Here is a 144,179-nt window from a genome sequence, read left to right as displayed (position 1 = left end):
GAGATTGGGGTTTCAGGATGAAATTTTAATAGGTTGTGTTTAAAACCTTTAACTGCTTTTTTTTGGAAGGTTTGGGGGTAAGTGATGGAGTAAGTGAAGTTACCGGTGCGCTCCATAGTGTAGGTAACACTTGATTAGCGGGGTATGGACAGATGTGAAGATGTATATGCAAAGTGCTGCCCTTTAGTGGGAAAGTATAACAAGGTTGTGGGTGATGTCAGTCCAAGATGGCTGCTCTGTTAACTGACTAGAATAGTGCTATCAAGGAAGTCCTCTGTCTATTTCTGTTAAAGGTCCTCATGGAAAGCAGTCCTTTTTCTATGTTAACCTACTGATCTATTGCGGCCATTTTGTGTGATCTGCAGAGGCAACGTAGTTCTTCCCCAATCCAGGAGTTTGAGTACTTGGGAAGGATTCCTAGATTATAGCCATCTGGTTGAGATGGATCTGCTTGCCTTAGTCAGGAGTAGACCAAGTGGCCCCTAGAGTGAATGTGGCAATGTGGCAAGCATGTGGCAAGGGAGTGGAGAAAGAGGGTAAAGCCCAGGTTGCCAAGCAGACCCCAGTTGCGATAATAAGGGCTGGGGGTCCCGCCTGGGCCACTCAATCACACTCAGGCTGAGTATATGACAAGTGACAAGTTTTAAGATTTGAAAGTATATTTTTAGTATGAGTCTGCTGTGTCTCGGTATGTGCCAGCATCGTTCAACAATACCGAGGGGTGGAGGTGAGCCCAGACTATGCCTGATGAGCTCCTTGGATGACTTAACCTTGCATCAGAGTCTGGACTCTACTCTTTGTAATGTTGTCTTAGATCTTCCACAAAACACTTTTATTTTTGTGATGGTCCTGACTAATGTCCCTTCTTTGGGTGTGGAATGCATGAAAACCACAGGGCAACTTATTAATAAAGTTGTCCATTGGTACATAGCACACAATGTCCATGGCACACAATTAGGCATATATGGATGCACCTCATGGGAAGAGGGTGCTGGGGACTGTGTGATAGTGAACTTTGACAGCAGAGAGTTGGTTGATTATTTGATATATAGATTGTTACAGTCCCCTGGAGTAGGATGTAGAATTTCTGTCCATCCCCTTACCTTCTTTTATCCCCCTTTGACAAGGCAAATAGCCCTTAATTTACTATCATGGTGAGCTGTTGTAGAATCTACAATGGATCAGTTTGCCGCATCGACTGCAAGTAGATTCTCGGCCAGAAGCTCCCTTTAAGGGGTGGGTTGATGTATGGTGCCCCTTTTTGGTCGCAGTCTACAGATCACAAAAATTATTAATAATAAGGTCCTGCAGCAGGATTTGTTTGTGAGAGTGCAGGTGTTCAGCTGGATAGCTGAAATATTGCTGGGATGATGGGTAAATTAAAGGATGCAATGTGAGTAAAATGTGTAAAGAATTAAAGCATTATGTATTGTCAGGAAACCAGGGGCATTTTAGTGTGCTTTTGATTAAGGGGTTTGCCTCTTTTTTCAGCAGCTATTCTGACTTTTTTTGGGATGACAAAGGGGACCTAGGCCACACTATATCTATGATTTAGGGTGTGCTGCTACTCACTATGACACCATTTGTCCTTACCTGGTGAGAGTAAAACTTTCTTTTCTAATTCTTATACCATTCTTCTGGTGAATTTGTATAATTATAATGCATCAACTGACATCTCAGCACAATTTGTTGGCCTACGGGTTTGTTTGGCTCATTTTAGAATAGATTCCTAAGTGTTGATCCCAATGAGGCTGGGTTTGACAAAATGAAGTGGAGGATTACTTCTTAAACGTTTAACATAAGCTACAGGGAGATTTGCTGAATGAAGTTCTATGGGACTTTAATTTATCATTCAGCTGGAGTAATCTTGGGCGAGACATTTGTAATCCTTTAATACCATCATTTATTGAAAGGGAAGTGGACACTATAATTGGTTCTGTTCTCCTTTTGGCCTCACTATGTACTTTAGTATCTAATTACGTTTTTCCTTGACAACCGTGGATCGATCAAAATCCAATTACTTTGTTCTAGTAAAGATTTCCCTACTATTTATGATTTATTAGCCCCGGATATGTGGGTGACCCACTTAGAGGAATAAATGGTTCAATGGCTTCTGTGGGTGGGAGGAAGGGGACCTGTTTTGTTTTGGGTTATTCTAACCTATGTTTTGAACTAGAGAAAGTCAAGTTTAGTTGTATTTGTAGCAATAAGGCCCCTGGCCCTGGTGTGCTTCCAGTTGACTTATTTAAGCTGAATGTAAACTTGTGGGCACCCATGCTTACTATATTTCTATGATTATTCCTATATTTAGAAAGGCAGATAAGAGAGACTTGAAATGTTATAAACCAATATAATTATTGTATTCTACAGTCAATATTGTTCGGAAGGTCATCTTAGCCCGGCTGCAGGAATGGATAGAGCAGAGTGTTTGAGATGGGTGGGGATCTCCGGAAAGCATGGGGTTTCAGGGTAATTTTCAGGGGGGTAGGGGTGGGGGCTCGGGTTAGCTTATATGGGTGGGGTGGTTTGGAGTAGTTTTTAATGGTGGGGGGCTTGGGGTATTTTTTTGGGGTGGGTGTTTGGGGTCGTTTTTAGGGGACATGGGGTTTCGGGGTAGTTTTCAGGGGTGGGGGTTTCTGTGTAGTTTTTAGGGGGTGGGGGTAGACTTGGTGTAGCTGAGCCAATGAGTAACGCGGACGTTTCGACCCTGACAACAGCCTAATTCATGATTAATTCATTGATGTCATTGCAGGTCTTCTTCAAGGCTAGGGTGTGGTAGACAGCTGTCAGGGTCGAAATGTCGCATTACACGTTGGCTCAGCTACACCGAGTCTCGTGGTTTAGAATAATGAGCACTTTTACCATCTACCTGAGACATTGATTTAAGTTGTTCTGACCTTTTTTCCCTCAATTGTCAATCCAGTCTGATAATTTGTAAATATGTTATACCGACACCTGAATATAATGCGTTCACATCACCAAAGTCACTGAGCACTCACTTCACTGTACTATATGTCACTGTTTGTTTTGACAGCCTTAATAACGAAAATAAACATTTTTTCATTATATCTTCAGTAAAAAGAGAAACTGACATTTATGAAGTGAAATTTTGTTTAAGTTCTGGGTTTTGTTTGTGTTCCATTGTAATCAAAGTCAAATGATACTATCTAAATTGCTTATGTTTATGTGAAGAAATCATTTTTATACCTGACAGAACCACTGTAGTTTTGCTGTTGTTATACAGACAGCGTTGTTTAGGTATGGGAGGTAGAGGAACTTGTTGCTCCAATATACAATCTCTGTGTATAATATATCCTGTGTGTATGTGTGTGTGTGTGTGTGTGTGTGTGTGTGTGTGTGTGTGTGTTCTTCCTAAGCAATAAGAGTACTGTGGCAATGCAGGGGAGTAGGCATATGGTGTTTATGTATCTTTCTTTTTTTTTTGACTGTGTTAATAGAAGCAGACTGGTCTTTGATGATTTCGTTGGGAGTTAATACTGAGCATTTTCTGATTGACCTACATATGAAGATGTTTGCTAGTTTTAGGGATCATGAAAATGGGGGCTACACAGAATAGTTTCCTATTGCCCAGGAGGGTTTCCCAGGGCTGTTTTTTAGGCCCTTTTTATATTCACATTATGTATTAATCATGGGATGGCTTAGGTCTACCCTGAATAAGCAACAGACTGATTCCTATACTCCTGTATGTGGATGGCCGTCTTCTCTTAGCACGGATGGCTTTTGTTCCCTCACCACTCTTGGATTCATTTGTAAAATGATTTGACTCTTGACCTATCTACTAATTTGAGGAAGTCACATGTAATGTTTATGGGTCCTGGATGTAAAAGGTGCAGAAGACGTACTATATAGGGAGCGGAAATCACACGTGTCACCTCATTTACTTAACTTGGGGTTTTGTTTGATCAGAAGGGAACCTGCCATCCTTTGATTTTGGGCAAGTAGTCACTCTTTAAGCGGACAGTAGTTGCAATCTGCCACGCTTGGACACAAACTTGTTCAAACACTTTTGAATATTTGCTATGGTAAATGTAGGTCTGCAGTATTATATGGTCATGAAAGTAAGGAGGGTGGAAGCACACTGCCTCACACCCCAGCAGTATTTTGTCCCAAAGCATAATGTTAAATGCAGTGTATGATAACACTTACTTCAGTAGTAGTCTTTAATTTTTCCCCCCTTGTTGGTGCAGCCTGTGCTCTGTAACTCTAGACATGCGTTTTGGGATTCATTCCTTCATCAGTAGAGAGCAACAAATCATTTTGGGGTTTCTGGAAATGCTACCGAAAGGTTTCTAAGATTTATGGCCAATTTACTGGGTACAGGTGCATCAACACAAGCTTGTCAGCTCAGTATCTCAAGGGAGCCTTTTCAAACAGAAAGAGGGTGGGCATACACTGCTTCACATCCCACCACTCAATTTGCCCCAATGCATTGTAGTAAATGGATTACATGATAACCCTAACTTCCATAGTAGTCTTTAATTTTTCACCCTTGTTGGTGCAGGTTGTGCTGTGTCAATCTAGAAAATCTATACCAGAAAAATAGGAAGGGAAGGAAAACAGATGATTGCCAGACTAGACACATCACTATCTATGATTCATACACAGATTTAAAGATTATCCAGACTTAGGGATAAATTGACTTTAGAAGATTGGATTTAATTAATTAAAGAGTATGATATTTCAGCGTTACAAGAAACTTGGGCCACACAAGACTTATATTTTGAGGAATATGTATTTGTTTCTGAGCCAGTTCTATGCTTGGCCACTGGAAGGTTAAGAAGTGATGTAGCAACCTGGTTCAAGGTCACACTACATTAAACATACAGTTTGCTGCTAAAATGGGGGCCATCTAGGAATTTCATCAACAATTGCCCCGGGTTGTCATTATATTCTTTTCCATTTTTATAATATCACATTTTCAGCAATGGCCATTCAGAAATGTAATTTATTATTTGAGTTTGTAGAGGAGGTAGGAAATACTGATGTTACTCTGGCTAGGACCTTAATTTAATCCTGAGTGGAGATTTTAACACAAAGGTGGAAGATTAGGATGCTCTCACATCCATTAAGCCTTTCAGTGGAAAGGAAGCAAAGGCTGTGGCTGACTCTGACCTCGGAGAAGGAACTAGTGCTACCCTCAGAACAACTAATCAGCCTTTTTTAGGGAGAGGACAGGACAAACATCCAAAACGAGGTCGAAACCAACAACAACGCTGGTTCAACTCACCAGGAGAGCGACAAACCGGCCAGAAATGTTACCAACAGTAACTTCCCCAAATAACTTACTAAGCATGGGAAAACCTCAAGCTGTACCCATCTCCAACCTCTCCTCACACCTTCTGTCCACAAATGAGGTTTTGCTACTGAGCAAAGGCCTCTCTTTTATACACACCTCCCATCCAAACTTCTAGACCTACAAACAGAACTTTTGCAGTTCTTTCACAAATTTTGCCTTCACTTTTACTTTTTGTCCAATTCGGGACATCCAAGTATGGCCAATACAACATTTTGACGACCATCCACCTTCTCTTCTCCCTCAAGTAGTCTCCCAACCAAGATACATACATTTTACTACAGGAGAGACAGACTCTTATAGATCTGAAAACCAACCACACTGTGGTAATCAAACCAGCCGATGAAAGGTGGCAGCATAGTGATTCAGGACATTGAACCCTATAAAACGGAAGTGTTGCGACAACTATCCAACACTAATCATTATCACCAACTTCAAGCCGATCCAACTTGAGAAATCCAACAACTAATCAAAACAATGACAGAGGAAGCTAAAAACTGACGGTTATCTGAGTCCAAATGAGTTTCTTTTTCTTAACACCAAATCCCCAAAGACCGCGGTCATTTACATTCTCTCTAAAGTCCATAAAAATAGTCACACCCCACCCGGACGACCTTTTGTCTCCGGTTGCAGCTCCATCTTGCAACCTCTCGGTCAATATGTGGATTTTTTCATGAGTCTTTATATGCCAGAATCAATGCTACATTAGGGACAGTATGGGCATCGTTAACCATATAGACCACCATCGTTCAATCCCAGTTCAGATATCCTCTGCACCTTAGATGTGGAATAATTATATACCAACATCCCACAGACAGATGGCCTTACAGTCATTCAGAATATACTGAACTCTAGACCACGTCCCCACACTGTACCAACACCATTCATTCTGCAGCTCCTGACCGTATACCTCACACAGAATTTTTTTTCTATTTGATGGCCAATTCTACTAGCAAGCTAAAGGTACATCCATGGGGGCTATTTTCACTCTTAATTTTGACATACTCTACATGGATCACCTAGAGACTTTCAGAATTCTGTCCCCAATCAAACCATTTCATGATACCATAATCACCTGGAGGCACTACATTGATAATATTTGGCTGAATTGGCACGGTAATGAAGACAACCTTAATCGGTTTCATGACTGCCTGAACAATAACTGTAATGTGCTAAAATGCACTCTCTCACATAGCAAGACTATGATTGCATTTCTTGACTTCACAATTAAACATGTAGACGGTGAGCTGATCACAAGCCTCTATTGAAAAACAACAGAACATAATACGCTGTTACGCTATGAGAGTCAACACCCGAGAGCCTTTGTGACTCACTACCTTTCGCGCAATTCCTCCGTATTAGGAGAAACTGCTCATTTAAGGAAGATTATTTCCACGAAGCAAACACCCTGACTCACAAGCTAATTGCTAGAGGCTATCCCCATACATTGGTCGGTAGATCATTGAAAAGGGCATGGTATTGTCCATGAGAGTCCCTTTTGACCCCAAAACCCAGAGAGAACAGTCAGAGCCGATTGGTCTGCGTGATTACCTTCTATCCAGTCTCTAACAAAAAAAGGATATGTATCCTCAAGAATTGGCCTATTGTAAATGCTGGCATCCTCAACCTAGGGTGCCCCCTGTTTGCATTTTGCAAGAGTACAAATATAAAAGACCATCTCATCAGAGCTGCATTACCACATAGGAAAGCTACAATAACATTGAATGACCACAGGGGCCTTAAACCACTTGAGGGCATGCTAAATGTGGGAATTGTGTAGTGTGCCAATTCACAATTGAATGTAAATAGCTTGTCATTGGCAGTGTGAAAATTCAGCTTAACCAATTCTCTAAGTGTAACACTTCAAATGTTATATATGCTGTTCTATGTCCCTGCAGCATGATCTACATTGGACAAACCAGTCAATAAGTGAGAATCCGCATCTGCCAACACCAGAGTCGCCCGCACTGCAAAATACCGAATGCCCCGCTAGTGGACCATGTTTCTCTTAAAGGACACATGGAGAATGACATCCATTGGCTAATCATCAGTGTGATAAAACCCCCGCTAAGAGGCGTGGACATCAACCAGATACTAAACAAGGAGGAGCTAAAGTGGATTCAACGAACTGGAAGCCTCCACACTGGATTGACCCAGATGGAAGAATGGACTACATTGCTGTGATCGGTTTCTCTAATGGCTCGCTCTCAATATATGCAGACGCTACTGAGATCTCTCTGAAATACTTACCACCTTGTTGGGATATGATATCACTGGATACATAAAATAGAATGTTCATGTCTATAAACAATGTATGCTTATCGAATATGAAGGACACAATTTCCTAGCGTATTGTTTGTCTTTTGGGTTCATGATATTGTATGACAGATTTGCAAATCTTTCCCACTTCCCTATTTGGTACACACTACCCTGCACCCACCTTACTAATGATCCTTTCTTTGAAAATATACAAGAACAAGGCGAACTGTATACTCCTGTTTTAATTGACAGTTCCTCTTTGCTGATATATAGGCACATTAACTGCCTCTTTGGATGAGAATACTATATGCCAAATGAGCTTTAAGGGTGTGTTTTTGCTATTTACCTCAATTCTCTGTTCCCTCTGCATATTCTGGTCCCTCATGTACAGTTGCCAACACATGTTTTAATGATGTTATCCCTGGGCATTGATTCTACATTGGTATACTCAAGCCAATTTATGAAATGCCTTAAAAACTTCACACCTTCCTTAATGCGAATGCGGGTAATTTTGTATTAGTATATTGTAAATTACTAAATAAGCTTGTTCTTCTTTATCCTTTCCCTACTCAACATGGCCCCCGTTTGTCACCCACACTGATTTGCAAATTCACTGCCACATACACACAGCAGTGATGTCACTCCGCACGTGTCTTGTACGGACGGCTCACCTTAACGCTCCTTCGCCCCACAATGCCTCTATCAGAGCTCTTCTTGACGTTCTGCTGGATATGCTTCACCGGTGGCCTTATCAAGGTCCCGGCCCGGATCCTGTAGCACTGCTATGCGGTAAGAACCTTACTTCATTGTAGGTCGAGCCCGGCCTCCTGGCTGATCCCGATTCTCGATACTGTTTATTTACCTGCAGTATTGCCATTGGTTCCTGTACTTTTGGGAACCTATCACAAATATATATGTACTTTAGGGCCCACTGAAGCTCAAAGTGGTAAGCATTCTTTCTTAACCACTCATAAACACCTCACCCAGGCTATAACGCACCTCGTTTTCGTGGCCATGCTAAATTTTAATCATTATGAAGAGATGCTGATTACGAACTCCTAAAAATCAAAACAATATTCAACGTAATATTTAATAAACTAGCTTGATCAGTGTGCATGCCCAACGAATTATTGCCTAGGATAATTCTGAAATATCAATTAATTCTGAAATATTAATTGAACGGGCCAAGTCATGGAAGTGACCTGGGTAGGGCGTGCTGTAGTGAAATATTTTGTGATTCGATCAGTCGTGCGTAAATTAAAAATAAGATCAGACCAATGTATATTTATTTTAAACTAGCCTATTTGTCAACAGTACATAACATCAAAAAACATAAATAAGCCTAATTTTTAGGCGTTTTAACATGGGTTCAAAGTTCAATCTGTTTCACGTGTTGGATGCCCTGTGCATTTCGGTACTCTGTCCTTTCATCAGGGGCCTATGAGAGAAACATCAAGAAAAACTCCAATGTACTGATATACAAGAGTACATCATTATGTTCAAGTATGCAGTTGTATGGACTCAACCCTATGTCTAGAAACAAGCACAGAAATAAACAAAATTGCATCCCAGATTTTTCTAAGGTATTCATCTGTATGAGTGGGTGACAATCAAACCATGTATTGGGCATCCGACATGTGAAACGGTTTGAATTTTGATCCCGTGTTAAAACGAATGAAAATTAGGCTCATTTGTGTTATTTGATGTTATGAACTGTTGACCAATAGGCTAGTTGAAAATAAATATACATTGGCCTGATCGTGTTATTAATTTACGCAGCAAAGCGACTGATCGAATCACAAAATATTTCACTACAGTGATGCACACCCTCCCCAGATCACTAAAGTGACTTGGCCCATTCAATAAATTTTTATTATTGACATGCAGGATTGCCACCAATTACCCCCAGTCCCTGTACTACGGATACTGTGCAATTACATTACTATAGGACCTACTGGACCTCGTTAGGGGTAAGCAACCTCTCACAATGCACTCACAGCGCCTTGTCTTTGCTTACAATGCACCACTGATCATATACCTTTTACATCCTGAGGCTCCTTACGGCATACGCCCACGCGCTCGTCGTGTCAGTTGCTCACAGTCCCTTCCAGGACATGGGGTTATTGGCATGATTCGTAAGCGCCTTACACAAATGTTCTCACTGTTTCAATATCACAATTACCCTTACTTTGCAATTCACGTCAGATGGTCATTCCTCCTTGTGTGCATCCTGATAGAACTTCTTCTCGGTTTGCACATCGCACCAACTCACCTTTGTGATAACGCCAAATTCCTTGTATGCATTGTGGAAGAATATATTATTGTTTAGGTAAAATGCACTAGTATACCACCCTCCACCTATTGCATGGTTCTCAATGTGTCCTAATTCCTCTGTCATACTCCGAACATTCCTCTTATTTTTTACTCTCGCTTTCCTAAATCTCATTTTAACTTCTTTTCCTTTCTTATTTTATTTCCCCCTGATAATGCAACAGGCATTAGTCTCGGGCTTATATGCTTTTGTCCTGATGATGATACCGGCATCAAGTTCTATGGGATCAAAACGTTTTCAACTTTGTACACCTTGACACTATAAAAATGATTCAGTGTAATGTGCTATGTATTCTGTACTTGCTTGAAATACTGCATATTTATATCCAGGCCCATGTAAATGCCTGACCCTTCTTTCTCCTTTTTTACCTTTCACGACTTGTGTGTTCCCACTTGAATGTTTTTGTTTTGATTTTACCTTAATACAAATATATTACACATTCCTTGTCCAGATGGACAAATGCATATAGATCTTATTCTACTTCTATATTAATCCCTACTTCCATTTCTGTTGTTAGGGACCACTGTGTTCACAAAATAGCTACACCCAAAGGTCCCTAGCCGATCTGATTTTGGTCTCCTTGTTTGCAAATAATTTGGCTGACTCTATGGACATGAGAGGAAATTAGTTGTGTAATTTTTTGTCATGCTGCGACCTAGAGAGCACCTCAGATACAACAAAACTTCTTTTTCAGGAAGGGGTGCAGTGCCATTATCAACAATAATCTTATTTCAAGGCACTTAAAAAACCATGAACAAAAATTAAAACTAGACCGTGCATATGTAGTGACCACAACCCATTAGCTTTTACTGTAGCATTCCCAGAAGGTAAAGCCTTTAATAAAATAGTAGAGTATACCTCATTGACAACAAAAAATAACGTGTTACGATAAGTTGAACATCTGTTTATGTGAATCCTATTTTGTATAGACGTTTGAAGCACAGTCAAGATCTCGTCAACCAGTGTCTATCACTTACAGCTTGCCCTTAAGACGTCGTTGAAACCTTTGAACCTCTGAGCACATACACACGAGAGCTTTTGATGAAACTTCTTAAATTGCTGATTGAGAATCGAAGGGGGTAGTTTAACAAGGTTTTGTAGGTTCGCAATGAAAGGCTGTGTAGGGCCCTAAAGCACACTTCCAGTGACAAAAATGAAATAGCTATATTTAGAGACGGCTATACGCTTGTGCTGAAAGGGAGGACGCATGATCTTAGAAGAGAGGCCTGGGAAAATTTAGAAGTCTCATGTAGGGAAAGAAATTGGAATACTGTTTGAGGGGGGCGAAACCGTACTCAAGCAGCACCCACTATCGTTGTCAAGGGTGAAGTCACAAGTAAACCCAAAATTAGCCTGTGCTCGACCCTCTGATAGATTGGCGGAGAGCAGTCGGGCATTAATCAGAGCCTGTGTGTAAAGTAAATATGCAGAACTTTAAGTAGAAATAAAATGAAAATAGTACATAAAAAGGGATCACACACAGAAAAATGGCGTAGACTTTAATTTAAAAAACAACCAAAATAACAAAAGTCCAATGAGTAGAACTGGAGATATGACATTCTAAAGTTTGAGATGAAAATAGCGGCACACAACCCAAATCTCCACTGCAGCTATCTGGTAATGTGATACTAGGAGAATGTCACAGGTTCAGGTGGGCTGAAATAGAGCGTGGAACAGCTACAGTGACCCGGTTAGTCCAGCTGAAAAGTTAATTTCTCATTCCAGTGCAAAGAGTCCCGTTTGCAGGAGAAGCAGGAAAGCGTCGTAGACGGTCATCAATGTAGCCAAAAAAGCAGGCCTGATGTCATGGATGGGCATCACTGTTGCATGAAGATCCTGTTGTCATCATGGACGATTGGGTTGTGCTTTGGGGTAGCACTCCTTGCTAGCAGTTGATGCTGTAGCGGGAAAGGTTGGGCTGACAGAATTTCATGATGGGGGCTGCACAAGTTTCAAGGTTTTAGTGCCAACGGGCGCGTTGGTGGTCACAAGGAGCCAGAAAACATCGATACAGTCTCTCTGAGGCCATACCAAGGGCCCAGGACCTGAGAAGCACCATTTGGGGTTCGGGGCTGGCTCCAGCTGGCTATGGGTGCGGGTTCAAGAGGAGGCCAGCAGTCTAACTCATAGAGTCACTCAGGGAGTCTTGGGTTCAGGTGCAATTCCAAATTACTCTGACTCAGCCACAAGGGTAGCAGACACCAGGGCAGCAGTCCAGCAAGAAATCAGTCCAGCAAAGCAGTCGTCTAGCAGGGTTTTAATCCAGCAGCTTTGCATTCCTTTCAGCAGCAAAGTAGTCCTTCCTGGCAGAGTCTCCACAGGTTCATATGTGTACTATAGATTTGGTATTGGAGGACCAGTATCTATACCTGATTCTTCCTTTGAAGGGGGAGAAGCTTCAGGAGGTTTGCTTTGAAGTATACATGCTTCCTCCTTTCCTGGCTCTGATTCCAGACTAACTACAGGGATCATGCAGCACTTTTGAGTAAGGACACAAGCTATTCAAGTTAAAACAGAGCAGTGTCCAGCTCCATCCTCAAATCCTGCCAGGTATAGCCCATCCAGGCATACCTAAGTTCTCTATTGTTTGTGACTGTCTAGGAGAAATTCACCAAGTCCAACTGTCAGCTGCACCCAGTCGCGTGACACAGTGACAGGCTGCATTCACCAAATGGCTAGGGGACGAATATGCCAACTTTATAAAAGTGGAATTTTCAATAATATAATAAAAAATCCAACTTTATCATTAGATAGTCTTTTTCATTACAACTCCAAAGACACCAAACATCAACTGGCTACATGTTCCCATTTGGAAATTACAGCTTCTTAAATGTAATAAGGTAACTCCAATGTTTTCCTATAGAAGAGGCAGATCTTTCAGTAGTGAAAAATGCTTTACGAGTTTTTACTACCAGGACATGCAAAACCTAAACATACATATCCAACTTGTTAAATACAGTGTGCCCTGTCCTCTGTGCTGTCCTGGGACTACTTTAGAGGTGACATATATGTATTAATGCATTAAAAAGGAAAGTTTATTGCTTTATTTTGGACAACTAAAATGACAGTTTAAAACTGCACACACAGGCTGCAGTGGTAGGCGTGAGACATGTTTAAAGGCTACTTAAGTGTGCGGCACAATCAATACTTCAGGCCCACTAGTAGCATTTATTTTACAGGCCCTGGATGCACGTAGTACCACTTTACTAAGGACGTATAAGTAAATTGAATATGCCAATTGGGGACAAGCCAATGTTACCATGTTTTAAGGAGTGAGTCCATGCACTTTTTTTCTGGTTAGCAGTAGTATGCTTTGCAGAGTCCTAAAGCCAGCAACAACTGGATCAGAAAACATGGAGAAGGAAGGCATACATATGGGAGGAAGACCACTCCGAGGTTGACAGGTCTAACATGTACGCTTAAGACACACCAGGTTTTTGAAAGGTGGTAAATACTACTAAATTACCTAACCCAACAAGGGATAGTATAGGCACCAAAATTACCTCACTTTGTTAGATGAATCATTTGGAAATGATGCATAGTCTTGTGAAGAAAGAAAATTAAGAGCTTACTTTAAAATCAGTTATTTATCCATTAGCTATTCTGATTGAACTTCATGAAGTGGAGGCTACAATAAATAAAAGTTCATAAAACAAATACCCGGATCTGAATGAAGTCCCTATGGATTCATATAAAACCAATATTGAACTGTGGACCCACTTTTCTAACCAATGCTTTTGACTCTGCATGTGAGGTAGGACTCTCAAGTATTTGGCTTTGAGCGATCATTGTGCCAGTTTTTTATAGGGGAAACCCCCAAGACGTACAATGCTCCAGACACATTTACATTTTGTATTCAGCCATTAAAATGTTTCGTTGTGTCATGCTAGTGGGGCTAATAACCTGGTTGGCGGACTAAAATATACTCTCAGAACTCCACTATGTCATATATCAGGGCTGGGGACAACATTACAATATTTAAATCTCCATTGTATAATCTCAGAATACAAAATAGCCAAATCTTGCTCTCTTCCACTGGATTTTAAGGATTTATGTGTTCCCTCAATACCAATAACATATCTAAGCTATGGGATCTACTATATAATATGAGCATAGATGGGGACTGGCGGATTTCATGTGAGCATTGAATTGTGATTTATCAGCTGCAGTGAGATTTGGTAAAAATGGGGAATGCACTTATGCTTTTGGGCAGATATGAAGGATGCATAAGGGTTATATCTTGGCCCAAAGATTGCTTCCACTATATAAGGACAGTGTAGTTCCTTCATTTAGGGCAGATTGGTAGGATGTGTCCATTATAAAGAAGAAACCAGTCCCAGTTCTTTTATATGTAGATGACACGATAATATTGTCATTTACATCTAGTGAATCAAATAAATTGATTGCTGTTTTTGTTTCATATATGGGACAATTAAATTGGAAAACACCCTATCAAAACAATATACCATGATTTGAAGCTCAAAAATCTTCAATCACTTTGCCATCACGTTTAAGGGAAAGCTATTGAGAAGGTCCATTGTTTCCCATATGTAGGAGTAACATTTGATCCCAACAGCACTTGGGACCCATGTTTAGCCAGCAAAAAGCTTCATTTCTCACAGTTGGGAAGATTTGTGTTTATTTAGCCTCTAGTATAGGAAATAAAGCTAATGTCCTGCTCTTAGAAATGTGCAATAGAAAATGCCTCCCAGTTTTAACCTGTTGGGCAGGTGTTTGGGGAAATACGAACGTAAAAATGCTGAGGTGGGAAGAAAATTGCATGTGTCATCACCTACTGTGGCTTCCAGTGTGCAGTCCACACTTTGCTCTGCAAGAAGAGCCAGGAATAGACTATATAGAAGATAGAATTAAACCAGCTCCTTAATAGTTGTAGGAAAGCCTATTGCAGAATAAACTAGCCTCCCTCAACAAAGACATAACTGACGACTGTCTATCTTGTGTCCTAGTGGCAAAATACCTTGGTTACAGTACATCAAGGCAAATACAGAAAAGCTGGGTAGAGTGAGTATATTTACATCACAGACTGAAATAAGTGCAAATGATAAGATGTGGATTATACACGTTTTATGGAGGCCTGGTGTAAAGAGAGATTAACTGCAGAAGACCTCTGTAAAGGCATATGTGACAATTCAGAAAACCCTGAGCTTGGAAACATACCTTGGTCTAGCTATCCACTCAAAGGAGAGAATGTTGCTCACTCAATTCAGATTGGAGTCCATTAGATAGAAAGGATATAACATATTTTTGCCCCCGCAATGATCTCAGAGTGTCTAGCACTATTTTTTTCTTCTGTGGCTGTTATAGGAAATGTGCTTTTATATATTTACTACCCATTTTGAGGAGACAGGGTTCTCAGAGAGGAAGAATAGCTTGACATTTTTCCAATCTATACCCGCAACAGAAAGTATCAAAACTGAAATCCTGTATCTGTTTTTTGAATTAACATTTTTTCTTCAATTACTGTAATATGAATGAAATTTTATATGATGGAAATTAAAAAGAGGCTCATGTATGTATTATGTGCTAAGATTTGTAAATAAGTGTTTTTTATTAGTTATGTGTAATAGTTCTGCATATTTATTTTGATAACTATAAATTACAAGTAGTCTAGTTAAGTGTGCGTGTCTGTTTTTTATTTATAATCAAATAAAGTCTATTGAAATAATACAAAATGGAAAAAAAGTTTATATTTTTTACACTTCTGATGGCTTAAAGATGACTGGCAAGACACTGGGTAAATCCTAAAGCCCCAAATTTAGTCAGCTCATTGCAAGATATATGAACATTTTGGATGGACCTGAATATTACAGAATTGCATGACTAAGTAGATCTTAAAAGCACTGATTAACATCTTTTCACCTTGGAACAAGGCTGTGACTTTGTGTGTTTCTCAGTACTTTGTTTACTTGTTACTTGTTATCTTTTTTGTACTTGTGTAAGAACATGTTACTAAAAAGATATTAAGAAGAAAATAGCCCATACCTCTGTGAAGAATGCAATGCCCACATGAACTGGGTATGGTATTCTTGCTAAGCTGTATTTTCAGTACACTGTCCACACATCATCAATTACTTATATTCCTAGTATAGGGCTGTCTTTAGCCTACTGATTTAGGGGTTCTGTCAAATCCAACACTGTCAATGCTTCTTTTGATTTCCTGGTGCAATCCTAAATAGATTCAAGAAGAGTCAGGGAAGAAAATGATAGCAGAAAAGTTCTCTACAATGTTCAAAGATAGATAGATAGAAAGATAGATAGATAGATAGATAGATAGATAGATAGATAGATAGATAGATAGATAGATAGATAGATAGATAGATAGATAGATAGATAGATAGATAGATAGATAGATAGATAGAAGATTTAAATATAGTATTACACTTTAGAGGAATTTATTCATTTTGCTTTATATTAAATGTATACATTAAGATATTTACCATTCACTACTTTAAACTTTATTTATTTTAGAAAATCAATATTTTTCTACATTAGTGGATGATATTGGTGTCAGTGATATTTATAGCTGATATTTTTGTACTTACCATTATAATTATTATCAGTTTATTTCAGAAAATAATTTCCTTAAAAACACAATCCAAAGAAAATTATTTATACAATATACTTTCATAGCATTAAAAAGCATTGACAAAAACAATTACAATTCAATATAGATTTAAAAACTTCCAGTAACCAAATTTCATTATATAATATAAAGAAACGATTTATGAAGTTAGTCTATAAAAACTATTATAAATATTCCAATAAAATACAGAATTAAGCACCCTCAAAACTGACCAATAATTTTCTTACTATGACTTCTGATCAGCTATACGGACATCAAAAATCATAGAACAGGGTGAACAACAAGTACACTTGTGTTACTACTAAGTATTCTGAGTGCCTCCATATATATTTGTGTACCAATCCCTCAGCACACGCGGAACTATCCACTTTTTCTTTGTGCTATATAGGCCCTACAAAAGAATAATGTATGTGCTACTGGTTCTTCTCTTTCACAGCAGATAAGACAAATGGCATAGGTATCTCCCAGCTTTGACCCTGTTTTACAGAACACAGTTGTGTTCAGGGTGCCACATCTAAACTGTAGGAAACAATTTAGTGCCAGAGGGGGTTAGACTGTATCCAAAAACTCCTTAAGTGAAGGGGAAGGTTTAAATCAAAGAAAATGTTCCCCTGTTTGCATGATCAAAATATCATCTCCAGCTTGCAGTTTCAAAGGATTTCTTTGATAACATGTCTAGGAATGGAGAACAAGTCCTCAGGCTGATGCTAAAATGTTTCAAGGCCTAGTTTTGATAAGAATGACTTTAGAACACTCAACCAAGGAATCCCTAGACAGTCTGACAGCTTTAAAACTACTTGGATCCCCACTCTATATTAAACAAATTCTTTACTAGACTCTGTGCCAGTATAATAGAGGTCGGCTGCAATCTGCCTACGAGCCAAGTCTAAGCAGACAGGCATTAAAGGTGTTCTCTCTGAATTTATTCTTTACACCAATTAGCAGATTACACTTGGCATAACCTCATACTTCTGCCTCATATAGAGCAGCCCATTATGCCTTGATGTTAAAGATTTTGATTGCTGGGCATATGGCTGTAGTCTGCATGGCTTTAAACATCTTTTCTACACTGGATGAATAATGAATTCAGTTTAGTTGACGTTTCTGCACCTGGGGAAGCCAAGATAAACCACTGGAAATCTTAATGCCCAAATACTCAAGGCCTAATTCCCAAAGAAACCCGAGACAAAAGTCTGACTTTAAGGCTTTTGGTATTCACCAAGTAGTAAAGTAGACTTTTGTCTCAGGTTAACTTAAGTTTTGTCTCAGACTAAAGTTCAAAACTTAAGTTCAACTGACAGCAAAGTATAACTTTACTACTCTTTAATGCCCTTTATAGTTAGACTTTCGTCTCAGTTTACCTTTGCAAATTGGGCCCTCGAAGTTTCTCATTGGTTCAATATTTCCCTTGCCCAAACTCAACTTACCTCTAGGGACATTTGCTGCATTAAAGATCACAAACTTAGTTTCTAGCTAGAAAGTTACATTCACCTTTCTTGGCAGAATAGATGGACCTCCTTTAGCAACTGCTGCAAGCCTCAAGGGGACTTTGATAACAAGAGGTTGTCATCGGCGAACAGGAGGGGTGGAATTTTCTGCCCTCCTACCCTAGGAGCATTTCATCCATCTTTGTTGAGATGCTTCACTACCCCATTGATGTACAACAAGAATAGAGTAGGGGCTAACATCCCTCTAATCCTGAATACACTCAGTCAATTGGTGGTTCTTGCCCCATCTAACTTGGGCATAATAGTTCAGTGTAACCAGATTATTATAGAAAGCAGATTGTCTGGACTACCTAGCTTGACCACTTCAGCCCACAGGCTTTGCATGGGTATCACATAAAGGGCCAAGCACAAATCATTAAAAGCCACATATAACCAACTCCCTGTTGATTAGAACAGTCTTCCAATAGATGCTGTAAAATCAGAATACTTGATCAATTGTGATAATGCCAGATCTTCTCCTCTCCTGGTAATATGATAGAACATTATTGTCAGCAATCCCATCCTGTAACATGTTTAGAATCCATTTGCTAAAAACCTTCAGCAGACTATCCAGAAAAACTGTTCAGTCAATAATAGTTAGTATAGTCCATTGGACCCCTTTTTTAGGTCTCGCCTAGTGACGCAGTGCATGCGCTGTCGCCTAGGCGAGATCTAATGTCGTGGCTTTTTCGGCGGAAGGGGGACAGGAGGTGTGCCCGGATAGGCGATGTGCACGCGTACGGCTCCCGGCTTTTCAGAACAGCGTGCACATGGTGCACTTTCACTTTCCCTCCCTCCCCCTGTCGGCTCCAGATCCCCTCACTCGGAGATCCAGAGGCTGGGAGCTGGCAGACAGCATCTGGTGCGGAGGTAGGCTGGGAGCCTCTGGGTGGAAGGCTGGGGTAGTCATTATGTAGCACTTGTTTATTTAATTTGCAAGTGGTGTGTGACACGCATACATACATTATCAGCACAGCACCCTTTCTCGAGCGCCGCACTGTTAATGGTTTCGATTGTTGTCTCTTTTCATGCTCCTCCACCCTGCGCTCTATGCTCTCACTCCCCCCTCCCCTCTCCCCCTCCCTCCTTGTTAGGGGAGTGTAACGGGATGTAGCCCTTACAGTCATTTGATCTTTTCCAAGCAGCATGGGACCTACGCTGTAAATATTACATACTCGGTGCCCGCTTTCATTTTTGTATACAAAGCACAACACTCGCCTTAACTTTTAATTACTAATAGGCGCACCCACTTTCACTTTTAAATACTCTGTGCGGGCCCGCTTTCACTTTTAAATACTAAGTGTGCCGTCAGCTTCCTTACGTGGTTATGTGAAGGTAAAGTCTGATGATACCGCTGTTATCACTGTGTGCTGGTACTTCCTCTGCACCAAGAGAAGCTCTGCAGCAACAAAGTCAGCAGAACAACTCATACCATTCACAGCACACTTCCAGATCACCCAAAATCATTCAGCATGGCACGAATTATGTTCAGTTTCTGAGCACTCTATAAAATACAGCTACATTTTTTCCATTCCTTTGCAAGGTTACTCTACCTTTTTTCAACAAGCTTTATTAAAAACAACTAGATGAAAAGTTTTTTTATTTTTTTGTCCTCATACATGGCATTAGACCTAGACCTGAGGCTGTGTGCACTCAAACGGGGACAACCACAACAGCACACCATTAGGCCTTTTATTGAACTATATATCTGGAGATATATGCGACCTGACCAAACTCCAACATAATTTAGTATGCCTTAATCATTGGACTTTACTAAGTGACATCTTCCCAGTTAATGAATCCCTGTTACTTACCTTCATCCTATAGTGTCGCCCGTATTGGTCCCCACATTTTAATCCTTTTAGGTAAACCCCTAGCACAGTCTACCCTGCAGGTATTCCTTACATATAAAATCCATTCTCTTAGTGATGGAGCAGTCTGTGCTACCCACTTTATGCATATTTCTCTGCGTGCCATAATTATCAATGCAAATACCTAATGTGCTTGAGATATATTTGCTATATACATTTTGTTAACTCTAGGTAATATTCTAAATATAACAAGCTCAAGGCTTACCTGGACTTTAGCTCCTAGTGTTTTAGAGGCAAACTCACCCACCTCGTGCCAGAAGAATATGTGAACATCATCCGCATTTTCTAGCTCACATTTAGGACAATGTCTTCTCATGCTTCCACACATCTTGGCCAGTTTCTTTGGGTACCAATAAGCTCTGTATAGAGTAAAGAGATGGTTTCTTTAAATGGTGCGGGTCTAATAGTGGACCACAATGCAGCATATGATACTTGCCATAAAGTTTGGATATCTGTTTCCGGTATGTCCGTTCTCCATATCTCCTCTGGTGCAGGTAATGTGTTGTCCTCTGCCTCCACGAGCATCCAGTACCACTTAGACACTTCCTTTTTAAAAGCTAGATTTTTCACAAACTCTCCCCCCCATTCTGACTCCAAGCCGACCTTCCGTTCGTTTTGGACCCAACTTGTCAACCGACGATATTTAAATCTTGCTAGAGTAAAGTTAGTTTTTGATGCAAGTGTGTTCCAGGAAGTAAGGGAATTATTTTCAAATAACTCCCCTCAAGTTGTCAGCTGTTAATAAAAGAAGTGCTAGAACACCTGAGAGGCATTCTGGAGTGGAGAGTTCCAAATTGGCGCTTTACAGCTGTAGTATGGTATACCCATAATTTGTTTAATTTGCACCCACATCTCACAAGCTGCTAACAAAACCTTGAATCTGATTTTTAATTAAAATTTAGGATGACTATATTTGAATAGAAAACATGTCCTTCCTCCGGGACATTCTTTTTTAAGACCTGTAAGTGAAAGGGAATATTTTGTGCATTATCGACCATAAGAAGATGTCTGGTGTTTTTTAAAAAGGACGGCAATTGGTATAGTTTAAAGTCCGGCAGGGCGATTCCCCCATCTATTTTCTTTTTACGCAATTTTTTCCAAGCTATTCTCACAGCCTTATTTTTGCACACAAAACCGCTCAAATCACTTTGCAGTTTCTGCAACCATTCTGTTTTGAAATGTAGTGGTAGAGCATTGAAAAGAAAAAGGAACTTGGGAATAATCATCATCTTAATCAAGTTGACTCTGCCCAATATTGATAAAGGCAAGTGCATCAATGATTCTAATAATGCTTTGGTTTCCAAATGCAGTTTCTTAAAATTGATAAGGGCTATGTTGTCCAAGTCCTTGGTTATCTTAACACCCAAGTATCTAATCTCTAGCTTTTCTAATGGGGAGTTTATTGGAGCATTCCAAGTCATATTTTCGGTTTTATCCTTATTCACTAAGTAACCAGAGATTGTTCCAAAAGTTTCCATTATGTCCATTATAGGGGGTAATGATATTACAGGGCTCGGTGTATATATCATCAGGTTGTCAGCATATAATGCTGTCTTTATTTCCCAGTCTAGATATCGAAAGGGGAGAAGCTCAGTTTCTGATCTGATTCTTCTGGCCAATGGTTCTATGTACATATTAAAAAACTAAAGGAGACAAGGGACATGCCTGCCTAGTCCCACGCTATATCTTAATCTTTGGTGACAGAGATCCATTTACCACTATTCTTGCGGTTGGTACTTCATAAACTTTGTATAAATACGGCCAACTTACTCTGTCAAATGCTTTGTCAGCATTGATCATTATAACAGTTAATGGTGATTTTGTTGTAATAACTATGTCAATTGCAGTGACTAATTCGTGTGTTAAATCCTTCAACTGTCTAGTTTTCATGAAACCCTTTTGATTTAAATGTATAATGTCCCCCAATATCATGCTTAACCTTGTAGCTAAAATGTGTGTGAAGATTTTATAGTCACTGTTCAATAAAGAAATTGGCCTGTGCGACTCACATTTCAGCGGGTCTTTTGCAGGTTATGGTATCAAAGTTATAACAGGCTAATTCCATGAAGCTGGGGTAGAGGCATGATGAGTATATATACTATTTAATAGCTTGTGGAGATGTGGGACCAAGATCTCCTTCAGAACTTTATAAAGTTCATTGGGGATGCCATCCAGTCCTGTTGCCTTCCCTTTCTTTGAACTAGCTATGGATTTTTCTATCTCTAAAATAGAAATTTCCTGATTTAACATACTTTGTTGATTAGTGTTTATCCTAGGTAAGAGATCCTGGTCCGAACACTGATCCAATTATAATTGGGAGACCCTTGTATCTTCAGTATATAATTCTTGGAAGAAGTTACCAAAAGCCTTCCTCATGTAATCCTTGAGTAGCTGCATCTTGTACCTTTTTAATCTTGTTCCTTAACTGGGCATACTTTGTCTTCCACGCAAGGAGTTTCCCAATCCCTTCCCCGTATTCATAATGAGCCATTTTATTGACTTCCCATCGCTCCTTAATCTTTCCCTCCAGGAATTCAGCCAACTGCTCTTTAGCCTCATTTAGCTTATCCTGCAGTCCGAGTCTTAAGGTGATATTTTGACAACCTAAGAGAGTTTCCTGTGCTGTTTAAATCTTATCCTTGTATACTTTGACTTTTCTTTTCCCCTCTTTTTGATGGAAGGTAGCATGACTTATGAGTCTCCCCAAAAGATAATCCTTAAAGGTGTCCCATACTATATGCAGCACTGCAGATTCATAATTTATGTCAAAAAATTCAATCACTTCTTTTTTTAACATGTCCACCTCTCCCTGTTTCCCCAAGAGTGTTCTGTCTAATGTCCATCTATATTATGTCAGGTTTTTCCCCGTGGACATTTCTAACCACACTTTCGCGTGGTCAGACAAATGCTCAGGTTGATGTGCAACCATAAGATTGTTTTCCCTTAATCTCTCGTTCAACAGATATAAATCGATTCTTGAGGTGTGTATTTCTTATTTCGATGCGTGAATTATTTTTTATTACCAGCACTGAGTCGCCATATATCCATTAGCCCTAAATTCTTTACTAATTGTTGTATACTCTTTCTCATTTTTGGGGCACTTATAGTGCGTTGATGATCTATCAAGTAGAGGATTCATTAAAATATTAAAAGTCTCCTGCCATAATTATGTTATATTTGGCATCTAAGAGGTGTTTATACAGCTCATTAAGAGGGGAAGGGTCATCCACATTGGGGCCATAGTATCCTATCAACGTGAGTCCTAATTTGTCAATTTTAATTACCATCTACCCCCTTTATCCACCTTACAGGTCTCTATTTTAATGTTAGCTGATTTTTTAAATAATATGGCTACTTCTTTAACGTTACAAGATTGCTTGGAGCATACCAAATGAATTATCCATTGGTTTAGTTTAGGTACGCCTTCCCATTCCTCTTCTCGTGAGTGCGTCTCCTGCAAGATAATTATATCATTTTGAACAATTTAATTAATGCTAAAATCTTCCTCCTTCTCCTATGTACTCTCACACCATTGACATTCCAGGATAATATTCTGATTTTATTCATTTTCTTCTCCCCCTCGCTCTTGCATTTGTTCTTTAATACCTTCTTTCTGATATTTGTCAATGTCATGTATGAGGATTTTTTTTGTTTTTCCCCTAATGCTCCCCACCCAGTGCTCATAATTACAAGTGAAAAGATGCTTCCCTCACATTGTAACCACCCTCCTACCCTGGGGAACCCTCCCTTATTCCCCTGGTAACACAAAGATAGCACGGATAAATTAAAGAAGATTTCAAGGAGAAGTAAAAACTACCCATGGAAACCTTGAGTTACACAATCCTTGAGGTCATATTTCAAAATAAAAAAAGCAGAACCCTTAGACAAACCTACATCACTGGTCCTGCAAGTAGCTTAAGCTACCATGGCTACCATGGCTACTTCTAAATCTACTGGCGATATGCAGTCAGATAGTAGTTGAGCCTAACCTTCCTACTTCGAACAGATACTCTGCATTAGTGCAAGATGACACAGATATAGTCATTGAGGAACACTTGTCACACACTCTTCTAGGAAGTGAACTCACCCCTAACATCTCTAAGATAAATGTACAACCAGATAACCAGTAAAATGCGCTAGCAAAGGAGAACTTCATAGATGTAAGCTCAATGTTAATACTGCTCTCAAAAAAGATTAAAGATAAATTTGCCATATCAGAAAATAATCAAACTAAAATACAGGAATCATGTGTGTACCTAAAAACTGAAATGGCTGATATAACGGCAAGGCTAACAACAATGGAAACAGCGCTTGGAGGTTTGCAAGAAGAGGTGAAGAATAACCAGAGAGAAATTCAAACTTTGTAGTGAGAAGGAAATCAGGAACAAGTTGGAGGTGCTAGAAAATAATTCCAGGCGGCACAATTTAAGGCTCCTTGATGTTGCAGAAGGGCTGGAAAAGAGAAATCTGAAAGATTTTGTGGTAACTATTATTAAGAAATTTCAAACATGGGACTTGGAGCAAGATATACAGAGGGCACATAGACACCTGTTCATACGGAGCCCAAAAAGGGATAAACCAAGAAAAACATTCATACATTTTCGTACCTATGTCATTAAAGAGGCAATATTTTCAGCTGCCCTTAGAGCAAAATTTTTCCAAAAAGATGGTTGGTCAAACATAGCTAAAACCACATTCAATCGCCAGTGGGAACTAGGGAAGCATATCAAAACACTGGAGGCACTGGGGGCAACGGCACAGTTAAAATTCCCAGCTACTCTAAAAGTTATGTGGAGAAATCAAATGCATAACTTAGGGAAGTCTCAGAGGTGGAGAGTTTGATTCACTATATAAACAGTCAAAGAGGTACACAATAGATTCACGGAAGGGATAGGAACGTTGGAGCTCCAAGGGGGGCAATGCGTCACCCCAACTAGATGAAAAGTTGCTGGACCCATTAGGTGAGCCGCCTGAGAGGAACCCATTGTTTTTTCTTAAGATCTGTGCAATATTATGCTACACTGGTTCAGTTTTTCTGAAAAATGAGAGAAAAGGAACTTTATATCACTTAAAATACACTATGCAGGGCTAAAACTATCTTCCCTAAATGCATTTCTCAACTTTGATTTCCTGCTCTTAAAAACGTTTTTAGTTACTAGTCTAAAATGTTCTTTTAAAAACCCTATGTGATGTCACTAGTAAAGCAGCCAGCAGATATTTTGTCTGAAATTGTGGCACTCACTATATCTGTAGTGCAGCTGCATTTTGACTGTTTTACGTCATTAGAGTTTCTCATTAAATTAAGTTAGGTGTTTATTTTGCCCTTTTCTGCTACAAAAAACATATATTTTTTTAAGATAATCACCAGTTTCACATTGACTGTGACAGGGAGTTTAATACATCCTTCACATTCCTGTAAAGGGCATGTTCTTGCCAATAATGCACAGACCGGTAATTGGTTTTGTTTTCACAAGAATATATACTTTTTAAAAATGATATAAACGTCACTCTTTATTTTGAACTATAACCTTCGCAGTGCAGTTCTCCCTCGTTTCCCAGTTCCAGCTGCAGTAGCTTATACAATCTAGGGATTTGCTCTGCATCTGTATCTTCTACTCCTGCTTTTATAATTGGGTACAGTACAGAGGACTACATGTCCCATAATGCCAGCATATGCCTGGCCTACATGCGCTGCTCATGCATTGATGTGGAAAACATTAATGCTTTATGCAGCTGTTCCTTTGTTATAATTGAAAGCTATTCCTTTGCAGACATTTACATTTTTTTTACCAATGTCGAGCATTTTTTCTTCGATGCTTACCTAATATGCCAAAGCGCCTAAACACAGTCTGTCCCCTCTCTCATTCCAAGTCTATTCCCTTTCACCAAACAAAGTGACAAATGAAGGGATAGCGTACATGTATGACCCGACAACAGCCATAAATCTAACCTTCATGCCTGTGAAGGCATAGTTACCAAGTTTTTAGATTATTTACGTCTGACATTTCAATGGGTTCAGTGTGCTTATATGCAGCCGTGGCCCGTGGAGGGAGTTCCGTGGAGCAGGCAGGTGGGGCGGGGGAGGGGCAGGGTGGGGGGGTGGTAAACACCGGAATATGGATGATTGCAGGTAAGTAAACAATTAAATTAAAAAAACGAATTTCGTTGCGCGTCCTGCATCGCAACGAAATTCGTTTTTTAAGCTTCCCCTTTTGCCTCTCCCCTTCCTGTCTAATCATTCAATCCTATCATCCCCAACTGTTCACCTACCTTTCCCCCCTGTTTCACGGCTCCATTCTAAACATGATCACCCACATCTTGATATCCATGATGTATATTGCCCCAGCTCTCTCTCTTGGTGTTCTGTAATTTTGACTTTAATTACTTGTTGTTTGGTTTTACTGTTTATTTATTGTGCCATAATATGACCTCTCTTCTACCCCTATAAAGCGCTCTGATACCTCTGGGTCCAGCCAGCGCTATATAAAACTTCTAAATAAATAAATAAATCAATAAGCCAAGGGGGTTCAAACTGTCTATAAATCTCAAGTATATAATAGGGCAAGGAGGTTTAGAGGCAAAGTAGATATCCTGCACCTCAGTGTGCACTGCTGTGGTGCCTGCTGTCATTGTAAAAGCCAGCCCTGCCTGGCTGGCTGTTTTTAAATTCTAATCATATGCAAATTCGACTTTGAAATTAAAAGCACGACCAAAGTATAATACCGTATCTTTACATATCAGTCACCCCTAAGGTTTCTCCGAGGAGCCCGAGGGGTAGGGTGCCTTGTAACTATAAGCTTGGACATTGTAAAACATGGTTTATTAGCCCTGGTGCGGCTAAAACTGCAAATTCCGTTTTCACCATTGCAGTGAATGGCTCCTTAGGCTAACATTGAGATATGTTATTTAAGTAAAAACATTGACAGGAGCCATCTAAACATATACTTCAATGTATCTAATTAATAGTTGGCATACATCCAACAACTTACCGCCATTAGGTTTATATTAACTAATACAGAAAAGAAGTTATTAAACTTTCTTTTCTGTGAGCCAAAATCCTCTACTGACTGGTCAGCCCTTTCCCGGCAGAGTCAGAGAAGCTTGATGAGGTATGAAGTGCCCTCTCAGAGTAGACCATGGATTGTCTGTGAGTGGAGAACTTTAGCTCTAGAACTCAAAAGGCAGGAAGGGGATAAGGGACCCAATCTGGTGTTCAAAGGGAGAATGACAGTTTGGGACTAGCACAGGCTGACCCCCACATTCTGCACCCCCAGCCACACAGGAGCCCCTGTAATTTGATTAGTCAGGTGGTTGGAAGGGGCGTGATAGTGAAACATAGCCACACCAGTGGATTGGCATTTTCAGATCTACCCCCAAAGAAGAGACTCTCTCCATGTTGGATTTTGAGAGAATGGTGCTTTGTGGGACAACAGTAAGCCATACTTTGGAAGAGGTGCTCATACAACTGGGTGGCACCCTGCATCTCATTGGTCGGGGGGGGGGCATCCCAGTGCTTGACGCCCAAAAACTGTGAATAAATTAGGGAGAGCTGCATAGCGCCTCAGATCTGTTGTCTGAAACTACAAGGAATAGAAGGGTTGCCCTCCTGAAATCAATCTGGATCTGCACCCAAAGGGCTACGCTCTTAAGCACTGCACCTGCTGCACAATCTTGCACTACAACCCTAACAACTTTGCATTGCTTCAAGAAGGATTAAGAAGTGGACTCCCTGCAAGCTATGGTTTAGCAGGGCACACCTACATCGTCTCAACCAAAAGTCCTCATCCTGGATTGCGTCCAGTGGAATGTTAAGGATTTGGCTAGGTGCATTGTGGGAATTGTAGTCCAGACATTGCAAGGACCATCAAGGAGATTCCAGACCCTTGTATTTATGTTTTGGATACTTTAAACCCCTTTAGGAAGAAGTTTCAGAAGCTTTGAGAAGTCCATAATTTGCCCATGTGCATTATGGGAGTTGTAGTCCCAGACCCCCAAGGAGCAACTCAGGGATTCTGGAACCTTGGATTTTTGTTGTGGACACTTTCCTACATCAAGAAACACTTCTGGAAGTAAGTGTAAAGAACTCTTGACTTTGTCTCTATTCGCTTCTAAGTGCTAATTTTACTTTTAATCTTTAAAAATGTATATCTCAACTTTCCTACATTGGATTGTTGCCATTTTGGTGTTTATTTGTTTATAAAAATGTAATCTTATTTTATAAATTGGAGTTGGATGTTTATTGTATGTTTTGTTTTACTTATTCAATCTATTGGTGTTTTTAAATGCTTCACACACTTTTCTCCTAAATTAAGCTCTATTATTTGCTCTAATAGCACCTTTTGCTTGCCTACAGTGTTTCCTCAACCATGAGGCAGTTGCGATTTTGTTGTTGGTCTCTTTGATATCAAGGGTTAAGGCTTATATTTTTACTTTCAGCAAAGCTTCATGCTAATCAGTAATTGAGATTTGATTTAACGGCTCCCAGTAGATTACTTTTTGTTTAGCTACAGTGTTTACTAAACCTTGAGGAAGTAGAATGTTTGTTGTTGGTCTTTTTGATATCAATGGTTTAAACTTCTCTTATTACTTCAAGCAAAGCTTCATGGTCGTCCAAATTTGATATTGATCTCATTTTACTGGGAATTGTTTGGAGTTTTCCATTACAGAGACAACCTTTGTGGCTGTTCCTAAAAGGATGTCAGGGTTCCGCTCAACGCAGGCCCATTTAATAGTTTTCCTGTTAGAAAAAGTACTTTTCCCCACTGTTGATGCTGATGATTCAGAGTTGTGGTAATTTTAATAGCCCTTTCATTGTTAACGTTGGAGCATTTTGGTCTCTGTTATTTCAATCTAATATTGTTATATTATCGACTGCAGGCCACAACCCAAGTTTTAATTATATATTATATGTGAGGCTGGGGAAATCGGAACAATTGAATGTTTAGTACCCTTCTCTGTCTGAGGGACATATGGCACTGCAGGCCTGAAGGACCCAGTTTAGGGTAAATGCAATAAGTTGAGCTGCTCTTGAAGTCCATTTGCTCATAATTAAATCCAAGGGTAATATGTAAGTATGGGCGAATTTTGCGAATTCTCAATCCGTGAATTTGCGGATTTGCGAATTCGCGATCCGCAAAATTCGCAAATTTGTGCGAATGTGCGGATTTTTTTTATTTTTGCGTGTTCGCGGGGCAATTTGCGTGTTCGCGGGGCGCTTTGCGTGTTCGCGGTTTTTTTTGTGCAAGACCGCTCGTTGTTGTGCCCTCTGCCCCACTCGTTTTTGTGCCATTCTGCCCTCTGCCCCACTCGTTTTTGTGCCCTTCTGCCTACTGCCCCACTTGTTTTTGTGCCATTCTGCCCTCTGCCCCACTCGTTGTTGTGCCCTTCTGCCCTCTGCCCCACTCGTTGTTGTGCCAATCTGCCCTCTGCCCCACTTATTGTTGTGCCCTTCTGCCCTCTGCCCCACTCGTTGTTGTCCCCTTCTGCCCTCTGCCCCACTCGTTGTTGTGCCATTCTGCCCTCTGCCCCACTTGTTGTTGTGCCCTTCTGCCCTCTGCCCTACTCGTTGTTGTGCCCTTCTGCCCTCTGCCCCACTCGTTGTTGTGCCCTTCTGCCCTCCGCCCCACTCGTTGTTGTGCCATTCTGCCCTCTGCCCCACTTGTTGTTGTGCCCTTCTGCCCTCTGCCCCACTGGTTGTTGTGCCCTTCTGCCCTCTGCCCCACTCGTTGTTGTGCCATTCCGCCCTCTGCCCCACTCGTTGTTGTGCCCTTCTGCCCTCTTCCCCACTCATTGTTGTGCCCTTATGCCCTCTGCCCCACTCGTTGTTGTGCCATTCTGCCCTCTGCCCCACTTGTTGTTGTGCCCTTCTGCCCTCTGCCCCACTCGTTGTTGTGCCATTCTGCCCTCTGCCCCACTCGTTGTTGTGCCCTTCTGCCCTCTGCCCCACTCGTTGTTGTGCCCTTCTGCCCTCTGCCACACTCGTTGTTGTGCCCTTCTGCCCTCTGCCCCTCTCTTGTTTTATTTTAGAATGGCGCCGGCAAGCTGCCAGCGCCATTCTAAAATAGTTACTAAGTTAGCTTCATCAGGAAGCACTAATAGATAAAATAAAGCAGGTGCTCGAATTCAGTTAAACTCGAGCACCTGCTTCTATTAGTGCTTCCTGTTGAAGCTAACTTAGTAACTATTTTAGAATGGCGCTGGCAGCTTGCCTGCACCATTCTAAAATAGTTACAAGCTTGAAGCTTGAACTTTGCCCCCCGGATCCATTCCGCTCGCGGATTTCCCGTCAAATTCGCGGGAATTCGCGGATTGCGAATTTGCCGAAAATCCGCAAAATCCGCGAGCGGAACGGATTTTGCGCCCATGCTTTGTAATATGCCCCATTGTTTGTCAAAGCCGTTGTTTAAATTGCAAGGGACAGTACCCAGGGGTTTTAATGTGGAATTGATTTTGCCACCTATACTAATATGACTGTTCACAGAATCTGCTGCTGGAAAGCTGTCTAATTGTTGATTTGTAGCTGTCTCTCTTTGTCGATCTATTACTGGATTATAGACATTGAAAACCAAAGGCCTATTGCCCCTGGATAGCTCTAAACGTATGCCCGTAATGCCATTAGAGTCAAATATGACTTCTACAATCTTATGACCCAAGGCTGTCTTTACCCAAAGACGTAGACCGCCCGATGGTCTCCCCTTCCAACAGTACAGGACTGGTTTAAAATAGGAAGAATAACTCGAACAAGGAGTAATTTGCCAAGTCTCTACGAAGAGATAGGTGTTAAAGTTATCAATGAAAGTACTCCAGTCTGGATCTTCTAATCTAAGACCCATACCAGCCACAATCCACAAGAAGATCTTTGGGAGGGAGTGATCTATGGCTTACTGTGTACGTGATAGTCTATCCTTGTCACTATAATGCCACACAAGATCTCTAGAAGGATTAGGAGCTAGAGGTTACTTTGGGCACCATGCAGTGGCGTCAACAACACTATTACCCCTTAAAGATGAATTTACATTGATACTTTAGGGTCCTTCTTCAGGTTAGATAACTCTGTTACCAATTCTCCTACTGTAGAGCTCCACTCTTTCTCGGGAATAGATAGCCAATCAATACAGTCCACTTCTGAGGACAAGATGTTCCTTATGCAGGCATCTGTCAAATGCCTAAGCACATTAGGCCGGATTCAGCTCCCAGCCTTCTATATCTGATCCCGATTTCTGAGCACGCTTCACAGATAGTGCACACTTCGATCGACATTAGCCGAGTTACCATCTCTCTGCAGTGGAAGACACCTCTTATTATATCATGGTCTTTTGCAGCATGACTTGTCAATCTTTCTACCATCACTATATAGCTCCTAAAGATGGATGTGCACTTCCTAGTACTTCTCAACTAATATATAACTTTGTTTTTAGGGATTCTTCATTTTCTCGAGCACCTTGTCTAAGTTTGAGAACTGAGGTTAAGAAAATGTGTGCCTGATGCAAATAAGTGGGTTTTCTAAGGTATCTTTCTTCATATAGTAGCCCCCACGTATTCTCTCTCTCCATGATATTTGCTATGCCGTGGTAAACTTGATGGTCATACTGGAAGATTGGAGCAGGGCGATGTACTATCCCTCTATGACTTCTCACCAGGTAAGTAAATATATCCTGGTTACCTTTAAGGAGTCCCCATCCTCCCTAAAATGTATCCAAAGCCCCTAAATTGTCCTTCCACTGTGTCTGTGTTACACAATGTTTAGGTCTTTCGTAAACTGTAGGTGTTGCCTTTGGTGGGATCTGCAGTTGAACATTTGAAACCTCTTTAATGTTTATACAATTTTGCTCTGTATGTGCTACCTTCCTGTTTTCTTTGTGAGATTAAACACCTACAGTATCCTTACTTTGTAGGGAGGTTCCCCCATTTAGTGCGGGAATATTTGTTTTCATAACTATACAAACTTTTTAAATCACAAATCTCACTTTTTGATTCAATAATGAACTCGTTAAGATTCTTCTAGGTACAATCACCAGAGACTTCCTTAGTGAGATTCTCACCCTCTCTCTCTGCCATTTCCAATACCGGTGGACCATTGCTTTCTAGAAGTGCATATCTGTTTGGTCAAATAATATTCAGTTCAGGCTGCTATTACCGCACAAGGTGTAGATATGTGCAAAGTGGCATATACAAAGGTTTTGTCTGCAAATGCTAGGGTAAAATATTTTTTAATTTTGGAAAATATTTTTTAAATACAGCAGCTCTCTGAATGGATCTGGTGCTATTATTATTATTAGAAGGTGAAATTAAAATTACCTGCACCTCTTCTATTAGGTTGTCAAATAAAGATACAATCTGCCTTTCTTTGCTTTGATTTTTGTCAGAAACTACTTTAGGCACTTTGCATTTGCCCATTATCCCTAATGGAAATCCAGATTAGTTGACAGAATATCGGAAACAGAAATATTGTGTGGACAGACTATCATGTCAAATATGTCGAGGACCAAAATATTGAGAAGGTAAGTGCCAACATGTAAGTATAGATTTACTATTTTAATTCCTCATTTACATTCCTTGAAGATGTATATATCATCAAGTTACATATATATGGAGTTATATATGGTAAGACTTTGCTTACCTATAGAAACTTACCTTCACCATACTTATGTCCTCAATATTCTTGACACAATATTTTGTCCACACAATATTTGTTCACTGATATTTTTCTGCACGCCCGATAATGCTCGTCTATAGTCAAATGAGTCTAGAATATATCAAAAGCAAGGTCCCAAATTACAGGTTATACAGGCCAATAATTATCCTTATGTGTCTGCAAAATACCTGTACTAATAAGAGAAATTCAAAACAATACAATAACCAGCTTAACAATAGAGGTATTGCACCTACAGACATACCTTCCATACTACTATAACTTAAGTAGTATTTCATTTAGGCACTTCAAATAAAACACAGTGTAAAAGAAGCAATAATATACAATGGCAAATTAGTGAAAGTAACAGGTCTCATTTCTCAGTTTCCCTTCCCTTAGGCGGACACATGTTGGATAGTTAGCAAACTAATAATTTGGATTTAGCAGTGAGACCTTAGTTTAGCGTGATAACATCTAATGTCAAATACCTAAAAACAAAAAAGAACATAGGTTTGCCAGTCTGCTTGGATGCAATATAGGTCTTTTAATTTATTGGATGACCACATTTAAAAAAAGTCAACAGCAGCAAGAAGATGCACTCCACTTATCCTCAGTACAAAGTAAGCGGGCATTGCTCACTAAGGGGCATAATTAACAAGGTATTCCTGTGCGTTTTACACCATGCAACATTATATATGGGTGATGCAACCCCACAATGTGATTTATCAAGCCACGGAATGCCATTTTATTTATTTAATTAATTTGTATAGCGCACTATCACCTAACAGGCATCTTGGCGCTCATAACTCAAATTGACCATCGCGGCGAAAGCTCCCTATAACTCAACCTTAATTCTTAGGAAATAACCATTTTTTTAGGTTCTTTCTGAATGGTAGGAGTTCACTGAGTTGTCTCAATTCAAGAGGTAGAGTGTTCCACAGCCTTGCAGTAGCAACCCTAAATGATCTGACTCCTGCTTTAACTTTTTTAAAGCGGGGAACTTTTATTAAATTTCCCCCGGAGGAGCGCAAAGTTCTGCCAGGGACATACCATTCACATTTGCGTTGAAGGGAGCTAGGTCCCTTTCCATGCAGAACTTTAAAAACTATGCACAAGGATTTAAACTTAATTCTTTGTGTCACAGGGAGCCAGTGCAGCTCCGCCAGGGCCCCGGAGGCGGAGGACCGTCTCGGCCAGCCTAATACCAATTTAGCTGCAGTAGATTGCATCCTCTGCAGCCTATCCAGTAAAAATTTAGGAGACTCAAGGAGCAAGGCATTACAATAATCAGCCTGACTGAGTATCGTGCTTCGTGCTATCAGGGAGCGCGCCTGATCGGGTGATAGAGGAAAGATCTTTCTAAGAGAGCGAATAATGGTCAAGCAGCAGCCCACCACTTTTGTAACTTGCGCCTCTAGGGTTACAATCAAAAGTCACACCCAGGTTATGAACTGTCTTAACAAGTTGGCCAAGGTTAGAAGACTCTGGGGGCCAAAAGTTGCAGGGCAGCTCAGAGGGATTCCTACCCATATCATAATGCAGCAACTCTGTTTTAGCTACATTGAATTGTAGTGAGTTCTCCCTCGACATGTCTTACAGGCAGCTGTGAAACCCCTCTAAAGAAGTTGACTGCTCTCCCTCAAGGGAGAGGATTAATTGTGTGTCATCAGCGTAGTTAATAACCTTGATGTTGTATCGCTTGATGACCGCCATCAGCGGTCTCAAATAAACGTTAAAAAGAATAGGGCTGATGGCCGAACCATGAGGCACACCATGTAAGACATGTGTAGAGGCAGATTGGTAGGGAGGAAGGGACACTGCCTGCTGCCTCCCTGATAAAAAGGAATGAAACCACCTAGGGGCAACACCCGAAACTCCCAACTCTCTTAACCGACTCAGAAGGATTTTGAGGTTGACCGTATCGAAGGCGGCAGACAGGTCAAGCATAATCAACACTGCTGCCTGACCCCTGTCCGCCCGCCCCCGAAGCTCATCCATCACGGTCACCGAAGCCGTCTCGGTGCCGTGAGCCGGTCGAAATCCAAACTGCTCCTTGTCCAGGTGCTTATCTTGTTCTAGGTGTACGGACAGCGTGCCGCTCACCACCCGTTCTACTATTTTAGCAGGAAAAGGGAGAAGGGATATAGGTCTAAAATTTCTGGGTCAAGGGAGGGTTTCTTAATCAGTGGTGTCACTAGAGTCTGCTTCCATTGACATGGCACCACCCCCTCAGCAAGAGACTGATTGCAAATCATACGGAGTGAGGGAAAGAGCTCCACCCCGAACTCCTTCCAGATTTTACATGGCAACGGGTCCAGGGGAGAGCCTGATGCAATACTGTCCACTATCTTACAGAAATCCTCAGACTGCAAGGGAGGGAATTCAGAAAGTGACCCAGAGGCAGCTTCCTCCGTGCCTCTCCCTTGGCCCTTAGGGCCCATGACCAAGTAAGCTGTATGTTCAGGTACTCGGGGCCGAACTACATAACATAAATAGAAGGGCAAGCACCAAGGGAGGTCTGGGTTTTGTAGAAACCGCATTTCCGTTGTCGGATTTTTTGGCTAAAGACCTTCTCCCATGCGGGCTGCTGAATGTTCGATCCTTACTAAAACATAGGACTGAAATTCAGCTAGTAAGTTATGTTTTCTCTCAGTCTTTCATTATCCTGATGCTGCTAATAAAGGTTTATTTGGGTAGAAATAAATTCTTATTAATAACATCAATGCTAACCACTGTGTTATGTTCTGAATCCTGAGTTTGTCCTTCTCCAGACCAAGCACTCTTAAAAAATGCCTACCAGTAGAGATGACATGTGAATCCTACACCGTGAAGTCCCCTTTGCCTTATGTAACATTTTCAATACACTGATTTACACATGTATGATTCATTGCCTCTGCCCTACACTGGTCTGAGAGATGCTATAAAATAAATACAATACATGTGACAGAGTGGCTATGGAGTGATGAGAGGCACTGTTGGAGGGTGATAGTGAGGGAATCATTGAAGATTGTTGTATCCTGGCACACAGTAAAGTCATCATTTACTACGCTTTAAAAGCTAATTCAATTCAATATATAATGACAAATGTAGCTGTAATGCACAATTTTTCCCTAATATTCTTGGGGAGGGGGGCCCCTCAAAGATCTCTTTGTAGTGGAAAGGCTCACTCGTTGCACTGGGTGCGCACCATACAGGGACTGGTCTGAAAATGTGTGCCCGGGCTGCCTTGGGTTTACAGTATGGCCCTGGCCGGAGCAAGAGCCTAGTACCGCAAAATAAAAGTAAACGTTGAAAAGTTAGTTGCCAAGCTGCAGCACCAACTTTCCCATTAAAATCTTTAGATTTTTGCACATTTTTTCAATACAAAATAATAAAATCTTTAGCTATTGGAGTATTTGTTTGGTGTGCACTTGTGTGTGTATTTTTGTTACAAGTCTGTTTTATTTTGGAACAAAACCCCTGGAAGGGGCAGAGTAACACAGCGTTAAGCCTACAACCTCCATCCGAGGCCGGCCGCAAAGAATGTGCAATAGGGCCATGAATTTTGCGTAGTCAAACTGTTTAACACAGCGCCTTGCCTACAACCCCAAGGGGGCCGGCTGCGTGGCTTAGGATAAGCTGTTAAAGTTGTTCAGCGATTACCGAGCCCCAAAGACAGATCAGGGAGAATAGGTGGGCAGTCAACAAGCCCAACACTTATGAACGACCCAACAGAGGTCTGTGAACACAGAGAAGAGCTACAGAGAAAGGGGAGAAAAGAAAAGAAAAGAAGAAAGAGGCCAGAGACAAGAGATGGAAGGGATAGCGCGCTAGCAGGGTGGATGAGTTGGTCCGTGGGTGAGGGGCGGCATCAGGCAGCGAGGGTCAACCTCTAGAACTCAGATGGTATGGAGGTTGTCTATGGGAGCAACCTAATGGGATCTGTAGGGACGACAGCATCCTCAAAGAGATGCAGGGTCCAGAGCCTAGTGGGCATGTGTCGTGCATGTTCCATTGAGCAAAGGTAGCGCACCAAGTGCTTCCAGACCGTCTCGAAGCGAGTGTGATGCAACTGGAGCCACGCCGTGAGAAGCTCCATTGCCAAGACGTGCCATAGCTGCACAAACCAGGAAGCTATGGGAGGTGCTTCACTCTTCTTCCAATACAAGGCTATGAGCTGCTTGGCCGCACCTAGCATTTGTAGCGTTACGATCCAGTCACTACGGGTGAGGGCCTTAAGGTCTGGCGGCCTGACACCCAACAGGATCTTACCTATGGCTTCAGGCAAGGGGAACCCCAACACCCCCCTTATATGGCTAAGGACCTCCTTCCAGAAGACAGTTAGGAGCGGGCATGTCCACCATATGTGCACAAAGTTCCCCGTCGCAGCCCGACACCTCCAGCACAGTGGCGAAACATTGGGGAACATCTTATGAAGCCGCAGAGGGGTGTAATACCATTGAGTTAAAAGCTTATAAGCATTTTCCCTCTGCGGGATACTCCGATATACCTTGGGGATGTCTCTCCACACCGCGTCCCACTGTGAGGGCGTAATGTCCTTATTGACCGCTATCTGCCATTGGCGCTGGTACGGATGGGCGGGTATGAGTGGTGGATGCTGTAGAATGTGGTAGATTTGGGAGACCAACCGCTTTAAGCCCCCGAGGGTGCGCGCCAAGCGTTCGAAAGGGGTGAAGGCACGTGTGACAGCTCGGTACGTATCGCCATCGGAGGCCCAATGTCGCAGTTGGGCATACTGCAGCCGTGCAGCGGGCTGCAAGAGGAACTCTTCGCGACATTGGTCGAACGATTTAAATGAGCCCCCGTCAAACAAGTCGCAGAGCACCCTGCAGTCCCCCTGCACCCAGTTCTCAAACGCCCGAGTTTGATAGGCCGGCGGGAAGTGAGGGTTTGCCGCTATGGGAGTATGCGGAGACGGGAACGTAGTAAGACCCCTGGGTACAGCAGTGGCATCCCAGATGTCCAGCACTGTTTTCGTGGGCACTGCAAGGTACGCACTTCTGGAGCGGGCCGCCCGGTGGATCCACGGCAGGTCCCAAATTGTACGTCCCGTCACCGCTCTGTCCATGTGTAGCTACCCTTTTTCACTCTCTCTCACCCCCCACTCTATCACAAATCGGAGATGCGCAGCCCAGTAGTAGTGGACCAGGTTAGGGCAAGCTCGTCCTCCCTTGTCTAGCGGAGCCATAAGAATTTTTTGGGAGAAACGTGATCGCTTGCCACCCGCTTTCGTATGCAGTGAAGCGGGATTGGAGTGGGGAGGCATTGAAACACGTAGAGGATTTTGAGGAGGATCGACATTTTGACCGCGTGGAGGCGGCCAAACCAGGACAACATCAGGGGTTTCCACCGCCGCAGGTCCTCCAGGATCTCCTTTCGGCAGGCGCGCCAATTGACAGAGGTCCAGTCGTCTAGGGAGGGGGTCAAGGTGAGGCCCAGATATCTGATATGGCGTTCAGCCCACTGGTAGGGCACAGTCCCCATCAGGGTGGAGAGATCCTCCACCGGGATGGTAAGATTAAGAGCCCAGGACTTGTCGTGGTTGATCTTGAGGCCGGAAGCTCTCTCGAAGAGGCAAAGCACCCTATGAACAGCCGGCAAGGATTCCCGCGGGCGCGTGAGAGTAAGGATCAGGTCATCCGCGAACAGCGCCACCTTGTTGTCCCGCCCACCGTGTGCTATCCCGTGGATGTCCGAGTCGCGCCGTATCAGCTCCGCGAGAGGTTCCACTGCAAGGGCGAATAGGAGGGGTTAGAGGGGGCACCCCTTCTAGTGCCCCTATGTATCGCTAGTGGCAGCGTTAAGTCTCCATTGACCCGAATTCAAGCTTGGGGCCCTATATATGGAGCCATGATCCTTGCAATCATCTTCGGACCCAGCCCGAGTTTATGAAGTACCGCCCTAAGGAAGGCAGGCCCAGACCACCCGGTCAAACGCCTTCTCTGCGTCCAGGGAGAGAAGGCAGGCCGGTATTTTCCAATGACGCACTTTCCCTACAAGGTGCGCAAGTTTGCGAACATTGTCTGCCCCCTGACGATCATGGATAAATCCGACCTGGTCGAGGTCCACAAGCCATTGCATATACGAATCTAGGCTAGTGTATATTTTGAAATCCGTATTAAACAAGGCGATAGGGCGGTAGGACGCACACGGTGCGGGGTCTTTACCGGGTTTCGGTATTAACGCTATCTCCGCCATGCCCATGTCAGGGGATGGGCCCACCTCTTCAGAGAAAGAGTTGAACAGCCGAAGGAGGTAAGGCCGAAGCTGAGTCTGAAATGTGCGATAGAAAGATAGTGGCAGGCCATCCGGACCCGGCGTTTTCCCCAAAGGGAGGTCCTTAATCGCCGCCGTGACCTCGTCCTCCGTAATGGAGCCTTCCAGCTCCGTCGTGCTCCCAGCTGATAACGTCGGTCCCTCGTAGTCATCCAGGACAGCCGCTATCGCATCCACCGAGACAGGTTCCCTCCCGTACAGAGAGGTATAGTAGTCCACAAATGCAGCCTGCTTGGATTTCTCCAAGACTACTTTCGACCCATCCTGCATTTGGATACTAGTTATGTGAGCCTTGGCAGCGCGCGCTCGCAGCCTTCCCGCCAGTAGTTGGCCTACCTTGTCGCCACCCTCAAAGTACCTTTGCTTCAGGGCCAACAGGGCACATTCCGCCTTATTGGTGCGCAGAAGCCTGAGCTGCCCTCTGAGAGTGGCCAATCTCCTCCTAGTGTCTCGCGACGACCGCTCCTGATTCTGCACCTCGGCATTCTTAATGTCCACTGCCAAATCAGCCTCCAGTTTGCAGGCAGCGCGCCTCCGTGCAATCGCCAGGGAGGTGATGTGCCCCCGAATCGTGGCCTTGAAGGTGTCCCATACCACCGAGAAAGACATTTCCGGGGTATCATTAGAGGCAAAATAGGCGTCTATGGCCTCCCGAATGCTATCCACATCGTCAGCGTCCCGAAGGACGCTCGGTGGGAAAGACCAACGCGCGACACGCATGGGACGCGCTGCCGGGTCCTGGAGATACATTTCCACATGGGCATGGTCCGACAGAGAAATGTCCGAGATGGAGGCTCCCAACGTGTCTCGGAGCATCTCCAGCGACGCAAAGAGGAAATCGATACAGGAGTAAGATCTATGGGTGTGCGAATAGAATGAATAATCTCTAAGATCCGGGTTGTGATAGCGCCACACGACTAGTAGTCCTAAGTCTGCAATCTGCTTGCGCAGCGCAGAGGACATCACCCCGGAGGCGTTAGAAGCAGCACCACAGCGATTCTGGTCAGGTTCCCACACTAGGTTGAAGTCCCCTCCCAATAGCATGTGCGGGTCTCCACATGGAATCTGTTCCCTTAGGAGTGTCTGAAGATATCGGTCCTGCAACTGGTTGGGAGCATACACATTACACAAAGTGAATCTGCTCCGTCCCGCATACACTGTGACCTTGAGGAAGCGCCCATCCCCACTCTTATAGGGTCCGGGGTCTCCCCGCCTGAAGCCAGCTCTGCATAGTATGGCCACCCCCGCAGTTTTAGTGTCCGCAGCTGCCCAGAACTGAAGAGGGTACTTGGAGTGGGCCATGCGGTGTGTGTCCCCCTGCAGTAGGTTGGTTTCCTGAAGATAAATAATGTCGGGTTGTTGTTGGAGGAGATAGCGCCAAACCTGCTTGTGCTTATTAGGGGAGTTCAGGCCCTTAATGTTGAGTGACAAAACCTTCAGGGTTCTAGGCACAATCGCAGCCATAGCAAATAGCGAGCAGGATCCGCCCACGTTCCCTGCTCCCACCAGCGCAGGGAAAAGCGACCATAGGAGCCTGCCAAAGGATCCGCCCGCCCCACCCAGGTGATAGCCGCCACCCCATCCCTGTCCCACCACCACCCGCCAAACCAGAAGAAAGGGAAAGAGAGGCATTCCAAAGGAAGGGAAGCAAAAGAGAGGAGAAGGAAAGAAAGAGAGGGAGAGAGGAAACAACAGGAGGCCAAGCACGCCTCGTATTTACCAAGGGCAACAAAGGCCAACAGGGCTATTTCGGCCTACCCCAGTCACCAGGCATCCTCTACCCAAGTGTTTGGACGCACTCAGGAATGTCACTCCCTATGGGGCAGTACAGTGGGTACCCACAGGTAGGATAGGAAACCTCGACCCCGGTAGCCCCGCTGCTCAAACCGGAATCAGGGGCACCTCACAGCTGGGCGGAGTAGTCGGGCATATTAACGGCCATCACTCAGCCCCTCAAGGCGAACCAGGCATTGTAGTTCAGGCGGATCCCCTACAGGTCCAGGCCCACCACGTGAACGGCACCAGAGGGGGCCCGTATGCTGAAGTCGGGGGCAGTGGAATCCCCAAGCGCAGGCCAGGCCAGGACGTCACGGGGGTGTAGATCATCTGCACTACAAGGAGATTGGTGTTCCTTCCGGCAACAGCAGCAAAGTGTTGGAGTCCAGGCACCGCAAGGGGCGTCAGTGTAGGCAGCATGCCAAGACAGTATCGCAGGGCAGTAGGCAAGGGAACGCCCCATAGCGCCAGTAAGAGCCACGGAAGAACATGTCACAACGAGGTCCAGGTCACGGGGTAGGCGGATGGGAAGACTGCCCATCTCGGTCGCCCTCAAGAGAGCGGATGTGCGCTATGATGTCCTGCTTGGCCTGCGACGTGGACCTCTCATCCACCGGAGAGTATCGACGATATCGCCGAACCTTGGTCCAGTCCGGGCGAGCAGAGACTCTCTCCTGTTGTCGCGATCGTGAAGGGCTGTGGGCCGGCGATTCCGGCATCTTGAGAAGTTGCGCTGCCTCATGGTAGGACCGGATGACCCTGCGTTTGTCCTCCCAGCGAAAGATGAGGGCAAAGGTGTGGCCCCACTGGTAAGCAATGTTGAGAGCCCTCAACTTCTCCGTCACCGGCCGAAAAGCTCTTCACCGGCGCAAGGACTTAGGAGCCAGATCCTGAAAAATCTGTATTTTGTGGCCTCCATAGGTGAGGTTGGGCTTGTCCCGAGCCGCTTTCAAGATGGCTTCCTTTTCCGTAAAGTAGTGCACCCGCGTCAGGATGTCCGGGAGGAGGCCCGCCCTACCCGCCGGTCCGTACACCCGATGGGCACGATCTAAAGTCGGGGGGAGGCGTCCTCTTCCCCCCATACCTCATGTAGGAGCTGTGCCACGTAGGTCAGAATGTCCGTCCCTTCCTCGTCGAGTGGACCACCACGGATTCGGAGGTTATTCCGGCTGCTTCTGTTCTCAAGGTCCTCCTGCTTAACCTGTAGTTCAATGTTCTGTTCTTCCAGGGCCGCCACTCACTGCCACAGCTGTTCTTGGTCTTCCGTGTGCAGGTCGACTAACTTCTCCAAGCCGTCCACTCTGTCGCCCAGCTCCGTGACCTACTTGCGCATTTCCTTGACGCATGTTTGCACTTCTGTGCGTAACGAACCTATCTCCGTCTTAAGGTCAGACATGAAGGAGGCCATAAAGGCCTGAGTCACCAGCGGCGAGTCCGCAGCCGTCAACGGGGGGCCGTCTGCCGGCGCCGCCGCTCCAGTCTTGCCCCACATAGCCATCACCGACGTGTCTTTAGCCGTCGCCTCCGGGTCCTGTTTGCCTCCTTTGGACCTTGTCATCGTCAGGCCTGCAGGTGAAAGCTAGGAGCTTGTGCCACTACAAGCAGGGTGCAACCCCGCAGGCTCAAGGGGATAGTCAGCGGGTGGAGGGTCCACACCAGGCTGCGTCACCGCAAGTCCCCTCACCCCCCTCTCAATGCGGCAAAGCCCCGGGTCCCCCAGGCAGCAGCAGTTCAGGGACCAGTGGCCAGGTCCCCTGTCCACCACAGACCCAGGGGGAGGGCACGCCGAGGGAGCGCTCGAGCAGTGCAAGCAGAAGATAGGGCCTAGCAGTGTAGAGCGGTGATCAAGGTGCCGTACTCGGGGGTAGAGAGGCAACAGGCAGGGAGACAAGATGCAAGAGCGCACACAGTTCGAAGAAGCAAGGCCCCAGGTGAAGCAACGTCCCCAACACCTCAACAAGGCGCTGTAGCCCACTCGAGCAGGCCGGAGGAGGGACACCTCCACTGTCAAGGGCCCGGGTCTAGTGGCGCCGGAAGTCCCCCCCGGCCAGCTCCTCCGCCCAGGCAGTCCAGGGCCCACGCCACCGCACCAAGGGCAAGGTCTCCAAGTTGCAAGGTGTAGGGCAACTCCCAACGGCAGGCAGCACCTCCTTCCACCGTTAGTCAGCGCCCAGCGGCAGTTCCAGATGTCTGCAGGGCCCCTGCACCCCCGCCAATTCCACACTGCCAGTCAGGATGTCAGGCTGTAGCCAGGTGAGGCCCAGTTGAGCGCGATAGTGCGCCGCCGCTGATTTCAGGGTATGGCTCGCCAGTCAGGGACCATCACAGGCCCCAGGGGCCCCGGACCGACCCGCACCTCCCTCAAGGAGGGCTCACAGCACCCCACCGCTCCTCACCTTACAGGCCGCTTCTCAGGGCCTCCAGCCGGGACAGTCCGCCGCGGCTTCCCGCCTCCAGGACACACGGGTGGGCGGCCAGCAGGCAGCCAAAGGCTCAGTTTCACTCTGTGTCCCCTGCTCTCCCTCGTCGAGCACAGCTTTCAGGCCGGGCCCTAGTCCACAAGGGGGAGGGGCGCAGGGTAACAGGCCGCAGCCCGCCAAAACACCAGGGGCGAGGGGGCGCCCTCCATGTTCAGCCGCACCCCCCGCAGCCCCCAGCGGATGCACCTCACCTCCGCCTTCGTGTCGGTTCATCAGGGCTACGTGATTCGGCGATGTCACCACCACCCGCGTCCGCCATGGCGGGTGGATACCCAAAATGGCGGCTGCAATGGCGCTCCGGGCCTGTCTCACTTCTGCAGCGCCGGGACCCTCCGGCAAGCCAGCATCAAAGGTCTCCGCTCCTTCGGGCCTCTCCCCCTGTCACAGGGAGAGCCCGTCTCCGGGCTCGATGTGCGGCTGCACCGCGATCCCCAGGCAAGCCGGCGCCAAGGGTCTCCGCTCCATCAGGCCTCCCCGCCTCTCACAGGGGGAGCCCGCATCCACGTCCAGCGCTCGTTTTAGCCACGGGGCGCCGAGGCCTCCACCGGCAGGGACCACTGTCAGCTGCACCAGGCTCCGGCGTTGCAGCGCAAGATCAAAGCTCACGCCCGGGCCGCTTTGTGGCGCCCACCAGGTCGCTGCCGAGAGTCACCGTGTTGAGGCAGTCCGGGCTTGGGGGGAAGAGGCCGTCGCCGGCCTCCCAATCAAGATGGCAGGCGGGACTGCCCGCCGGAACCCCACCGTCGCACCACTGCTCCGCTGGCAGCGCTCGGGATTCCTGTCGTCGCTCTCATAGCACCCCACTCAGCCAGGGGTCTCCTCAAGCCCTGGAGATGATGAACAGCCCCCAAACTCCGCTCAAGATAGGTCAAACAGGCAGCGGGGCACCGGAGCTCATCAGAGTCACAGCCTACTCCATTGCCGCTGAAGCCACGCCCCCGTGTGTGTATTTTTCATGAATTACTGTTTTATGTTTGAAATTTAAATCGTACAAATTGCTTGGGGGTCCCCGGCAAACAGTAGTGACTTACTGGGGGTCCTCAGTATTCGAACATTTGGGAACCACTGCTCTACATCATTCTGGGACTTGCAATCCCTCTCACAAGCCTCCAGTCAACCCAAGAACACTAGCACTGTAGGACCCCTTGAGTGCTTTATAATGTGAGGAAAGGGGGCGTGGTCTTGGATCCTTCCCCACACAGCCTTTTGGGCCTTGCAGTCCCCCTCACAAGCCTCCAGTCAGTCCAATCACCCCCTACTTACCATCATATTAACAGGAGTACAATATAGTTGCATTTGCTTATTTATTCTGGTTTCAAATTGAGTTCCCATGAGAACCATGTAGCTCACTATATCGGCTATTCAGAACTCCACTGCATGACAATGAACTAGTCTAAGGCAGAAACATTTTAGTTGCAGTTTATACGGATATACACCATAAGTTTCATTTTCTATGCATGCACGTATTGTTTATTAACTGTTGACTATTCATCATTAAGAACAAGTGACAGCTAGAATCTATCCAAAGGTGATGATAAGATGTAGCTTAGGAGGGAGAGCAATCATTTGTCAAAGTCTACACATTCTCGAAGAATGACATTTTCTAAAGCTAACCTGAATTATTCATTTAGTATTGCACTATGTCACGTTCTGCTTAAACACCTTGAGAGGCAAAAATAAATGCAATGTAGAGGAATGAAGAATGAATGTCGCCTAACTTAACTTCATAACGAAAATATATAGAAATGGTTGCTTTCTACGAAAAAACATATCAGAAGAAATATATCGCATGTTAATTGTACCTTTAGTAAAAGGCACATTTATTTTTTTCTGTTTCATTTTGACATAATTTGTGTTAATGTTTTACAAGCTAACCGTCTTAATTTAACTTTTCTTACTTTATCAAAACTATTCAGCGAGATATCTATATCACTGAGCTAAGTTTGGCTTTTATTAAATAATGCATATTTTATTACACTCCTCGTCAAGAACTCATCTGCCATTTTTATGTCATGCTTTTGACACTGTGCAGAGACCTACAAACTAAGGAGTTTTCAAATAATACATTGGAAAATTACATGTTGCCTCATTATTCCAGAGAAATAAAAATATTTAATTGACATATATTGATCTCAAAACATTCATTATGAGACCCATAAACTCCATTTTCATGCGAAAGTCATTGACTGTTCGGATGGTGTTGATCCTCTAGTATTGTAACATTTTCTACCCTGCATTCAAATGTAATATCTCGCATGGGGAAAGTCTTAAAAGACTGTAACAGTGATTGATTCTCATACAGATGCTAGCAAAGGAAATAACAAGGGGAGAAATAGCGTCTTGAAAGAAACGGGTCAGATTTCTATAAAAAAAAATCACACTGTAAATCGAGGCAAAATATAGGAAATGATCCCCAGGCAGTCTTGGAATTTTGGTTTATATTGGAAGTTTCTGAAAAAAATTTGAGAAAAAGCAAGTTTCATTTCTGCACAATTTTATAGTGAACTGTAGTTGTTCAAGGGATTTCTAAAGAGTTGAAAATGCCAACTCCATTGTTGGCTTAATATTAGCGGACGCCCTGGCCAAATGATATTATCTAGGCCTGGGCAGTAAATTCCGTTCCACTGGCGGAATTTGCGAAATTTGGGCAATTTCGCGTTCCGCGTAGAATGTGGAATTGGCCAAAATTCTGCATTCCGCGACTTTGCAAATTTTTTTGCTTGTTCGCTTTCTCAAATGCGTGTCCGCAAGATATTTCCCTGCAAGCACGCAAACAGCAATTGCGAACAGTAAAAAAACATCGCAAACAAGCAATTCCGCGTGTTCGTGGAATTTCTGCGTGTTCGCGGAGATTGTTTACCCCATATATTATCCGAGGGCCTCTAACAGCACCATAATGCTACACACTGCTCTTGTTGTAGCCAGGAGGCAGCTGTTAAGACTGTAAAGGTACTGACAGGAGAGTGTTAGTACGGTCCAATGGTTTGTTGGGGTCCAGGTTATAAATATTTAGTGTGCTCGCTTGACACAAGGATAGCTCCGGTCTTTGTCCCCCACCGACCCTTGTACTCCATTCCTTGTCTCCTTTCCCTCTCTCCAACTGCCAGGTCCCCTGCACTTCTCCATTGCGGCTGCTCTGTTGAGTTAGTCTTCGACTTTGTTCTTGGTGCCTGGTAGATATTCTACATCGTACACGAAGTCTAGCAGCCGGAGAGTAATTTTCGCAATACGTGGTGTGGCACTGGCGTGTCCGCTGGATGTAAGCACTTTGACCAATGGCTTGTGGTCTGTTCTGAGGAGAAATCTGGAACCCCATAGGAACTGGCAGAATTTTTCCATTGCCCAGATCGCTGCTCACATCTCTTTCTCAATGACAGTAAACTTTTCTTCGTTGCGGGCGAGGGAGCGGTGTCGATAGTGAGAATAGATAATGCCGTTTGGTGAAAGCCGTGTAGGGGCACTGCTGCGCAAACGTCATCTTTTACTTGTTGGAATTCTTTGTGGGCAGCCGCCGGCCATGCGAAGGCATTCTTCTCCTTGAATAACTGGCGTAGGTGGTGAGTCTTGGTGGCGAAATGTGGCACTAATTAGCTAAGGAAGGAGCGGACATCGTCTTTGTTTCGGAGTGTGGGTGCGTTCTTAATAGCTTCCTCGTTGGCACGTTTGGGTGCAATTCCTTTGCCGCTAATTTCATGGCCTAGGTAAGTGATGGTACGTAGGCCGAATTTGCACTTGTCCCACTCCGCTGTGAGGCCATTCTGTGCAAATATGCGTAGCATTGTAGCAAGCTTGGCGTCATGGTCTGATTTAGTCTCATTCTTAAGATGTCATCCTGGAAGTATTTTTTTAATAGCTTGTGCATCAACTTCTAAAACACTGCTGCGGTGGATGCCAATCCAAATGGCATCGCCCAGTACCAGTAGCACCCAAATGGCGTAATAAAGGATGTACGTTTCTTGCAGGTGGGGTGTAGCACGATTTTGTGGTACGCAGAGATGAGGTGTATAGTAGACAACCATTTTATTTCTTTGGTCTGGGCCAACATTTCATTTATTTTTGGCAACGCGATTAGTTCTATTACTCCGTTGTCCTGTAGGTGTTGTAATTCTTGTTGCACCGCATCCCTGCAATTGAATGGAATGTTCCTCACTTTGTGAGTTACTGGCTTGGCACCCTCTTTGAGGCATATTTTGCGTGTGAACTTAGTGAGTTTCCCTATGGTGCCGCCAAAGACGGCCGGAAAGTCTGCTGTCCATGTGTTGTTCTCGTACGTTTGTGAGTGGTCTGTCATGAGTACCTGCGTCGTGCCATCTGGGTTTAGTTGAATCCCTAACGCTCTTTGGTCGACCCACCCCAACACCGAGGGCCCTTTTTCAGCTACATACAGCTTGCCATCAGCGGTTCAGTCTTTGAACTGAAACTGAAGGGGGCGGAACCCTACCATAGGAATCGGTTCCCCTGTGAAGGTGACTGGATGTATGTCTGTGGGGAGCAGTTGAGTGCCTATGATGTGTGCGAAATCTCGGTCCCAGATTTTGTGTTGCATGATGGTGTATGGGGAACCCGAGTCTACCACCATGGAAACCTGTTCCCCCAAAGAATAATACACATGAAGGTTTTTTTGTTCTGGAACAGTCTATGCCCAAAATCTGGTCCTCACCGCACAGAACACAGTCCTCTTCTTCCTCGCCCACCGCCTCTTCTGTGTCAGAGTCCTGCATAACACATTTCACCGAGGTTTTGCGGGGCTTGTATATGCACCCTTTCTCGAAATGTCCCATTACCCCACAATACGAACATTTGGCTCTGAAGGCCAGACAGAGTCTCTCATTGGCTGCATGTTCTCGGCTACCACACCTGTAGCAGCTATTCTTGCTATCCCCAGGGGCCCTTTGGGGTGCGGGCATCTGCGAGAGGGGAAGTGGAGGCCCTTTTTGAGCCCCCTTCAAGGGTGTGGCCACGTTCACTGTGATCTGGAGAACCGTCTCAATCAGGCACTGAGAAAGGAGGAACAATAAAGTGAGATGACGACGTTCCACGTTTGGAGTGGCACTTTTATTTTCACAAAACACATGTATATCAATAAGGCATATTGCAGGACAAAGGGGAAAACATGGGGACCGGCTAGTTAGCGGGTCGCGGATGTCAGGAGCAGTGGCGGTGCCTGGTTGGGGTGATTGTCGGTAACTGACCGTATTGCCAGTAGATTCAAGGAGGCGCTTTCTTGTCTGAGCGCACGAGTTCTGGTTGCATGAGCTTGCAGTGAGCTTTGTTGTAATTTTGGAGGCTGTTTGTTGGCGTTTCACGGCGTATGGCGGAGACCTCCGTGCAGCTGAGGGCGGAGAGTGAGGAGGCGGAGTCGCTTCTTCCAGCGGGACCGCGGAGAGGGAGCTGGGGAAGGGCGGCTCAGGAAATCGGCAGAGGACGCTGGACGATAGCCAGGATTGGAACACAAACCAGCGGAGGACGGGGGAGAGGAGAAGAATCTTTGGTAAAGTCCGTGTCCTTGGAGGTAAAAGGCGCCGAGGGTTTGTTCGAGACTACACAGATATTGTTCCCAGCGGATACTGATTCGGAGCAACTAAGGAGTGAGTTAGATAATAAAATGTGGTGTTGGGGCGTCCCAGGTACTTATTAAGGAGTAGTAAGTCTGACAATAACGAACCTGTGCTGGGCAAGCCTAAATTATCACAAAAAAGTTTAAAAAAGGGCTCCATTAAAGAGGCCAAAACCGCTAAGTTAGGAGAGTGTTCCTTAAAAAAAGATACGAAAAAAGGAAAGCAAAAGGGGCCTGAACATAAGTTAGTTACGACCCCATCGCCTAATTAGTATTTTAAGCCAGTTCCCAAGGTGTTGCTTTTGAAACCACCCCCTGCTCTGCCAGTTCAGAACCCTATCCCCGTCTCTGTCAAGGGTGGAAAGTTAGTGCAGCCTTTGCTCAGAGGAGCAGGATTGGTCTGCGCTCTTAACTCCAAATCCCTTTCAGGCTTTGGCAATTGAGATGGAAGCTGAGGAGGGAGAAGTTATGCTAGTGACCGCAGAAATGACTGACGTAGAGATCCCTTAACAGCTGAATATACCACTAGCAGTTGACGGAGCAGCAGGAGCAACAGGAGGAGGTGAAGAAGTGATGGATAGAGGGACAGAGGTAGGGAAAGTGGATGAAGCATTGATATCTCAGGAAGGATTGGATAAGATGCAGATAGCCCTTCAGCAGAATAGCTCAGACATATCAGATATGTCGGTATTGGCACTGTTAAGAAAGTTGGAAAGAGATATCCATATGGGTTTTGAAGCCTCAAAAAGAAATCAGGAGCGTATAAGTGCTTCATGTAGTCTACTAGAAGACAAACTAGATAAATTAAGTACTCGTACAGAAGTGATTGAGACAGAGATGAAAGTGATGCAGGGGAGAATTCTGGATAATCGCAAAGAAATCGAGATTATAAAATTTAAAGAATGAGTGACTGACGAGCGAGTTGAGAGATTGGAAAATATGCAAAGGCGTAATAATTTGAAGATCTTAAAACTACCAGAAGGAAAGGAGGGGTCAGACATAAAAAGTTATGTAGTCCAATTGTTAAAAACTGAGCTACAGTTAGAAGAGACAGAAGAAACGTTGCTACGTGACATTCAGAGAGTTCACCGAGACCCCTTCCGGTTGAATCCAAATCGCTCTAAACCAAGAAAAATATTAATTCATTTCTTAACGTACAACTTAAAAGAGAAGATTCTGGCAGCAGCCCTCAAGAAAAGGAATATAATTGTGGATGGAATTGCAGTAGACATTAGGTCAGATTTATCACCAGCCACAGCAAGTAGACAATGGGAATTAGGAAAGCGAATGGCGCCACTTAGAGCAATGGGGGCAACTGTTCAATTGAAATTCCCTGCTTTTCTAAAAGTAATGTGGCAAAATAAAATGTACACGTTTCGTGCAGTTGAAGAGGTAGATGCCTTTTTGGATCAATGTCAAGAGGAATAGTATTAAACAGGTCAGATTACTGTTTAACACCCATGAAAATAATGAATAAGTGCTACAGGAAAATAGAGGCACCGCTACTGCGGCATCCACTGGCCTAGGCCATGGGAGTTTTGGTTGGGTTTTCCAGGGAGGGAGAAGGGGGTGGGGGGGAGGAATAGGGGAGTTTTGGGGTAGGGGCAGGGGGGAGGTAATGGGGGGGTGGGGAGGGAAGTGGGAGCATCTTCGCCACCAAAATAAAAGGGAACTGTGGGCAAGCTTATATGACTGGGGCTAAGATTAAGGAGCTAAGATTCCTCACATGGAATGTTAATGGTCTACGGGGAAAATCTAGGAGACAATTGATATTGAAATATCTAGAAGACTCCCTCGCTCATGTGATTATCTTACAAGAGACTCATTTAACTGAAAAAGAAAGTAAGGAGATTTTTCTCTGCTCAGAAATGGATTGCTAGCGTTGTTTTTACACCCCAAGAGATAGTAACGAAAGGGGTGGCAATTTTGTTTAGGAAAGGAGTTGATATTGTTATGGAAGATAAGTCAGCAGATAAAAGAGGCAGATGGGTGATTGTTAAGATAAGAGTGGCAGGGGAAGTAATGGTAGTAGTCAGGTATTATGGACCGAATGTCGATGACCCAACGATTTTGGATAACCTTGCGACAGAATTATTAGATTTCTCAGGAAAAATAATGATGGCCGGAGATTTCAATACAGTTTTAGACTGTAAATTAGATAGGACAGAAAATAGCAGGGCTGTGGTAAATGGTAAAATGTCGTCTAGGTTAAGGTCGATTATGGCACAGCAAGGGTTATGCGACATTTGGAGATTGAAAGCAGGCCAGCAGTCAGGATTTACCTTCATAATAAAAAATATAATCACAGTTCACGAATAGATTTTTCTTTAGTAGATATCAGGTTGAAAGATCGGGTTTCGAAAGTGATACACCTGGGAGCGCATATGTCAAACCACTCAGCTGTCGGTTTAGATCTAGAATCAGGAACAGATGGTTCAAGTTCAATCTGGAGGCTGGACCGCACCATTTTATTTGATGAAGTCTATCTAGAAACCCTAAAGGTTGAGTTACAAGTCTTTCTAGATATAAATGAATGATCAGCTAAAGAAGATATAGTATGGGATACATGTAAGGCATTCTTGAAAGGGAGATTGGGAGCTCAGGGTGCTAAAAAGAGGAGACTATATTACAGCAAGATTTGAGAGTTGGAAAAAGAAATACGAGCTTGGGAAGGTAGTGGAATTAGATCAAGAGGAAATGTAACTGAAGAGGAAGTTAAAAAATAAGCTCCAGGATTTAAAAATAGAACTTACAGCAGTACTCTCACAAAGAGTTAAAGAAAGATGGGAAGCTAGCCAGCTGGCTCACTTCTCATATGGAGAAGGGTGTGGCAAACTGCTAGCGTGGAAAGCAAAAAAAGATCTAATACGTAATCAAATAAAAGAAATTAAAAAGATGGATTCAGGAGAAGTTTTAACAGATAGCAAAAGAATTGCAGACGTTTTTCATGGCTACTTCGTAAATGTTTACACAGAAGATCTTTGTCCAAGAAAAACTGAAATGGAAAATTGGTTACATCTCTTGAAACCTCTCTCCGATGATTGGATGGGAGCACTAAACAGGGAAATCTCGCAATATGAAGTGGCCAAAGTGATTAAAGATAGTAAAAGAGGGAAAGCACCCGGCCCGGATGGCCTCCCGGCTGAAGTATATAAAGCCCTAGTTGATTCAATTGCTCCCACACTGTGTCAATTGTTTAATCAAGTTTTCAGAGGGGAGGTAACTATACCTAGCTCTTGGAATGAGGCAACAATCTCCCTAATACTTAAACCAGGAAAATCACCCAGCAGCTTAGATGCATATAGACCTATATCACTTTTGAACTGTGACTATAAGTTTTTTTCAAAAATTTTAGCCGACAGACTTAGTAAGGTTATTCATAAACTGATCCATGAGGACCAAAAAGGCTTTGTTAAGGGGAGACAGCTGTAAGAACTTACTTTCACTCTGATCGGAATGATAGATATGGCTTCCAGTTATGAGCATCCCTTGGCGGTGATTGCTTTAGACGCCGCCAAGGCTTTTGATCGAGTTAACTTTACTTATTTGAAAACACTCTTGCAATATCTCAACTTAGGAAAGAACTTTACTCAATCTCTTTTCTCTCTGTATTGTTCTCCGATATCACGCGTTTTAGTCAATGGAATTTTCACTCACCCCATTAAAGTAATGCATGGTACTAGACAAGGGTGCCCTTTATCGCCCTTGCGCTTCAATTTATACATAGAGCCACTGGCTTGCAGAATTAGAGCGTCAGAAGAGATACCCCCTTTTATAGTTGGTGATTGGTCAAAAAAACTGGGTTTATATGCGGATGACATTATTATTTATTCTTCTAATCTGCATCATTCTTTGGAAAATTTGGTGAGAATAACGAAGGAATTTGGAAACATTTCAGGTTATCAGATAAATCAGGATAAAACCGAGATAATGCTTTGGAATTTAAATACGGAAGGGGTAATAAGTAAATCAGAAATGAGGTATCTGGGGGTCAGGATAACTAAAAATATTGAAGATCTTGCTAAAACTAACTTTCTCAAGACTAAGAAAGAAGTTGTGGCCATTTTAAAAGGATGGATGAATCTTCCCCTGTCATTATACGGTCGGACTAATCTTGTGAAGATGGTGATTGTGCCAAAATTCACGTATTTGTTTGAGACCATCCCACTCGGATTTAGAAAAGAATGGTTGGCCAAATTACAGAGTGAGATAGCATCATTTCTTTGGGCATCAAAAGGTGCACGACTATCGTGGAAAAAGTTAAGGAGGAGAATCAACAAAGGTGGTCTGGCTGCTCCAGATTTACAAATTTATGCGTGAGCTTTTTGTTTAAAGAATTGTAGGATGATGTTCGGTACCCTAACTAAATCAACGATTGGAGATATATTTGGTGTGCTGTGAAAAGTTGCGGATATGATGATTTTGATTTTTTATATAAGTTTGCATATCCTAAATTTTTCAAAAAGGTGAGACTTAAGGTTTTACGGGACTTGGCGGAGGTATGGTACAGAATAAGAAGAATATTGAAACTACCTTATTTTAGTTATATGGCCCCAATATGGAACTCTCCTGGAGCTCCACTTTGGACAAAAGATGTTTTGGCCTTTCAGTTGAAAAAAGAGGATGCTTTGCAGAGATGGAAAGATTTGTTCCAGGATGGTAAACTGTCTTGGGGCCTTTGCCAACAACTGTGGGGTCAGGTCTTCTCGAGATATAAGTATCTACAGATTCAGAGTTGGGCAAATGATCCAGAAAATTTAATTGGGACTCAGAACGATTTTGAGTTGAAGCTGGGGATAGGGACCTTCAAGAAGGAAGTGGCCACATGGTACTGGATGATATTAGAAATGGAAGATGGACCATTTATGCTTCCGGAGGCTCTGTGGATGGAATGCTTGCCGAAGATCGCGACAGAGAACCAATGGCAAGTAACAATGTCTATGCTTTACAGTATTGTTAAACCCGCAAATTTAAGGCGAAATCTTTTGTTTACTATCCATAGGGCATATTGGTCTCCTCGTAGATGATCCAAATTCAAAATTGGCGGAGTTGTGGGGTGTCCGAAATGCAAGACCCCAAATGCGGATGATCTACACACGTTCGACTTTTGTTCAAATATAAGACAATTCTGGCTGGATGTAAGTAACTGTCTATCTAAAACTCTGAACCTGCAGGTGGAGGTAAGCCCCGAATTAATAATAACGGGGAGATATGATTTAGAAAACAAAAGTATTAATGATAATGTAAGACTTACCTTTTATGCCATGTTGCTAGCTCGTAGAGAGATATGTAAGTTATGGGTCTCACCATCTAGCCCTAACTTAATGGACTGGATTTTAGCCATGAGGTATATGGCTAAGCTTGACACTTCAGATCACACCAAGAGAAATCGAGGATTTTGGGTACCTTCCCTTGTATGTTTTGGTTAAATTTATATTATTTGGTATGATTTTCCGATGATTAAGCCCGCGCCTATCTCGCTGGTATTTATTATATGGGACTCCAGGTCGGAAACAGAGTAAGAGGAAGACACACTGGTGAGTCAGATGGCCAAGAAAGATCGCTCAATGAGTGGCCAGACTCAAAATTGGTGGAGTTTATGCCTCGATACTCAAACTAGCTTATGAGATAAAAAGCCCAGTGGTGGACTAAGTTAGAAGATATGGGTGGCGAGACGGCAAATGAGGATTTTAAGAAAAAGAAAAAAACTTAAGAATAAGGCATATTGCTAAAGAACACTCTTTAAGAAAACCTGGCTTCACTCTGCCAGAAGTATATGCAAGATATCAATTGTTTCTAAAAACACTGTCTGCAATGCAAACAGAAGTGGCTATCTACTAAAATATGAGGTTCAGTTTAAAATGGAAGTTTTAAGAAGACATTAAAACATGTTCAAGAAAATACTTTGTCTTCACACAACTTTGCAGAGCCATCATTACAGGATTAAGCATTTTGGCAAGAACAAAAATATCAGAGGCTATGATCCTTAAGAGGTACGATTGAATTTAGCTGGATTATACAGAGTACATTTCTATTAGGGCTAGTGCCTAGAATCACCTAACTAAGGAGACTAACCCTACAAGATCTGATACTGAAGAGATACCTTAAGAATGCAAGGGATTGGGCATTGATGGAAAAATACTAGGTACAGTCAAGATTTCTAAGAGATGTAAAGACATTATCTTATTCAGGAAGGCATCACCTGATAGAATTAGGCTTGGCAGTCCCAAATCAGATATACGGAGAACCACCAAAAGACAGCTTGGAGAGTTCTGCCTTCTGATTGTGATGGTGAATCTTTTATACCTGAAATTGCAGAACTGACACTGTCCTGACGTACTTTCTGACGCAGGTGGCTTGACCGCATTGTCCTAGGACAGTGGGGGAGGTCAGGTGTCCTAACGGTTGGTCGGCCATGCTTGACCACAGAACATAAACATAGAACATCTTGTCCTGTACATATTTCTAAAAATGTATGCGAGAGCGGAACTGACGCCAGGTGCTAGTATTTGCAAGACTACGCGGTTTTTATCTCGGCAAGCTAAGTTTCAAAACAATATTTCAGTGGAAAGTCCCAAGATGTGTCAACCTGTACCAGCTGGGTTTGTGTACGTGTGTGTGGGCGTTAGTCTTGATGCTGTGGAAAATTACTGTACTGTACTTCGTGGTGGGCCAATTCACTTTGTTGTTTTCAGTACAACAGAAAATGCACGTTTAACATTATTTAGGGCCTAGTGGATTTTGTGAACCTAAGGCATGTCTTTTTAGCCTCTGGCTGGGGTCTATAAACCCGGGATTCAGGGAATTGATGGGATTTCATTTGCTGATTAAACATGGCAAAATTGAGGGTTTTGAAGCATGTTTTCAGGTTCTCTCTGATAGGGCCAAATGTGACTTTTATGCTACCAAGGTAGATAAGAAGTGCTCTTTTTAGTGATCAAATGGTAGAGCGTGATTTTAACCCTTCATCATCTCCCCCGTCTTGTTCATTTATGAACATACTTTTTACTGAGTATCTTGGTGACCCCTCAGCTAGTGGCGGTATCCAGGGCATGTCGTTAACATAACACTTAAAGCTGCTTTGGAGCATTTCCTTGTTGATGGCTTTTTCTCCATCTGGCCTAAGGAGTATTTTGACATATTTGGCATCTCGTTCATTAAGCAGACGTTCATATTGGGCTGCTGTAGGGCTCTTGCTCAGGGTGTCCCTACCTGGGGGAAGTGGGGGAGCAGTTGGTATGCCATAGTGGGTGCCAGGTGCTGCTATCTCGCTCATTTCTAATTGTACTCCAGTCCTATCCCCGGGAACTCGATCCATGTCTTCATACTTCGCTATCTGGTAGATCCTTGTGTTAGCATAATTCATCCCTACTGCCTTGGTACTTAATCTTTTAATACAGTAACTCCCTATCTGAAAGGCGCAACACAGACTTATCATAATCCCAACTATGGGTATCATTAATTTCAAGATTGCTGTGAGCCATGAAGGCATCCAGTCAAGATTGAACCAGTCTGTTGGAATAATGTCCGCAGGGGCACCTCCTTCATTGGTCATTTCTTTTCCTAAGTTGGTCAACTCCTCAAAGGCCCTTGCTATTGATCCGTTATCCTCGTCATTTCCACGTATGACAGTGCAGCAGTATTTTCCGATTTGATGACACAAACCACCATCTTTGGCAGTCAGCATGTCGAGGAAGTAGCGATGTTCCAAAACCATTAGTCTCAATGGGCGCAGTTCTTCCCTTATTGCATTTAGTCCGTCTCTGGTGCTGTTGATGGCTTTCATGACCTCATATCTGGTCACTTCCAGCCAACGGGCATTAGCATTTGTTTGGAATATTGGCATTACCCCTCCGAAGAAAAGCTGGACCTCGTTGAAGAGGCGGAATTCTTCTGGAACTTTACCAAGGGCCTCTGCTGCGGAGTACTCCGCTGTTCGCCGGTGGCGGTGGAGGAATGTCACGTCACCTGACATGGGGTGTGACAGTATGTGGGAGGCATTCGATGCCGGCACAGCCAGATGTACTTCATGCAAAGTCACCAAAGAGCACAGTCTTAGCCACTGAGGAGGTAGGTGGAGATATAGGCATTCTCCACAAGCCCACTAGTAGTCCATTAATGCGGAGGTGCCAAACTGCATATCGAAATTGAAGATAGTTGTGTTACAGTCTGAGTTTTGCCCAACAGAGACAGAGCCATGAACTATGAAACAAAGAGAAGGGTTTTTTATTTTAAAGGCATTTTTTGTGTTCGGACATTCCTTCCCCATCCCAGGTGTATCTCTTTCCCTCCCTATTCCAAATGTGTTCGCAGCTCTCCTCAACATCCCAGTCAATGTCTCCCACCCAGTCTGTTTCTCCAGCCCAAGGGGGGCCTAAGGAAGCTGCTATGCAAGATATGGTATGGACAGGCACCCATTTATCTTTTACAAAACGCTGTGCTCGCATACTCAGCACAGTTCTATTTTGGCACGGACAGGAGCTTTCATCGTGTATTACAGTCGGATCGCATTCGGCCGGGGGTACTGACACCACTGCAAATCCTTCCCTCCTTACTATTGACTCGTAATAATGTGCGTTTGGGTCTTTAACTCGATGCCAGTTCTTATCACTTTTGTTATGGCTGCTGTCCCGGTGAGAATCTTGTATATGACGGGGGTATAGTCCCACGCTGTGGTATTCAAAATGTCAGTGTCTAATTCCACCGTATTGATCTGGATCTGTCCCTCTAAGCGGCAGAGATACAAGTGCAGAAGGCACATGGCAATGGGTGGGGGGACTTCTTTAGGAAATGCTAGCCTGTCAGCCCCTACTGCATGGGGGATGTATGAACATACATAACAGGAATCGTTTGTTCTTGATTTCCCTACTGCTGTCATGTCCCTATTCCAGGAGTTGTCTACTAGAGAAGAGTGGACTGTATTATCTCTTACTGATAGTTGTAAGTCTAGCATAGGCCCTAGGCCTTCTTGTATCTCTACAAGATGTTGGAATGTTTTGGATGGGTATCCTTTAGGCTTGCGGCGACTCTCTATATGGGAACCAGGGACGAATGGGGAAGGGACACGGGGCTTTGACTTTGTTAAGTAGGGGGATGGCAAAGGCAAATCTGCGTGTTCTATGGTGGCGGGGAAAGCGTTGGCGGGACACTTGATCTGTGACGTTTGTAGCTATCTTCCACAAACTATTCCTTTCCCCTGGGGAGAAGGGTGAGAGTTCCAGATGCCCACTAGTGTGCGTGTTGCTGGCAGTGCTATTTTCTGGGAGTTCAGGACCTAGTGTGCGGTGTGTTGCTTCCTGCTGTTTGAGTGTAACCGCTGGTACAGTGGCTGAGACAGTGGATGCTAAGGCATTTTTGCTACCCCTATCATTATAACTTTTTACAGCAAGAAAATAAATACACCAATTAAGCATTATGAGTGCCACTCCAACAAGGATACAGGACATAAGTGTGATAAGAGTACATAACTTCGCATCACGGCTGCTGTATTCGTGGAACGGCACGGGGGTGTCATCTTCTTCTTCTTCTTCACTTCAGTGGACGGGAAACCGCTGTCCTCATTCAGGGGGACCATGGGCATGTTGCTTTCCTCTCTCAGTCCATTGTCTGTTGCTGCGGAGGCACAGGATCGAGCCGGACGTCCCGTCGGTGGATCCATGCCTTGCGCTCAGCTATCCGGACGGCAGTTGGAGATGAATCAGTCACTGCAAAGGGACAGTCGAATTTGGGGTCTTTCCACTTCCTGACGTGCCTCCGGACGAATATCAGAGTCCCAGGACGAATAGGTGGCAGTTCTGGATCGTTGGAGCTCTTCTCCTTCCTTTTGGACAACTGGGCAGAAAGGAACTGCGTAGCGCGGGTTAGTGTGCACACAAAATCGTAAAGCTCAGCTTTAACAATCTCTGAAGATGACTCACTGTCAGTTTTGGGCCTGGTGGAGTGAACAGTTACATTTATGGATCGTCCGGTGACAAGTTGGTGGGGCGTGAGGTGGTGATCCGAGCTTGGGGAGTTTCTCAGTGAGTAGAGGGCAAGTGGAAGGCAGTAGAGCCATTTCTTACCGATGGTGGCGCTGATTTTTCTTATTTTATTTTTGAGCAGGCCGTTGAGGCGCTCACAAATACCATTGCTTTGGGGATGGTAGGCAGATGTTAGTTTGTGTCTGATGCCTAGCATTGTGGTCAGGGAGGAAAAGATGGCATTTGAAAAATGGCTTCCATTGTCAGTTCTAATGGCGTCGGGAATTCCAAAGCGTGAGATGACGTCTCGCAGTAGGAATGTGGCTGCTGCTTTGGCATCGCAGTGGACGCTTGGTCCAGCTTCGATCCATCGCGAGAATGGGCATACCACCACAGTGAGATATCGGTAATTTTGGCACCGATCGATCATATCAACATAGTCGAGGTGGAGTTCTTTGAAGGGGCCAGAGGGTTTGGGGATGGTGGAAGCAACTGTTTTGAGCGTTGGATTTGGTGAATACTGTTGGCAGATGAGGCAATTATTAACAAAGAGTTGTATTAGTTGGTGGGCATTGGGAATGAACCAATCTGCTTGCAGTGTTGTGGACATGTTATCTCGGGAGACATGTGCAGGATGGTGGAGTTGGTCCAGTGCCACCTGCAGTAAGGCTTGTGGCATGACAGGTTTCCCTGACATGGTCAGTCTGTAGATAAAATCAGCAGGGTCCTGCTGTACTCCCCTCTTCTTCCATAGCTCTTTCTCTTTATGTGGTGCACTTTCTTGTATTTCTCTGAGGTGCAGTTGGGCAAGGGAATCGTATTGTTGCGTGTCATCTAAGGGGCAGGGAGCATTTGTGTCAAGAATGTCATCGTTCTTGTCTGTGCGCTGTGCTGGGGCTACACTATGTTCATTTGTGTTTGTCTGCTCTGCTGGAGAGACAGTTTGGGCAAGTAATATTGGGGCGTTCTGGGGATCTGGCGTGTTGAAAGGTAGGGGGTGTCTGTCTGCAGCTTTGGCGACCCAATGTGCCAGAGCGTTATCTCTGGAGAGAAAGTCCTCAGCAGTAGGGAAAGGCACGGGAGGCCTGGCTGCCGCTTTGGCTGCCCAATCTGCCAGAGCGTTACCTCTGGAGATAAAGTCCTGTCCATTAGTGTGCGCTGCACATTTGACAACCGCTATCTCAGATGCAAGTGTAAGGGCCTCAATTAAGTGTTCCTGCAATTGTTTGTGGCACACAGGTGTTCCATCTGATTTGAGAAAGCCACGCCCCTTCCAGCGCAGGATGCTTGAGTGTGTTGTTGTAGTGACATAAGCAGAGTCTGAGTACACTGTGATGCGGTTATCAGTCCCATGGTACAAGGCGGAAATCAGTGGCACTAATTCGGCAGCTTGGGCTGATTAGTATGGAGGCAATGTAATTTGCTGTACAATGTCTAGGGAATCAGAGGACTCGTGCTGCTGGGCCTTGACGACTGCAGCTCCTGTGTACCTAATCCCTGTTTCTTGATCAATGGTGGAGGACCCATCAACAATATATACAGTGCTGTCTAGCAGGGGGTCCTCCTTTGCTGCTCCTGACTCGTCAGGAGAGTATGTGGCACAGTCATGGGTGTCGTCATCTGAGGCTGCAATGGGGTGGGCAAAGAATGTGGCAGGGTTGACTGTGTGACATTTGACAACCTTCAGGGAGGGCAATGACAGTATAACTTCATAACCTGACACTCTCTGTGTAGTCAATGTTGTCTTGGCTTTCTGAATTTTAGCAAAGACAGCATGCTCTGTATACATAGTCAGCGAGGACCCCATGACTATGGGGGTGCTTTTATCCACAGCAAAGGCTGCAGCAGCGAGAGCCTGTTCGCAGGGATAATGACCTCTCATAACTGAGTCTAGCAAGCCGCTGAAGTAGGCAATTGGCTTGTGACCCATGGGGTATTTCTGAGTAAGGACAGCAGTCATGACCTGACCATTGCAGTGGGTGAACAGATAGAATTCCTTCGAGTAGTCAGGTGTCCCTAACACTGGTGCATTTGTTATTTCATCTTTGAGCTGTTTGAAGGAAGCTGTCATTTCAGCTGTCCAATCTAGTCTGTTGCGTCTGTCCTTTGCTGCTTTGACTGCCTTTAGCAAGGGGACAGTTATCGTGGCGAAGTCAAAAATCCATTGACGGACATAATTCACAAGTCCAAGGAATTTTTGCATCTCCTTCACAGTTTGGGGCTCTGGGGTGTTCCTTATGGCCTCAACTCTGTCTGGTGTTACTCGTCTCCCTGATGCTGAAAGTACCTGGCCTAGATAGTGTACCTCTGTTTGGCAGTACTGAAGCTTGTTCTTGTCCACTTTATAGCCTCTGTGAGCTAGGGTGGTAAGCAGTGAGATGGTGTCTGTTCTGCACTGCTGTTCTGTGGTGCTGCAGAGCAAAATGTCATCGACATATTGCAGCAAAGTGCTGTCACTTTGGAAATTTGATAAGTCTTCTTTGACAACTCTGTTGAAGATGCTGGGGGACTCACAGTACCCCTGAGCCAGCCTTCGGTAAGTCATATGCACCCCTTTGAAGCAGAAAGCCATTAGGTACTGACTGTCTGGGTGAAGGGGGATGCTGAAAAATGCATTTTTCAGGTCGATCACGGAAAAGTATTGTGCATTCGGGGGAACATTGGTAAGGATGACGGAAGGGTCTGGGACGATGGGAAACTCTGGTACCACTATGTTATTGATCGAATGCAGGTCGTGAACCAAACGCCATTGATTGGTCTGACCCTTTCAAACCGGAAAAAGGCATGTGTTACAGGGCGATACACAGGGGTATATGACTCCCTGATCTAGCAGGGCCTGTATAGTAGGGGCAATGCCTTCCTCTGCTTCCTTAGAAAGTGGGTACTGTTTAATTCTGGGTAGAATTGCCCCATGTTTCAGTGTTATTTTAAATGGGGTGGCAGAATGAATGAGGCCTACATCATTGGGACAAGTAGTCCACAGATGCGGCGGGACTTGTGCCAAGTCCGCTTCACGCACTGAATCATATTTTGGCAGTGGGTGTTCTCTTTTGCACTGTCACCGAGTGTGGTACCTCATACTGATAGAGGATCTCTGTGATGGGATATTCATCAGGATCACCAAAGAGCTGTTCATCTGAAATGTCTCTCACTTGGTGTCCGGGTTCAATAAAAATTACACAGGCCCAGGAGCATATATTGTCGTCTCCTGCTATGAATGCCCCGTATGTAGGTGTAATGTGAAGAGCGAGTATGCCTAAAATCATGTTTCTGTCTGATATCTGGGAGTGCTGGGACTGTGGGGGAAAGAGAAACTCTTTTGGGAGCTGAACAGTGCAATTGTGCAGTTCTGGTGTGTTGGCTACAATGATGTGTACCGCAGTGGAGAACGCTTGCTCATCCACAGAGCGAGCCCTTATTTGATGTTTCTGTCTGATATCTGGGAGTGCTGGGACTGTGGGCGAAAGAGAAACTCTTTTGGGAGCTGAACAGTGCGATTGTGCAGTTCTGGTGTGTTGGCTACAACGATGTGTACCGCAGTGGAGAACACTTGCTCATCCACAGAGCGAGCCCTTATTTGATCCTTCAAAGAAGAGTCTACAGTGAGTGCCATCATCCGTGCTAGGGGTGTGCCCGGTATAGAACAAACCATTGTTCCGTTCTCGTGGAAGTGAATGGTCATGTTCAATTTTGCCATGAGGTCTCCCCCTAAAAGGTTAATTGGAGAGTGTGGCGAGTAAAGCAGTGGTTGCTACAGCACACGATCTACTATTTGTAGGGGTACTGCCTTGATGAATGGGACCCTTGCTATTGCCCCAGAGAATCCCTGTGTGTCCGCTACTTGATCAGAAATAGGCAGATGTCCGCCTGTAATGCAGGAGTACGTGGCGCCTGTGTCAATGAGGAAGCTATATGTTTTGTTATTTATCGTGACCAGGACGGTGGGGTCATCTTCACCGCTCATGATGCATGATAAAACTAGGCACACAAGAGTTGTCTGTGGGCTGTCCTAGCAAGTGTATCCTCCAGCTTGGTATTGTTGGATGGTGCCCTGTGGGAAAGGATTGTTGGGGGTGATCACCACTCCTCCTTGGGGTGTAGTGTTCGGGGCTTGGGACACCATTTGGTACGTGGATACTTGCTGTTGCGGCTGCATGGGGGCTTGCATCTGCTGTGGCTGCATAGGGCTTGCATATGCTGTGGCTGCATAGTTTGCTGTGGGGCGTGTTGGGCATAGGCATACAGTATCTGGGGCTGTTGTGAATACATCTGTCGTTGTTGTTGGAATTGTTGTGGTGCTTGTTGGATGGGCCCATGGGTTGTTGGCCTTGCTCTCGGAGTCTAGTACGATATTCTCTTAGCATGTGGCCTGGTTTGCAACAATAAAAGCAGGTGCGTGTCCCTGCCTGTAGTTGGGCCCTTTGCTGTCCCATTCCATTTCCCCTTCCCTGCATGCCTGTATTTCTGCTGGTGTTATTTCTGTCATTGTTGTAGTACTGTTGCTGGTCATTCCCGTAAGCAGGTAGTGGTGCCACGTACTGTACAGGGGGCTTTTGTTGTACGTACAGCACTGTGGGTTGTTGTTGGGCTTGTGCATACTGTACTGCTGGCTGTGGTTGTGCCTGTACATACTGTACTGCTGGTTGGGGTGGGGTCTGCACATACTGTACGGCTGGCTGTGTTTGTTGTTGTGCCTGTGCCTGTGCCTGCACATATTGTATGGCTGGCTGTGTTTGTTGTTGTGCCTGCACATATTATATGCCAGGCTGCTGCACTTGTTGTGGGGTAGACTGGGTATTGGTGGCAAGGGCATTTTGAGCGGCCTGTGGAAAGGTAGTAACGGCTGTCATTTGGCTGACAGGTGCAGCCAACATGACAGTGTCTAGGGCATCTTTTTTCTTATTAAGCTTCTGCTGCACCAATTTTGCAGCTGCATTCTCTATAGCTAGTTGTCTACTTTTTTCCTGTTCTATTTTCTTTTTGCAGAAATGTATAATATGGTCTTGTATTTCAGGCCATGGTTTTCCTTCCATGGCTAATACCCCATCTAATTTCTCCTGCACATCTTCTGGCAGTCCTCTTTTAACCATGTGGTAAAAAAAGCCTGCTGTTTCCTCCCGTTGTATTCCTGGAGTCACCCAACTCCTGGTGCCATTTTTCTTTCATCCGGGAAATAAAGTTGATCGGGTCCTCATTTGTTTGCATTGTCAGTGACATGAGAGACCCAATGTCTGGGACATCAGGGTACTTTAGTCGTAATTTAGTCCAGACGGCCGCCCTTATTTTATCAAATGGTTCTCCATCATATTTGGTATCGTTCATAGTTATTAACCCCCTACTGATGCTTGTGAAAATGTATTCTGCTTCCCCTCCCAAGAGGGAGATAAGCAAACTTTTCATATCGCCTATCCCTGGGGTGGTGCCTGTAGTATTTTTCTCTAAGGCCACTATCCATTTGCTGGCACCCTCCGTGAGGGGCGGGAGGTTCTTTTTAATTGCTTCCTTCTCCGCGTAAGACCAACAGTTATAAACTGGGGGGTCTTTAGCTCTTTTGTACAAAAGTGGCATCTGGCGGGTAATTCCTGCACCGTGATGCCTTGGTCTGATGGGGTCGTATTGTCTGGCATACTTCTGCCAAATTTTGAGACTGGCCCGCATGTAGGCATAGTCCCAATCCTCATCTCCTACACCTTCCAGGATACATTCTACCGCTGTGGCCAAGTGCTGAGGTTCGAAAGACCCTTCTCTTGGCCAGGGGTGCATCTGCGGGGCCAAAGACTCTGTCAATCCGGCCAGATCGTCTGTGAAAGGGTTGACAGCATAATCTGAATCTTTACCTAGTGTCACTATTTCGTTGGGAGTTAGGTCATTTTCTCGCAGGGCACATGGTCTGCTGAGGAACATGCCATTACCCTTTTTTGCTCGAGTGCTGCGCATGGAAGCGGTGCCAGTGACATCATACTGGATGTCCTCTGGGCGTCCGTGTGTTCCCAACACTCTAAGACTTTCTACCTCTGCTGTCCTAGTCCTCCTTCTCCCGCCTGTATCCCCTGAATTTGGGAATTCCTGAAGTTGGTAGAATGGGTTTGTCGATGTGTTTGTCACATTTGTGGCGCGTGGCTGGCAGGATGAATTTATCATGGCTGTGGCGGATGGTGGGGCAAACGGATCTATCACAGGTGCAGCATGTCGTGGTGGTAGGTCTGGGGACGTGGAGTGGACCTGTGCTGTCATGGTAGTCGTGTGTGTGTGGTCTGGCGCAGTTGTCTGATGGCAAGGGGAAGGTGAGCTGTGGCACAGTACTTGCGTAACTCCTTCATTGTCTCCCATGTCTCGAGAGGGACCCGCGTTCAGCAAGGGTGTGGGCAGGAAGGTGGCTGTCTGCTGTTTACCACGGCCTGGCTCCCCGGTCCCTTCCGTACTTTGAAAGGGGTCTGTCTGTCCAGTAAGTTGTTGTGAAGTGTTAATTGTTGCTTGAGTATTTGATGAGTTAAAGTGGGCAATCTTGAGGGTCTCGGATAATCTCTCACTTATTTGTTCTAACTTTAATGAGGCACGCCGGACTACCTGGGATATGTCGTCATGTTCGGGGCTGCGTGGCATTTCTCTGATGAACATGTCTGTTCGGGTATCCCCATTGGGACTGTTCTCTAAGCTTTTATTGAAGTCTGCAGCCGTTCTCCATGTGTCATAATGGACTTGATACGGCGCCGGAGGGCCCTGTAACTCTTTGTCCTTATTCTGTTGTTGGACAGAGGAAAATGTGATCAGTTGTTCGCCTATGTTTGTGCTGAAAAATGGCATGTGGTCTCGGGGAGCGGCCTCCTGCTCCTGGAGTTGTGAAGCATTGGCGTCACGGAGGCCTTTGAGATCGGGGTAGTGTGGTAGCGCGTGGTGAGACGAGGCGGATGAGTGGTGGGATGAAGTGCGTGAGTTGTGTGATGCTGCTAGGGACACGTTGTCTGCTTTTTTTTCTTCGTCCTCCTCAACAGGTAGGACTGCGATGGAAGTGGTGTTCAGTTGCAGCGAAAATTGCGCATTTATTTGTCCTGGCAATCCTGGCACCGTGGCGTGCAGTGTTGGACCACCACCGGTCATAGGCGTTACAGGCACGGGCATGACAGGGGCTGGCAGTGCGATGGGCATGGGCGGGCCACTGCTGGTGCCGGGTGGTGCCGATGGGGCAGCACTATCTTCAGTGATATGTTATGGGTGTTCAGGTGTGGTAATGAGATCACTTGGGAGTTGACTGTATCCAACAGTTGCCATATTATTAGTTGTACACTGTAGGTCTAGTTCTTTATTTTCGGCGGATGCTATTAATGTATACATGCCATTGGCCTGGTACGGTGGGGGCGCCGAAGGGGCAGTGGGCAGGGTGGCAGTGTGTTCTTGCGTATTGTCTTTAAAGATACGCCAGAGATCCAAGGTGGCCTTCCTTTTTTGTAATTTGGTGCTGGAATATCTTGTGTTTAGGAATGTGGTGGCGTGCTCGAGGATATTTACATCAAAGCTTCCTTCTGAGGGCCACGGATAATTCATATTCCTAGTCAACTTATGAAGTTCCCTACAATGTTTGAGTATGCGTTGTTCCTGCCCACCAAACATTTTCAGGACATGTTGGAGTGGTGTCGCCATTGTGAGATATTTGTGTGGACGGAAATTAGATGGGGGATGGTGCGGTCTTTGCGGTCCTAGAGGTCAGGTACGAGTTTACCTACTACTGCCTCAAGGATACGGTCATATATGGCGTTCTGTAATTCAATATTTTGGGAGGGAGTGCATCCAGGGAAAAGAAGCTGGCCCCCAAAGCAAGCGTCAGCTATTTTAGAGTGGTGTGGGTGTCTGGGGAAAACGCTTGATAGGACTGTCGGTCCTCCCCACCCTTCAAGGTCTAGGATAAAATATATATAAAAGCCAGCAGGTGTTTGGTATATAGTGGAACTCAGTATCCTGTTCATGGGGATACTTACTTATTGGTGATGTGGTGTGTTCTGCACAGGAGGGCGGGTGTGCCTCACCTATGTATTTCTGCCCTAGACGATGGGAAAGTTGGGGAATCGATCTTTTAAGAGTTCGTCTCCTACTTCACAGAAAACAATGTGCATAAGTATTAGCCTTAAGTCCAATTTGTCGGGTCTCCGATATATACCTGTACCTGAGAAGTCAGGGAATTCAAGATTATAGCGGGCAAGGGCCAGAATTATTTTACTCTGTATAGGGTTTCGGGGCCAGGAAGAAGTGAAAGTGGTTGGGATTTCTAAGCCTGGAGATACTAGGCGGACATGTATGGGGATCCACTCGGGAGTTTTGAGCGATGATACGCTTATTATTCTTTTGTCAAATAGTGCCCGAGGTGCTTGCATTAAGCTTGTAATGAAATGAGTTGTGTCCTGTGTGAGGGTGTGCTATTTGCGTCTTTGTTTGAAGGTGTTTGGTGCCGCCTCAAGGGGGCACGAAAATGCTGGTGCGATAGATAAAGTAATTTGTCTGGTTTGGCTATAGTTAATGTTGAGTGCTTGAAGGATTGTGATAAGAACCGTGCTGGTGAGGGGTGTCACGTGGATAAAACAAGACGGGCGTCCATCTGAAATACCCACAACGTTATCGTTGATTAGAAATATTGTGATATTATCACGAGTATTATCGTTCATTCCCCTACATAAAGTTGGAACAGTGGGGTAAGTTGTGGATGTTAGGTAGGGATGCAGGGCCTGTGGGATCTTGCAAATAATCGGACAACAGTGCTCTTAACAGAGGTGTTGTATCGTCCTCAGACTGTGAGTGGAAAGAATTGGCGTCTGAGACTGAGGGTGGAGGGGAGTCAGGACCTTCACCTTCCAGGAGTGGGATGGACGCCGTTTCAGATGGGGCAACTGACTGTATGGAATCTGCTGAGGACTCTTCGTCAGTGATGAAAATGGGTGAGTTGGCGGGATGGTGAGGGTATCCTAGGTATTCACGGGGTAGAAAGGGGGCAGATAGAGTGGAGGAATTAGAGGCTTCTTCTGCGTACAGCAGGTCAGGGTGGGTAGTGTCTGGAGAAGGCGGGGTGAGAGATATATCTGGGAGGGCGTTGTATATGTCGTTCAGAGAAATAGCAGAAATGTGAACTTGGGTGTTTTGAGTGAAGTTGATGCCTAGAAGTGCCCAGGTGGCTGTCAGTAGTTCTCGGAGGTTGTCGTTAAGGGTAGCCATTCGGTCAGTGGTGGTATTATGAACGTCCTTAGGGATGCCGTTAACAAACTGGATATTACAATGTATGAGGCGTGGTGGGGCGTTGGACATCACGGATATAAGGGGAGGCAGAGCATAACTGGTGTGGGGGGTGCAGAAAGAAGGAGGCAAGGGGTGGGAGAAAATATAAGTTTTCCCCCCTCTTTTGTCACTCAATTGCACGAGCAAATGAGAGACAAAACTGTGTATTGGAATTGAGGAAATGCGAAGCAACAGTAGGCAGTGGGGCAGGGGAGGGCTGGGCTACCGAGCAGGGATGCAAATAAAGGGAAATGGCAGTGAGTATGCAACCCAGACACCGGGGGGCTGTGAAGAAGGCGGTGGGACAAGGGGTGGGCAATGGTGCAGATGTTATCAAAAGCACAAGCAATGTTATCAAAAGCACAAGCAATGAGACTGATGACATGAAGCATGACAAATGAACATGGGACAGTAAACAAAAACAGTGAAAAAATGTATTTTAAACAAATACAGATGGAGCAATAAATACTGATCAGATAAAAAGGATGCATCTTAAACGTGATATGTGAAAAAAGAAACAAAAAAATGATGTAGATGCTGTAGTGAAGGAACGGATGAGGCAGGCAGGGTGGGACCCTGACAAGGGAAGTAAGAGACGTGGTCGGGAGGCAAGTGTGCCGATACAGAATGGAGAGGAGGTGGGAGGGGTGTTGGGGGCGGAGAGAGAGAGAGAGAGAAAGAGAGTAGAGAGGGATAAAGGAGCAGCGAAGGAAGGTGGTCAGAAGGGGGGGGGGTGCGCGAGGCAGGTACACAAGAGCGTCTGTGGAAGAGGGAGGGGTGAGGTGCCATGGAATGTAATGAGCGACGGTGGCAAGGCTTGATCTGCAAATAGCACAAACCACTTCCTCTTTTTGTGCGCGCAGAGGGCAAGCTGTCAAAGGCGATCGGCACTGCCTAACGACAAGTGGAAGTGACAGATAAACAATAATACCCAACCTTTGAAGAAATAAATCATGAAGAGAAGGATGAAAAATAGTGAAGGGCGTAAAGGCAGTCGTCATCAATGAAGTTGCAGGGGCTAGAGGCACAGAGGAGCAAAATGCAGAGCAAAACAAAAATGAAACGGAATTTCAAGGCACAATTTAAATCATGACGAAAACAGTAAAGGAAATGAATGTGTAATCTGAAATCATAATGCAAGACAGAAAACGGGGGACTGTGTGCAAAATCAACCAAGAGAGAGGTGAAACGGAAATTCTGTCAGGGAATGGAACCCTGACCCCATGCAAACTCTGAAGTACTGAGGGAATATAAATCTAGAATCTGTCGGGAATTAAACCTCGACCCCATGCATGCTGAGGGACCTAGACTCTAGACTTTGTCAGAGACTCAAACTCTGACCCCATGTACGGATCAGGAATGCCGAGGGAGCGGAAACGTGGGACCCTAGGCACACAGAACCAGGACCCTGCGCAAGTCTTAACTATCCCCTCCGGGTTACAGCCGGCAGGGGAAAAACAGGAAAACCACAAGAACCACGGCACCTGAAGCCACAAGTCGTACACAATAGAAACAGCCACTGTAAGTTCTAACTGACACGAAAAGCCGATAGTGGCATCTGACAAGAAAAGTGACAAATCATGAGGAGGTGGGGGGTGCCCGAGGCAGGCGCTCAAGAGATAGAAAGAGATAGTGCTAATCCTGGCCAGACAGACTGCTTACAGTGGGTCAAGAGCCAGCAGAGAGGCCCCAGAGATCCCGCTGCCTCCAATCAGACACCAAGGGCAATTCAAGGAAAAACAAAAATATCCCTGTCTTACCCCATAGTCAGCAGAGGAGACTGGACTCTTTGGCACAATCTGTAGTGGTACTCCAGACCCACCACCGGCAAAAATCATCTTCGCAGGATGGATCAGTGGTCGCCAGCTGAGAGAGGGGAAGTGGAGGCCCTTTTTGAGCCCCCTTCAAGGGTGTGGCCACGTTCACTGTGCTCTGGAGAACCGTCTCAATCAGGCACTTAGAAAGGAGGAACAATAAAGTGAGATGATGACGTTCCAGGTTTAGAGTGGCACTTTTATTTTCACAAAACACATGTATATCAATAAGGCATATTGCTAAAGAACACTCTTTAGGAAAACCTGGCTTCACTCTGCCAGAAGTATATGCAAGATATCAATTGTTTCTAAAAACACTGCGATGCAAACAGAAGTGGCTATCTACTAAAATATAAGGTTCAGTTTAAAATGGAAGTTTTAAGAAGACATTAAAACCTGTTCAAGAAAATACTTTGTCTTCACACAACTTTCCTGAAGAGAACCATCATTGCAGGATTAAACATTTTGGCAAGAACAAAAATATCAGAGGCTAAGATCCTCAAGAGGTACAATGGAATTAAGCTGGATTATACAGAGTACATTTCTATTAGGCCTAGTGCCTAGAAGCACCTAACTAAGGAGACTAACCCTACAAGATCTGATACTGCAGAGATACCTTAAGAATGCAAGGGATTGGGCATTGATGGAAAAATACTAGGTACAGCCAAGATTTCTAAGAGATGTAAAGACATTATCTTATTCAGGAAGGCATCACCTGATCGAATTAGGCTTGGCAGTCCCAAATCAGATATACGGAGAACCACCAAAAGACAGCTTGGAGAGTTCTGCCTTCTGATTGTGATGGTGAATCCTTTATACCTGAAATTGCAGAACTGACACTGTCCTGACGTACTTTCTGACGCAGGTGGCTTGACCGCATTGTCCTAGGACAGTGGGGGCAGTCAGGTGTCCTAACGGTTGGTCGGCCATGCTTGACCGCAGAACATAAACAAAGAACATCTTGTCCTGTACATATTTCTAAAAATGTATGCGAGAGCGGAACTTACGCCAGGTGCTAGTATTTGCAAGACTATGCGGTTTTCAAAACAATATTTCAGTGGAAAGTCCCAAGATGTGTCAACCTGTACCAGCTGGGTTTGTGTACGTGTGTGTGGGCGTTAGTCTTGATGCTGTAGAAAATTACTGCACTGTACTTCGTGGTGGGCCAATTTACTTTGTTGTTTTCAGTACAACAGAAAATGTACGTTTAACATTATTTAGGGCCTAGTGGATTTTGTGAACCTAAGGCATGTCTTTTTAGCTTCTGGCTGGGGTCAATAAACCTGGGATTCAGGGAATTGGTCTGATTTCATTTGCTGATTATACATGGCAAAATTGAGGGTTTTGAAGCATGTTTTCAGGTTCTCTCTGATAGGGCCATATGTGACTTTTATGCTACCAAGGTAGATAAGAAGTGCTCTTTTTAGTGATCAGATGGTAGAGCGTGATTTTAACCCTTCATCACATCTTAGGTGTGAATTTTACTACTTCTTACTACTAGTTTTTAAAGAGAGTGATTTTAAAGACTAGCGCTACCATTGTAATCAATTGCTTTTTTACCTGCTTGCCTGTCGATCGCCTCACTCGCCCTCTCCCGCTCCCCTAGCCCCGGTCCGGCACGGCTGTGTGCCGATTGTTCCGGAGGGCTGACGGGGTAGCGGGCGCCATTTTGGGTGAGGCTGCGGGGTTGTTGGGCAGCGCACTAGCCATCGCGCCTGATGCTCATAAAACTCCGCCCCATGCGACCGGCTGCCCCCGTCTGTTGCCGCACGGGGCCCGGGGCCCCCCACTCTGCCCGTTTTCACTCATATTCTACCTCACAATTACTAGCGTTAGATGTACTGTGGCTCCCCCATTCTGCCATCTGTGCACGTATCAGTGAACTCGGCCTTGCCCGTTCCCCTTCCTCTGTCATTTCCCCCGCTTTGAACTCTCCCCTTCCCTCCCCTCCCGTGGCCCCTTCTGGGTCCTCCTCTCCTTCCCCCCCCCCCCACGTCCCCCCACTTCTCAGCATTCCTACTCAATACTAGATCGGCGGTCAAACACCATTTGGAATTGTTTGATTTCCTGGACTCTGTCAAGCCAGATTTGCTTTTTCTGACTGAGACATGGTTCCGCTCTGACTCCCTGCCTAGTGTGCCGATCGGCAAGACGGCCAAGCAGGGGGTGGAGTTGCTTTGGTTGCCCGGGCAGATTTCCATTTTCAAATATTCCCCTCCCCTTCCTTACCTACGGCGGATTGTCTGGTCATCCGCTCTACCTTCTCCCAGACCCCCCTAACGTGTGTCCTTGTCTATCCCCCCCCTCAACCCTGTCCCCGGTTCTTCCCTGCCATTTCTGACCTTTTGGGAACTCTGGCAATTAATAATTCCTCGATTCTGCTCCTTGGAGATTTTAATTTCTGGCCCAATGATCCGGCTGAAGATGCAGTCTCCCGCAATTTTACTGACCTCCTTTTGAGTTTGAATTTTGTCTCCCGGGTCCTCTCTCCCACCCATATTCATGGTCACACGTTAGACCAGATTTGGACCCTTAATACTTCAATTCCTGCTCTCTCTGTCAAGCCCTGCCCTTGGTTGGATCACTTTTTGATTTCTTTTTCCCTGGATCTTACTATTTCTTCCACTATTTCATTTCCCAAACACACTTGGGCGAGGAATTGGAACAGAGTTGATGTCCCGGCCCTCTGTTCCTCTCTATTGGCTTTTGACCCTGCCCTGGCTGATCTCACGCCATCCAGGCAGCTGGAGGCTCTAAATAGCTGGCTCCCGAAGGCCTGCGATCAGGCTGCTCCCTTGAAGCATGTAACAGTTAGGCGCGCCCATGATGCGAACAAATGGTTCTCTCCTGCACTTAAGGCAAAAAAACTCGAGGTGCGTCAAGCGGAGAGAGCCTGGAGACGTGCTTACTGTCCCCTTTTGAAATCCCGCTACATGCTTACCTTAAAAGAATACAAAAAGGACATTCTCCTTGCTAAAACATTGTATTTCTCAGGGAGAGTTCTTGATGCTGAGAACCATTCCAGGGAGATATTTACCATAGTTCGGGAACTGTCTTCGTCCGACAGAGCCTCTCCTAAAATCCCTCCATCTCAGCTGCTGTGCAACTCTCTCAATGATTTTTTCGTTGAAAAGGTTGCCCTCATTAAGGCTGGGATTCCGCCTCCTTCCTCTACCTTTTGCGACCTCCAGCCTCCCCCCCTGTCTCCTGCCTGATTCACTTCCCTCCCCTAACTAGAGACACCTTTCTCTCCTTATTGACCCGCGTCAAATCTGGATCTCCTGTAGATATTGCTCCGGCACATATCCTCCGCAGGCTCTTTACGAGTTGTTACCTTCCCCTTCTTACCTTCCTTAATGATTCTCTCGACCAGGGGATTGTCCCAGCCCCTCACAAAACTGCCATCGTCATTCCTCTTCTAAAAAAGCCAGGGGCTGACCCTGCCTCCCCTTCTAACTATCGCCCCATTTCCCTCCTCCCCTTTCTGGCTAAGGCCCTGGAGGCCCATGTCACTCAGGCCCTGGGTGCCTTCGTCGAGGAGAGTGTGGGCCTCGCTTCTAGGCAGGCCGGCTTTCGCCCTCGGCACTCCACCGAGAACGTGGTTATCTCTGTGATGGACGACCTTAGAGAGGGGCTTGACACCAATACTCCCCAGGCCCTCATCCTTTTGGATCTCTCCGCCGCCTTTGACACGGTTGACCATTCTATCCTTCTCACCCGTGTCAGGGTGGCGGGTATCGAAGGCCCTTCTTTGGCCTGGATCAGCTCCTTTCTTAGTGATCGTTCTCAGGCCGTCCACCTGGCCGAATTCACAGCCCCCCCTCACTTAGTCCGGTGTGGTGTTCCCCAGGGCTCCTCTCTTTCCCCTTTATTATTTAATCTTTACATTCGTCCTCTTATTTCTGCACTTCAAAACTTGGAGGTCACCGTATATAACTATGCCGATAACCTCCAACTCATTTTTCACCTGTCCCCTTCTTCTACCAGTATACTCAATTTCCAGTCGGTTATGCTGTTCATCAGCGATTGGATGAACAGCAACCATCTGAAATTAAATCCAGATAAGACCGAACTAGTTGTTACTGGCAGCTCTCCCACTCCCTGGTCCTCTTGCTTTTGGCCTCCCTCTTTGGGTACTTCCCCCACCCCTTCTCCTTCTGTAAAAACCCTACGGATTTCACTAAACAAATATCTTACTCCCCACACTCAGATTAGTTCCGTTGTCTCTTCTGGTTTTTTTGCCCTCCGCACTATACGGAAAATCTCCCGATTCTTTTCTGTCCCTGCCCTTAAACTAATTCTGATGGCGATGGCGATGGTTCTGTCCCGGCTGGATTATGGGAACATTGTATACAATGGAGCCCCTGCTTATGCTTTTCACCGTCTCCAGCTAGTTCAAAACCAGGCCGCCCGCTTGATCCATGGCCTACCCATATTCCATCATGTCACTCCCCTTCTTCAATCCCTACATTGGTTGCCCATTAAAGAACGGGCTCTCTTTAAATTGGGCTGCACTACTTTCCAGGCTGTGGCGGGGACTGCCCCTGACTTCATCTCCTCTGCCATTAGTACTTATTGCCCTAACAGAGAACTTCGCTCCTCCACCAAATTTCTCCTCTCCGTTCCCCGGTTCAAGAAAAAGAAATCTGGGGGCCTGAAGTTCAGGGTTCATGCCCCCACTTTTTGGAACTCTCTTCCCCTTCACATTAGATCTATCCCCTCTTATCTTGAATTTCGTAGAGCACTTAAGACTTTTCTTTTTTCTCACGCCTTCCCACCTCTGTAATTCTGCCATACCAACCACGGGCTAAGCATCCTCCCAGCGCCATGAAACCGCATGGTATACGTGCGCTATACAAGTTTTTGTAAATTCAAAAAATTCAAATTACATTTCCTATACTGCCTTGTGCTGACTGTGGCCAGTGGCTTGTGCTCTTGAGAGGTTGTGTCCGTTACTTTGCACACAATGGCTTTGCATGCACTGTCTTTTTTCGGCGCTTCTGCACAACGTTTGGAGAGTTCTGCCTTCTTGACCAAGGCTACTATCTCTTTGAGGAGGGCATCGCCACTGACCCATGGTTTTTACTGTATGGACATGTTCATAGAGTGCATAATTATTTGATCACGTATGAAGTCATTGTGAAGCACGCCAAATTGGCATGTGATCGCCAACCTCTTAAGCGCCGCTACATAATCATCAACTGACTCCCCTGCGGTCTGTTTCTGTTGAAAGAAGTTAAAAATGTCTATGGCAGTGCATACTACTGGTTGGTAATGGCTGTCCAAATCTTCTAGCGCCTGTTGGAGCACATCATCATCATCGGGGGCCTAGTCTTTTTTACCATGTTCAGGTACGCTCTGAGGCCTGCTGGACCTAAATTGCGCAACAGGATTTTCTTTCTGTGCTTACTCGGGAAAACTTCTTCACCTTTGTCTTCCAGCACAGATATATAGTTTAGAAAGTATCCTTTCCAATCCTCCCATTTCATGGCTGGCTCCCCTGGTTTTGGGGACCGGGTTCGTACGAGAGAATGTTTGTGCACACATATTAGCCGGCGTTTGCGGTGGAGAGCCTTCTGTCATGGAGGGAGGGCTTCCCGGCGCGACCTGGTTGTGCTGGTGAGCAGGCTCTGCCTGGGACGTGAGGTCTCCGCCCACGTGGTCTTGGCTTTGGTGCGCCAGCTCAGGTGCCGGAGGCGGGTCTGGGACAGCTATAATGGGCTGGAGTGTGTGACTCCTCAGATAGCAATAGCTGGGTCACTTGGGGCAACCATGCATCCCTGGAGGGTTGCTGTGGGGTTGGTGGCAGAGGGGTGGGCTATGAGTCGGTGGATGCTGGGCCCTATGTCCTCCCTGTTGCTGGCTGTGTTGGCTACCCTGGGAAGTGACTGGCTTAGTCCATGCAGCCCTGCGCGATCCCCTTGCAAGCCCTGCAGCCTGGTCAATGTTGGGCACTGCCCCACTCACGGTTGTGGCTGGTTGCATTGGTTGCTCCAGTTGAGTGGCTGGTGCTGGTTCTGTGCTTCCTGTGCTGTGCCACCGGAGCGGCCCCTCAGCCATCTCTGGTGACAAATTGGTGGACTTGTGGAGAGGTAATGTCGAGGAGGCATCTCCGTGTCCCGCTGCCACGCTCTCCGGGTGGTGCCAGCCGCATCAGTGTCCTGGAACGTGTAGCGCGAGCACACGCGTAGGCCGCCAGGACTACTCAAAGCTTCCCCCAGCCTCATCACCAATTTGTAGTGAGGCGATGGGGTGTAAAGATGAGGCGACACTGAGGAGTTAATCACTTTATGAGATTTATTGCCCGGAGAGCGCCGGGACAACCGCACTATCAATAACATGCGGCTCTCTGACATGGCCGCCCAGCGCTCCCAGTATTCCCTGTCACAACACGTGACGGGAACACTAGAGCGCTGCACCACATTATTAAACACCAAAAATCCAATCAGTGGACCCGAAATTACGTTTTTTGAGGTTTTTATGCAAAAGCTAGCACCTAGAAAATTAAAGTGACAAGTACAGACATCAAGGGCCCGATGTAGGTTAATATGAAATACCGATTTCTAAACGCCGAATTTTACCGATTCGGTATTTAGGAATCGGTATTTCATATGTAGCTAAAAATTCGGTAAAATATACCGAATCGGTAAAATTCGTTATTACTGTACTGATTTGTTAATAAGGAATCACCTTCCCATTCATTCCTATGGGCCTGGAGGCCCATTGGAATGAATGGGAAGCCATTCAGTATTACCGATTCGGTAAATACCGAATCGGTAATAGGGGGAGCATATTCGAGGGTGGTAGGGTGTCACATTGACACCCTGTTCCACCCCTGATTCGTGCATGTGTGCACATGTGGCGCACATACATGCCCTAAGGGCATGTATGTCTGCCACATGGCACTAAGAAAAAAGCAAAAAATTGGTTTATTTAAGGTATTCGGTATTTACCACCAACTTGTAGTTGGTGGTAAATAACAAATCCTGATAGCAAAAATGCACTCACTTGAGTGCCACCTACATAGCTTTTAAGGATTCAGTAATTTACTGATTCCTTAAAATAAGGATTCGGTATTTTACCGATTCCTTAAAATAAGGAATCAGTAAATTACCGAATCCTTAAAACCTGCCTCCTACATTAGAAAAGGCTAAATACCGGTCGGTAACAGGATAATTACCGATTTTTGTCCGTTACTGACTGGTATTAAGCTACCTACATTTGGCCCAAAGTTCCATGAGACCGGGTCAAAGTCGAAAAATATGAATGACCGCAATTGAGTGTGGACCAGATACAAGAAGCGGAGTAGTCCTGGTCAGCCTTACCTTAAGACTTAGAAGAAATGTTGATAAAAAATGTTCTGAGAAGGTAAAGTTCATCAAGGCATGGCTGCAGAAGGAGTGTAAGGAGAGAGTGTCATCATCGGGGAGCCTTGGATCAAAGCCACGGTCAAAATTCCTATGTTTGGATTGAGGGCCATATTTATGACCTGGTTTGCCTCGCTTTTGCACCATGCAATCCTGTGAGATAGATTTTTGAAGCTACAGAAAGCAACTGTGCATGGCTTTGAGTGGCTCCAAACATCTGAAATAATGCAGTTCAGTGCAAATCTCTGCATTGCATAACTCTGCCCTAGGAAGGCCTTCCACGGACATTACATGGGTGTTCCCATGCAACTCCCATGGTTTTTGATGCATTTCTAGAATTACAAGACCATGTACACCGGGGAATGTGCCAAAAAGATATGCCTCTCCAGGGAAGGCATAACAAGGAGAAATATTTTATTTCTCCTTGTTACTTCCTCTTTCCTTCACACATTGATAGAGGAATATGCCTTTCACAATTGTTTTTCTGCAGGGAAGAGTCCCTACTTGCACAAAACAATACTGCATGCAACGCAGGCACCCTTGCAACTTGGTTCAAGGGTGCTTGCTTGGCACTAGGCAGCCCAGTGTGTGCCAGTGCAGAGGGGGAAAGTCAGGAATGCTCTGTATGCCTTAAATACCGTGCATTCATGCCCTTTCCCAATGATGCAGGTGACTTGCTACGCGGCACCTCGCATATGACCTCAGACAGGCTGCAGGCACACAAGTGCTAAGGGCAGGAAAATGACAACTTTCTAAAAGTACAAACCACAAAGGGAACCCAAGGGTGCATAGGGACCATGGGTATAAGTTATTTTAAAGGAACTGTGGTCCCTACAAAAATAATACTTTACTTGGAATAACATGAAGTGAGTGACACCCATCAAGCCTATGAACTACATGCATGTATGTGGACTTGCATTAACAATCACCTCATGCAGTGCCCCAATAAGCATAAGCATCATACAAGGAACTGAATGTTCCTCTCAAGACAGTGGTTGAATAAGGGGTGCATACCTGCACATGTATGTAGTTGTTAGGCTTGATGGGTAGCACAGCATTCGTTTTAATTCTTGGTACACTTAGGTGGGCCCTCGCCATAATGTTTGACTTTAATTGCCCCTAATGGGTTATGTTTCATCTTCCTATTGACAACTGAGTAACCCACTGTTTTATTCTCACTTCCATTTTTTCTTCTTCATATTCTTTTTATATGTTCTTTTTGATACTCGTTGCATCTCAGGCATTTAAATATGTAATTTCCTGATGATGATCCTTGTAATGTTAGAGGATCAAAATGTCATTGACTGCACACACTGACCCCATATTGGATGTGTAATGAGATTGGGTTGTTTTGTGATTTTTTTGCATTGTGACATATAGATAATTGTCTGTTTCTGCCACTTGTTAGCAATTGCTTGAGTTTCTAAAGAAAACGACAAACCTTCTTCCTTTTGCACTACTCATTATTCTTTAATTACATGATATTTTTTTTAATAACAATCTTGTTTATTTCAACTCGAGTATGCTTTTTGTAGGGACAAATGTTCCTTTACAATAACTTTCTAAAAGTGTCATTTTGAAAATTGTTATAAAAAATATGACTTTACCAAGAGAATTTTTCATTTCAATTTCATAGGTGCCAATCATCAACTGGATACCCAGTCCCAATCAAAAGGCAGTGCTTATTAAATGTAATAAGGCAATCCAATGTTACCCTATGGCATAGTTAGGCCTTGCAGTAGTGAAAAACTGATTTAAGAGTTTTTCACTACTAGGATAAGTAAAACTTAAAAGTGCATGTCCAATCGTTTTACTGCAATGCATCCTGCTCTATGAGCTACCTCTTGCCTAACTTAGGGTTGACTTATATGGTATAAAATGAGAGTTTACGGCTTGGTAAGAGGGTTATATTGCCAAATCGAATTGGCAGTTTAAAACTGCATTCAGGCTGCAGTGGCATGCCTGGGTTATGTATTAAAGTGCTACTTAAGTGGGTAGCCCAAAAAGTGCTGCAAGCCCACTGGTACAGAAAACGCTGTTTTTGGACAAATTAAATTTGACACATAATCATCATTTGAATCTATTCAGGAGCATACGTCAGGTCAGCTCACGGTAATCAAAACATTTGAGTTAATAATGTGCAACATTCGATAAATTACAATGCAACATATATTTATTCACTCATATTTCAGCTGACAGTAGATATCTTACTGTATTGGCGAAAGCAATGCAGGAGACAAGAAAAGGTTGCTCCAGGGCAACATGCAAAAGGAGGTGCTCTGGTGAAAAGGTTGGATAAGGAAACAGGAAAAGTTCCCAAAGTGCTCAAAAAGGACAGTTAAAACAATTCAATGTTGGACTGATCAGAAAGAATCAGTCTAAATAGACCTTGCCACGGTTGATCAAAAGTCCACAAACTGTATTCAGAATATTTTACAATATTTTAGAGATGTATCAGCACGGTGGGGTATTCATGGCGCTTACCCGAATAATAAGGGCAGTGTAAATTGATTGAATCAATTACACGGCATTCAATGCAGCAACTAAGACAAAACAAAAGACAAGGATAGGGGGTTCAGAAATGTGTCTGTCTGAGCGAACCGATGCATAGCAGCCCGGGAGAACTTGCCGAATTACCTTAATTGTCTAGTGACAGTCTCCTCTTCTAGGCGATTAGTGCTGGATCGGTGCTGTGAAAGCGGGAGGATTAAAAAGGCTTTCCTTGCATGAGTCTCACGCGGGTAGAACTGCAAGAGTTTGTGCCATTTAAAGGTAAACAGCAGCTCTAATACCTCAAAATCGGTTTTTAAAATTCTGAAAGACCTCACGGCAAAAAAAACTGTCAACGTCACTACTACCTCGCCCGACCTTTGTAACAACATGGCCAACTTCTTCACTGAGAAAATCAGGAAGATATACGACACCTTTCCCAAAGACCCACTGTCACCGGTCACCTTTGATTCTACCAGGCCTTCCCTCACTTCCCTTCCCACACTTGACCGTGAGACTTTCTCTAAACTTTGTAGAAAGATCAAATCTGGGTCTCCGGCAGATCCCTTAAAGCCCGACCTTTTCTGTGACGCTCATATACTCATCACAGATCACGTTCGTGACATCATCAATCGGTCACTCTCCACTGCCAGTGTCCCTATCAAATGGAAACAGGCATGGGTGTCCCCCATTCTAAAAAAACCCACTTTGGATCCCTCACTTCCGGAGAATTTTAGGCCGATCTCCTTGCTCCCTTGGCCTGCTAAAGTGGCCGAGGCACACGTCAATAACATCTTGTCCAACTTCCTCCTTACCAATAACATCCTGGACGACTCCCAACACGGGTTTAGAGCTGGTCATAGCACCGAGACAGCCTTGCTCAGTGTTTCTGAGGACCTCCGTACCATTCTTGACGCCGGCGGTACTGCAGCACTGGTCCTACTGGACCTCAGTGCTGCCTTCGATACGGTGTCACATGAGGTCCTCTTGATGAGACTGGAGGAAATTGGAGTCACAGGGGCAGCCCTGGGGTGGTTTAGAGACTTCCTTTCTAACAGGTCTTTTAGAGTCTCCACCCCCCCTTACATCTCGAAGGAGCATAGCATTGGGCAGGGAGTGCCGCAGGGCTCGTCCCTTAGCCCTACCTTGTTCAATGTCTATGTCCGCCCGTTAGCGGAGGTGGCTAGAAGGAATGGTATGGCTTTGGTATCATATGCTGATGATACCCAGTTGGTGGTGGCACTGAATAACAACAGTGGTCTGGAAGCCCTTCACTTTAAACAGACACTCATCGACATCACCAACTGGATGACGGCGAACTTTCTCCAACTAAACGCCGGTAAAACCGAGATTCTCCTCTTGGGAAAAAATACAGCTTCCTGGGGAGATAATTGGTGGCCTGACATTCTGGGCCCACCCCCCAAGCCAAAAGACTGTGTAAAAAATCTAGGTGTCTGGGTCGATTCGGCCCTAAAATTTACCATCCACACCAAGAAAGTGGCCGCCACGTGCTTCGGCATTCTACGCAACATCAGGCCCATCCTGAAGTTCTTTGACTGCCGCACTCGCCAACTTATCGTCCAGGCGACGATCCTTTCTAGACTGGACTATGCCAGCTCTCTCCTTTTGGGAGCAAACCTGGCTGAAACCACCAGACTGCAGAGAGTCCAGAATGCGGCTGCCAGGGCTCTGGTCGGCCTCCCTCGCCACTCTTCTGTCTCTGGAACGTTAAGAAAACTGCATTGGCTCCCGGTGGGAAGAAGGATCCAGTTCAAGGCTCTATGTCTAGCCTTCAAGATCCTCAAAACCGCCTCTCCCCCACTGCTGAGTCCCCTCCTGTCTGAGTATACTCCCAGTAGATCCCTCCGCTCAGAGGGACAACATCTAGTGACCATCCCCCACACTAGACTTGCTAGAGTGGGGGGACGCTCTTTCAGCCTCCTCGCTGCCAAGTTATGGAACAGCCTGCCTGTAACCATACGGGGGATGCATGATCTTTTAGCCTTTAGAAAAGCCATCAAAACCCATCTTTTCCAATAACCCGTTTTCTTTGTGCACCTTCATTCTGCACTCTGGTCAGCTTGCAGCGCCGGGACGCCCCTTGGCTGGGGCAGCCGCGCGCTATACAAATTCTCATAACATAACATAACATAACATAACTCTGAGGAATCAGAGGTGTAGAAGGAATTGTGACATGATAAATATTCAATATGAAAAAGTACAACGCATATAATTACAATAGATATATACAAGAAAATTAAAAAATAGAACAATCTCTGTTCCACATTTAGAAAATGCATAATAAGTGAAATCAATGTTATGAGACAGCAATTCATAGCACACCTTAGGTAACTGTGTGCACTTCGGGAGAAGTCATTTATATACAGATAATTCATGGTGACCAACCAGTGGTCTAAATGTGTATAATTAGACAAATACACATGAACAGTATTGTACGCCATATCTGTACAGACAATACACTTCCTCATACGATTAACCGTGATGGTGGTATTAACCATTATTGAGCACTGCCACTTTTTTGCTGAATTCCTCATATTCGTTGAGGCCCCTTCCTATCGTGTCAAAGAGGTGTATCCACCTACACCCCCGGGTACTTAAGATGTTGGAGAAGTTTCCTCCTCTTGGATTCAGTTTGACTTTTTCTATGACCCACCATTGTAGACTTTCTGGTGTGTGTCCAACTGTGGTAAAGCGGTCAACAAGTGGGGCGCCCTGAATCTGACAGCGTATGCAACTACAATGTTGCAATATACGTGTTTTGACCTTCTGGATGGTCTGTGATTGCATAAGCAACTCCAGAAGCATTACAGTTACTCTGATCTTGTAATGTATGGGTATGGCTATTATGGGTGAATTGTTTGACTTCCCTTACCAGATGACAAGCTTAACGTTGTCCACATTTGTAGCGACCCTTCAAAGGAGGGATACCCCATAGTGTAGATTGGTGGGCCTGGTCTGAAATGGGTAACAATGACTTCACTACGTGTTCCCGCACGTTTTTGCCTTTTCTGAATGCCTGCAACGGAGGTGGTATGTCAGCTAGTTTGTCTGATATTAAGTGCCAATGATGATTAATGATCTCTTTGATGGCGTTGCTTTTGGTGGAGAAAGTTGTGATGCATACTAGGTGCTCTTGTTCGTTGGTATTCCTTTGTTTGGGTACCAAGAGGAACTCGCTGTTGTTGAACCACACACTTTTTCGTGCTTTTTTCAGTAGTCTAGTGGGATAGCCTCTCTCATTTAAATGAGACATTAATCCTGCAGATTCTTCAAAGTAGTCCTCTTTCTTGGAACAATTCCTCTGCAACCTCAAGAATTGCCCAAAGGGTAGGTTTTCCCTGAGGTTGCATGAATGATGACTTGAGTAATGCAAAAGTGTGTTGCGTTCACTGCTTTTTCTGTGTAGGCTGGTGTGTAGTCTATTGTGTTTAGCTTTTATAGTGGTGTCCAAGAAATTGACTGATAATCTGTCAAATTCTAACATGAATTGGATATCATTGGAGCATATGTTAAGCCAGCTGTGGAAGTTCTTCATTCCCTTTCCATATGATTATCACATCGTCTATATAGCGACGCCACAGCTCAATACATTCACTGTAAGGGTTTTCTTCATTCGAAATATAGGTGTGTTCAAACTGATCCATATAGATGATGGCCAGGTTGGGCGTAAAACTGGCCGCCATCGCTACACCCTTTTGTTTGTAGATAAAAGAGGCCCTGGAAATGAAAGAAATTTCTGGTCATAGCAATATCCAAGAGTGCGATAATGAACTCCGTTGGAACCCACTGGTAGCAATTTATTCACAGGCCCTGGGTATAAGGTATGCTATTCTACAAGGTACTTATAAGTAAATTAAATATGTCAACCAGGTGTCATCCAATCAAACCATTTTTAGGGGAGGGAGCACAAGCATGCAAGAACTAGTTAGCAGTTGTAAAGTACCAATATGATCAACGCCAATAAAATACGAATTTGAGCACAAAAATGGAGGTGAGTAGGACCAATAGTTGGGGTAAGACCACTTGAAGGCTCACAGCTCTAGCCGCTATCTGCTGAGGGAACGTATTTTCGGAGGGAATTAGCCCAGTCATTGCTGACAGTATCTCAATCTGGAAATGAATTGGGGCATGGGTGATATCAATGTATAAAGGTGGTCAATGAAGAATCCGTATGGGACCACTCATTTAGTTAACACAGCAGGAACATGTTTTACAATGCAAATAACAACACTCTGCAGAAGGCTCCATGGAAAGCCGTTCTTTGCAGCTTCCTTCAAGTTTTTTTACAAAGGTGTTGCATAGGATGGAAAGATCCCAATGGTGATATTTATAAGTGGTACAGAAATGAATTTTCCATTTTCTTTCTTTGGAGCAAGAGGTTTTGCCTCCTGATTTCCTTCATGTCAGCGCTGTCAGTTGCCTTCTTTCAGGAAATTGGACAATTGTTACATTTGTTGCACCTTAATTAATCTTTCAAATATACTAACAGGATTATTAAAGCAGTAAAGCGTCATAGAAATATGGTTGTATCTGGGTAGTGTACTTCCGTTGCCATGCAGCAACTAAGTACAATAAATGACAAGCTTTATTACCTCCAGCCTATTGGTCCTGCCAAACTCAGCTGGCTGACTTGCAGGTTGCACATACATAGACATCTTCAACAGGCTCATTAACCGAGTAATATACCATAAAAGCTACATAATCAAATATGTAGAGAAGTTAGGAATATGACGGACAGCAACAGCGGGGATAAACCTGTTACCAAGTACAGTATTTCATTTGAATATAAAACGATGAACAATGTTAACAAACAACACTTACTATATAGATATCAACCCAAGCCTCCCTTGTCCTTTAATTGCATTAAAAACAAAATCTCATTAGTCACATTGCATTTTGCTGTGTCTAGCCAGTGAATATATGTCATGGTGCTATTCAGCTATAACTACTAATGGGCATCATGAATTTAATGAGGAATTCATCACTGCATGTGGCTGCTTCACCAACGAAAATAATAGCGTGATGGCAAGTGCAGATGTTAAATTGGCTAACACTGAACAGATCCATTTCCTTTGCTTAGCAAATAAAACTAGGCATGTGCAGAGAACTTGGACAAGAGATTCAGGTTTATAATTACAAAACCTACACTTTTTTCAGAGCGAAATATTGCTTCTTCTTATGAAGCAAGTCTAGTGTAAAGTCCCCGAATTGTAACCAACTTAACTTATGTTTTGTTTCCAAACGAAATAGGTCATAGAACGAGGGTCTTCAGAAGGGGAATGGGGATCACAGGAGCACATTACTCAGGCGTCCTGTTTATTTTAAAAAATCCACACGTGTTCTGCTAAATCTATTTATAGATTTTGAGGCAAGTGTACTTGTTTTATTCATGGCACCTAACATGGCTTAAACCACTGGATTTGAAAAAAAATCAAATTTGACCTCCTTGGAATTTAGCACCAAGGGGCACATTTATGAGAGGCTTGTGTCAAGTTCGCACCATGCAATGTGGTACATGCATGATGGAAACCTTTAAGTTGGATTTATGAAGCCATGCAATGCCACTGTGCATGCCTCTGATTGGCCTCATAAATCTGAAGCAGCACAATGCAGTGCATTTGCCTGGTTTGCTCCACTCGGCCCTGGGTAGGCGTTCCATGGGTGTTGCGATGGGTGTTCCCACAAAACTCCCATGGATTTTGACACAATTCCATTTTTACAATAATTTTCCCAGGAGAGTCATAATGAGGAGAACAATACTTATTTCTCCTTGTTTTTTCCCCATTCAGCATTCTTCAGTGCTCATTGAAAGAGTTAAAAGCTTCTCAGGATTGTTTTTAAGTAAGTAGATGCCCCTTCCTGCACAAAAACAATCCTGCCTACAACAAAGGCACCCTCAACCATGGTGAAAAGGTGCCTGCATTGGCACTAAGCAGCTAAAACTGCACCAGCGCAAGGGAAAATGACAGGAATGCACCATATTGGGTAAATATGGACACATTCCTGCCCTTTCCTTGTGCTGCATGGCAGTGCTGCAAGGTGACTTGCTGTGTGGACCTGCACCACAAGAGTCATAAATATGCCCTTAAGTGTTCCTAATTTGCGTGGACTCCTGCTTCAGGAGTACAATTCCTTTTGCTAAAATTGGACTGATTTTCCTTGAAGGAGATAACAATGGGTTGATTATTAACCTTTAAAGAAGTACACGTTTCCAAATCCTTGATTTCAGTGACTGACAAAGACTGAAGTGACCTGCTGATGACTTTTAGCCAGTATGAGAATTTGGGCAGTGTTTCCTAGGATAGTCAAAAGGCACTGGGTCGCAATTGTAACAGTTGTGGCCTTTTGCCTCTGGTATCCTGGTGTTCTGTATCCCTTTTACCACTTGAATTTCAGGGTAAGGTAGCAGAGCAATGAAGAGAGGTGCTGTAGGCTAAAGACTGAGTACTTAGTGACTCAACAAATTCTCCTTAATAAATCACTGTCCAGTCACTTCTGTCACTTTTGAAAGGAAAAAGTACTCTGTTACACATAAGACTACATGCTCCTATAAAATATTTACAGACTGGCATATGGACTCTTGCGGTGGGACTGTTGCCCGCATGGGAGCCCTTGACCACTGGTCTGCCACTTTGTGGTGTCCCTGCTCCTACGGCAGCACCACAGAAAACAATATGCAAATATTTTAAACATACCTTGGCTACATCAGGACCTGCTTCTGGTCTGTAGTGGTCTTCTTTGGTGCTGCCATAGCAGGAACATAGTTGCTTTGACTTATTTGTTAACCGTGCCCCGCAGGCTCATTTATGCTTCTTTTTCAGGTTTGACTTTAAAGATTTCATTGGTGAAGGATGGAATCCAGTACTCTGAATACACACCTAATTGCATAACCAGCCTGGTTAGCTGGATCAGAATTGGCACCTTTTTGCGTACTTTTTGCGAACTCGATGCAGCACTGAGCTCTGAATAGAGACTGGCAACTTGACCAAACTCAAGATCGTATTTCAACAGTACTGCAGGTAATGAATTTAGTCCTGGCATATAGCCAAATCTAGGGGCATATTATCAAGGGGGTTTATCTCCGCTTTTTTGGCTTTAAAAGCCAAGAAAGCGGAGATAAAATTATCTCCCTATTACCTAGCTGTCGCTAACACCAGTTAGAGACAGCTAGTAGGAGATAGCGACCATCTTGGGCCCCACTTTGCATGTCAGTGATATTTATCACTAATGACATGCAAAGTGGGCGTGCCAAGATGTTAGCGACTGGAAACAGTCGCTAACATCGCTATCTCCTATTACTAACTTATGGAGATATTTGCGCTAAGCGCGAATATCTCCAAAAGCTAACACTGCCCTGAGCAGTTCTTAGCCATGTTATCCAATGGGAGGTGGATAACATGGCTAAGAGCATTAGCTCGGTAATAATGCATGAATATCGCTGACTTTTCAGCGATATTCATGCATTGCGGCTGATTTTTATCGCATTTGCGATAAACCTTGGTAATACCAAGGTTTATTTGCGATAAAAATCGCCGCAGCTCAGCAGTAAATTTTTGTCTCTAACCAAGCAGTAGCGATAATTATCGCTATTGCTTGGTAATATGTCCCCTAGTTTTCCTCATAATGAGCAGATATTGTTACAGCTTAAACGAATGCCCCCTTCATCAGTCCTTCCCATGGATAAGAGCCCATATTTTAGTGGGGTTGTTATTGTCAAGGGCGTTAAAAGCGTCAGTTTAATCCCTTTCTTGCTGTTCCCTCTTAGCATTGAACATGGCTTTCTTAGACTACTTCCCGAGTCCACAGGCATTCTCTGTTCAATAAATGTTATCTGGAAATGTATTCAATAACTTAGCCTTCTCTTACAACGGATCTATCTTACCTTTGTGGCACACGAGAACCAGTCCTCCGTTTGCTGGATGGATCATGTGGACTTCCAGACCATGCATCCGGTGAAATGACTGCGTACCACACATATTCTTCTAAGTAACGAACAAATAAACTGATTTTACTCCTCATGTAATCATGTTCATTAATTCAGTTCCTGCAAGCAGCCCCAGGGCAACGTGCTCTGAGGTGAGAATAACTTGAATTACTGAGTTTTAGGAACTTGGACTGGTGATGGCTTCCACTTATTTTAATGACAGGAAAATCTTCAACAAAAATAAAAACAGCTGCAACGGAATAAAAGAATACTTTAAGATTCCTTTGCCACCCGGTGAGATGTCCAAAGTCGACTTTTCAACTGGATGCTGCTGAATGCAGCGCTCAATTTGAGCTGGTGGTTGCCTGCGAGGCCCTGTGCACTCATTTTTGCGAGCCAGCGCTTATTTTTCCACATCAGACTTTTCCCGAGACACGAGGGTGAAAACAGACAAGCCGGGGAAAGGAGGAAGAGATAGACCGTCATAAAGGGAAAAAGCAGCAACCTGCAGGGGTGAGATAAAGTGGCCTCAGTGTCTGGCAGTGCATTAAAGAGGCCTGGAGTAAACTCAGGAACAGCGCTTTGGGCACTGGCACACGTCTTTTTACAAAGTAAGCTCTGGCTGAATGCACATAAATCTATTTTCTGGACCAAATACACTTGATCCATGGCGCTCATTCATTCACCAATAAACGGAATCATTATTCTGGGATCCATGCAATAAATGTAAGTTAAACTCCCCTTTTGTGAGCCACAGAGAAGTACGGGGCATATTATCAACAACTAGCGATATTTATCGCTAAAGAAGCTTAGCGAAATGTTTTTATCGCCAAGCATTGCTGGATTTCATCGCAGTAATAACGTGCAATTAGCGCAAGGTTTATCTCCAATGCGATAAAATAACCGCCGATAGCGGCGAAATGCGTGAATATCGCTGAAAAACCAGCGATATTCAAGCATCATCGCCAATAGGGTCTTAGCCAGAATATCCACCTCCCATTGGATATAATGGCTAAGAACTGGTCTGAGAAGGCGTTAGTTTTTAGCGATATTCGTGCTTAGCGCAATTTTTTTTATTCCTACACCTGCCTTGCTAATAGGTGATAGCGACGTAAGCGACTGCTTTCAGTCGCTAACTGGTTGGGTACGCCCACTTTGCATGTCATTAGCGATAAATATCGCTGACATGCAAAGCGGGCCCCAAACCACTCGCTATCACTTAAAAGCTGTCGCTAACTGATGTTAGCGACAGCTTGCTACTATGTCGATGAAATTATCGCCGCTTTGGGGCCGAAAACGGCCGCAAAATCGGCGATAATTTCATTTCGCCTGCCTTGATCATATGCCCCTACATTTTTTCTCTTTTATTTCACCTAGCACAGTCTGGGGGCTTCTCCTAGAGATTTCTCTCATGCAAGGGGTTGTATTGATGTAAATGTTTATTGCATTATCTTTTGTGCTTCAGTCCAGAAGTCAGTATATGATTGTTACTGCCAAAATAAGTAGTCATTCCAGGCTAATTTTGACAACTTTAAAAACATAGCACAGATAAATTATATTGCTAGTCCTCCTTAAAGGTGACCTTATTTGGGTTCCTAAGAGCCAGGGAGTCAAATTCAAGATAGGCTGTTAGCAGGTGTTCTGCAACACTCCAGGTCAGGGAATGATTTTATGTTTGGTCAGAAAATGTAAAATAGTCATGAGAAATGCTTGTTAGGCCCATCACATTCTATAAGTATGCCTGCAGGTTTTAAGGTGTCTTGCTTTGTAAACAAAACTACAAGTGTTGCTATGGTATTCAGGGTCATATTTATTAAGGGTTGCATCACTTTTGCACCATTGGGGTGCAAAACAACGAAGCCCGTGAGATGCGATTGGGCAGCTTGAAAAATCCATAGTAACTCCACGCAGCGCAATTCACTGTGTTCCTGTCTCTGCCCTGGGATTTTGAAGCATTTCCATTTAGCATAAGTGTTTGAGCTGGGAAGGCACCAAAACTGATATGCCAACAGGGAGAAATATGCTTATTTCTCCTTGTTTTTTCCTCTTTCTATGTATAGAAAGAGGAGACTGCCTCAGGGATTATTTTTGTGCAGGAAGGTGCACCTTACTGCACAACAACAATCCTGCTAACAATGCAGGCATCCTTGCGCCATGATGCAAGAGTGGTAGGGTGAAAATACCTTCAAGGGATTTTACTGCTGTTAGATTTTAAACAAAGTTTCAAACATCAATTAGCGGCCTACGCAACTTGGTGCCGATAGTGCAAAAAACTGCAACAGCAAGTATTTGGTCAATATACACAAGCCACCAAAGGTGATCTTAATGAGAATGAGAGCTAAGAACAGTTGTATATGAATTTTTTTTGTATTTAATACTTCACAAGATAAAGGGTACAAAATAGATAGCACTGTTATAAGAAGTACATTTCATATATATCAATCAAGGCGAACTTCTATATAACAATTCTAGACACTTTTCTACCTATTTACAATTGATTTACTAATCCAGTAGAAAAAGCGTATGTCAGTTGGTGGCTTGTGTATATTGACCAAATACTTGCTGTTGCAGTTTTTTGCACTATCGGCACCAAGTTGCTTATGCCGCTAATTGATGTTTGAAACTTTGTTTAAAATCTAACAGCAGTAAATTCCCTTGAAGGTATTTTCACCCTACCGTACATATTGCCCAAACCCTCAAGGGTATATTGGGTTGCTCACTTTTTGGTTACCATGATGCAAGAGTGCCTGTATTGGCACTACACAGCTCATTGGGCGCCAGTGCTTGGAAAAGGCAGGAATGTGCCGTACAATGTTAGGTACCAAACCTTCCTTCCCTTTGCCCATCACACAGTGGAGCGCACGCTGCGCTGCATGATAAAATGATAAATATGCCCCCCAATGCATTCCATTTTGTGAGATAACAGACCCTAACTAACCCAGTAATCCATGTCAGATCATTGATAGATGGGTCCATTTACCCTACGACAAGTTTGCCACACAAACAGTCAGATAAATGAGAATCGATCACATTTCATGATAAGATACAATTAACAGACTAAGCTGCAATACTCCAAGACAACATAATGGTGAAGGTAAAATAACAATACCATATTCCAGGATCGGTGTTATGGCTTTGATTGAGGCAATAAATTTGGTTATTTTCCTGCAAGAGCCTTAGATCTTTTTACCCACATCTGCCATAGAGACTGTGAGTAGCTGCGCTTTACCAACTCCACCTGGGGTTTCAATACAAGTGTTGGCCTAATTAGTTAAAAACATCTACCCTCTCTAGTTGCATACGCCCAACACCAATCCGCCCTTAAATGACTTGTGACACTCGAGGGATAAATCTTGACTTATAATTTGGTCTTTTATCCCACACTTTTTGACCCATGTTTAATTGGCAAAATGAATAAAGAATCTTTTTTAGACACAATTGGGCATTTTTAAATTCACTTTCATCACATTTCACCATCCACTGAACCAGCTACGCAGTAATCTGGCGTTGCCGCACACTAGGGTGGCATTCGGCCACACCTGGTGGGGCCCAATGATGAAACATGTCACCAACCAGGTTGGTGAGTGAGGGCCTTCAGAAAAACCAAAATTGGTTTCATTCACTATTTTCTGAATATGGTTACATGCTTGCTCTCTTTACTTTATTGAGACACTCCTTTGTTGTTTTTTGTATTTAGAGACATAAACTTTGTCATGGCACATTTGATCTCGAGATGTCATGACTGTCTGAAAGACATCTCTGGCTGGATGGCCTCCAATTGCCTAAAATTGAATGCAGGCAAGACCGAGGTCATTATATTTGGGAACAACCCCAACATCCGGACACCTGACATGTTGCCTGAAGTTATGGGAAAGTTACCAGCTGCCTCAGGGTAAAGCTACAAATCTGGGTGTGATCATGGATCAGAAACTTGACTTTGGGGACCAGGTTAGCGGAGTTGTATCTACCTGTTTCTATATCCTTAAGATACTGAGAAAAATCTTATTTTTTCAGCAGATGGCCTCAGGACAGCAGTCTCAGCCCTCATTTTGTCACGCTTGGACTACTGCAACAGTTTGTCCTTGACTTTGAAAAATAACCAACTGTACAGACTACAGCTTGTTCAAAATTCACTGGCGAGACTGCTAAAAGGGATACCAAGGAGTGCCTCTGCGCGAGAGGGACTCCGGCAACTGCATTGGGTGCCAGTAATTAGACGAGCACAATTTAAAGATCTATGCATGGTCTTTAAAGCACTAAGGGACAGTGGGCCAGAGTTTGAATGGTATGTTCGGGGTAGAGCGTTGCGCTCCTCGGGAGGCAGATTAGTAGATGTGCCCGAATAAAGAAGGCTAGTTGGGGAAGCAACAGCTTTTCCTACTGTGCGGCGAAAGCCTGGAATAGCCTGCCGACACATCTCAGGAATGTCTCGGAGCTCCTTTCTTTTAGAAAGGGGCTAAAGACATGGTTGTTCAGGGAATAGGCCCCCGTTTGTCGCCTTTGAGTCAGAGTGTAGCGCCAGGACACCCTTGGGTATAAGTGCGCTTTATAAGCTCCTAATAATAATCTCTAGTCCTATTTCCCTTCAAACATTCTTCACAATGGGTGAATCTTTGCTGAAGCTCACTGGGTGTTTTAGAGATCACCAGAGTGTTGTCCGCGAATATGAGTATTGGTGCCTTTGTGCCAGCCAAAACAGGAGCGTAAATTTAAAACTCAGAAGGAAAGTGAAGTATATCATTTAGGAAAAGTGAAAACAAAGTTGGAGCATTAACACATCCTTGTCGAACATCTCTTTTGAAGGTGAATTGATTTGTGAATTCACCTTGGCTGCCACATTGTACCTGTGCATAATTTCCTTACGGCATGCAAATTATTAGTATCAGTAGGTCCATGGGCATACCCATTTCCCTAAGGATTTGCCACAACTTGTCTCTAGGTACAAGTTCAAAAGCTGATTTGAGGCAAGATGGCAGCTGTGTGATTGCTGTGGGAGCCGCTCACCCCTCTTTTGTGGTAACAGTATGGTCTGAATAACTTTGGGAAACAAACACATACATTAATGATACCCCATCGAGGAATCACAGCACTATGGTCATCTAGTGCAAGACGGATGCAGCAAAGGATCGTCGGAGCAAGGCAACTCACGTACCTGCGGGTCCGCACCGCACTGAAACTTTTTGGTGCCTGTGGAGGAGATGTACGATCAACCCCACAGTTCGGGATACCTCCTGAGCAAATCAAGCCCACCAGGGACCGTGCAGAGACCGGAGCAGCTAGAGGATTGTGTGGTATGCTACCTGCTCGGAAGACACCAGCTGGTTGGAAGACAGAGGACGCTACTCCCCGGGGACATGCGGGGAACAAGAAAGCAGTATGCACGGAGGCGACTGGTGAGAGGCTGCAGAGAGCTGATGATGGCACTGGTGACTGCTTCACGGGTAATGGAGTGAGTACAGACTTGTTGACTTTGACTCAAACAGGGGCCAAGAAGCGATTTGAATGCCTTAAGCTAGCCGCAAAATAACTTTGAGGAGGAGGGGAGCAATGCCCAACCGACTCACAGATTCAGGCGCAACAAGGGGAGAGCTCAGATTTGGGGAACCTGATGGCGGTATCAGAAGCGAGCATTTGCCAAATACGCTCCAAAGTAGGGGGAATCCCGGAGGAGAGAAATTCTTTTCCCTCAATGATAATTGAGAAATATCTAGTGCAAGCGAAACACCCTTAGACGGTGATACAGAGTTGGGCAACTCTGGGGGTAACTCAGATAGCTCCTTACCTAAACCAGCTACCCAAAAACGGGCATCCTCTCGAAAAAGGAGGGAAAGGATCGGGGGAAAGAGGCCTGAGATAAGGAGGTCTGAATCAGATCAAAGCAGGACCAGCCAGATGAAATGGGACTACTCAGCCACAAATTTTTCGTTGGAGGACGGGGCTAGGAGGAAACAGAATACTGCAAGAAATATCAAAACTATTCCCTGAGTCAGAGGTAGTATCGGAACCACCCCCCTTGATGGGGTTAATCCACTCTACCTTAAAGCAAATGAATGGGGAAGCTCCACAAGAGCATAAGAAGGCTCACTTGGCAACAACAAATCTACAAGGGGCTATTCGAAAGGTTAGCAAAGAATGCACCAAAATATCAGAACACACAGCGGTGCTGGAAGAACGGATTGTAGTACTGGAGGCTGTGCCAAGGCTATGGGGTGGCAAGTCTCCACAAATGAAACCACGATGACGGATGTTATATGGAAGTTGGAGGACTTCGAGAACTGCCAGCATCGGAATAACCTGACAGTGCTGGGCATAGCAGAACACAACGAAGGGGATGGCATTGGGGGGTTTGTGCTACGTTTGCTGAAGGGGGACTTTCCAGAACTGGCTCAGTGACACTGGGACTCAGAGGTGCAGAGAGTGCACCGATTTCCACTTATGCTAACAAAGAGAAGGGGTCATATGATAAGTCCCCTAATGAGAAGCCAAGGGCCATTCTGATTTTCGTTGGGAACTTCCTCCTGCAACAGGCAGTGTTCAATAAGGCAAAACCCGAGGCCATGCGCTCTGCTGAAATGCACACCTTCTTTGTAAGGCCAGACTTCTGCCATACAAACGTGGAGAGGAGTTGGAAGCTGCAACAATTGATTACGCCTTTCAGAAACTTGGCTGCAAATTGTTTTTATTGAGCCCTGCCTGACTCAAGGTTATCTATAAAGGGAATCCAAGGGTGTTCTCTTTGGAAATTCAGGCCCAAGAGTTCCTACAGGTAATATTGGGTGGGTGGGAAATAGAATGGGCATGGTTCACACAAGAGGCCACGAAGATAGGGTCGATAGTGGGGGTTATTCCTTATTCTAATTTTCTTTTTTTTTGGCTTACATTAGTTGTACAACTGAGTTTTCCACTTTAGGTTCAGTAGGGATGGGGTGGGCGGCAGTGGGTGACAGCAGGCTGCAGGAGGCATCACAAGGGTCTTCAGACCAATTGTGTTTGGTTAAGGGGGGAGTGTGGGTGGGAGGAGGTGGAGGGGGCTGATCTAAAAAGGGTTTTTAGGGGGGAAGGATACGTCAGACATGGTGAGTATGCATAAACTGACATTGATCTCTTGTGTGAATGGGTAATCTAAGGATTGTCTCTATCAATATCGGTAATTTAAATAACCCTCTTAAAAAACGCAGGTACAATGAGGACATACTAGATCTAAAGGCAGACATAGTGACCGTGGGCTAGAAATTATGGTTTATGTGGCAAAAATTGTCAAAATAAATGTGTATCTGTTATTTCAGAAATTTAAGGCTGACTTTGCTCAAATGAATAATGTAAAACTCACACTGATCAGGAGAAGCAAAGTGATTAAAATGCTATTTCATCCTAAAATAATGCACTTTTTTAGGGGTATTCCCGTGGAGATAGAAAGCTGTTGGTTCAAATGTTTAAACCAGCTGGTCTCCAGATTTTTATGGGACAATCTACGTCAGCGGAAAGCTTTAAAGTTTTTGACTCTCTTAAGGGAACGAGGCAGATGGGTCGTTCCTGAATTTTATTTATGTCATTGGGCATAGATACTACAGCAGATGGCAGTCCTACATCTGAGCCTATTCGATGTCGGACGGACCTGAGTCCGTCCGACATCGGGCAGGAGCTGTAACCGACCGACTTGCTGTCGTCGGTTCCAGCCCTGCTAGTACGATGCGACTGAACAGGGTTCGGTCGCATTTGTATACCTTACAATGCAAGCATGTTTCCGACCGGAAAGCATGCTTGCATGTAGAAAGCAGGGGTGCAGTTCATCCCGGCACCCCAAGGTGCCTGTTACCGGGTGCAGGGATCAACAGAGGGGCACCATAGGTGCCCCCAGGCCGCCATCCGGTGGCCTCACACCCATGGGGGCCCTGCTGGGGCACCTAGAGACAGCTTCAGACTGCCTTTTTGTGCTGGACAGACCGGCACAAAAAGGCAGTGAAAGGCTGCAATCGTACTCCCTCGGTCGTACAGAGGTGCCTGGGGGAGTACTGGAGGATTTCCAGACTGTGGACAGGCTCTCCGAGCCTGTCATCCGCAATCCGGAAATCCGAGTTGGATTCCTTTCCAACTGAGCCCATCAGAATGGCTCGGTCGAAAAGGAATCCGACCGGCAGTGACCGATTCAGTCGGAAGGGCTCCGAACATGGTTCGGAGCCCTTCCGGACAAAATCGGAATCGGCCCCTAAGAGGGTAAGAGGCAGGTTCAGAGGGGGAGGCTCCCATATCAATATATGAATTACTACTTGGAACTGAAGCTAGAGGCTGCCTCCTGCATCATACTGAGTTTGGCAATTTTAAAAGGGTCAGGTTCAAAATTGTGATTTGTGCATTTAAGGTTTGGACAGCCATCAGGAAAAAATGTAGATTAGGCTGTGTGAACGCTTACACCCATACGTATAATAATGGCTCACTCCCAGTCATTTTTAAAGATGGTTATATGAAATGTTGTGAAGAAATGGGGCTGATGATTGTTGGGGATCTGATGGATGAGAGGGGGATTTTATCTTTTGAGGTAATTAAGGACAAGTTTGGGATAGAGAACAGGCAACCTACAAATATGAGACTTTCTGGAAAAAAAGGTGGGGTGAAGGTGTGGCCTTACTAGGGTGGTATTGATCGACTTGCTTCTAATGGCTGCACCATCATTGGGCACTGTGTATAAGCTACTAAATGAGGTAATGGTGGATGACTTAACCAAGCATACCGATTGTTGGCATGGGCTTTTGCAAGTAGGGACAGGGGAGAGTGAAGACTTACTTCATTTAGCTCAGACTTTGTTTGTAGCCTCCAGCCCACAGATGCAATGCTTTAAAACCTGGTTTAACCTTTACATCACCCTCACTAATATTGTAAAGTGTGTGGGGGGGGGGGTCTGTGGGCTCACAAGGCCCTCACTGCAGCTGCTATGTAGCCAATATTGTTCACATGTTTGCATCCTGCCCCAACCTAAAAAACTCTTAAAGGGATATCTGTAGTATGCTGGAAATGTAGCTGGAGCGCCAAATAGTATTGTCTTGTCAGCTAATTGTGTTAGAGGTATGTGATATTGAAGATCCATGGCATACCCAGGTATTCCTATTTATTGCCATGACTGTATTAGGACTCTGTCTGCCACTTACTGGCTGGACCTAGATCCACCAACTTGTCAACAGTGGATGGGTAGATCTTTGGCGGTATAATAATTGAAAACAGCAGTATATGCTCGGATAGGGCGCAGAGCGCGGAAGTATGGGCACCCCTGAGCATGTGGTTTATTGAGATAGATGAGCAAAGAGTTGATGGGGATGGGCGAGTCTAGTGCACCCCAGACAGCAGGGATTGGTGCAGGATAGGAGGGGGCGGCAGGGCTGCCCCATGGGGTAAAATACTAGGGGTCCTTTGAAATTCGACAGCAGTATTGCACAGGGGGATTTGATGCGAATAATGTGATTTGATATGAATATGAACAAATTGATAGGTCAATCACACACCGGGCTCATCGTAGATATTGCAATATTATCAATGTTTCCTTTTTCCCAAAAAGGATGAAATATGTCTCATTTCTGTTGATTTGGATCAGGGGAGGGTGGGGGTTTACGGGGGTTGGGGGTCTTCCTCTTTTCTGCTTTCTCTTTTCTGTGTTATGTTATGTATAACATAAAATGTTCTATAAAGAATATGGAAAAAAATGCTGATTTGGGTTCAATGAAGGCAACATACATGCTTCCCCCGCTGATCTCCACAGTCTTCGAGTATAAAAGGAGGAAACGGAAGACCTGTTCCACCTGGGAGATTTTTCTCCAGAAACCAGCCTGAAAGAAAGAAATAATGTCTTTGTCTGTGATCCACTCCTGTATTTTGCCCAGAACCAGTCTTGCAACATTTTTTGGGCAAGGTCAATCAGACTGATTGGTCTGTAATTGCCGGGGAGGGATCTGTCTCCCTTTTATGTATGGGTATAACCTCAACTCACTTCCAAGGGTCCGATATTGGTGCTCCGCATACAATGGCATTTGCTAAGGTAAGAATATGCCTCAATCAACAGGCACAATTGTACAAAAATACATACATTGGGATGCCATCTGGGCCTGGCACCCTACCTCTGGTGATTCCATCCATGTCAGCAGTGACATCAGCTTGATCGAATTGGATGGGATAGGTGAATGCACTATAGAAAGGACAATTAAATCTTTGTCTACTACGAGGGAGGCAGGACTTTATGAATAGAGATCAGAAAAATAGTCAGCCCAAGCGTAGGGGATTATGTTATTATACAGTGTTTGTGCACGCAATCCCTTCCCCATTTAACTAGGGGCCCACAATCCGGAAGAGTCCTTGCAGGAACAAGCCAGCTTCAGGTCCTGCCACCTCTCATCATCCCATACTTTTTTGTCCATAGCTGAGCACATTTTTTGGACTTCTTAGCCAAATGATTCTGCTGAATGTCCTTCAATCTCAACGCCTTGACCAGCTGCCTACGTGATAACCTACACTCCCTATTGAACCAAGTTTTGGCTTTGGGTGTGCGTTTCCTGGAGCTAACATTTTGAATACTAAAGTTTGATAGGATTTTTTCTTGTAATTTATGGTGAATGTCAAGAATGTATTTTGTGCCTAATGTGCGAGGTAAGCTTTCAGATATTTCCAATACACGAGCTTGGAGATCCTTGTTTATTGTGTACAGGATGTCAGGAGATTCTATTAGTTGGGACTATTTGATTTGACGTGTGTTGTTTGTAGGGAATATATCCCTAGTGACGACCACAGAGTGAGGTTTGTTTTGGAACAGAAGGGTTTCATGGAAAGGCACAAAGGGTTGTTGTCACTATCAATCCTGTGTGTTACCTTCATATCATTAGGAGTAGGCCATAAGGTAATATCAAGTAATATGACATATTTGTAACTAGAGTGGAGGAGCTGATGTAAGTATAAGCCACCATCCTGTCATTTTGGTCTTAACATTAACTGATCTTAGCCCATGTTCAATTATTGGTGCCTTAAATTATAAGGCTGCCCCTGTCCATCTTCTCATTGGAGATAGATCAAGGGGTGGGTTGCCCCATTTCTCGTTCTCCTCCTCCACCAATTTGACATCTTTATTATCAAGGGACTCATATGTTGGGTAAAATCCTCTGCAATTATCAAATGGAAATTATGACGCTGCTTTTCTAGATGTTCCTCTAGGATCCAGATGGTTTTAGAACTCAAGCCTCTCCTACCACTCTAGCATGAATATTAAAGATGTCAATAATACTTGTAATATCTACTGTTATTTTTATAGCTAGAATGTCTGGACCCTCAATATGTATGTTCTGGATTTCCCAGGCCAGGTCTAGTCTAATCCAAATTACCCCCCAAGGGTCTGCCAATAGAACGGTGGGAAGCAGGGATTGAGTAGTTTAAATATCCCCATTTGAAGACTGGGTCCAACTATCATGTTTCCTGAAACATATGATGCTATAAAGCTATTCCAATCAGAAGGTGCAATTTTCGTTTTGAGACCTGCCAAGTTCCAGGAGAGTAATGACACCCTATCTTCTGCTTTAATTGTAACAATCGGCCTGGATGAGCTTAATGGAACCCCATCCGCAAGGTTGGAGCTAACATTAGTAGTGGTAAATGAGATAGGTTTAACCAGCATAGAGTCTACTGGTCCACCAATAGACTCTGCAGAAACTCGTTTGATAGGTGAGACACTGGGGTTAGGCCGGGGGTGTTAACCACACCCTTCACTCACATGTCCTAATGTAAAGTTTGGCTCAATTTTGGGTAACAATTAGGAAATGATGGTTGTCAATCGACCATCCTAGTAGGGTAGTCTCCAAGAAGACGATTTTAAGTATCGTGCTGATTATTGCTAATGTATTTCTCATACCGCCTCTACTTAACACATATATCAAATTTGGACAGGGAGAGCATGCACATACGGAAGCTATCACCCAGTTCTCTTTATGTCAGTGAAAGCTTAATGGTATCAAAATGTGTGCCAATTAGCCAGGTAAAGAGGTCTGGTCGAGCTGGTCCCATGTTTAGGAGCTTGTCTTTTAGCTTCTCCAGAAAACTCCCTAGGTTTAATAGGGTGCAGTGTTTTTTTTAAAGGACGTCATTTGTGGACTCCTAGGGCCTTTGTTCTTTTACCGGGGTTGAGAATCTCATATTTGTGTGGAACTCAGGATAGTGGGTGTGGAGTTATTTCCTCTTGTAGTGGATGGATTTAACAATGTAAGACAGTGTGCTACAATACCTTTGAGGTCCCCCATCCCATTTCTAAACATTGTTATTTGCTGGAAACGGTCAGCTGGGTCGCCCAGGGGAGAGGATATGGAGGGTTTTGCTATCTCAGACTTTTTGTTTCTCTGTGGTGATGTTGGGGTCTGTGTCTGGTCAGCCAGGGAAAGGAAACGATTGATGCAGGGGATTGTGTAGCTGTCTGGGGCTGTTACCACTGCACTAAGGATAATTCCTTGCTCTATGGTAGGGGAATTTGGTGCCTTCAGGGGTCCACCTCTAACACATTTTTTTGACATAGCACATAATTAATAGGAGATCTTTTTTGCGTTTTGGCAAAATTTTTGCTGGGACGTGGGAATCCTGCATAGATCTTTTCTTATAGAGCACAGGGTATCTTTGTCTTTGGGAGTGACCCTTACTTCATCCTGAGTGGAACTGTCTGATTTAATGAGAGACTCCACCTCTTTTATTGGGAAGACGATCCCTCTGAGTGTACAATTATCAGGCCTACTGGAGCTTTTCTAGTATTTAGCTGCACCGTATTGAATCGCATGCGTTCTGTTTGCCCACGGTTTGACACAATACGCGAGGGAGCGCTCAATAGAGCTCGACCACCAGTGGTTCTAAGAAGGTGCTGAGCAACTAGATCATGAACAGGTGTTTATATACATGCACAGAATACACAGATTACAATTGTAGGACCTGTTAAAAATATTCAGTGCTAAGGAGATGGGGACCACCATATAACGAGATCAACAATTGTAGTTCCACCCAGTCCAGCAATCAGAGGCTGCAAAGCCTCCAGTCCCTGATAGTGCATTTATAATGCTTGGCAGTACCTTCAAATCCAGAGCCACCAGTCATGAGACTGGGCCCAGCCAGCCTCTTTCGAGATCTGATGAGCGTCTTACCCAGCAGGACTACAGGACGCTTATATATCATTAAGTGGCAATAAATATGTGGAGGTCCCAAAGGGGGCTATGGGAGCTGTAGGCCTCTGCGGCTGCGCTCGGCTGCGGCTCACCCCCTTCACAGCTGCTCAATGCGCTGCTCCAAGATTAGCAGGAGACACATTCCCCAGGGTGACGAACAAGTTGCAGAGTCAGTGGGATTCCCAGCATTGTGAAAGTGCCTTCAAGATATCGGCACGGAATGAATTAATCACAGACTTTGTGACGGAAAAGGGTACCATTTAGAGATCTATTTAGGAATATAAACTCCCAACTCTTCAAGAATTCCTCTTGTCTTATTTAACTATTCCGAGATTTCAGTTGTCTGCTATGCTACAGTGGTCAATGTGTGAATTGGATATTTCCCAGGAGAATAAACTTAATTGAAATAATGTGTTTGGAGTTTAGATGATATAACTCTGGGTGGCTAGCAAAAAACTTAGAATTGTTGCCCCTATCGAGAATGTCAAAGCTGCCCCCTAACTTTTAAATAGGGTGAAATATCATCATATTGGCCCGCTTGGTTTAGTAAGCCAGTGGGAAAGTTGTATTCCTTTTTAATGTCTGTATTTTCTTTCATAGTAGTACTGGAATTAAAAGATCAGCATAATATAAACTTTCTGAACGAGTTCTACATTCTCTCTAGCTGGGCAAATGACGTGCCCTTGCTGTTTTCAGTGACGTTAGAATTTCAGGAGTGGTTTAGGCACGTCTTGAATCCTCTTGAATGAGTTATTGCCTTCAATAGTGTGTTTTATCCCACCTGGTGTACCTTTCCTTAACGTATCTAAAGGAGAATGGAACATTTTTATTTTCATTCTAAAGTTTTCAAGCATTGAGGAGCAAAACACAGCTTTTGTTGACACGTAAATCCACGCACCCGTTAACCCAGTCAGGAAACCAGGGGGCATATTACCAAGCAATAGCGCTAATTGTTTGGTTGTGGGTCTAAGTGAGAACAGGTGAAATCTTGCTCAGGATGCATTTATGTATGAACCAGTGTTTTGTCTGAGCATCTACTACAAACTGTATAGGTAAGGGAGCCTACAAAGCATATGTATTTCCCATTAAATCCAGTCCTTTAAAATGCAGTGCTAGTTATATAAGTTTTTGAAGGTACTTAAAGCGACACTTCTTTACATTTGTATACACAATTTCTTTCAAAGCAATGGGGCATATCAGCAACGCTTTGCGATAACTATCACAAAGCGCGCTTATCGCTCCTTTCCCTAACGCCCGCTATCTCAGGTTTTTATCGCGGAGATATCACGTTATTAGCAACGCGTATCTCCAAGGCGATAACAATTCCTGCGAGAGCGGGGAAATCGCCGTTTTGCAGGTAACATCGCTGATTTTCCAGCGATGTTCCCTGCAAAACGGCGATAACATTGCTGATATGACCCTATGGTCGTATCAGCAGAATCCACCCCTATGTTAGGGGTGGCTAAGTCAAGAATTTAGAAGACGTTAGTTTTTTGAGAAAAAAAGCAGTTTTCTCCAAAAACTAACGTCTGCTAAAATGCTAGGGCATCCTTGCTGATAGCGCGAAGCCGCGCTGTTGATGTCCTGACATGTAGTGTATGTCAGGAACGCCCACTTTGCATCTCATTAGAGATGCAAAGGTAGGCTTAGTGCAAAAGTGTGCTAACATGTGAATGTGCATGTTAGCACCCTCTTGCTGGTAGGGCGATAGTTTTTATCTCCGCTTTTGTGGGTTTTAAAGCCAAAAATGCGGAGATAAAACCCTTGCTGATTTGCCCCAATTAACGTACGTTCTTTTAGAGAATTGGTAGTTGTGAACTGAGGAAAAATAACCAGCAATATATCTCTGTTGTTTGGATGTTAATCTGTAGTGATAGCTTGGCATATATAACACTGGAAATTTTTTTTCTATCATAAAAGTATCTTTGCCAATATCTTATCTTATTTTGCCTTAGACACGTTTGAACCCATGAAATTCTACATGGTATTTTCATCCGTACGGAAGTCATGAAATAACGGACACATCGCAGCCCGCGCACCTTCGCTGGGTGGAATATAATATATAGCGTTATTTACAGTAATTTGCTACCAGAAACGAATCGGATACCCCCACAAAATGCTTTCAGGGTGTGATGCCGATTCAATAAAGTGCTGATTTTGGTGTAGTTTCTTTGCAGAAATAAAAATTGAGTTGCCACTTTTGCAAGAGGCTTTCTCGTATTCACTGCCTTAAACATCACGTAACTGAAATGGAAAGGCGACACATTCCTATCCCCGCCTGTTTCGAGTGGCAACCGTGCCAATGGACAGAGTCAAAAACCAAAAGCAGATGCATTTGCCGGATCTCTTAGCTCCATTTGCAGGTCGATGACAGCCCTTTCACTTACTATGTTCAACAAACACATATGCATGCGCTCAGCCTACAAGCAGCATTTTTTTGAAAGTCAATAACCCCTGTAACTTTCACATCAGAAAAAAACTTTTTTGGGTACTTGGAACACGGGTAGAGACTTTCTGGAAGAAACTTGGCTTGCAATATGTGTCCTCTTCTGCATCTTCGCAACTGACCCAAACAGTAGAACCTGAAACAGTCCCAAAAATTACACCAAACAATTTGGGCCTGGGCCCAACATATATAGATATATAATATATGCGTGTTTACACGTGGGCTGGTGGGAGGAGCGGGTTCTCAACGCAACACACAAGGTGTGGGTGAAAGAGAAAATCATTAAATACCTCCGCTATATAGACAACATCTTTATAGTTTGGCAGGGGGATGCACAAGAAGCATCTGCTTTTATTGAGGACATCAACAATAACTCCCTCAATCTGAAATTTACATTACACATGAGTACCAAGCAGATTGAGTTTCTTGACGTCAGAATTTACATTGACGAATCGAATAGAGTACAGACTACTCTACACAGAAAGCCCACAGCAGGCAACACCACCCTGCACGCCTCGAGTCTTCACCCGAAACATACCATCCACAGCATTCCTTTAGGTGAGATCCTACGACTCAAAAGAATATGCAGCTCCACCAATGATTTTGATAGCTGTGTTAAAGACTTAAGTGCTAGATCAAAATATCGAGGCTACTCGGACACAATGTTTGAGCAAGCTTTGAAGAAAGCCAATCTTAGAACAAGGGCTAGTCTTTTTCCGACTGATACTTCTAACAGAGAGGTGATTACATCCACCCCTGACATTGATGACCCACAGAATGATTGTCCCAGGTTTATAACGGCCTTCAGTGACCAAGAAGCCAAGATTAGACAGATCATAAATAAGAACTGGTCTATTATTCTAACAGATAACGTATTAGGACATATGCTTCCCAACAAACCGGTAGTAACTTTTCGCAGAGCACGCAGCATGGGAGCTGTTTTAAACATCAGTAGTCCGGAATTAAAACAGAAGGCGAACTGGCTGCAACCTGCAGCCGGATTTCGCAAATGCTCCAGCTGTCGAGCCTGCAAGTTTGGTATAAACAAAACTCACTACCGTACCCCCTTTAACAGAACTGAAATTCCCATCAGGGACAATTACACCTGTAAAACGGAGTTTGCTTTTTACGTCCTGACGTGCACCTGTGGCCTTAATTATATAGGCAGTACTAAGCAACAGGTGCACGTCAGGATTTTACAGCATCTCCGGGCGATCCTACATAGTGATCCTGCCTATCCTGTGGCCCGCCACTTTCAGAGTAAACACAACAAAGATATAAACTGTCTTACTTACTATGTAGTGGCTGCCGTACCGAAATCTCTAAGGGGTGGCAACAGAGAATTTAAATTGAGGCAATTGGAGTCCAATATGATCCTCGAATACGACAGCAAATGTCCGAATGGTCTTAATAATACCGAGGACCACCACAATTTTTTGTGACTTACATTGTGAGATCGATTTTACCTCTATTTATCAATTTATTCATGTCTTAAATTTCAAACATGTACCCACAACCATCAGGCAGTCAGGTTCCCTGTTGCCTGAGGGGACTTTATAGTTAAATCTGTTTTCATGATAATCATTGCTGATACCTTTATATTGTACTGTATTATATTGACTAGTCAGGTTCCCTGTTAGTCATTAGATTATTTCCAACAGCGTCACAATTTTCTCTAGTGTATATATTTGCAAATGTGTGTATATATATTTATTATTCTATATATATATATATGTTTTTATTAACGTTTGGATAAAACTGTTTTGCACATTAGGTATTTTATTCATTTTCAACATGATAAATTCTTTAACCAATTTTTGTAATGTTTTAAACCTAATTTTAACCAACAAAATGAGGCTTTGACCCAATTGTTAAAATAAACAATTAGGCATTACCATTACAGGTTGATCTTATCATGCACGTTAGCACTTTATCCCGCTTAATTTTGCACTAGTAATATAGCTTCTTGCACTTTAGACATAGACCAGGTGTCACTATTGGTAGCACTATAAGTCCCTTTGTTATGCCCAACTATTATCCGGTAATGAGGATACAACTTAGGAACATCCTTTTGTGTTTTGTACAATAACTTAACGCCGTGTCATTTGGATTAGAAAAATAAGGATTTATCCTGTTATTTTCAACAGTCATGATTTAATCAAATTGTTTCTTTTTCTAAAATGTTAACATTTATGCAGTTTTCATACAGTGTTACTATCGGCGTATTTTGCACATTGAATAGTATGTTCTCTATTTCTATAATCACATGATTAGTTTAGAGGCGGGGCATATGAGGATCACAAGCATTATAAAATGTAAAAAGTCACACCAGGTCCTTTGCATGTGAACAAGGGCTGTTCCAGCCCGAAACGCGTCTTGCCCTTCAATCCGGCTAAGAAATGCAATAAAGAAAACCTGTAATTATCCTGGTGGTCTGTCTCCTGTGTGCTTCGCTGTTCCGAGTTTGGGATCGGAGGTAGTGTTTGGAGTTTGCGCTCATATATATATAAATATATATATATATAATATATATTACCTATATAGTTAGGACCTAGATTCCATAGGAAATCCGCAACATTCTATTGGGAATAACTTTGGCGCCGGTTGATGAAACCTTGCGAATTTCTCAAGGAAGGTGGCCCACGCTGCTCCGCTCCTTCCCTGAAAGTTTGGGGGGGATTTGTCAAGTGGGGGCTGAGAAAAAAGAGGGGTTCCAAAACATGTTTTCCCCATGTTATTTTCCATAGGACGATTAGACACGGCTACAGCCCGAACTGCTGAACGGAAATACAAGAAATTTGGCAAAATGTCTGATTCGCAGATCACGCTTTTGCTTAAATGGTGTAAATCCCTCCAGTAGTTCCTGAGAAAATCAAAAGAAAAAAAAAATATATATCTAGAATCCGCAACATTCTATTTGGAATAAATTTGGCGCTGGTAGACGAATCTTCGTGAATTTCTCCAAGAAAATGGCCTGCTCGGCTCTGCTCCTTCCCTGAAAGTTCGGGGGTGATTCATCAAGTGGGGGCCGAGAAAAAAAGGGGGTCTCAAAACGTGTTTTCCCCATGCCATTTTCCATAGGGACCTTTAGCCAGGGCTACAGCCCGAACGGCTGAACGGAATTACACCAAATTTGCCAGAGAGGTAGAGTTCGGTTCGCAGATTGTGCTTTTTGTTAAATGGTGTAAATCCATTCAGTAGTTCCTGAGAAAATCAAAAGTAAAATCATAGCGATATCTAGGCACAGATTTCAGAAGTCTGTACAGTAAGCGTACCTTTCCGAGCACGAGCTGCATGCTGATTGGCTGTCAACTGTCTGTCAACACTCTAAACCAGGAAGTGTTGGCAGCCATCTTGTGCCTCGCTAGAACCGAGGCACAAGAAAACCAAAAAAGAAACGCAAAAAACACAAAAAGGGGGCAGGGTAGAACACCCTGACCCCCTAGGCCTGCTTAGGGGGTCCCACAAGGACCCCCAAGGCTCCCCAATTTATTTTTTTTGTTGAAAAAATCGCGAGGTATGCGTACCTTGCCGATCCCCCCAAAAAACATGAAGGCACCACTCTGCAAACGCGCCCCCTGGCGCATTTGCAGAGGGGGAAATAATTCCCCTTGAATACTGGGCCCACCAGGAACCTCCAGTATGTGCCAGGGGGCTAGCTTGTAGAGACGTGTAAAGAGGTCACGCCCTTTTTACACCTCTCTGCAACGCACCCCCCCTGGCGAGTTTGCAGAGGGGGAACTAATTCCCCTTGCATACTGGTGGTCCCTGGGGGGCAACTAGCCCACCAGGAACCTCCAGTATGTGCCAGGGGGCTGCGTTGCAGAGAGGTGTAATGAGGCCACGCCCCTTTTTTATTCAAATAGTGAATCATAAAAGCTGCACAATATAACAATATCAAAATTTAAAAATCAGTAAAAAAAAATAGAAGAAAAAAATGCAGGCTAAGAACAACCATGAATAAAAACCTGCGTCCTCCACATAATTAATAACGTTTCCACAGCTTAATGGTGGTGTAATTAGCTACAGTAATTCCATACTGAAACCAAAGCAGATTCTGTGCCCGGCAATGAACAGTCTGAAACATAACTGCATGTGACCGAGTAGGCAGCATGCTACTACCCATTGTGCAAGCTTGATAGATATGTACTGCTCTAAATGTGTTGCAGGTTCGGAGATAGAGATGGACGTGAGAGAGTCTGGAGATGGCTTTGAGTGGTGGCTTCACCTGTGCACTACTGAACTTGTACAGTGATCGTTTGATGTGCACAGATGAACAGAGTGCGGAACTGTTCTATCTTACAACTTTCTTTTAAAATATAGTGATTTAACTGCAGTTGGTTTTGTCAATGCTTGTTTTGTCATGGCTTTGAGTGGTGGCTTCACTGGTGCACTACTGAACTTGTACGATGATCATTCGAAGCGCACTGATGAACAGAGTGCAGAACTGTTCAATCTTACAACTTTCTTTTATTATATAGTGATTTAACCGCAGTTGGTTTTGTCAATGCTTGTTTTGTCATAGCTTTGAGTGGTGGCCTCTTATGCGCATTACTGAACTTGTATAGTAATCTTTTGAAGCGACAGATGAACAGAGTGCGGAACTGTTCTAGCTTACAACTATATATATATATTGATGTGATCAAGGCTGCGGTGACGTGGCCGAAACGAGTCATGCTGGTGGTAATGGGGGAATAAAATGACCTAATTGTTTGGCGTTCGAAGTGATCTTTACCTGTTGGCAAGACTGGCGATTGAGGCTGATTCACAGGACCTTGGAGTTTATATATATATATATATATATATGCCAATTATCTAAGAAAAACACTCACTAAAAACTGGCACATATTGCAAACTGACCCTGTAATAGGTAAGGATGTGCCAGAACGTCCATTGATTACGTTCCGCAAGTTGAAATCCATCAAAGATAAAATAGTTCGAAGTCATCTTATGCCACCCAAACCCAAGAACATTGGTACCCTAAGAGAGATGAAGGGTTTTTTTCCTTGCGGGAAATGTAAAGCGTGCGAAAATAGTAAGAGAGTACTCACTTACAGAGTACCTGGCTTATCCAGAGGTAGAGAAATCAACAAATTTATTACATGCACGACTCCTTTCATAGTATATTGCCTGCTATGCCCATGCGGCCTTAAATATATTGGCAGCACAATAAACTAGTGTGAAACTACGAATTTTGGAACATCAACGAGCAATTACGAATAAAGATGTAACATACCCTGTTGCCCGTCATTTTGCTAAAATGCACCAAAGTAATAGGGATCTATTACAATACTGGGGTCTAGATCATGTACCTTTACATCCTAGAGGAGGGGATAGACTTCTCAAGTTGCGAAGGTTGGAGTCACGCTATATCATTGATTTAGAAACCAAGACCCCGCAAGGGATGAATAGTGGGGAAGAATTAACAGCACATCTGGGTAAATAAGACATAGATGAATCTGAATGAATTGATGATATGGATTTATACAATGCAACTACTCTTGTTTATATACGTATGATTAACTGCCGAAAATGTACCACTGTATATCTATGAATTTTTGTATATCATTATTTGATTTATTATTATCTCTCCAGGTTGCTGAGATGAATGTAACTACACACAAAAAAATGCTGACAATCAATCATAGTACTAGAATGATCTATCCTGTGATTGCTATGCCCTATTATATTTATTTATATTTATTTTTATTGGTCACATTTTGATCTTACATTCGAAGTGATAGCTGGTGCAGTGCCGATACACGGCTTTATTGTTGTTAACAACACCGGCTCACAGCGGCCAATTTGCCGATATACGGCGTGATAACTGGTTTTGAAAGATTTGCGCTTTCATTTGTAGCGTTTTCAAATACTTAAATATCTGTATGTTAACAGTACCATCATGGCCGCGCGATTTACATGTAATATCAGAGGTCCTAAGCCGTCATCGCTTTCAATGTTTATGTCGCGATGACGTGTTTAAATACAGCCACCTCACACACACTATGTTGAAACACTGACGAAGGACTAGACGTCCGAAACGCGTATGTTCACACTTTGCTTTTTGCTGGATTAAAATAACTTTGACCGCCCACCATGGAGTGCTTCTGCTTTGTTCATGGAAACACAACGAAGTTTTGAGCTTGGATTTTGACTCGCGGTACCGGCGCGTTGGAGCACCCGCCCACGAGTGCCTTTGGATTTTGTGGTACAACTAGAGCTTCATATATATATATATATATATATACATATATATATATATATATTTATATATGCAGCAGAACCCCTCCTATTCAGAGAGCAGAGGCCACAACAGGGGAAACTTTTGGAAGCAGCATTTATTCACTTGAAATGGCGAATGCATTTCGGCTGCTCATACAGCCTTCCTCAGCGCCCAAGTATCAGGAGGCTCTGTGCAAGCTGTTGGTAAGTCCTGCCTCCTTTTTGTTAGTCCAAGGTCCGCTCCGCCCCTCGAGTGTCCGTTCACCTGATGCTGCTCACGATGTCCTGGTGAACTGCATTACCCAGAATCCATCCTCATGTTACCAGGTGGGTGACACGGGGGGTGACACGGGGGGGTGTTGGCAATGAAATCTTGTGACTGCGCGGAGGTGCAAGGTCTAAATACGTGCACATTAGAACCAATGTCCTGCTTGTGAATTAAAAATGCGCCTCCTCCGGTCCCCATCGACCACCTCAGCCCCAAAGTCCGGACATGTTGTAGCGGGGACAGCTTGCCAGTGCACGCCGTCCTAGGTGAGGTTTAACTGCCTCAGCGCCGCTGACCTCTTTCCGTGCGTCAAGGCGGACTTGGAAATCCCATTACCATGGAAAAAGAAGAAAGGCACAGCCGTGTCAGTTTTTCTCCAAGTCCTTTTGCGAGGTGGGGGCCTCTGTAAAGCGTCTCTGACCGACGCTCAATTGTATGCAGCAGAACCCCTCCTATTCAGAGAGCAGAGGCCACAACAGGGGAAACTTTTGGAAGCAGCATTTATTCACTTGAAATGGCGAATGCATTTCGGCTGCTCATACAGCCTTCCTCAGCGCCCAAGTATCAGGAGGCTTTGTGCAAGCTGTTGGTAAGTCCTGCCTCCTTTTTGTTAGTCCAAGGTCCGCTCCGCCCCTCGAGTGTTCATTCACCTGATGCTGCTCACGATGTCCTGGTGAACTGCATTACCCAGAATCCATCCTCATGTTACCAGGTGGGTGACACGGGGGGTGACACGGGGGGTGTTGGCAATGAAATCTTGTGACTGCGCGGAGGTGCAAGGTCTAAATACGTGCACATTAGAACCAATGTCCTGCTTGTGAATTAAAAATGCGCCTCCTCCGGTCCCCATCGACCACCTCAGCCCCAAAGTCCGGACATGTTGTAGCGGGGACAGCTTGCCAGTGCACGCCGTCCTAGGTGAGGTCTAACTGCCTCAGCGCCGCTGACCTCTTTCCGTGCTTCAAGGCGGACTTGGAAATCCCATTACCATGGAAAAAGAAGAAAGGCACAGCCGTGTCAGTTTTTCTCCAAGTCCTTTTGCGAGGTGGGGGCCTCTGTAAAGCGTCTCTGACCGACGCTCAATTGTATGCAGCAGAACCCCTCCCATTCAGAGAGCAGAGGCCACAACAGGGGAAACTTTTGGAAGCAGCATTTATTCACTTGAAATGGCGAATGCATTTCGGCTGCTCATACAGCCTTCCTCAGCGCCCAAGTATCAGGAGGTTCTGTGCAAGCTGTTGGTAAGTCCTGCCTCCTTTTTGTTAGTCCAAGGTCCGCTCCGCCCCTCGAGTGTCCGTTCACCTGATGCTGCTCACGATGTCCTGGTGAACTGCATTACCCAGAATCCATCCTCATGTTACCAGGTGGGTGACACGGGGGGTGACACGAGGGTGTTGGCAATGAAATCTTGTGACTGCGCAGAGGTGCAAGGTCTAAATACGTACACATTAGAACCAATGTCCTGCTTGTGAATTAAAAATGCGCCTCCTCCGGTCCCCATCGACCACCTCAGCCCCAAAGTCCGGACATGTTGTAGCGGGGACAGCTTGCCAGTGCACGCCGTCCTAGGTGAGGTTTAACTGCCTCAGCGCCGCTGACCTCTTTCCGTGCTTCAAGGCGGACTTGGAAATCCCATTACCATGGAAAAAGAAGAAAGGCACAGCTGTGTCAGTTTTTCTCCAAGACCTTTTGCGAGGTGGGGGCCTCTGTAAAGCGTCTCTGACCGACGCTCAATTGTATGCAGCAGAACCCCTCCTATTCAGAGATCAGAGGCCACAACAGGGGAAACTTTTGGAAGCAGCATTTATTCACTTGAAATGGCGAATGCATTTTGGCTGCTCATACAGCCTTCCTCAGCGCCCAAGTATCAGGAGGTTCTGTTCAAGCTGTTGGTAAGTCCTGCCTCCTTTTTGTTAGTCCAAGGTCCGCTCCGCCCCTCGAGTGTCCGTTCACCTGATGCTGCTCACGATGTCCTGGTGAACTGCATTACCCAGAATCCATCCTCATGTTACCAGGTGGGTGACACGGGGGGTGACACGGGGGGTGTTGGCAATTAAATCTTGTGACTGCGCGGAGGTGCAAGGTCTAAATACGTGCACATTAGAACCAATGTCCTGCTTGTGAATTAAAAATGCGCCTCCTCCGGTCCCCATCGACCACCTCAGCCCCAAAGTCCGGACATGTTGTAGCGGGGACAGCTTGCCAGTGCACGCCGTCCTAGGTGAGGTTTAACTGCCTCAGCGCCGCTGACCTCTTTCCGTGCTTCAAGGCGGATTTGGAAATCCCATTACCATGGAAAAAGAAGAAAGGCACAGCCGTGTCAGTTTTTCTCCAAGTCCTTTTGCGAGGTGGGGGCCTCTGTAACGCGTCTCTGACCGACGCTCAATTGTATGCAGCAGAACCCCTCCTATTCAGAGAGCAGAGGCCACAACAGGGGAAACTTTTGGAAGCAGCATTTATTCACTTGAAATGGCGAATGCATTTTGGCTGCTCATACAGCCTTCCTCAGCGCCCAAGTATCAGGAGGTTCTGTGCAAGCAGTTGGTAAGTCCTGCCTCCTTTTTGTTAGTCCAAGGTCCGCTCCGCCCCTCGAGTGTCCGTTCACCTGATGTCCTGGTGAACTGCATTACCCAGAATCCATCCTCATGTTACCAGGTGGGTGACACGGCAAGATGCGCAAGCGCTATGATGAGGGCTCACCGCAGCACCTTAACCCTCCGGTTTGTTTGTGGCACCCAGACGGTGATTGAAGGCTCCCTCTTGATTCGAAAGAATGTCCGACGCGTTTCGGGGCCAAAACCCGCCCCTTCTTCATGGACTGTGAAGAGAGAACGCCAAACTCAGCTTGCACTTTTCAAATTCGTTTTTATTTGAAAAAGGGCGTCGCCTGCCCTAAGTGGGTGGAGTTTTCGACACCAAGACTTCTGGTATATGTAGTCTTTACATGTTGAGTAGTTTGTTAAAACCTTGAGTAGGTTGGCGTTTCTCCTCTTGTGTTAATGTCTTTAAAACCTTAAGTAGGAAAGCGAAGGTAGGCTTCAAGCATCGCTCTATTTATCTTGAAGGTGCTGCGCTGACAGGCGCTGAGGGGTAACAACGCCTCAGGATTCAGTTGCTTGGATACCTGTTCCGCTTGTGAAACGGAGCTCCTCAACCCAACCAAGGCAGGCCGTCGTATAATGTTTAAGCAAGATGCGCAAGCGCTATGATGAGGGCTCACCGCAGCACCTTAACCCTCCGGTTTGTTTGTGGCACCCAGACGGTGATTGAAGGCTCCTTCTTGATTCGAAAGAATGTCCGACGCGTTTCGGGGCCAAAACCCGCCCCTTCTTCATGGTCTGTGAAGAGAGAACGCCAAACTCAGCTTGCACTTTTCAAATTCGTTTTTATTTGAAAAAGGGCGTCGACTGCCCTAAGTGGGTGGAGTTTTCGACACCAAGACTTCTGGTATATGTAGTCTTTACATGTTGAGTAGTTTGTTAAAACCTTGAGTAGGTTGGCGTTTCTCCTCTTGTGTTAATGTCTTTAAAACCTTAAGTAGGAAAGCGAAGGTAGGCTTCAAGCATCGCTCTATTTATCTTAAAGGTGCTGCGCTGACAGGCGCTAAGGGGTAACAACGCCTCAGGATTCAGTTGCTTGGATACTTGTTCCGCTTGTGAAACGGAGCTCCTCACCCTGACCAAGGCAGGTCGTCGTATAATGTTTAAGCAAGATGCGCAAGCGCTATGATGAGGGCTCACCGCAGCACCTTAACTCTCCGGTTTGTTTGTGGCACCCAGACGGTGATTGAAGGCTCCCTCTTGATTCGAAAGAATGTCCGACGCGTTTCGGGGCCAAAACCCGCCCCTTCTTCATGGACTGTGAAGAGAGAACGCCAAACTCAGCTTGCACTTTTCAAATTCGTTTTTATTTGAAAAAGGGCGTCGCCTGCCCTAAGTGGGTGGAGTTTTCGACACCAAGACTTCTGGTATATGTAGTCTTTACATGTTGAGTAGTTTGTTAAAACCTTTAGTAGGTTGGCGTTTCTCCTCTTGTGTTAATGTCTTTAAAACCTTAAGTAGGAAAGCGAAGGTAGGCTTCAAGCATCGCTCTATTTATCTTGAAGGTGCTGCGCTGACAGGCGCTGAGGGGTAACAACGCCTCAGGATTCATTTGCTTGGATACTTGTTCCGCTTGTGAAACGGAGCTCCTCACCCCGACCAAGGCAGGCCGTCGTATAATGTTTAAGCAAGATGCGCAAGCGCTATGATGAGGGCTCACCGCAGCACCTTAACCCTCCGGTTTGTTTGTGGCACCCAGACGGTGATTGAAGGCTCCCTCTTGATTCGAAAGAATGTCCGACGCGTTTCGGGGCCAAAACCCGCCCCTTCTTCATGGACTGTGAAGAGAGAACGCCAAACTCAGCTTGCACTTTTCAAATTCGTTTTTATTTGAAAAAGGGCGTCGCCTGCCCTAAGTGGGTGGAGTTTTCGACACCAAGACTTCTGGTATATGTAGTCTTTACATGTTGAGTAGTTTGTTAAAACCTTTAGTAGGTTGGCGTTTCTCTTGTGTTAATGTCTTTAAAACCTTAAGTAGGAAAGCGAAGGTAGGCTTCAAGCATCGCTCTATTTATCTTGAAGGTGCTGCGCTGACAGGCGCTGAGGGGTAACAACGCCTCAGGATTCATTTGCTTGGATACTTGTTCCGCTTGTGAAACGGAGCTCCTCACCCCGACCAAGGCAGGCCGTCGTATAATGTTTAAGCAAGATGCGCAAGCGCTATGATGAGGGCTCACCGCAGCACCTTAACCCTCCGGTTTGTTTGTGGCACCCAGACGGTGATTGAAGGCTCCCTCTTGATTCGAAAGAATGTCCGACGCGTTTCGGGGCCAAAACCCGCCCCTTCTTCATGGACTGTGAAGAGAGAACGCCAAACTCAGCTTGCACTTTTCAAATTCGTTTAGATTTGAAAAAGGGCGTTGCCTGCCCTAAGTGGGTGGAGTTTTCGACACCAAGACTTCTGGTATATGTAGTCTTTACATGTTGAGTAGTTTGTTAAAACCTGAGTAGGTTGGCGTTTCTCCTCTTGTGTTAATGTCTTTAAAACCTTAAGTAGGAAAGCGAAGGTAGGCTTCAAGCATCGCTCTATTTATCTTGAAGGTGCTGCGCTGACAGGCGCTGAGGGGTAACAACGCCTCAGGATTCAGTTGCTTGGATACTTGTTCCGCTTGTGAAACGGAGCTCCTCACCCCGACCAAGGCAGGCCGTCGTATAATGTTTAAGCAAGATGCGCAAGCGCTATGATGAGGGCTCACCGCAGCACCTTAACCCTCCGGTTTGTTTGTGGCACCCAGACGGTGATTGAAGGCTCCCTCTTCATTCGAAAGAATGTCCGACACGTTTCGGGGCCAAAACCCGCCCCTTCTTCATGGACTGTGAAGAGAGAACGCCAAACTCAGCTTGCACTTTTCAAATTCGTTTAGATTTGAAAAAGGGCGTTGCCTGCCCTAAGTGGGTGGAGTTTTCGACACCAAGACTTCTGGTATATGTAGTCTTTACATGTTGAGTAGTTTGTTAAAACCTTGAGTAGGTTGGCGTTTCTCCTCTTGTGTTAATGTCTTTAAAACCTTAAGTAGGAAAGCGAAGGTAGGCTTCAAGCATCGCTCTATTTATCTTGAAGGTGCTGCGCTGACAGGCGCTGAGGGGTAACAACGCCTCAGGATTCAGTTGCTTGGATACTTGTTCCGCTTGTGAAACGGAGCTCCTCACCCCGACCAAGGCAGGCCGTCGTATAATGTTTAAGCAAGATGCGCAAGCGCTATGATGAGGGCTCACCGCAGCACCTTAACCCTCCGGTTTGTTTGTGGCACCCAGACGGTGATTGAAGGCTCCCTCTTGATTCGAAAGAATGTCCGACACGTTTCGGGGCCAAAACCCGCCCCTTCTTCATGGACTGTGAAGAGAGAACGCCAAACTCAGCTTGCACTTTTCAAATTCGTTTAGATTTGAAAAAGGGCGTTGCCTGCCCTAAGTGGGTGGAGTTTTCGACACCAAGACTTCTGGTATATGTAGTCTTTACATGTTGAGTAGTTTGTTAAAACCTGAGTAGGTTGGCGTTTCTCCTCTTGGGTTAATGTCTTTAAAACCTTAAGTAGGAAAGCGAAGGTAGGCTTCAAGCATCGCTCTATTTATCTTGAAGGTGCTGCGCTGACAGGCGCTGAGGGGTAACAACGCCTCAGGATTCAGTTGCTTGGATACTTGTTCCGCTTAAACATATATATATATATATTCACTGAAAAAACCATAGGTTATAGACCATATATAGTTAGGAATTAGCATTTAAAAAACCTTATTTTACTCACACAAAACCATTGAAATTCCATATATAGTTAGTTGCACTAACTATATATCGCGCACCTGCAATCCACTGCTGATGATGTCACATATTACATCATTCATGACATGGTCAGTGACATCACTGATGACATCACTGATGACATCTCAAATGACATCACTGATGACATCACTGATGACATCTCATTTGACATCAATGACCACATCACTGATGATATCATTCATGTGACAATACAATGCATCTCCTCACATTTTAATATAACCTCTGTTTCACCCAGTGTTAAATACAGAATATAATTTTTGAAACCATTGACACACCAATACTAGTTACTACATACGCACTCACTGATTCCTACGTCTACACACACCTTCACTCATTCACCCATACTATCATTCATACATACAATCACTCATCTTTACAACACTATCATATGCACTCATACACCTATACAGACACTCACAGTCTGCCACTCATCCATGGAGTTACTCACACACCTAGTCAGTCCTGTAAAGAATCAATGACACTTCCATTTTCTTGTCTATACAGTTAAACATAGAGCACCTTACATTTTCAAACATATACTAACACATACTTACCTTGTTATACAATCATTGATACAAGTACACATTGATCTGCACAGAGTCACACACCTCCCAGCCAGCCACACACACACTCAGTCTCCCATACAAATACTTGGACAATCAATCAGTAACCCATATAGTTAATCATATAGCTACTGATCAAAACATGCAGCAGTTTACAGAACAACAGACATAATGATGCACAAATTAAGACACTTTAGTCACTAACCCATGCACTCAGTGAGACACATTTAATCACTCACTCATGCATTCAGTCATGCACCTACTAAATCCTTTGTCCAGACACTTATACTTCCACTCATTCTTCAATATGTAAGACACATTTTAACTTTACAGAAACATACAGTCACTGGATGTTGTCATCAGTGATGTCATCAGTGATGTCATTTGAGATGTCATCAGTGATGTCATCAGTGATGTCACTGACCATGTCATGAATGATGTAATATGTGACATCATCAGCAGTGGATTGCAGGTGCGCGATATATAGTTAGTGCAACTAACTATATATGGAATTTCAATGGTTTTGTGTGAGTAAAATAAGGTTTTTTAAATGCTAATTCCTAACTATATATGGTCTATAACCTATGGTTTTTTCAGTGAATTTTCAAGGTTTTGTAAATGCTAATTCCTAACTATATATGGTCTATAACCTATGGTTTTTTCAGTGAATTTCAATGGTTTTTTAATAGCAAATATCATAAGCTGTCGAATGTCAAGTACGTGGTAAGTGAAAACATTTTCGTGTTTATGCACACTGATCTGCTTTGAATGGTGCCCCCCCCCCCTCATTTCTATTAGGAGTACTCTCTCTTTGCAGATAGTGAAAGGTAGTTAACGCAGGTCTTTGCCCCCATTGTAATCCGCCGTGCCTGCTTCTCTCTCCATTTGATTAATTGTTATCCAAGTATTTACTGTTTTAGAATTAGTTCTCTTTGGTTCATTCTCTATTTACAAACAAACACAGAGTCGCAATACTCTGTTTAGTCTTTGCAGATAACGAAAAATCGTGTAAAAAAAAAGAAAAGGAATCGAGCAAAATCAGTAGGCCACTAATGGGATCTCTTTTTGACCTCGCTAAAATAGAAACATTAGGAACAACCCCTCATGACAAATACAAAACTAGTGAGATGAACTGAACTCCACACAATGATGGCTGCAAAACAGCTCGGCTCCGCCACCCACCCCGCCCAAAATAACGATAAAGAACGGCTGCCATGATTGGTTGCGGAATGACCACGACGGAGCTACGAAATGGTGCTGCTCTCATGCTAACCCCAGCTTCAGTCTGAAACATCCAGAAACACTGTAGACTACCAATTCGATCAGTTCCGGTAGCGCCCCAATGTAACCCGGTAGAGAAGAACTAGCCCTCCCCTCTTTGACTGATGGTTCTTGTTGCCTGTCCCTTCTGTTGTCATTTAACAGAACTATTTAGCCTGCTGAAAGGGGTTGTGTTCCGACCGCTGGTTGGTGGAGACATTTTGACTATATTCTGTACCTGCGTTGTCGCGTAATGCGTCATATGACGCGCCGCGTTAGCGCATCCGGAAGTCATCCGGGGCGCGCAGCGCGTAACGTAAGCATAACAAGTCATGTGACTTGTTAATAAAACTTTTCATTGGTTCATTTTACTTTTCTTATTGTAATGATGAAAGGCTTGGTCATATGACCTAAAAAAAACGCTTTTCATTACTTCCGAACATTATTTTTTCTTAAATATATGTTATAATGTTCCAGGCTAATGTACTTTCCCGGAAATTTTACAACTGTCCTGCAAGTAAAATATATTCTTTTTTCGAGAAAAAGAGCGTTTCTTCGTCCCATGACGGAGCCGTTGAGCAAAAGAGGGTCGACCTGCTGTCTTAGTCGCCGATACGCCTGAATATGAGATTCTTATCGATCACTTTATGTTGCAGGAATAGAAAACACAACAGCCCTTGACCATTTATCTTTACTGCGTTCCTTCGTATTATACCTTTTACCCTTCATGTAATTGGTCTGCTTTATTTCACTTGCCTTTTAATGATTCTAAAACAGTGACTATTATTAAAAACTTTACCAATGTATATACTACTACCATGTTTTCTTTTAAAAACCTTTATTGTGAAAATTTCATTATACAAATACGAGCCTATAACCACGTGGGCCGGCCACGGAGCAAACTGTAATCGTATATGATGAATAGACATTTACACTGTAGAGGAACGTAACGGGCGGGCCATTAGGTTGCAAGAACTAAGGTGTCTAACAGTTACGGAATCGGTGGACGTACATTTTATAATTAAAATACGACAGGGCCAGTTACAATAAAATTATCTAGATATACATTTGCGGGCAAGTACCATGGGTGACGTTAATTCGAACTTTCAACAGTACAGTAATCAATAACACATCAGAACTTAATATCAATAGGGATGTCGAAATATTCAATCAATTCTCGTCCCCGCCCGCCATGTGCTTCAAAACTGCATACGTATCTCGTGATTTCAAGGTTCTGCAACCAGTACACAACAAGGAGTTACGAGTCCCATTTATTCTGGCGCCATTTTGGGCGAGGACGGGCAGGTCCAGGATATAGTCAAAATGTCTCTACCAACCATCGACTATGATGATGTTCATATGCTGTATTTATTAGAGTAACACTCATCTGTCCACATGAAATTAATTTGCCACAATCTAAACATGTCATTTTAATCTTTCCAAAGTTCTTCTAAATATTTGGGACCGTTTCCCTTGCCTCTGAAGCTCTCAGTGCCACTTCTTTGATGAATGTACTAGCAGGTCAGGGGTTCTCCTCCAAATCTCTCTTTTATGCAGCACTATAATTAATTGGTGCCACCTCTCCATATGACGATGCATGGTATAGTTACCACAACTATATTTTTTTTCGGTTCCTCTGGAGAGTTCATCGTGGCAGATGAAGCGTGTAACGTACCGGGCATTTACCTTTTTTTGCATGTACAGGAAAGGAAAAAAAAATCGAGCGTCCGAGTTCTAAGGTGTCCCAGGGCCATTTTAGTGGACCAGGCCCAAATCCAAAGAACAGGCCGCCATTTTGAGAGTCCTGTTGCAGCCGCCTGTCGCTGTAGCATCAAGAGCAGCCGAAACTCAGCTGAATGGCAACTGAAACGGTAAAGGGGCGCCCCACTACAGCAGACGAGCCAGGCCCAAATCCAAAGAACAGCTATCTCACAGGCTAATGGGGCGACCCACGCCGAGTTTCAGCATTGTAGGATGACCACACAAGTACAGCAACTTGCTAGACATCACCTCGGTGCCATCCGGATCTCGGCGCCCCACTGCAGATGAAGTGCCTCTCAACTATGAAACCACCACGGTGACATCCGGATCTTGGCGCGTTGTGCTGCCTTCGGCCTATTCGCACATCGGTCCGCTACTGACGCCATCTCACAGGCTAATGGGGCGACCCACGCCGAGTTTCAGCATTGTAGGATGACCACACCAGTACAGCAACTTGCTAGACATCACCTCGGTGCCATCCGGATCTCGGCGCCCCACTGCAGATGAAGTGCCTCTCAACTATGAAACCACCACGGTGACATCCGGATCTTGGCGCGTTGTGCTGCCTTCGGCCTATTCGCACATCGGTCCGCTACTGACGCCATCTCACAGGCTAATGGGGCGACCCACGCCGAGTTTCAGCATTGTAGGATGACCACACCAGTACAGCAACTTGCTAGACATCACCTCGGTGCCATCCGGATCTCGGCGCCCCACTGCAGATGAAGTGCCTCTCAACTATGAAACCACCACGGTGACATCCGGATCTTGGCGCGTTGTGCTGCCTTCGGCCTATTCGCACATCGGTCCGCTACTGACGCCATCTCACAGGCTAATGGGGTGACCCACGCCGAGTTTCAGCATTGTAGGATGACCACACCAACTTGCTAGACATCACCTCAGTGCCATCCGAATCTTGGCATCTCAACGCCTAGTGGTATCTTCCATACAAAAAATATTGTTACGCTGCCTTTGGCCCCATTCGCACATCAGTCCGCAACTTAGACATCACCTCGGTGCCATCCGGATCTTGGCATCTCAGCGCCTTGTGGTGTCAGTCAGAAAATATTGTTGTGCTGCCTTCGGCCTATTCGCACATCGGTCCGCTACTGACGCCATCTCACAGGCCAACGGGGCGCCCCACGCCGACTTTCAGCATTGTAGGATGGCCACACCAGTGCGGCAACTTGCTACACACCACCTCGGTGCCATCCGGATCTTGGCATCTCAGCGCCTTGTGGTCTCTTCTACACCGGAAATATAGTAGAAAATATTGTTGCGCTGCCTTTGGCCCCATTCACACATCAGTCCGCTACTGACACCATCTCACAGGCCAACGGGGCGCCCCACGCCGACTTTCAACATTGTAGGATGGCCACAGAAGTGCGACAACTTACTAGACACCACCTCGGTGCCATCCGGATCTTGGCGCGTTGTGCTGCCTTCGGCCTATTCGCACATCGGTCCGCTACTGACGCAAACTCACAGGCCAACGGGGCGCCCCACGCCGACTTTCAGCATTGTAGGATGGCCACACCAGTGCGGCAACTTCCTACACCCCACCTCGGTGCCATCCGGATCTTGGCGCGTAGTGAAGCTGCAGCAGCTGCAAATAAGCTTCAGACAGTGTTACAACCGCTGCTCAGAACTCTCAACTATGACACCACCTCGATGCCATCCGGATCTTGGCGCGTTGTATTGCCTTCGGCCTATTCGCACATCGGTCCGCTACTGACGCCGCCTCACGTGCCAACGTATTTTCTCCGCATTTTATACCCTATGCCGCATAACAGGTCATGTGACTTGTTTATAAAACTTTTCATTGGTTCATTTTACTTTTGGTTTCCTAATGATGGAAGGCTTGATCATATGACCTAAAAACAACACTTTTCATTGGATGAAAACTTTTTTTTCCCCCCAAACGATGAAAGCCCCACCTTGTTTCTGGATGTTTCAGACTGAAGCTGGCGTCACCATGAGAGCACCACCATCTCGTAGCTCCGTCGTGGTCATTCCGCGAGCAATCATGGCAGCCGCTCCCCACCAGAAGCCTGCAGGAGTCGGGGCCCCCAAAACTTTTGATGAATTCTCAAGGCGGAGGGGACGCTTTCGAGAATGGGGTCCAAGACCTAGCAGACAAGCGTCCGATTTCCAAGGTGTCCCAGGGCCATTTCAGTGGACCAGGCCCAAAAAGGAAACAGCCTGCCGCCATTTTGAGAGTCCTGTGACAGCCGCCTATCGCTGCACCGCAAGAGTGGGCGCAACTCAGCTGAATGGCGGATTTTGACACAATGGACCAAAAGCGGACGGAATGGCAACTGAAACGGTAAAGGGGCGCCCCACTACAACAGACGAGACTCCACCTGGAGAGGCCCGTTCACGCCGCCTCCCCCGGGGCGCTCCACGCCGTTATTCGGAGCAGCATTGTAGGATACCAAAACCAGTGCGGCAACTTACTGGACATCACCTTGGTGCCATCGTTCTGCTGCCTTGGAACTATTCGCACAACAGTTTGCTACTGATGACCCACCCCCCGCGACGCCCCACGCCGTTATTTGCTGGGTGGCAACTTACTAGACATCACTTTTGTGTCATCTAGATTTCGGCGCGTTCTGCTGCCTTGGAACTATTCGCACAACAGTTTGCTACTGATCACCCACCCCCCGCGACGCCCCACGCCGGAAATCTGGACGTTGTGCTGCGTTGGGACTATTCGCACAGCCGACCGCTACTTCGTTGTTTTTCTCTAAAAATGTTTATATGTTATTACTATTTTTGTTTTCTTGTATATATTTATAAATTATTAAAGTTTTATAATCTTACTACTTTGTCGGAGTGCTATATATTTTTAATGTGACACATAATTGTAAAAACTTTGATGTACAAAGAGTCATCCCTGGAATCTTCCGCTTCACGCTCGGTCCCCTCCCCAATCACAATACAGGATGGTTTTCAGATAATAGCAACGCTTCTGCTGTGACGGATCTCATCGAGTGTGGGCCTTGATCTACTATAACTCCTTTGAAGACGGGTGATTCTTTACAGCTGTGGCCATAAACTACATCTGCAGGGCTAGCTGATAGCCTAGGACCGGCCTGGACAATCGGACACAGAGGAAAAGGAGTGTCAGAGGGTGCGGTAGTGAATAGGGCGAAAGGGAGGTGTCGGGCGGGCACAGGGTGTGATTCTCAGGGAAGAACAGCGCAGATGGGGGAGGTTTATTACCCATGCATAAAACAGAGAGCGGGGGTGACCACTGCCTGGGGGAGATGCTTGCGAGGGTGGGGAGCCATGCTAAGGATCGACAGCGTGCACAGAGTGGATCTGGTCAAGGCATCTAAAATGGCTGCCGTGCACGACAAAAGTGTGGCATTTGAAAAAAGACAAGATGGCGCACACAATGTTTTTCAACAATTCCTGATTTCCTTCGAATCGAACGTTAACAGACGTTGGGGCATATTACCAAAGTTAAGCGATATTTATCCCTAACGATGCATTGCAAAGATTTTTTTACCGTCAGAAATTATCGCAGATAAACCTTGCTATTATCAAGGTTTATCGCAAATACGATAAAAAACGAGCGCAATGCATTAATATCGCTGAAAACTCCGCGATATTCATGCATTACCGAGCTAATGCTCTTAGCCATGTTATCCACCTCCCATTGGATAACATGGCTAAGAACTGCTCAGGGCAGCTGTTACTTTTTGGAGATATTCGCGCTTATCTCGAATATTTCCAAAAGTTGATAATAGGAGATAGCGATGTTAGCGACTGTTTCCAGTCGCTAACATCTTGGCATGCCCACTTTGCATGTCATTAGTGATAAATATCACTCACATGCAAAGTGGGACCCAAGATGGTCGCTATCTCCTACTAGCCGTCGCTAACTGGTGTTAGCAACAGCTAGGTAATACACATATAATTTTATCTCCGCGAAGCGGAGCGCTGTTACAGATATATATCTTGTTTTTGAACGTTAATTTCTCAAAATGCACTGAAGCACATATATTGAGACATAGCAAAGGCACATCGGGCTACCAGTCCCTAATATTTTACCAAGTTTCGTGCAAATCCATTCAGCCGTTCGATTATTATTATTATTTTTTTTTTTTGCCCCGCGGGGCCCTTTTAAAACCTCCACATCAAACCTAGGGGGTCAGCGAGGATCTACTATGCCCCCTTATGGTCATCAGCCGTTCGATTATTATTATTATTTTTTTTTTTTGCCCCGCGGGGCCCTTTTAAAACCTCCACATCAAACCTAGGGGGTCAGCGAGGATCTACTATGCCCCCTTATGGTCATTTGCCCCTTCGCTTTGGCCTCCTCTTGTCTCTCGATCCTACCGAGAGACAAGATGGCGGCCGCTACGTACTGTTTGGAATGTTTACAGACACCGGAGAGCCAATCAGCTTCGCTTCGCAAAGCTCCGTAACGCGAAAAGTACGCGAAGCGGTGCGCTGTTACAGATATATATCTTTTTTTGAACGTTAATTTCTCAAAATCCACTGAAGCACATATATTGAGACCTAGCAAAGGCACATCGGGCTACCAGTCCCTACAATTTTGCCAAGTTTCGTGCAAATCCATTCAGCCGTTCGATTATTATTATTATTTTTTTTTTTTGCCCCGCGGGGCCCTTTTAAAACCTCCACATCAAACCTAGGGGGTCAGCGAGGATCTACTATGCCCCCTTATAGTTATTTCCCCCTTTGTTTTGACCTCCTCTTGTCTCTCGATCCTACCGAGAGACAAGATGGCGGCCGCTACGGACTGTTTGGAATGTTGACAGACGCCGGAGAACCAATCAGCTTCGCTTCACAAAGCTCCGTTGCGCGAAAAGTCCGCGAACCAGAGCGCTAACCGGTCCGCTGTTACAGATATATATCTTTTTTTAAACGTTAATTTCTCAAAATCCACTGGAGCACATATATTGAGACCTACAAAAGGCACATCGGGCTACCAGTCCCTACAATTTTGCCAAGTTTCGTGCAAATCCATTCAGCCGTTCGGGCTAAAAGTGAGGCCAACCGCCCTATGGAAAACTCAATGTTAAAAACACGTTTTAGGACCCCCCTTTTTTCTCGGCCCCCACTGGACGAACCCCCCCCAAATTTTCAAGGGCTGCTCAGAAACAAAATGTGCCATTTTCCTGAAAATTTCAGCCGATTCCGTCCACAAACGCCAAAGTTATTAGACATAGAATTTTCAAAAAACCCATAGAGAAAAAATCCTAACTATATATACCTACTGGCGACCGCCAGTAGGTAATATATATTACCTACTGGCGGTCGCCAGTAGGTAGTTATAGTTAGGACCCAGTTTCCATAGGAAATCCGCAACATTTTATTGGGAATAACTTTGGCGCCGGTGGATGAATCTTTGTGAATTTCTCAAAGAAGATGGCCCGCTCCGCTCCTTCCCTGAAAGCTTGGGGGGGATTCGTCATGTGGGGGCTGAGATAAAAGGGGGGTCCCAAATCGTGTTTTCCCCATGTTATTTTTCATAGGACAATTAGACACGGCTACAGCCCGAACGGCTGAATGGAATTATAAGAAATTTGGCAAAAAGGTAGAGTCCGGTTCACAGATTATGCTTTTCTTTAAATAGTGTAAATCCCTCCAGTAGTTGCTGAGAAAATTAAAGTTGAAATCAATGATATATCTATAAGCACGCATGGGTCCACGCACCCCTGTGCGGGAGCGGAATTCTGATTTGCTGTTTGACGTCTGTCAACATTCGATTCGGAGGGAATCAGGAAGTGTTGACCGCCATTCTGTCAGTGCGAGTCAACATATTGTAGAGAACAAAGGGGCAGAACGTGGAAAGGGGGCATTGTGGAGAGTCCCTGCCCCCATAGGTTTTCTCAGGGGGTCCATTAAGGACCCCCAAGGCCAAAAAAATATATTTATTTTTTATAAAAATGTGCGAGGTGCGCGCACCCGGTCGCACACCTCGATTTACAAGAGTGTGAAAAACGATAGTGAAGATCGTGGAAAGGGGGCAAGGTAGACACTCCCTGACCCCCTAGACCTTCTCCGGGGGTCCCTCAAGAACCCCGACGGGCAAAAACCCCCTTTTTTTTTAAAATTGCGAGGTCGCGCACCTCACTTCAAAATGGCGTTTTACCCGATTTACATAAAAGTTTCAAAACATGAACAGGAGGCAAGGTAGACACTCCCTGACCCCCTAGACCTTCTCAGGGGGTCCCTCGAATACCCCGACAGGCAAAAAAACCCTTTTTTTAAAAATAAAAAAAAATTGCGAGGTGCGCGCACCCGGGGGCGCACGACTAAAAAAAACAATTTTTATTACTATTATTATTATTCTCTAAGAAAACAGCTGAATATATTTAATTTTTTTATAGCATTTTTTATATAATGTGCACCATACTTTCGTAAAAGGATTGTTGGACATCAAAGAGCCGACGTCCATCATATATCAAGAGAGATTAAACCATGCACTTTTTATACATTATTCACTGTCTAACTGACAATTTCAACAACACGTTTAAAGCAGGAAAAATTAGTAAGAAATGGACTGAGAATTTAAATACCGCTCCACACAGTAGGTAAGAACAAAGCACATCTATAAAGAAAGGCCTCACCTATCGGGCAACTAGTAAGTCATAGGGAAGAGTTCACAAAGACTTCAGAGCTTTATTGCATCAGTACAGTCCAAAGAGGTCTGAGACACGTGAACGTAGAGAGGACATGAGTAGGACCCTGGAGGGCAAGCAAAAGTTCATGTCAGACCCTGTTCGGAAGAACAAAGTCCAGATTCTGCCACAATTGTACTACTTGGGATCGTCTACCACTGGAGTTCTGGGGTCAGGTATATTGTAGCTCTGCAAATAGGCCATCTCGACTTAAGTCTCCTAAAAAAAAAAGACTACAAAAATATCATTTTCACACACATAATAGTTAAGAATTAGCATTTAAAAATGTTGTAAATTCACAGAAAAAAACCTTTGGTATCACACACGTCATAGTTAGAAATTAGAATTAAAAAACTTTGCAAATTCACTGAATAAAAAATAGGTTTAAAACATGTTATAGTTAGGAATTAGCATTTACAAAACCTTTGAAATTCACTGAAAAAACCATACGTTTGACACACGTTATAGTTAGAAGTTAGCATTCAAAAAACCTTTGAAATTAACTGAAAAAACCATAGGTTTGACATATGTTATAGTTAGGAATTTGCATTTAAAAAACCTTAGAAATTCACCAAAAAACCATAGGTTTTACACCAGTTATAGTTAGCTGTACATTTTAGTCATACAAAACCATTGAAATTCCCCTGTTATAGTGAGTTGTACTCACTATAACTCGCGCGCCCGCAATCCACTGCTGATGATGTCACATATTACATCATTCATGACATGGTCAGTGACATCACTGATGACATCACTGATGACATCTCAAATGACATCACTGATGACATCATCCAGTGAATGTGGTTTGCTTTGATATTTAAATATGTATTATAAATACACTACTTTGCATTGAAGAATGAGTGGATATATAAATATAAATGTGTGAATGGTGGATTTAGTAAGAGTGTCATTGATTCTTTCCTTGACTAATTTGTAGAGTCTCACTATATATAATGTGTAGTTACCAAACTGTGTGAAAGTCTTTATTGCTTTGTCTTAATTGGTATGTTAAAGACTATATTTGTTATTGGTTTCTTAACTGAGTATTTGTATGGGTAAATGAATGTCTATGTTGTTTGGTGGGGCTGTGTGATTGCCCACAAATGTGTGAATAGTTCATTCAGTAGGTATATGAGGTTAAGACTACATGTTATAACAGTTTTTTCAGTGAGTGTATACCCCCATGCCGCACGGCCCACCAGCTGCAGGCGCGTCTTTGCCCCAGCACCACAGGTCCGTCCCTGACCTCGGCGGTGCCCCCTCGCTGCCGCTCGTTCTTTCTCCCGCCTTTGCCTTCTGTGCCCTCGTTTTTTTGCTGCACTGTATTTACTGTTTTAAGCGTTTTTCTTCTGTAAGTAGGTTTTGCTGCACTTTGCTTCGTGACTACCCCTGATGTGACCCCCCTCCGCTCCCCGCTTCCTGCCGCTGCCCCCTCATAGCCCCGCCCCTTTTCCCTTTCTGTTACCCTTTGGCCGCCTTGCTCCCACCTCCCAGCTGCTCCTCCCTCCCACTTCGCCTTAAATGGAGCCCGCGCGTACACGCAGCAGACACGCGCAGCGGACGCGCCGATTGGGCGCCGAAGGCGCGCCAAAGGCAAGCCCGTCTGCGACCGTCCGTGCCTGACCCGCGCCCGGCGCCAGGAACCCTGGCCCCCGACGATGCCAGCTCACACGACGGACCTACGACGGCGAACACCCTCAACGCACTCAAACCCGACCAGAACCTCGCCTGCTACCAAGCCACCACGAAACGCACCCACGGACCCTTCACCACCCAAAAGACCAGGCACCAGCAACAACCACCTCAAGTGCATCCGGCTCAACACCCGCTCCGTCCACAGACACGCCGTCGAACTCTGGAACCTGCTCGACACAACATCACCAGACGTCACCTTCCTCACGGAAACCTGGATGAACGCCTCCTCAGCGCCCGACATCGCCATAGCCATCCCGGACGGATACAAGATCACCCGGAAGGACCGCGTCAACCAGACCGCGGGAGGCATCGCCATCATCCACAGGAACACCATCCGCATCACTACCAACTCCGACGACACCATCACCGCTGCCGAGCACCTCCACTTCCAGATACACACCGACCCCAAGACCACCCTCAGAGGCACCCTCATCTACAGACCCCCGGGACCACGCACACAACTCTGTGAAGACATCGCAGACTTCATCAGCCCGCACGCCCTCCCTCCGCTGACTACATCCTCCTAGGGGACCTCAACTTCCACCTGGAGAACAACAAGGACTGCAACACCGCCGCCTTGCTGGATAACCTTGCCAACCTCAGAATCAAGCAACTGGTGAACACTCCCACCCACTACGCTGGCCACACGCTTGACCCCATCTTCTCCTCCAGCAAGCACATCTCCTTCAGCCACTCCACCGGACTTCATTGGACAGATCACAGCTGCGTCCACTTCAGCTTCAGAAGAACCACGAGCCACCACCACCATCCGCAACAGGTTCCTCGCAGGAGCTGGAGCAAGATCACCGCCGACCAGCTCACAACCTCCCTCAGCTAGAACCCTCCCGCCAGCGCAACGGACCCCAACGAAGTAGCCCGCACCTTCACGCAGTGGATCACAAACTACACCGACGACCTCACACCACTGAAGAACCCCCCCAGCAGACCCGGCAGCAAGAAAGCCACCTGGTTCACCGACGAACTCAAAACATCCAAGAAAAACTGCCGCACCCTTGAAAAAGCCTGGCGCCACGACCAAACCACAGGAAACATGACTGCCCTCAAGAACGCCACCCGCAAACACCACCAGCTGATCCGCACCACCAAAAGGACAACATTCAAAGAACGACTGGACAACAACACCCACAACAGCAAGGAACTCTTCAGCATCGTCAAAGAGTTCTCCAACCCCAGCGCCGGAAACAACGACATAACACCCTCGCAAGACCTCTGCGACTCACTCGCCACCTTCTTCCACCGCAAGATCGCCGACATGCACAACAGCTTCGGCGCACAGACCACGCACCGAACCGCCGAACCAACGCCCCCCACAACCACCCTCTACAACTGGACCCTTGGTCAGCACCGAAGACACCACCTGCACGATGAACACCATCCACTCCGGATCACCAAACGACCCCTGCCCCCACCACATCTTCAACAAGGCCGACTCCGTCATCGCACTCCTATTCCGAGACATCATCAACATCTCCTTCAACACCGCCACCTTCCCGGAGAGCTGGAAGCAGGCCGAGCTCAGCGCCCTCCTGAAGAACCCAACAGCGGACCCCACCGACCTCAAGAACTTCGGCCCCATCTCGCTGCTCCCTTTTCCTGCCAAAGTCATCGAGAAGACCGTCAACAAACAGCTCGAGACAAACGGTTCCCTCGACCCTTCGCAGTCCGGCTTCCGAGCCAACCACAGCACCGAGACCGCCCTCATCGCAGCCACCGACGACATCAGATCCCTGCTCAACAACGGGGAAACAGCGGCCCTCATCCTCCTAGACCTCTCTGCAGCATTCAACACTGTCTGCCACCGCACCCTAGTACAGCGCCTCAGCAACATCGGAATCCAAGAGATGGCACTGGAGTGGATTATCTCGTTCCTCGCCGGAAGAACCCAGAGAGTACGCCTCCCCCCGTTCAGATCCGAGGCCACTGAAGTCATCTGCCGCGTACCACAAGGATCCTCACTCAGCCCCACCCTCTTCAATGTCTACATGAGCCCCCTCGCAGCCATCGCACGCCAACACAACCTTAACATCATCTCCAATGCAGACGACACCCAGCTGATCCTGTCCCTCACCAACGACCCTGCCACCGCCAGAGCCAGCCTACACGAAGGGATAAAAGACGTCGCCAAGTGGATGAAATACAGCCGCCTGAAACTGAACTCAGACAAGACGGAAGTCCTCATCCTGGGATCATCGCCCTCTGCCTGGGACGACTCCTGGTGGCCCCCTGCCCTGGGCACCACCCCCAAGCCAACGGACCACGCACGAAACCTGGGCTTCATCGTGGACTCCTCCCTCTCGATGACCAGACAAGTCAACGCCGTATCATCATTGTGCTTCAACACCTTGCGCATGCTCCGTAAGATCTTCCGATGGATCCCCACCGAAACCAGGAAGACAGTCACCCAGGAACTCGTCACCAGCCAACTGGACTACGGGAACACCCTCTACGCGGGAACCACTGCCAAACTACAGAAAAGACTCCAGTGCATACAGAACGCCTCCGCACGACTCATCCTGGACATCCCTCGCCGCAGCCACATCTCTTCCCACCTGAGAGACCTGCACTTGCTCCCCGTCAACAAGAGGATCACGTTCAGACTCCTCACCCACGCACGCAAGGCTCTCCACGACATGGGCCCAAAGTACCTCAACAACCGCCTCACTTTCTACACACCCACTCGCCAGCTACGATCAGCCAGCCTCACCCTCGCCACCGTACCACGCATTCGCAGAGCCACCGCGGGAGGAAGATCCTTCTCCTACCTGGCGGCCAAGACATGGAACTCCCTCCCCATCCACCTACGGCTGACCCAGGACCACCTCTCCTTCAGGAAACAACTCAAGACCTGGCTTTTCGAGCAGTAACGAACCCCTCCCCCCCAGCGCCTTGAGACCCTACTGGGTGAGTAGCCCGCTATACAAATACTGATGATTGATTGATTGATTGATTTATGGGTGTGGTGGTGATGAAATATTTCTCTCAATGGTACATCTCCATTAAACTTGAAAACAAAAGGCAGTGTATGTGACAGTTATATCTAATTAAGTGTGCTTAAGACTTAGTGATTGTATGAGTCACTATATGGATAACTGTATACTTGTAATAGTGATTTTATAACACACTAAGTGTGAGTTACTATCTATATAAATAGATGAATTTGTGTTTTTATAAGTGCGTAGATGAGTAAATGTAAGTATAATCAATTGTTTGCATAAGTCAGAAGGATGTCTTTATAAGTGAATGCAATGTATGTTGGTGTGTAATGTTGAAATAGGCGTATAAGTATATTTGATAGAGTTCTGTTGATTATTCACTGCATATAACACTGAATCTATAGGTAAGTGATTAGATGTGTGTATAGCTCTATGAATAACTGAGTGGGTGTTTAGAAATTTCTATTGGTGTGTCAATGGTTTCAAATATGGCACTTACTATTTTACAGTGAGTGATGAAAGATTATACTAGTGTGTGATGAGGTGTATTTGATTGTCACATGGATGATGTCATCAGTGATGTCATCAGTGATGTAATTTGAGATGTCATCAGTGATGTCACTGACCATGTCATGAATGATGTAATATGTGACATCATCAGCAGTGGATTGCGGGCGCGCGAGTTATAGTGAGTACAACTAACTATAACGGGGGAATTTCAATGGTTTTGTATGACTAAAATGTACAGCTAACTATAACTGGTGTAAAACCTATGGTTTTTTCAGTGAATTTCTAAGGTTTTTTAAATGCAAATACCTAACTATAACATATGTCAAACCTATGGTTTTTCAGTGAATATATATATATATATATATATATATATATTACCTACTGGCGGTCGCCAGTAGGTAGATATAGTTAGGACCTAGTTTCCATAGGAAATCCACAACATTTTATTGGGAATAACTTTGGCACCGGTTGATGAATCTTCGCGCATTTCTCAAAGAAGATGGCCCGCTCTGCTCCGCTCCTTCCCTGAAAGTTTGGGGGGGATTTGTCAAGTGGGGGCTGAGAAAAAAGGGGGGTCCCAAAACGTGTTTTCCCCATGTTATTTTCCGTAGGACGATTAGACACCGCTACAGCCCGAACTGCTGAACGGAATTACAAGAAATTTGGCAAAATGGTAGAATCTGATTCGCAGATCACGCTTTTGCTTAAATGGTGTAAATCCCTCCAGTAGTTCCTGAGAAAATCAAAAGAAAAAAATATATATATCTAGAATCCGCAACATTCTATTTGAAATAACTTTGGCGCTGGTGGACGAATCTTCGTGAATTTCTCCAAGAAAATGGCCTGCTCGGCTCCGCTCCTTCCCTGAAAGTTTGGGGGTGATTTGTCCAGTGGGGGCCGATAAAAAAGGGGGGTCCCAAAACATGTTTTCCACATGCAATTTTCCATTGGGACCTTTAGCCAGGGCTACAGCCCGAACGGCTGAACGGAATTACACCAAATTTGGCAGAGAGGTAGAGTTCGGTTCGCAGATTGTGCTTTTTGTTAAATGGTGTAAATCCGTTCAGTAGTTCTTGAGAAAATCAAAAGTAAAATCATAGCGATATCTAGGCACAGATTTCAGAAGTCTGTACAGTAAGCGTACCTTCCCGAGCACGAGCTGCATTCTGATTGGCTGTCAACTGACTGTCTGTCTGTCAACTGTCTGTGAACACTCCAAACCAGGAAGTGTTGGCAGCCATCTTGTGCCTCAGTAGAACCGAGGCACAAGAAAACAGAAAAAGAAACGCGAAAAATGCGAAAAGGGGGCAGGGTAGAAACACCCTGACCCACTAGGCCTGCTTAGGGGGTCCCACAAGGACCCCCAAAACATTGTTGAAAAAATCGCGGGGTACGCGTACCTTACAGATCCCCCCCAAAAAATTAAGGCACCACTCGGCAAACAAGCCCCCTGGTGCAAAGGGGGAAAGAATTCCCCTTGAATACTGGGGGTCCCTGGGTGCCAAGCAGCCCACCAGGAACCTCCAGTATGTGCCAGGGGGCTGCCTTGCAGAGACGTGTAAAGAGGCCACGCCCCTTTTTACACCTCTCGGCAACGCACCCCCCTAGTGCGTCACTGAGTGGGTTTTTTAGAAACGGTGTGTCAATGGATTCAAATATGGTACTCTGTATTTTACAGTGAGTGATGAAAGGTTATACTAGTGTATGATGAGGTGTATCGCCACGTGGATGATGTCATCAGTGATGTCATTTGAGATGTCATCAGTGATGTCATTGACCATGTCATGAATGATGTGATATGGGACATCATCAGCAGTAGATTGCGGGCGCACGAGATATAGTTCGGAGGAATTTCAATGTAAAATCTACAGTTTTTTCAGTGAATTTCTAAGGTTTTTTAAATGCTAATTCCTAACTATATCAGGCCTGAAACCTTTGGTTTTTTCAGTGAATATATATATATATGGGGGCCGATTCACAGAACTAACTTAAGACAAAATCCTAAACTTACTACTTTTGGTATTCACAGAAGTTAGGATTTTGTCTTAAGTTTGTCTTAAGACAAACTTAAGACAAAATCCCAACTTCTGTGAATACCAAAAGTAGTAAGTTTAGGATTTTGTCTTAAGTTAGTTCTGTGAATTGGGCCCATTCACTTTTTCTTTGTGCTTGCCTGCTGGGACTGGACCTCTGCTGTTGGTGGAGCTCACTGGCGCTATTGAAACCTTGAGCGCCTTATCCCTTCTGAAGCGCTACTTCTTGCCGGACCAGCTTCGCGGGTCCCGCTTCGGGGCGCTTGCTTCCTGTGGGTGCTGGGGAGTGGGATCCTTTGGAGACTGCAGTGGGCGTTGGTTGGAGCGGGGCTGCGAGCGTGTCGGTGCTCGGACTCCGGTTCCCAGGAGTCCCTGCTGCTGACCTGACCCGAGTCACCTGGGCCGCTCTCCCTATTTGCCACGCCCCCCTCAACACTGTTAAAACCACCGGACATCTAACCTTCGTGGGACTCACTTTTTCTTTGTGCTTGCCTGCTTGCCTGCTGGGACTGGACCTCTGCTGTTGGTGGAGCTCACTGGCGCTATTGAAACCTTGAGCGCCTTATCCCTTCTGAAGCGCTACTTCTTGCCGGACCCGCTTCGCGGGTCCTGCTTCGCGGCGCTTGCTTCCTGTGGGCGCTGGGGAGTGGGATCCTTTGGAGACTGCAGTGGGCGTTGGTTGGAGCGGGGCTGCAAGCGTGTCGGTGCTCGGACTCCGGTTCCCAGGAGTCCCTGCTGCTGACCTGACCCGAGTCACCTGGGCCGCTCTCCCTGTTTGCCACGCCCCCCTCAACACTGTTAAAACCACCGGACATCTAACCTTCGTGGGATTCACTTTTTCTTTGTGCTTGCCTGCTTGCCTGCTGGGACTGGACCTCTGCTGTTGGTGGAGCTCACTGGCGCTATTGAAACCTTGAGCGCCTTATCCCTTCTGAAGCGCTACTTCTTGCCGGACCCGCTTCGCGGGTCCCGCTTTGCGCCGCTTGCTTCCTGTGGGCGCTGGGGAGTGGGATGCTTTGGAGACTGCAGTGGGCGTTGGTTGGAGCGGGGCTGCGAGCGTGTCGGTGCTCGGACTCCGGTTCCCAGGAGTCCCTGCTGCTGACCTGACCCGAGTCACCTGGGCCGCTCTCCCTGTTTGCCACGCCCCCTTCTACTACTCCCCTATAAACTGCGCACGTCACTTCCGCTGCGCGGGAGCGCGCGGGAGCGTCCCGGGAGAAGCCCGGGAGAAGGGCGGGACCGTCTGTGGCCGCCAGGGGCCGAAGGAGGCCGGGCTGGGCCCTGTCCCTAATACTTACACTTTGCCTCTGTCGTACTCTGGTTAGTGGGCCTCTGGAGCACACAACACTCTAAGTTTCTCCACAGTTATGGCCAACTCACTACCTTCTTGTGTTGGGGTCTCGATCCTTGGGCCTCTTGATAAATATTTTGAGACGGCCAACAAGGAAATAGACAAAGAACTTCTATTAGCAGAGAAACGTGCTGACCGACGTCGATCCATCGAACATTTGAAACAAAAACCCCTGTCCCCCCTGCTTGACCGAACTTCCACTCAAGACACAGGAAGAACTGGTAGGTTGGACAGAGATGCCGATCTATTCTGTACTGACCATTTTCCTAGTATTTTTCGTGACCACAATACATCTGCCATTAATCTTGGTATCAATAGTGACGACAACTGCATCAGCCCACCGACTGTCTCTAATAGCCTTATAGACCTTAACACTCCAGCAGCCTCAACTATAGTCCCACAACTCCACTCTACTCTGTCTAATCATTCAACTGATAGTGTAGTTCCTATCAAGTCAATTCCGACACATAGTAAAAATGGCACCGGGATCAAACCTATGAACCTACGTAGGGGTTGTCATTCCCCGCCTAGGAAGAAGAGGAGAAAGGCTGGGGTTAAAAGAAAATGTCTAAACAATCTGAGCCCCCCACCCCCGGTAGTAACACCTAAAATTAAAAGTACTGTCCCGTCCGTGAGGGTGGCTTTACCAGGCTCTCATATTCATTCCATTCCACCTGCCACTGAAGAATCACCACCTATGACGAAAAAAGAGTCCATAGAACTCTTTGATCAGATTTTAAAATCCTACATGCTCCCACTCATGGAGAGAGTTAGGATTTTGGGGGAAAAATGGATAGCCTTCTAGCAACTGCTGATCCGAATAAAACCCCCCATATAACGAACTTTAAGGATCAGTTCCAAACGAAAGGCAAACCTACCACTACAACCATGACCCCAAGTTTACCACCTAAAACAAATGGAAAACGATTAGTCAATAATACTAATGCTACCCTATCATCAACCAAACCGATATTAGCACTTAAGCCAGTTAAAGAGAAGAACGTGTCGGCTTCCAATAAACCGATCCCCACTATAAACAAGCAAATTATGCCCCCAGGGGTTGATAAAACAAATACCACAACCCATAGAACACCTACAATTCGTAAGAATATAGTAGATTTACCCCCGGAATTGTCAAACTTTGTGATCCTTTTAACTGGTGTTCCCCCGATCACAAATGGAAACCCTGAACATAATGCAAACTTGAAAAATAAGGTTATCTTTTGGCTGAGAACAAACAGACCCCTCCCAGCTCACTTAAACGGAGATATTATCTCGGTAAGAAGGTGTAACTGGGTGGGCCTCCGCCCAAAAGATATAGAGGGCGACATTGTCATCATCAATTTTAAGGACCACAGAGTTGTTTCATACATAAGTGATTGGTATCCCGGAAATAAGGAAGGAGGTGTTTCCACTCGAAACTTGAGCTATTTCTACCCAGAGGCCTTGTTTAGACCTCCAGTCTATTCGAACCCTAGTGGATATACTCCCTCCCTGAACATGCCAAACCATACATCCGTCTCTTCTCATCCTATTAATAACACCAACATTTCCCACCCCCTTTTTCCCCGCCGCTATCTTTCTAGCCAACCTCCTATAACCAGTAACCGTACTAATTCAATCCGGTACAATGAACACTGGAATATTCCACTGCAAAATCTGTACGATCCATTGTCGGGGCTGGACTATAATGATTGACTTGTTTTTCCACTCTTATTCCCCAAGGATAACTTAGATTGTATGGGTACTTCTTCTACCCCAGAAATGCTCTCCCATCATGGAGTAACATCAAATGAGAAGTCAATACATTGTGGTAATGAAATGCATGATCTTTCTGGTGGGGCTCGGGGAGAGAAACAGGTAATTGAAGTGGTGGTTCAGGATGTAGCGACTGTAGAGGTTGATGACAAGGTGATTGGCCATAATGTGGGGTCGCGAAATGGGGATCAGAAATTTGAGTTGGTAGCTTATGGGGTGGTTGAAACCGACAAAAGGAGTGATGTTGTTCCCCCAAAGGACAGAAATTTTAGGGGTACCACGGATGATGATATAGTAAATGCCAGTATTATTGCCGGGGTGGTCTCAAGCGGTACCAAGTTTGGTACTTGGAACATAGCTGGGCTTGAGTCTCGAATGTGTAATACGGAATGGGTGGAATTCATAAAACAAGGTGATGTATGGGCATTCCAGGAAACCTGGGCACTCTCATCGGTGTTCCTTGTTGGATACTTAAATTTTAGTAAACCAGCAATTAAAGGTCATAGAGGGCGCGCTATGGGTGGGCTGACTACTTGGGTTCACCAATATGAGGGAGTAAGAGCAGAGGAGGTACTAATTGATAGTCCCGACATATTGATGGTTAGAATAAGATCTCCTAAAGGCCTCGATATCCTCTTGATCAATATTTATGTCAGGAATATCCGGGGCGGAAGGGTTACCCCAACTCTCCACATCTTGGACGATTTCCTATCAAGTGCATATGTAAATGGGTATACGGTTGTAATGGGGGATCTTAATTCCTGTTTTGAACCCCTGAGTGTAGGTGACGGCTTACTCACTGAGACTGAGGATATGACTTGGGGGATTCCCCAGCTTGAGTTAGCCCCGATTAGAAAATGGACGCAATCTGCTACATTTATTAAAGGGTTGTGCCTGGACAAGGGCTTGCGAGCACTAAATGGTAGAGTGCGCTCTGATAGGACAGGTAGCCATACTTTTAGTAACGGCAGACACAGCAGCCGTATAGATTACATTTTGGTTGATGTAAAGATGTGGGCCATAGTTGAGGATATGGTGGTCTCGATTCGCCCGGAAAGTGATCATGATCCGTTGGTGATGGAATTAAGGGATCGCAGTTTTCTGGGGCTAGAGAGCTGTAGACTAAATGTCATTCATGATGAAGTTGTTCTTAGTAACGATATGAGAAGGGTACGGTGGCCAAAAGTTTCTGTTAATGTTGAGGCACGTAAGGAGATTAGAACGCTGGTATCAAACTCTCTGGAAAAAATTTCTAGTTGTGGGTCACAGGATGATATTAATGCACAAATCACTAACATCCACACTAGTTTATTCTTGGAGCTGAAAAAGCTATTTGTAAAGACCATTTCCAAGCAGGGTAGGAGGGGGAAACAGAAAACATCATCTTGGTTTGATGAGGATTGCCGTCGAACCCATAAGGATCTGTTTAATTCAATAAAACAAAAAAACCATAGCCAAATAAGGTCTTGTAGGAAGGCTTATAAAAATGCAAGGCACAAAGCCAAGTCCAACTGGGATGAAGAACGGTGGGCACAGTTAACCGAAGCATGCAGCTCCCGGAACATGTGTCAGTTCTGGCATTTATTAAAATGGGGCAAATCACAGGAAGATCGCCCAAGTCCTGCTTCGGTAGGCCAACTCCAGTGGGTATGCTATTTCGAGGAACAATTTAGGAATTGTAGTAATACTCAAGATGACATACCATGTCTTATCTCGATTGCTCCTCTTAACTTCACGAGTTGTGAAGTTAAACATATTCTGCAATCTATCCCAAGGGGCAAGGCACCCGGCCCTGATTGCATCCCAGCCGACTTATTTCAACAAGATCAGGACCTCTGGGTCCCCTATATAGTTCAATTGGCAAATGCTTTAGCCTTTGGTGCTAAGGTCCCCGAGTCCTGGTTTGGGGCAGAAATCCTGCCAATTTACAAGAAAGGCGATCGGTCGGTTCCTTCCAACTACCGGCCGATCAGCCTAAAAGATGCGGTACAAAAAATCACAGCCCGCCTTGTACTTGGCAGGATTCAAGACTGGATTGTTGAGTGTAACATTCTTACACCACTTCAGGCTGGCTTCCGGTCACATGTGAGCACTCTAGATCAGGCTCTTCGGTTTATTCTCCTTTATTGGAAGACCGTCACCCTAGGTAAAGGTAACCATTACGCAGCCTTTGTGGCCTTAAGGTCTGCATTTGACCTTGTACCAAGAGCTAAATTGTGGGATTGTTTAGTGAAGCTGGGTATGCCGGCTCCCCTTATACGCCTCCTGGTTAACCTACACGCCCATACATATGCCCAAGTACGTTGGGGTAAACCGGGGGAGGTAACAGATACATTTCCAGTCGCTAAAGGTGTAAGGCAAGGGTGCGTCTTAGCGCCCACCCTGTTTTCTTTATACATAAACGGGGTTACTCAATATTTTGCCAATCATCCTACTGATGCCCCGTCCCTGGCTGGAATGAAAATCCCATTGCTCATGTTCGCAGACGACACACTTTTAATATCTAAGACCAGACAGGGCCTCCAGCAGGCTCTGTCAAGGTTTGAATTGTTCTGCTGCGAGCATGAGCTAGAGGAAAACGTGTCAAAAACAAAATTTATGGTTCTAAGAGGACACTCCTCTGTTACAGCTAGGGTCACTATGGGAGATACATCTCTGGAACAGACCAAACTGTTTACCTACCTCGGAGTTACGTTTAGTGAGACCCTTAGTTGGTCTCAACAGGTTAACCTATTGGCATTAAAGCCTACGCAGATAGGAGGAGCCTTTCTCAAAGAGCATAAGAGCTCCTTTTCCAGGCCCATGTCCCCTTTAATGAAAATCTATGGCATGAAAGTTCTACCATCTGTCTTGTATGGAGCGGAGCTCTGGGGCTATAGTAACCTTGATCCCTTGAAAGCTGCCCAAAATAAATTTTTAAGGATGTCCATTGGCCTCCCACAGTCATCCCCGCGGATCCCACTTTTGTATGATCTTGGGTGTCAGCCTGTGGAGGACATGGCCAGATTGCGTCCACTAGCTTTTTGGCGACGCCTTTGCACTACGCCCGAACTCCAGCTTTATGCAAGAGCATGCTTAGAGGTTAGGGATCTTCCAGGCTCCCTCAATATTGGTTGGTTCAAAGCCTTAAGAACCACCCTGTGTGCCATGGGTTATGGGGAACTCTGGTTAAACCCCAACACTGCATCTTTCCCCTCTAAGAAGGATTTAAAGCTGCAATACTGGAACTGGGTGGTGAACAACAGACACTCTGGTCTGACAGATACTAACCTTACCGGTGCATTAGTTGTTATCAAAGATGTCCCCAGTTTTGAACATTATTGGGATGTTATAACTAAGCCCCTGGACCGCAAAGTATATCACCAATTTAGGTGCGGTTCCTTGCCTCTAAGGGAGTTTACTAAACAGTGGGGTAAGGGAGGCCCGGGGCACTGTCCTAGGTGTACAGGTCAGGATGAAAGTGTTAATCATTTTCTTTTTGCCTGCCCGTTGTACACTGCCCCTCGAGCAAAGTGGCTAAGCCCAGTTTGCAGAAACCTGGGAACACGCTTAGCTGCGAATGCTAGTAGGTTATTAAAGTCCGACCTGTCACCCATAACTGTAACTGGATTAGCGAAATTTTTAGGTTGGGCCTGGATTCTAAGAGCAAGATATATCAACTCGTCCTAGGTACCAGCCTATTATACAGATCTGCAATTGATTAATTGACTATGTGTAAATGTGTTCCCGCCTAATGTGCCTGGATTATAAAGGTCATTTGTTTGAGGAGTTATTGTAACTTTTAATGAATTTTCAATGAAGTTTTTGCTTAAATGATTTAATATGGTCTTTGACTGTTTTAATATTCCCAATTTTATTTTAGTAACTGTATATGTATTTTAGCTACTGTAAATTATGTTATATGTCTTTTATGATTTAATTATCGAATAAAGACTTCTTGAAATTGATATATACATATATAAAACCGAATGTATGTCTGTCTGTCTGTCTATTTGTCCTTTTTGCATTACTACACCATTCATCAGATCGCCATGAAACTTTGATAAGTTGTTGAGTACACTCCCGCGAACATTTCTGGCATAAATGTTTTTTAAATATGCGCCCCCCAGGGCCCTCATAATCTTTCGAATACTGATGTACGCACCAGACGGAAAAACAACAAATCGTATATCCACAAGCACTCGAATAAATAAATAGAATTAAAACACCATTCATCCGATCGCCATGAAACTTTGGGAAGTTGTTGAGTACACTCCCTCGAAGGTTTCTGGCATAAAATTGTTTTAAATATCAGCCCACCAGGGCCCTCATAATCTTTCGAATACTGATGTACGCACAAGACGGAAAAACAAAAAATAGTGTATCCACAAGCACTCAAATAAATAAATAGAATTAAAACAGCATTCGTCCGATCGCCAGGAAACTTTGGGAAAATGTTGAGTACACTCCCGCGAAGGTTTCTGACAATTTTTTTTTTTTAAATATCGGCCCCCCAGGGCCCTCATAATCTTTCGAATACTGATAAACGTTTACAGTTTCCGGTGAGACTCGGTTTTGCAATGACCATCAACAAAGCACAAGGACAATCGCTGCAAGTGTGTGGACTAGATTTGGAGAATCCGTGATTCTCACATGGACAACTGTATGTGGCCAGCTCACGCGTCAGAAAACCTTATGATTTATTTGTGTACGCACCAGACGGAAAACCAAAAAATATTGTGTATCCACAAGCACTCGAATAAATAAATAGAATGAAAACAACACTTTGAAATGTTTTCCATATAAAAATGACTAAGTGTCAATAAAAATCACACAATGTAAATTGAATGTTATCATAACAAGTTTCCTTGAATTTCCTTTCTTCTGAGATCGCAGCAACGCGCGACGGGTAAGCTAGTGTATATCTAACAGTGTATAATACATCATTTGTAAAATACTACATATCTCCCATGCGTGCATATTCACCTATTCAAGGTATGAGTTTGTTGAGAATAATTAATTTGAGCAATTTTGATACCATGTATATAGTTAACCATTACAAGATGGCGCTTGCTGGGAGATTTCAAGTCCTCTGTCGATGTCGACTGAGAGGTGTTTCCTTTGTACCTTGTAACCTATATCTAATGAACCGGTTATACGTGTGTAAACTCACACACACTGACGAAGGTCAAGTGCTGAAACGCGTCTGTGGCGAGCTTGTAGTTAATAAACTACTGTGTGACGAGTACCCCTCGAGTGCTGTCTTCTCTTTCCTGCGACATTTGGATTTTGATGAGCGCGATGTTTTGCGGCGTTCTTCGAGCCGCCGACAGCACCCGCCCATGAGTGCACAGAATCTTCGAAGTAACGGAGCGACGAACTCAACTGCATTTCTGTGCACCGCCTAACCGCCAGCAGGAGGGTCTATTGCGGTTTGGTCCACCCCCTTCTCGGAGAGTACGGGCTGATTCCTGGAGGACACCGGCGAGCCGTGGGTTCACCATCGGAGTCAATCGGAAACACCGGGTCGGGTAAGCGGACCGCCGTGTGACTTGATTTTCCCTGTCTACTCGTGTGCATCTCATATGAGGGAGCGGACACTGGGCAGAGCGTCAGAGGGGTAAACTCGTTTGCACACAGTCACCACAAGCGAAGCCTAGAAACCAATGCGCATGCTTCAAAAACTAGCAAGAAGCGCAACCACTAACCGGGACTATGTTCTCAGAAAGAGAACGCCGCACAGCGGCAAAAGACATGTTTAAACAACGCGATAGACATGAGAGGGCCAATGAAGACGTGCCAGTGATAGATCCACAAAAAGTGAAAGTAAAGGAGATGATGGTGAAGCTAGAACGGCTGCATGAACGCGAGACACGCAAGTGGTGGGAAGCCACAAGCCTCACCAGCTATGTCGAAGAAAAGAGAGTACCACGGGGGTTGAGGGGGCACACTGTTCCATCATATGAGAACCCTGACCCCCAGTTACTCACAGATTGGGAACAACACACAGCGGCATATACGGAAGGAACCCTTAAAATATTAATCAAGTATGCCTGGAGTGATCGTGAGAAGGCGTTGGAGGAAATAAGAAACTTGGAAGAAAAACTTGAGGAGGAATCAGATAAGGAGTTAGTGCTTAAGCTTAAGACCGACATGAAAGTGCGCCTCACCAAATACGAGCAAAAAATACGCACAAGGAAACAGGAGAAATATCAAAGGGATGAGGATGACTACCAGCAGGGACGCATTCTAACATACGCAAAGAAGTATGATGCATCGCGTCAAGCACTACAATCGAGAACCACCTCAGCACCCGAAATCCCCACGTCTGAGTCTGATATGACGGAAAGCGAATCGGGGGATGAGCAACAGAACACAAGGGGGCCACCCACAACACGCCAGAAATCACGACCAACTGAACCAAGTGACAGCGGAAAGACCCGTTTTCACCAGGAATACGATGTCATCAAGGGTACCTGGTTAAGAGGCGGCAAGACAAAACCACCAGACATGGCAGACCAATCGCAGAAAACAAAAAAACGAGGCGGACAAGGAGAGGAGGCGGCGGCAAACGACGGCGGCAAGGGGAGAGGCAGAGTCAAGCCCAACAACTGGGGCAATCGAACACGCAGCACCAAGAAATTAGTCAGACAGCAGAAACCACCGGTCAAAATCTAACGGTGGTTAACCTGACTGAAAGAACTTTAACTGACACTGAAATCAATCTACTCAGTCTCGGACTCACCTTTTGCCCCAATACCCCACTCGAGTATACCCAAACGAGAATAGACCTCTTCAGGTTTACACGCAAGCTGAAGTTACATAAATACTTCAAACTACGGCCCCACCTGGAAAAAGAAAAAGGAGGAGTAGGAACAAGGGTAACAGCAACGGATGCCCTCGTGGGAAGAGAAATCGAAGCTCTCGAAACCCTTGATGAACTGCGTGAAGAAGTCCGCACACAGGACCCACCTGGATCCCTGAATAGAGGACAAAGAGCTCTCGCTTTGGGTATCGAACAAGATCGCGAAGAGAGTGGATATAAACCCCCATCAATATTTATCCCACAAATGCCTTGGGATGCGTTCAACGCCTTTTCAGAGGCCATGACACAAGATCTCATGCAATACAGGAAAGTAAACCATCCGATAAAGCACAACATTACAGAGCAACAAAAAATGGCCCTACAAAATCTCATGAAGGATGAAAAAATCATCATTAAACCTTCAGACAAAGGGGCAATGTTGTGATCCTCACCAGAGAATACTATAGATCTGAAGCATTATGCCAACTCTCCGATACCAAGTTTTATGTCAAATGCAACAACGAGGTATACTCGGAAAGTATCCGGAGCTATGACAAACTTATAGGGAAATGGCATCACTGTAACATGCTGAGTAAAGATGAATTTCTCTTTCTCCGGACAACCCAACCCCTCACACCAACCTTCTACCATCTGCCAAAACTACACAAGGACAGTCTACTACCTCCGGGCCGTCCGATTGTCTCATCGATTGGCAGTCTAACTGAAAAAATGTCCAGGTTCATTGATAAGTTCCTTTTTCCTTTGGTATTAACACTGCCCTCATATGTACGGGACACCAAGGATTTTCTGAACTTAATAGGAACTGTGAATTGGGACAACGATTGCCTATTGATTGTACTTGACATCACCAGCTTATACACTGTCATCGACCATCGACAGGGTCTCGAGGCAATCCAGCATTTTTTGAACTTAAGACAATTGAGGTTTACT

The sequence above is a fragment of the Lissotriton helveticus genome, chromosome 6, assembly GCF_964261635.1.
Source record: "Lissotriton helveticus chromosome 6, aLisHel1.1, whole genome shotgun sequence".
In the NCBI taxonomy this organism is placed as follows: Eukaryota; Metazoa; Chordata; class Amphibia; order Caudata; family Salamandridae; genus Lissotriton; species Lissotriton helveticus.
Note: the sequence above shows the minus strand (reverse complement) of the source record.